This window comes from Festucalex cinctus, chromosome 17 (assembly GCF_051991245.1).
Source record: "Festucalex cinctus isolate MCC-2025b chromosome 17, RoL_Fcin_1.0, whole genome shotgun sequence".
Taxonomy (NCBI): Eukaryota; Metazoa; Chordata; class Actinopteri; order Syngnathiformes; family Syngnathidae; genus Festucalex; species Festucalex cinctus.
This window is the reverse complement of record NC_135427.1, coordinates 3,540,341-3,684,519: the sequence shown is the minus strand read 5'-3', so window position 1 is coordinate 3,684,519 and position 144,179 is coordinate 3,540,341. Positions and strand designations below refer to the sequence as shown.

Sequence of the window (144,179 nt, the reverse complement as noted above, 5' to 3'; positions counted from 1 at the left end):
TGGGCGGGGCCTCGCCGCCGCCGCCTCCAGGGGAGGAGGAAGATGAGGAGCAAACGGAGGACGACGAGGACCTGGCGTGCGACGGCGCGTCCTCGCCCGCCCTCACCATCCACAGCAGCGTCAACCAGATGCTGTGCGCCTCGCAGACTTTGGACGCCGCCACGCTCACCCCGGAAGTAGTTCCCCCGCCGCCGGCCATCTACTCGCCCAGGTGTGATGCGCACTTCCTGTTTAGCCTAGGCAACTTCCTGTATCCTGTTCATTGAACACAAAGCAGGTTTTGTTATGGTAGTCAACTTCCTGTTAGCTTCTTATTGTCGCGGATAAACTTTTTTTTTTTTGGCCTGCTTGTCGACTCAGGTCAGAGGCTTTGTACCTGGCAGAGGACGCTTGTCAAGAGGTTGATGAGTCGCACACGCCGAGGGTCCACGCCAACGGTGAGAGACGCTAGTTTTTGGTAGAAAAGGAAACAAAGTTATTTTCTATTTTTGCTTAACATGACCACTTCAACTACAGCGGTACCTCGACTTACAAACATCCCTTCATACGAAATTTTCAAGTTACGAAACTCCTCAACAGGGAAATAATTGCCTCTCGCGTGAGCGATGAATAAATAAAATAAAAATGAAGTGTTAAAAAAAATGAAGTTCTTTACAAAACAGCAGGGAAAAACATGAACAGATGACCATCATGTTTTTTCTTTAATCTATTCTTTGTTTTTTACATTGTGCAATAAATCTAATTGTAACGTGTATTTGTTACATGTTTTGATGCATTTTTATGCTTTATAAAACATTTATGTCTGAATTTTGGGAGGCTTGGAACGGATTAGGGCGTTTACATTGAAAATGCGTCTCTACTTCCAAAATTTTCTACTTAAGAACTTTCTTCCAGAATTAATTAATTTCGTAAGTAGAGGTACCACTGTACTCAAAAAAAATGTGTAAATGTAGAGCACTGATTAACTCTTATTACTGCCATACATTATCAAAAAAAACAAAAAAAACAGTGCCAGCCGATTTTGAGCATTTTAACTCATTTTTCAAGGCAACCAGAATATTGTGCACTTTTACTACATATACAATGTGGGTACCAAATGAAAAATCGCATTCCATTCTTTCATCGTAAAAAAATGATGTTTCTACATTATTCCGTTCGTTAGTAATAATAACCATTGTCATTTGAGTGAAAAGATGAGAAAACAAGCTTTATGTGAAGATACATTTTCTCCATAAGTCACTTTGACACAAAATATTTTTGTTTTGTGACGCTCTGCAAATTAGGTTTAATGTGACAAAGGCTTTGATCATTCATGCCGTCCTCGAAAACGTTTGATTTCATCCAATTTCATCAGATTCCGTCATGTTTCATTGTAATTCCGTACACCGGCAGCCCCTTGGAAAGAGATTCAATGCTGCCATCTGCTGGCCATAGTTAGTGTTTTTGATTCCACAATTCATTGACCAGACAGCGCTCCACTTCGATGTTGCACTTCCCATTGATTTAAAAAAAAAAAACGTAGTTGACATCATTTAACGTTTATGGCGGCATACATCGCAGTTTTACTTAGCGTTATTAAACGTTTTTGGCAGTCAAAGAGTTAAGGTAGTTAGCTATTAAAATTGTTATTGTATGAAGAGGATTTGTCTCATTTTGGGTTGAAACAGGAAACCCAGTGTGGCGTGTGAAGGAAAGGCGGTTATCACGATTTGCCGTTTCAGCAGAAGGCGCTCTTCCTCTTTTCGAACACGAGCATGTTGTTGTTGTTGTTTTTTTCTTCTCCGTTGATCCTATTTTTGCAGTTTCATCAGGTCTGTCCAGATCCGCTGGATCAGCATCCAGCGCCTTCGAGACATACAACCCCAGACCCAGCAACGCACTGCAGCCCAGGTTCTTCTCGTCATTTAAGACAACACAGGAGGATGAATTAAGACTTTTGTTGGCACTGCTGTGAGGCTAATTTTGTGTTTATTTCAGGGGTCAAGGAGGTCTCACCGAGGGCCTGGTCAAGGGGGCTCTCTCAGTGGCGGCGTCCGCTTACAAGGCGCTTTTCACCGGGCCCAACTGTCCCATTCAGGTACATCACCTCATATTGCCATGGAGAAGAAATGGGGGGAAAAAATGTCACTTGGGAAAAGTTACCAGGCAAACAAGGTTGAATGTGGGGAAAAAAATATTTGCCAAACCAAAATGAAGGCCCCCTACTTATTAAAAATGGCAATTATGCTTTGCTATGTTTTAATTGCATTGGATTAAATATTTTCCAAATTTCTCATATTTTGTCATTTTGGAGCCAACATTAATTTTCAGTAAAAGTGACCCCAAAAAAATGGCGTCATAATTTTTACAAGTGCAAGTAAAAAGTGCCTTATTTTCTGCAGTAAATATTTTTTTCCAAAATTTTAACATATCAGAAATGCTAAATTTTCACTTGTCTTAGTTTTAATTTCAAATAAAAAAAAAAAAACTGGTGCAAAGAATTTCCATGGTTAGCTGCATATTATAAAGTTACTGAAAATTTTAATGAATAGTTCCCTGAAATTAACAATTATAAATTGATGTCTTATCGTCTGTCAAATTTTTTAAAAAGGGCCGATAGTGTTTTTTTTTTTTTAAATAGATTTTTAAAATTTATTTCCATTTATATTTTTATTTTAAGGGATACTTTCCTTATTTAGCCATTTTATTTCCTTATTTATTAATATTTTGTCTGTAATAAATCTGATATTTTCATTATTTTTCATGTACAGTTAGTACCTTTTAAAAACACATTTTGCAACTTACTGTCAACTGAAAATGACATCACAATGTGCTCCGAGCTCAGGTAACCAATCGCAGCTCAGCTTGTGAATGTCACATGACCAAACCTAGGTGAGCTGTGATTGGTCATTACCTGAGCACATGTGATGTCATTTTCAGTCAACAACAAGTGGCAAAATTGTCTTTCGTATTAATTGTGCGAAAAATAATGAAAGTATCAAATTAATTATAGACAAACTATTAACTTTTTATTGCTATAATTGGTAAGTATCACTTTAAGATAATTTTTTTTAATTTGTTACAGAATTGCAGAATTTCCTTTTAGAATGCCTTTCTTAAATCTGTGTCTATAAAAAATATTTCAAAATTTCTGTAATATTGTGATCATTTTGTACTGCTCTTGTAGATGAATAAATTTTCAAAATGTCAATTAAAAAAAATCAGTTTTGTGATATAAGCATATTTTTAGGCTATATTTCATTTTTTAAGCGCTAATTTATTTTATTTTTTTGCAGTAGGTCAATCCTCATAATGACAATATGCAAGGGAACACTAATGTAATTTTTCCCCAATTTTTTTATTTTTATTTTTATTTTTTTTTAAATATATTTTGCAGCAAGACCGTGCCAACCAGCCTTAACGTGTCCCCTCTCTCGGCAGCGCGGCGTGGACCCGGCGGCCCGCCAGGACCCGTCGCTCATGGCCATGCTTCTGGAGATGGGCTTCCGCGACCGGCGTCTCAACCAGCGTCTGCTGCGCAAGCACGGCTACAACCTGCTGCACACCGTCAACGAGCTGGTGCAGATGGCCGAGGACGCGCCGCCGCCGGCGCGCGCCATCCAAGCTCGCCACTGATGGAAACGGCGCGTGTCGATGTCGGGGTTTTTTGTTTTTTTGTTTTCTTCTATTATTGCCTCTCCGATAATCATGTTGAGACATATTTTAAATGGTGAGCAGAGTATCGTTGTGTTCATTTGGACCAAGCGTGATAGTGACGAGCTGCTTGTAGATGAGTCTGATTGGCGGCTAGCTTTACATGTGGGGATGAAAATGGAAGTTTTCGTGTTTTTATATGGACGTGTTTTTGATGGGCTCGCGCGAACGTCCCTTTTCCACTGCATGGTACCTACATGACACAAATTTCTGCTCAAGACAGGGTTCCAAATACATGCTTAAATGTTAGCTTGATCCACAGTCTGTCCCAAACTCCTTTTTGGATCAAATGTTCCTCCTTTACTGAGATGCAAAGTACTATTTGTAAATTTTCTAGTATCTGCTCAGACAGGGTTCCAAGTGTAATTGTAAAAACACACTTGCTAGCTTGAGCCATAGCACCAATCACATTTTTAAATCAAATTTGCCTCTTTCACTAGCGTGGTGCGTTCAGTGCGGCGCGGTACGCCGCAGTGGAAAAGTGACGCGAGTACGAACGAACTGTTTGAACGTCGGGTAGTAAAAAGCGCAAATAGCGACGCGACCCCTTTCTCCGTGTAACCGTAGTCCACTTTGCCTAAACAATGCAATCTTTTTGTATCCGAGTACTGTTCTCTTTTAGACGTTGACGTGTGGAATGTATACAAAGAATATAAACGGAAATATATAATCACCTGCGGGAGTTTCGAGTGGTGTTCCGGTGGTCCGCTTGACGCCTTCTTCCCGCTTCTTTCACCAAAACCTAGCGAAGCTCGTATTAGCAACCTGAGATGTCTCCGCAAACAACACATTCCTCAATCTCCAGTGGTACCAACACCTTTTATGATTATGACTTATCATTATTAACGCCTTTTTATCAAGCATCTTCATCATTATTAGGTCATAGAGTTGCTTCTTCTGCGGTGTGTGGTTTTGGAGAAGATTTCCTATTCTTTTATCGGCGTGAGTGTGGTTTTGAGGTGACCGTGTGCCGTGTTGTCCGTGTCGTGCTGGATGTTAGGATAGTTTTTCAAAAGTTGAGCTTGTAACATCTTTTGCAAACACTTTCACAACCCTTCTGCTGTAGATCCCAAAATAAACGATTTGCACATGGCTTGTATCGAACGCCTACGTTAATTCTTCATCCTGTTTTTGTTTATGAATACAGAATGGGAAGTCTGTAAGTCTATTTAGAGGTTTTATGCAGGATTAAGGAGGCATTTTCATGTGTTAATGACGTTGTGAATTGTATGGATCTACGAGTGGTCAAATTTAGGCAAATTGCAAATACTGTACTGTGCATGTACATTAAAAATTGTTAAATATTACTTAATTTCTGATCGCAGCACATAAGGAGTTTTAAGGAAGCCAACTGTATGGAGTAAATTAGAAAAAATGTTTTCGTTAGTGGGAGAGGTGTAGTACATATTCTTCGCCGCTGTGGGGCAGTATAGATGACCCGTCACCTGAAGAAGGCGGAAGTGTTCCTCCCACGTTTACTTTGTTTTCAGCAAAAAATGAGACGGTCGGACACGAAGACGAAGGACAAGAAATGAGAGTTTAAACAACGGAGAAGGGTAATATATATTATTTTTTTTTTCCCCGAAGTTGCAGAACGCCAGGTAGTTTTGAATCTCATAGGATGACAGCTGCAGTTTGAAACGAAAGACTGCTGTTTTAAGGTGAGTAGTTTGACGCCCAGAAAACGCATTTCATACCAAATAAACTTTAAAAGGAGAGTACAAATGTCACAAAGGTTCGCGCCGAGCCCCTCGTAAATGTCGTTTGAAGCGTTGCAAGTTGTCGTAACATTTTTGATTGACAGGTGGAAGTGGTAAAAATAAATAAATAAATAATACAGCCAAGTCATGTAAATAAATGTACACTTCAGTATTAGTATTAAGAAATTTAAAGTTAAAAGACTTGTATACAAGTACGTATGGTATACTAAAATAATTTTTAATAATGCAAAATCACGTGCGCAAAGCTGCGAACATTTAACTTAATTACATATATACGTGGTGAGGTGACGTCAGGATAGACGCGAAACAAATGATTACAATTTACTACGAATCATTTTTATTCCGTCGTTAACGCAACCGCCAATGTTGTATTTAGACATAACGTGCTCAAATAAATTAACAAACAATCGTGTCACGCAAGCTAGAGCGGGCAATGGCGGAGCGATATCGAATTTTAAGCGACGTGGTTGTTTTGCCACCTAATAAAAGTAGTTCTCACCACTCGGAACCAAGTGCCATTCGTTTTTTCCTCTTTGAATGTACAGTAATAGAGCATATTTTTCGTAGCAGCATGATTATCATCTTACTTGAACGGAAATGAAGGTAAAAAATCAGTAGTTTAATGTGTCATCACTTTGGAGTGGACTATGTTATGTCACAAATGTGCTTTTATTGGTCCTTTATGACTAACTGTGTGGCTGCACAGTACAAGAGTGCGCATAACCTCACTGTGCACTGTACAAGCTGTATTCAAATAACTATTTTGGTTTGTTTTTGAAGCGCCGACCCAGCCAAGGGTCATGGTTGCGAACGAGCGAATGAACGCAAGCGGGGAGTCCAGTCCGGATGGGGAAACCAGGTCGGAGACGGTGAAGACTATTAAACATTTCCCACGTTACGGCTCAATCGTGGGCGATACCTGCCCCACCTGTCGCGGCACTGGACGGATTCCGAGAGGTTTGATTAACATTTAAATGGGTCACGATATGGAAATTTGTGTATAATATATGTGGATGGTCATTGTTTTTGTTTTCAGGCCATGAAGACCAGCTGGTTGCCGTGATACCGTGCAACGATAAAAGACTCAAACCCAGACGCACGTAAGAATATAACAGCACAACATGACTATGATAATATAATTTCGATGGTTGATATTGACGTTCCACTGCAGGAAGCTGTACGTGTGCGTGTCCATGGCGCTGTGTCTCTTCCTCAGCTGTCTCATCCTCTTCTTCCTCTTCCCCCGGAGTGTCACGCTCACGCCCGTGTCCGTGCTGTCCGTCATCGTCTACTTCACGCCGGACGCGGTGCAAATGGAGGTCACGGTGAGCCATGCCCCAAACCGAGATGAAGGAACACAATGGGCTGCTTTAATTAGAGCTGATCAAGGCAGAAAATTCAATTTTGAATCGCTACTGCCATATAATAGCCTTTTTATTTGACCATAATAATTGAAACATCTTCTAATTAGTAAAAATATTTTTGAGCAAACTGTTAGAGCAGCGTTTACTTTAAGCAACTTTGCAAACGTAGACGCTGGCTGCCTTACGCCATTTTGGCTTAAATGAACTAGCTTAGCGAGCATAGTGTTAGTAAGGATGAAGCTACTTGTGTAGTATGATAACGAATTTCGCCCCACTTAGGTGGGTGTGACAATCGGTGGTGCTTTACCTTTCGCAACCGTAGCATTAGTGAGCATAGCATTAGCAAGAATGAAGCAACTACGTACTTTTCAGGCTAGGTTTCGTTGTGTTTTGTCTGGAAAAAAAATATATCTTGTTGATGTTGATTGCTGCCAGAAAAAAATGAACAAATTAATGAAAAATGAACTAGTATAGCGTTAGCAAGCTTAGCATTAGCGAGGATTAAGCTACTAGTATAGCATTAGTGAGGACGAAGTACAAGCGTAGCATTAGCAAGCTTACCATTAGCAAGGATGAAATTACAAGCATTAGCCTTAGCGAGGACTAAGCTACTCGCGTAGCATTAGCGAGCTTAGCATTAATGAGGCTACTACCATAGTATTAGCAAGCTTACCATTAGTGAGGGTGAAGTTACAAGCATAGCATTAGCAAGTTTAGCATTAGTAAGGACAAAGCTACAACAAGAGAGTACACGCAATGCCGATGGATTTAAAACAGGATATGGCTTAGTAAATGTATAAAGATAAAGCACTGTTAACTCATTCAAGCCCAAAAATGTTTAAAAACGTTTTTAATACTTGTAGTACTCCCAACAACGTATTTACACGTTTTTTGTTATTTTTATGAAAGAGCATACAGAAGGCTTTGATGCAGCTTTTGACACGAAGGGGTGGCTTAAAGCAATAGTAGTTATTTAAAAAAATAAATAAATAAATGCCAGCAGGTGGCAGCAGAGTATAAGAGATCAGCCAGGGCCATGTTGCAACAAGCTCTGTTTGACAGCGTTTTCACCAGGAATGTGAACATTGATGAAAGCTAGCTAGATTCTATTGCTAATGGCAGCAAAATGGAAACCAGATACAAATATACTTTTTTCCTGACAAACGAAGAGACTCTAATCTTTCTATTTGTCGGTGACATGTTTTTACAGCAATAGAACACAATGTTCTGTGGGCCTTGCAAAATCTGTCAAAAGGGGGTTTCTTCAATAAAAATGGCTGGGAGTCAATGAGTTCAAGTGCACTCCAATTACCATTTAATTTTTTTTTTTGTCAAATTGGATTCTTCATATGTTGGACTATGAAGCATTTATTTTATTTTTTTTCTGGAAGAGTTGCGATTCATGTTCATTTGGGATTCGGTCGTTGCTGTAAACGAGAATCTTAAGTGTCGTGATGGCCCCGAATCCAAGCGCAAAAAATTATAATACTTAATTTTAAAAAGTATTTATCTAAATAGAAAAAAAAACTGACTAAAAAGAGAGGGAGTATTATAACTTGTATAAAACCAAAATGTAAAATCATGTTCACATTTTTAGATGAAAAACTCATCCAAGAAAGTTCCAGTGGAAGTTTGCCTTGTGCTGTATTGCGTTCACATGACAGACTCCCATAAAAGTGGACACATTTAAAAAGGGTGGGAGGAAGGACAAAGTTCCCTTTTTAAGACATTTCCATGACAATGTGTATTTTTTTTATTCCCCCCTGTGTCTGTTAAGTGATTCTGTATTTGTTTGTGGGCTTGTTTTTGACTTTGTGTGTGTTTTTTTTTTTTGTATCTATTTTTCTCCCCCTGCCCTCCAGAATCTCATCACAGTCATCAACGACAACTTTGTTCCGGTCCAAATCATGGAGCTGGACGTCCAGGGTCTGATATCCCGCGTGGTGGTGGGCAAAACCAAGTTGTCCAACATGTCGGCCATCCCATCGCGCTCGGACAAATCGGTGACTTGAATCGTTTCCCGTCACAATGCGATTCGGGTTTCTTTTTAAACCGTTTTCTTTCACATTGACAGTACACGTATCAAATTGAGCTGCCCGTTACCGATAAAGGCCTCAGGTGAGCAGACAAAAAGATGTTGTGGTCTTACGTGGAAGGCGATGTAAACGCAGTCAAATGTTTTTCAGCAACTACTGCCAGTCCAGCGTCATTAAGATCCACACCTTATTCCTGGAGTTGCAGTAAGTTTCAAGGCCACAGGAGGGCGCTGGTATCACAGCAAATGAACTGCCACCTGTTTTTTGTTTTGTTTTTTTTTGTCCCAGGATGACGATGAACATCTCATACTTGTCCCACACGGAGCAGCTGTCCCTGGAGACTTTTGAGTACATCGACTGCGGCACCAACTCCACCATGCCGCACCCCGTCAGATGAGCTCGCACAAGTACACGTGGGAATGTTTGTGTGAAAGTTAGCTAAAGTTAGGTACGCTCATACCAAAAATAGTAAGGCCGATTTTGATCTTTTTTTTTTTTTTTTTCTGCTCAGAAAATGTTCGTCAACAATCATAAATGTTTAACGTGTTTATTGTTTACGATAGCAAATCCTCATTGGCCACAACCGCAGACTTGGTGATTGTGATGTGAAATGTGACGTTAGCCAATCAGGAGGCTCGCTGAAGCTGCGACCAGATAAGCAAACTTAGCCAAGCTTCTTATACTGCTTCCACTACTTCTTTTTTTTTTTTTTTTTGCATTTTGCAGCACTCTGGATAGGAGAACCCAGGAGATATTGTGTGTTGTAGTTTATAATATCCTGCACACAATACACTATAAGAGCAGTAAGAGGAAACTATTTTTTTTTTTTTCTTGTTGGCCGTCATTTAATTTTCAAAGTGGTTACGTGTATACCTTGCTGTGACCAAAGAAGCGCCTTTGTGACACTTTAATGGGAGACGAATGAGCCATTTTCTTTCAACTGAATTGTTGCACTTTACCATAAGTTCGTAACCAAGTCGATTTAGTGAAGGGAATAATAAAAATCCAGGTTTAAAATGAAATGTCCAGTATTTCGATGACTCATTTGTAATAGGACAGTATTCACAATAATCATCTTGATGCATTCATTCTGTTTTATTCACTGATTAAATATTCCAATATATTTGTCACACTCATGCACTGACATGGAATTGTTTTATTTAAGTTTGTATTATGGATGTGCATATTAATGTAAGTTCCAAAGTCTTGTCTAAAAGTGGGCGTGGTTATACAACTTTGAAGCAATGTGATTGGTCAGAGTGGCAAAAGTGGGTTAAATTAACACACTGTGATTGGTCATTTGGGGGTGGGCGTGGTTATGCAAATTTAAGACACTTCCTGATTGGTGAGACAAAATTGGGTGGAGTTTGAGGCTGTCAAAGTCGCAGATAGCTTTTTTTTTTTTTTTTAAAGCCCTTGGAGTCTTGAGTTGAGAGTTGCACATGAGGCACTAGTATGGACGCGAGACCTTTTCTGTTCCTTTTCATTTTACGTTAGCCACTCATAAAACACAAAAACTCCCATTCAAGTTGAACACTTTGTTGTGCAGAAAAGCTTCACATGACAGCTTGAAAGCATTTTAGGCGACAATCAAGGTTTGCGTGGGACTATAACTCAGCTGAAGGAGCTCGTGGGTGACGTCACTTACTTCCAATGACACACGGACATTTAAGTGTACGTGGCACCAAGGGGGACGTCAGCACATCCGACCATCCGACATCTCGCACTGGGATCAAAAGTAAGTGCCATACACTTTGCAACATCACCACACACTTCCGGACATGTTTTCAAATCACTCATCTCTTCAAGCTTGGCGGGAAAAAAAGAGGTCTTAAAAATGTCTCAGGGAAGCTGAGGCACACTGACAAGAGGAGTTTATTGTCAAGGCAAAAACTCTTCGTTAGGGCTAATGAGGCATCACAGGTGTGTTCAAGTGAAAAGCAGTCATGTGACAGCAGCGCAGGAGAAATGCCAAACTGGCTAAAAGTAGGCATTATGTCAGCGCTTCTCAAATGAGAGTTGGAAATATTTCAAAAGTAGCAGCTATGCTAGTAGCAGGCTGAACTGGATGCCTACGGTAAGAGAGAACGTTCAATTCTTATTTAGGATATCGTGCCTGGTTGACTGGTTGTCTTTACAACGCAAACATTATATATATTTTAAAAAAACATACTGTATATGTAAAGGCTCATAATGTACACATTTGTTTGTTTATTTGTACCTTTTTTTTTCTCGGGTAATCAGTTGGATTTGGGGAAACACTTCCAAACAATTTTTCAAAACAAATAGTAATTTGCTAGATTTGTCATGGTAGAGGAGCAACAACGTTTGTTTAACAGCTGCTGAAAATTAAGAAAATAAAATGTTCAATAAAAACAGTATACCTTGATTTGTAGCATCCAAAATAAGACCATCATTTGGAAGCGTCAACTTTGTGAGATGAAAACATTCTTGTACTGCACGACAGTGCACTGAAGATTCAGTGAAGAGGTACTCCACATTTGTCCTCTTGACAAATTATTGTCTAGTTATTGTAATTGTCATTATTAATCAGTGTTATTGTTGTATAGTTATTGTTGGGAACTGTAATTTTGTAACAGTATTACTAATTTCAAAAAGCAGATTTTACTATGTGCAATGGTCACCAGTAGGTGGCAGAAACTCCATTAAACAAAAATGTACGTGTGCTTTACCTGCTAATAGTTCATTATAATCAAATAGGAGGAATACGTTTTGAATAAATTTGAGATAAGCTTGTTTCAATGCAAAAAAATAGAAAAACGACTCATTTGATTTTTGTTTTAAATAAACGATATTTATATAGATTGAATTCGGTGTAAAACGAATTAGGTCTCAAAAGTTCGATTTCAAAAGAATTCACCTGCAAAAAAAGTATTGACTTAAAAAATATATTCTACTTAAAATTTGTTCAGCGTAACATCATAGGCGCCACGCTGTCGCCATCTCCTGGTCAGTATGAGAAGGGTTGTAACTGACAACTTCCGGGAATCCACCAATCCTTTTTAATTTTTAGTGTTTGTGTTTTAATAAAATAACGAGTCGTTTCGTTATTTTTTTTAAATATTTGTTTTCAAACGTAATATCATGTGACCAAAAGAGACACTGATATTTGAATTAAATATTTATTTTGGTAACAGCTTCTCCGGGTTGGAGCAAACTATTCTGGAGATTTAAGAGGGGTGTGCTGTATTTTATTGTCGAACGATTACGTTTCAAGTCTCAACAAGTGATATATATTTTTTACACATTTTTTTTAACAAGGAATTCATAGAGTTAAAAACAATAATAAATTACTTTGTTACTTTTTTGAAGTGGTGCTGGAATCCAATTAATTTCCGGGTGCTTGAGTTCCCCCCTTTAAGACTTGTGTGTTGACTTTCGTTTTCGTTTTGTTAAGCGAGCCGCTTGTGGAGTTCGTTTGGAGAGTTTTCTCAAGTTTGGACTTTGGGAAACTGCGTTTTTTTTTACTTTTTTTTTTTTTTTTTTCGTTGCAAACTGCACATCGAGCAAGGACGAGATAACCGCGTCGTCTCATCTTCTCCTGCGCCTGTCCGACCTCAGGCTGGGCTGAAACATTCAGCGGCTGAAGCCAGAAAACTTAAAAAAACAAAACAAAAAAACAACTCCAGCAAGCAGGAAGTGCACGTGGGGAATTTCCGTAAGTCGTGACTCACTACGGAGTTAAAAGTTTGTCACCTGAGACGGAGTCTTCTCAAGGACCATGGCAAGCCGAGTTGAGGACAATCTCCAGTGTCCGACCTGTTTTGAGATCTTCAAAGATCCGGTCATGCTGCCGTGTAGTCACAGCTTCTGTCGCGCGTGTCTGCAGCAGTGGTGGGAGCAGAAAATGGCTCCATCTTGTCCTGTCTGTAGGAAAAGGTGCAGATCGATGGATGTACCTTCAAACCTGGCACTGAAAAATGTGTGTGAGGCATTTTCAGAAGCCACTGCTAAGTCGGGGGACCACTGCAAGTTGCACAAGGAAAAACTGGAACTCTTCTGTTTGGACCACCAGGAGTCTGTATGCATCGACTGCAGAGGTGAAGAAACCCACGCGGGCCACAAGTTTCGACCCATCCATGAAATTGTGGACGATCACAGGGAGGAACTCCAGAAAGCCTTGCGTGACATGAAAGCAGAACTGGAAGAATATAATCGGATTCGAGACAACTGGAAAGAACAAGCGGAGTACATTAAAATCCAGAGGGACCAAGTTGAACGCAAGATCAGGAAGGATTTTGAGGTTCTTCGTCACTTTCTGGAGGTCGAGGAGGCGGCCATGATGTCTGCCGTGAGGGAGGAAGAGCAGAAGAAGAGTCGGATTCTGAAGGAGAAGATTAAGGCTCTCAAAAAAGACATGGCCGCTCTCTCCGACGTGATCCGAAGCACAGAGGAGCAGCTAACATTTAAGCAGACTTCCTCACTGGAGAAGGACTTCGTGAAGAACTACAAAACCGCATTAACCAGAATCCAAGAGCTGCCCAAAAAGCCCAAGCCGATCCGGGGAGCTCTTCTGGACGAAGCCAAACACGTGGGCAACCTCAAGTTCTCCGTGTGGGAACGAATGAAGGAGACGGTCTCCTACAGTCCCGTCATTCTGAACCCAAACACGGCCAGCCCAGCACTCAGTCTGTCCGAAGATCTGACCTGTGTGAGTTTCCGAGGAGCCGAACAACGTCCAAACAATCCAGAAAGGTTGTACTGGAACGGCGTGCTGGGTTCCGCTTTGGACTCGGGAACGAACATCTGGGATGTCGAGGTGGGAGACAACATGGACTGGGAACTGGGGGTGGTGTGGGAGGACCCCAGTTTTCTGGACAGCACGCTCAAATGTACCATCGGGCTTTGCGATGAATACACAATGTTTCGGCAAACGTTTCTAACCTGCACCCTCCAGCCGTTTGGATCTCCGACGATGCCGGTGAGACTGCAGAAGATCCGAGTTCACGTGGACACCAACGAAAGATCCATTTCCTTCTCTGATTCGCTTACAAACACGGAATTATGCAAGGAGAGCAACGTTGACAATTGGCCAAATTTGTCTGGTGAGATGAAAATGTGTCCTTACTTTTACACGACCGCTGAAAGTCCGCTGAAAATAATTCCACTTAGACCTCGTGTTACAAATTTAAGTCAGTGACGATGGTGCTGGTTTTTCCCCCATATTTTACATAGTGATACACTGTAACACAGTTGTGTTGTGACATTAAAACTATATAGAATTAATCTTGTTTGAGATATTTTACGTAAATTGGCTAGTTCAATAAATGTCATTCAGTACTAGCCACTAGGTGTCATTGTTTGCCCATATTATCGAAAGTTACTTTCGTTGTCACTACGGACGCTGTCGTGACAAGGGGAATTCCGTGCTGGTTACAGCACCGCCACCTGGCGGTCGGGAGGGACGAAATATAAATTGATTTTGCATGAAAAATGTTTCATTTATGTGTGTAGCGTCGTGAAAAATATTTGCCCCTTTACAAATTCTTATTTTTTTTTGTTTAGCTTCGCCATTTTAAGAGAAACAAACAAATGTAATGATCAAAGAAAACTAAGACTTTTTAAATGATTTTATTTAATAAGGGAAAATATACACAAAGCTATTTGCCCCCGTTAAAAATAATAGCTATAACACGGTGTTCTATTTCACCTGACCACACCCAAGCCTGATTACACAAACCTGTTCAATCAAGAAGTTAGCTCATTAGAACTGCACGCCTCCCTTGCCTCACTTAAGGTCAGTTCATGACTCAGCAATAAGGAAGTACAGTGCATAATAATGCTTCTAAATTTAGACGCATCGCAACCCTAAAGTTTTGAAGCTCGCTTTCCATCCCTTTGTGAAGTTGCTGGCTTCGAAAAAAATTTTGTGGCTTGAATTCCTGTTCACTTGTTGTACTATTTGTCAAGCTAGTAGAAGAGATTTCCTATCTAGACCCAGCAAAAAGCTGCTTGTTTTGTTCGCGTCCGCACACAATCCTGTATTAGGCTATACTGCCGACTAGTGGACAAAGGCTATAACATAATTACAATGTACTTATTTTTTTGTTTTTTTGTTTGCCTGAAGACTTATGTCCTTTTTCCCGCCACTCTTATGAGCTGAGGTTGCAGTGTTCCACCCTGTTAGGTAGACAAACTTAAGAAGGTTGAACATATATTAGAAAATGTGAAGAAATTTATCTAAAATGGGCATATAAATTGTGATATACACTGATTCAAATGCTATTTATTTCAACTATACTGTATTTATATAGCACTTTCCAGAACAAATTACATAAAAAAAATTAAAAAAAAAATTTAAAAAAAAATTCTCCATTCCTACATTCACTTTGTTGTTTAAAGCGGTTACAGATGAAAAAAAAAAAGGAGCAAATCAAAGCCTCCTTTCAACTGTGGATCAGATATGTCATAATCACAGCATGCATGTATGATGTCACAAAAAGTGCATTGAAAAGTCACCAAATAGCTAAGAATGAACAACCCAAGTGTGACGTGGTTATTTTGCAATAGGGTGGACAGCACATTCAATATTTTAAATAAAACATATGAAATGCATCAGAAAGTACAAATTAATATTGTACATCGCCTTACTGCTTATTAAGAACTACAAATATCAAAATTTAGTAAACAAGTTTCACAAACACACAAAAGAAAATTGTCCTACTTAAAACATTATAAAAGCTAGTACTTGTAAATTAGGTCTTTTCTATTATGTGAGCGCCCTCTATCTGCCTCCTTTCATTGCATTTTAAATAAATAAATACATAAACAAACAAATAATAAACCAAAATACTTTATTTATTTTTTAATTATTATTGAAAGTATGACTTTATGGGTAAGACGATCACTGTACAAAGTCAGGCTTCAAGTTCATCTTGTTGTGTGCTATGGTCACCACTAGATGTCGCCAACCATCCATCCAAAAATAATTGCACTTTGTACCTTCGTTATCAAATACCGAGCATGTGAAATAAAAAACATTTGCGACGAAAGATTGTGTAGTTTAAGATTGTAATCAATGACAAACTCGGCAATGTTGTCCCTACAAGGTACATTCAAGTGTCCAAATGACGCATTTAAACGAGATAAATGCACAAAAAAAAAAAAAAAAAAGACGCCACAAGGCGCACATTCGTGAGTACTCTGATTGGCCGTGACGTCACCAGGGCTCTCGAGTGTAGCGTGTTCGTGGCGACTGTGGCCGACAAGTGAGCGCCTCAGCGCTGCTGGTGGAACCACCGCGGAGGAGGGAAAACCAGGGGGTGTTTTGATGACAAAGTGCACCATGGATGCGTTTCAAGACATTTTTTGCCTTTCTCCACGTTAACAAGTCACACTTCTGACCAGCGACGCGTTCATGGGTTTGAAGAACAGCGAGACCTCGTTCAAGGTACGTACTGCACTCTTGATTTCTTTGCATTAATGTAGTTGTAAACACGATATACATGCATTCAAACACAAAGAGACGTTTACCTGCGCGTGTGCAGAATGCAGTTTTTGCAGTGTAGTTTTTAAATAAATGAGTGTAGATATATTTTGATGGGAATCAGGATGTCAACAACCGGATTAAAGCATCATCGCCATCTGCATGCATGGTTGCATTCAATCCAGTGCAGCACTGAAATGAACGCGTGAGTTTGAACAGCCTTTTTAAGAGGATTATAGCTTCAGTAAATGAGACATGAACGCCTCAATTAACTTGCTTTTGTCTCCCATGCAGTGTTTCCCATCCTCATTTGAACCAAAGTAGTTTATATTTTGGCATAACACTTAATTCATGTAACTAAAATGTTACACAAAGTATCTTCTGACAAAATGTGGAAGTGAAGAAATTGGATGTAGCAAAAAAAAAACAAATCCGATTCACACGTGACTGGATATCGATGTTAGCCACATGTTGCTAGCTTCTGCTACTTTAACTCATTCACTGCCATTGACGGAAAAAGACGTCAATGATGCATTTTTTTTTGCTGAGCTGGCAGTGAATGTGTTAATTAGGCTAAACCTAGTTCTTCCACATTGATCAAGTGCAATCCTCGCATCTTCAAAGTCACTACTCTTCAGAAAAAATAAAAAAATAAAAAATTAAGAGTCATACCAGTGGCAGCGGGAACACAACTGACCCCCGGCGATGAATACGTTTTAGCGCTTATCGCTAACATGTCATACTGAAATCATATTTGATCACTAATTAAGGATGTAGGAAAAAAAAAAATGACATTGTGCAATGCGGCACCTGTTCCAAGCATTAGCGGCTAGTAGTTAGCATCTAGCCGCTTAGCTAGTGCCCCATACAGGCTGGCAGGATCTATCGGACAGTTTTTAAAAAGCAGTTTAGTGCCTTGAACAATTTTTTAACAAACCAGGTTTACTCAAATGTGCTTTTTTTAGTCGGTAAAATTGCTGCTGCAGTTCTGATGTCACTTAGGGGAAACAAAGTTGATAATCTAAAAAATGAAAACCAACATTTCGGTTGTTATTAACTAATTCACTCGCCGCCATTTTCACAGAAGCAATCCCGTTCGCTCCCGGCTGTTTTACTGGATTCATCAGGAAAAAAATGTACGTTTCTATCTGTTTCCGTTTTGCAGCAATTAGCATTAGAAGAGAGCTAAGTTTCATCAGTTTTCACAAATCTATTTAAAATTGTGAGTAAGTTAGCTTTTTTCCTACATGGCCCTGGTTGATCTCCTTTGCTCTGCTGCCACCTGCTGGCCGTTTGTGTAATAACTACCATTTCTGCAACCATTCTTTGCAGTTGAGAGGATGCATCAAAGCCTTCTGTATGCTTTAGCATAAAAAAAACAAAACAAAAAAACGTATAAATACGTCTTTGGGACACTTAAGACATTAAAAAAAAAGAAGGTATTTACACGTTATTGGGAGCAAATGAGTTAAGTGAATGCCATTTTCTCTTTGTGAATTCATATTTTTTCTGTAACTAATCAGAATTATTATATTTTAATACTTGATTAGTGATCATTTTTGGACTAATTTGAGATCTAGATGGGAATTCACTGTCATATTTGTTGAAAGTGTTTATTGATGGACCTTGTAAGCACTTTGCATTCTTTGTTTTGATAAGGTGCGCGATCCCGCCTGACATGCAGACCTTGTAAAAGCTCCGGAGGATCAAAGCAGGCATCCTCACGTGGAATCATGGGTAACCACCTGAGTGACTTGGCGCCCCCCAGCTCCTTCCTGCCCGGCTTCAAGTGCATGCATGTCGTCGTGATCGGCCTGGACTCCGCCGGCAAGACCTCTCTGCTCTACCGGCTCAAGCTGAAGGAGTTTGTGGAGACTATCCCCACCAAAGGCTTCAACACGGAGAAGGTGAAGGTGACGGTGGGCGGCTCGCGGGCCGTCACCTTCCACGTGTGGGACGTGGGCGGCCAGGAGAAGCTGCGGCCGCTGTGGAAGTCGTACACGCGGCGCACCGACGGGCTGGTGTTCGTGGTGGACGCCTCCGAAGCCGAGCGCATGGAGGAGGCCAAGGTGGAGCTCCACAAGATCAGCCGCAGCTCGGAGAACCAGGGCGTGCCCGTGCTGATCCTGGCCAACAAGCAGGACCTGGACACGGCGCTGCCCGTGAGCCAGGTGGAGAAGCTGCTGGCCGTGCAGGAGCTGAGCGCCGGGACGCTGCGCCACGTGCACAGCTGCAGCGCCGTGGACGGCCGCGGCGTGCAGCAGGGCCTGGAGAAACTCTACGACATGATCCTCAGGAGGAGGAAGATGGTCAAGCACAGCAGGCGCAGGAAGAGATGAAGAGGATGGATGAGGAAGAACGGGATTTTTGTCCGGTGGCAGCAAAAAGCACAGTTCCGGTAGAAGATGAATTACAGTAATAGGGACCGGATCCTGCTGCAAATAGTGGAAAAAAACAAAAGTAGTAATTGACGTCACCCTGTATTATTTGGGCGGGTACTTCTATTTGTAGTTTAAACTAATGCTTCTCAAACTTTTTACGTCACTTAAAAACACTTAAATCTCCAAGTACCACGTACATCTTTAATACCATTAGTCTTCCCTAGCTACCATTAAACCAGTAATGTTTTACAAAACTAGTAATGCTCACTTTGTGATTTGATACAAAAAAAAAATCGGCCCTGGCGTTTTGACTTATACCCACTGACCCGATTTCAAATAGTCCCTCTAAATTGTGGGCCAGTCTCCTGGGGTAAAATGGAGGAAAATAATAACTGAAAAGTACTGAGTCGGCCCCCCAAAAAACGCCGGCCCACCGGGCGTCTCCCCCTCTATGCCAGATGGCGAGTCAGCCCTGCTGATAACAATTGAAGTCGTTTTTTAATATTGTGGTTAACCTTGCGAAGAAAAGCAGTGTTGCCAACTTGTTTTTGTTGCTAAAACATGGCGACTTTCCAAAGCCTCTTGGCAACTTTTTTTTTTTTTTTTAAGTCAAAAGTAACTAGTGACAGATCTAGCAACTTTTTTTATGGTGTTCTTTAGGTATGTTTTTTTTTTTTTTTGACTCACTTTTTTGCCTCTACCACGACATTATTCCTCTACAACAGCGTCCATTACTATGACATGCGTATCATTAGGCGACTAGCAACTTTTAGGACAGTCAAAACATACTTTCCATACTGGGGGGAGTTGGCATCAATCACTGCATGAACGCACGTTTGTATTCACCTGGCAGGATGATGATTGAGGACATGGAATAAATGCCAAACGTGTTATTTAGAATCCAAACCAACCCATTTCTGAACCGCAATAAATAAGTGATAAGCTAACTTAAAAAATAAAAAAAAAATAAAAAACTCACCTCTTTTGATAACCTCTGGAATATTTTCTGATCTTGCCTTGTGACATTTTTATAGACCTCACCAATCGATCCATGGAGAAACTGATTAGATGAGTTTTTAACTACCCCCAATGCATTCCTTGCTGTGTTTCTTCCGCGATGTACTAAAGCTTGTTTAAAACGTTTCACCCTTCGTGGTCACGCGATCGGAAAGCCACGATGAAGAGCCTATAGAAAATTGTATGTTTTTGTAACATTGGTGAATGAATAAATTCGAGCACCACACTTCAAACATTGTCGTCTTTTGTGAAAAGTGACTTGCGGGCATTTGGGAAACGATCCCGAGCCCAGTCAGCCATTTTAGGACCCAAAAAGTGTTCATATCCAGGATGGATTGTTAGCATGCCGCTTTAACAGTGGGCCAGTTTTGTTCTGTAAGTGCATCAGCACATGTGAAAGTCGATCCTATAATCAATACGGCAACCTTTGAGCACCATCCAACACAGCTCGAATAACAGTCACGACTTTCTTTGCTTTTTCAGGCATGCAATCATAGAGCCTGTTTACATATATTTGTAGTAAAGACTTAAAATCCACTTGCTTTGCCACAAATCCTACAAAAAGTTGTCATTATGCAACCGAAGCCTAATCGCGTATTGTGTGTTTGTCTTGACTTTGGATTCGTCCTTTCGGAATTTTGCATTCGGACATGCATGACCTCCACGTCCAAGGTAACTGCACCTGCAAAGCTCATTAAAAACCCCAAAAGTTTCTCAAGGATGTCTTTAGCGCAATCGTCTCCGCACAGCAGCTGGCCTGCCGACTTCATTAGCATTGTAATGTAGCAGCAGCAGACCAGAGACGACTGCGGAGGTGTCAATCAGCCCAGAACACACACTGCGCGACTCTTGACTTCTTTCGAGGAAGTCTTAATGTACAATTCTCATTTAGTGGCCTATCTTCGAACGTGAACGGGATCTGGTGCCATTTTCACAGAAGCAGTCCCGTTCGCTCCCGGCTGTTTTACTGGATTTTGACTGATTTTGCAAGGCCCACAGAATATTGTGTTCTATTGCTATAAACGTATGGAACCGATCAAAAGAAAGATTAAAGTCTCTTCTTTCATCAGGGAAAAAAAAGTATGTTTCTATCTGTTTCCGTTTTGCAGCAATTAGCATTAGAAGAGCGCTAAGTTTCATCAGTTTTTACAAATCTATTCAAAATTGTAAGTAATTTAGCTTTTTTTTTCGACATGGCTCTGGTTGATCTCCTTTGCTCTGCTGCCACCTGCTGGCCGTTTGTGTAATAACTACCATTTCTGCATCAAAGCCGTCTGTATGCTCTAGCATGAAAAAACAAAAACAAAAAACGTATAAAGACGTCTTTGGGACACAAAGATAAAAAACAACGTATTTACACGTTATTGGGAGCTAATGAGTTAACGTGCTTTTAGACAGACTAGTGACCAGTCCAGGGTGTACCCGCCTCTCGGCTAAAGTCACCTGGGATAGTCTCCAGCTTATATGATAAAGAGGACACTTACTAAAGAAAATAGATGGATGCGGTGTAACCTACAGACAGTTGCTGTACCAACCTCACGCTGAGGATGTGACTGACTGACTTCCCGCATTGCAATCACAGTTCACTCCCCTGTGGAGGGAAACTGAAGGGGAGCTGCGTGATCATTGTCTCCTTTGCGCAGTCTTTGCCTCGTTTTGCATATTTTATTTTTCAGGCTCCCGTTGTTTCCGACCTCGCTCTCTTGACAAGCTCCACAGCAGGCGGGCAGGGAGGCTGCAGGCCGGTTTAGGTTACAGAAACGTCCCTTGAATATAGGACAAGATGGAGGGAGGCTCATATCTGGGCTTTAAAATGAAATGATGTCAGGTTCTCAGCCAAAAACCTTTTTATAGGCACCACTCATAAAGTCTTGTCTTGTTCATTCACTCTGAAAGTTCAGGATGTCTTCCAAACTACAAAAGTCCTTGGAACATTGTGGTCTGGTTCTCAACCACAAATTTTTACAAGGAGCAAGATACCCGTTGTAAGCCCTTGGACAATATGTGGCCTTAGTTATCTGCCACATTTCAAATACAAAGCTTTGGTTGTAAACAACCTAGACCAGGAGTGAGCAAACTCGATCCTACAGGTTTTGGTTTCCCTTCTCCAACACAGCTGATATATGTTCATTTCATCAGAAAGCTCTGCATAAGCCTGATAACGATCCTGTTGATTGGAATCAGCTTCGTTGGAGTGGGGAAACATCCAAAACCTGCAGGACTCTGGCCCTCGAGGACCAAGTTTGCCCACCAATGACCTAGACACTAGGACAGCTACTAAGTGCAAGGGAAGGGACCATAGTGGAAGTCTTTGAAAAGACACCTTCACCCCAAGAGTTTATATTTCATCAAAAGTGCCCTCGGTTGTAAGAGGAGTGCATTTAAACCTCCACACCATCTTGCACTGATGATGGAGGATGTTGCGAAAAGTACTACAGAGATAATTACGAAGAAACAATCTCTGGAACAACCATGGATCACTGAACCATCTTGACCCCATACTTTTATAAATGTGTATAAAAGATTGCAAAAACACATTTTGTTGTTATCCAGATCAAACCTTTGATTTAACAAGGTGTCCCTTAGGCCCCATTCCGTAAAAAACAGGCCTTGTAGCTTTTGGCGTAATCTTCCTCAAAGTCTACATGATGAAAAACAGACCCCAGCACCTCTTTACGCCCCCAAACCGGCCCGAGACATAATTTTCTATCACCGTGGCAACCTGACTTCATCAGTCCCCGAAGGGTGATGAAAGGGTCAGATTGCTTTTGTGGCAGCATGTCCGATCCGATGGAGGTTTCTGAGGGGGCAGGGAGATTATAAGAGTAGAAGATCAATACTGGAGTCATGGGATCTGTTGACCTTTTGTTTGTATTCACTATCCTTGGTGGGTCACATGATGGTTGTCTCCAATTCCTCAGACGGGGCAGTTTTAGGAGCGGCAGAAGTGTGTGGAAGGTCATCGTTGCCGGACGTAACGGGTCCAAATAGGTTGAAAAGGAACAATGTTTGTGGGGGGGCAGGATTAGTCGCTGCGGCTTTTATCCTCACAGATCGTAAAGCTGCCACTTGGCCTGCATTTAAGAGGCGAGTGCGCCTGATTGAAGGGGGCGAGGGGAGGCGCAGGGAAGGGATTGGGAGGGAAAGCGAAGCTCGACTTTATCAGCAGTCTTTCACCCGGCAGAATGCGGCGGTGACTTTGGCGTGACATCTCCTTCACCTCGAGTGATATATGGCTTCAATTCTGTGTCATTCATCTAAAATACAGGACACGCATTTTTATCCATGTTCATGAGTACAATGCAGACTCCAAAAGCACGTCAGTCATCGCTTGAGGGAAGCACAGGGAAACGGCGTGCGAGGAGCTGAAACATGACTTCATGGATGACCTCATCCTTTGTCCTTGTACTGGGCGGAGGTTGAATCACGTTTCTTACGTACTGATGAAGTGATGCTCCATTAACTTCAAATTTCGAAACATCTGTCTTTGGGTTTTCTTTGGAACGGTTTAATCCTGTTAGGACTGTGTACGCGTGGTTTGTCACCTCAAGTCAATCCAATCCAGACATCTTTGCGGCGCATGCTAGCTCTCAGGACGTACTACAAAACCCGAACCAGGCGAACTGATGTCGAAGGGTCCAAAACGTGGACACTCGCGTGAGCTATTTCTGTTTCAAGTACAGCACTTTGTATACAGCAAGTGCTTTATAAATAAAGTTGAGTTGAAGACATTCTGGCCAACTTGTGCTCTTAGCGAATCAGTGATACTGGACCCAAGTTAACCTTCGTCTTTGCACGTGGCGTTTGTTGACACGGTGTCCTGCCTGGAGGAGCCAGATCCTAACTTAGTAAAAAGTTGGGAACCCAGCTGAGGGGGTTGCTTGGATCTCAGCTGGATGTGGGGACAGCTGCATAAGATGGCCTCAGATTTGTATTCACCTTGTGAAAGGATTGAGAAGAAGAAGATGTCATCTTCCTCAGTTTTCCATCCTGTTCCACAAAACATGTTTTCCAAACAAAAACTGTGACAGCGACTTTTGGCCGCTGAACTGAACAAATTAATTACCTTGGGCAATTTTGTTGAAGAAGTCATTAATAACTGATTAATCACAGCAAGATCCTGTCAGTCTGTTTGCACATCCTGTTTCCCTCATGATGTGTACGACTCAGACGGACATCCATCAGGACTCTTGCACGAGGTTCCGAAGAGGAACCCATGCGGAGAAGATCTGGTATTTGGGGCTCAATTAATCACCGAAATGAGGCCACCATAGTGGCCTTTTTGTTCGCTTCCATCCAAGCTCGGCATTCCATTTTGTTTTGTCCATTTTCATTTTGTTGTATCGGCACTGTTTGTGGTTCCACTTGGGTGGAAACCGGACCAAACTTTTGAAGGGGAGTCAGGGAAAGATGACAAGTCTTGTCCCACAAAAACATCCATAGGAGATAGTGGATTGATCTGGGCTTCTAAACCATGACGAGTGCATGCCGCTAATCTTGTTAGGTACCCCTGTTGGGGCTTTGCCAGTGCCACCAAGGTAGTCTTAACACCCTTCTGGAGGGGAGGTCTGAGGGATGCCAACACTGACGCGTGTAAAGCTTCAGAAAACTTTTACTGGATAACAATAGTGATCTAGAATCTAGATCTTTCTTTTATACCGCTTATCTTGTTCAGGGTCACATAGATTTGGACCATATTCCATTTGACGTTGGTCAAAAGGCAGCCTAGATTGGACGTCAGCCTATCGCAGGGGGTTCAAAAATCACCAAAAAAAGAAATCCTGCGTCAGAAAACTAAAATTGAATTTGAGGGCACTGAGCTAGCACCTACTTGCAGCCATGATTTTAATAACTTTGGGGAAGGAGGAAGGGTGCATGGAGATGCCTGCATTGTGTCCTTGTGGCCTTTATTTTAATCCTCCTTATGTTGCCTCCAATGAGCTGTGGCAAAAACAGCCTCTAGCCCTCTTTCGTCGGGAACTTATTAAACTCAGAGAAGTGTGAAGGTAAAAACTGCCATTCTGTCAAGGTCACACTGCACTTTTAGGCAAATGATGCCGCGTACTTTGAGCATCACAATTACGCCTTTGTTATCCCGCAGCAGGCAAAAATGCATCATTTACTTATCGGGATATAATCTCCTTTCGCCGGCGAGCAAAAGCAATATTTTCTCATCATCGCTGCCAGTCGCTGTCACGAGACAGCAGCTCGCCCGGTGAAGGTGAAGCAGGAAGGGACGGCGCGGGAGGCGCTCGGTTGCCTGGCAGTCGGTCGCTGCTCGGGGCAAACATGACGTGAACTCCCTTGACAGCCTCAGATGCTGCAGTGCAGGAGGAACCTGCAGGAGCAGATATACAATTACAGGTGCAATGACGAGTGGGTTTTCATCACTGTACCGCAACATTGCATGTGTATGGTCAAAAATGGAGGGGATTAAAGAGAGAGATTATTATTCTCTATCATTTTTAGGATTGAAAGCCTAAGAAAAACGGTTTAAACGTTTTGATCACGTTGTGTACAGTTAGGTTAAAGGAATGCAAACAGATTGGATCTTTTGTTTTTAGGGAAAAGTGCTTGCCTTGTCGGCCCGAGGTTTGACGGCTCCCTTCTTTGGTGGAGGTTCTCATGCATGCTAGATCCACCACACCAGCATCGACTGAAACTCAAACAGAATTTATGTTTTGTGGATCTCACTCTGCTACATCTATCCCTTCCTTCATTCCTTCCTTTAGTCTTTCCTCTGGTCTCTTGAGGTCTCCCTAATCTGTTGGAATTTAGATGTTTTCTACGGTTGGTGAAAGATTCTGGCTTTGTAAATGTGGGTGGTATGTGGTTGGTACTGAATTTCACTTTGTCTTTCTTTCCTTTGATCCTTCCTCTGGTTTCCTGACAACTTCATGACCCTGGCAAGACTGACGTATCTGATTAAGGTGAAGGTTCTGGGATTTGTGACAGGTTCACCTTCAGGTGAATTAAAGAGCCCAGCCATGTCGACGAGCCAGAGGCTGAGCTGCACTGTGTTTGTTTACGGGGGAGTCGTGTTGCTAGATTATGCCGGAGTCCACTTCTTGTCCCTTACCCAATATGATTTGTGGGAATTTACCATTACACCCTATAAATAGCAATAATTAGACTTAAGCAGATCTCACTATTTGACAAATACCTCGTTTTTCCTGAGCTAAAACTGTTTCATAAATGTGACGACCAATCATGCGCTGATCCGATTATGATTGAAGCTGTTGTTTGACCCTCGGCATGGCAACATTTAAACACGATTAACGCTAATTAGCCAGGCTGTTTGACCAGAGCTATTTTGGGAATGTTTTCTTCAAGAACCACAGAAATCTTATTCACATGTGGCGGCTTGTACGGTACATACATGTTACATAAGTCAGGAAAGATTTACTTGTACTGTAGTTGAGTATTTTTTTTTTTTTTTTTTTTACATCCAGTGTGTGAAGAGCTGCTGGGCGCCCGAATGTTTCACTTTTTCGCTCAAAACAAACCATGGGGCTCACGTTTTGAGCACAGAAGTAGGTTGCCGCCTCCAATCTGCCCAGTAACACTCATGCAACGTGCATATATGAGTGTGTGTTGGTCGTGTGCAAGCATGCATCAGCGTGTATGTTTGCAGTGAGTGGGCAGAGTGGGAGGAAGAAGAAGAGGAGGAGGAGGAGGAGGAGGAGGAGGAGAAGGCCAGCGCTAAAAGCTTGAACAAAAGCTAAAGATAGCACAGCGCTCGCAGGCACTCAGCTCGCCTCTTGTCAAGGTTGCACAAACTCAACACGAGCGCATCCTGACAGTCTCCACCAACCTCGGTCAAATTATCAACTTATCGGTCCCCTCCAAAAAAACACCTTTGCACCAAAAGGTCAAGTCCAGTTGAAGTTTTGTACAGGAAGATCCTGATAAATTGTGTTTGTGTACATATATAACTTGTGCTACTCGTATTTTGTGCAAGAATCCCACAAAGAAAGAGGAAATTTTCTTTGTGTCTGGGCTACACTATACCTAACTGGTTGGCCTGGTTAGCTAAGCCTAATGTTAGCATGTGTGTTTATTTAGTTATGCTTGGCTGACGATCATCAAATCTTATACAATACATACATTGAACCCTCGCTACTTGTGTCATGTAAGTTAGAGACGAACACCGAATAGTTCTCCCTAAAATGTTTAATATTGCCAATATAACTGTAGTTTAACCTGGAATGTACCCCAAGCTATATAGCTAACGAGCTAGCTAACCATTTTTTTCTTTTTTTTTTAAATCTGTGATACATACAGGTAGATACTCTTGCTTTAGTATTTTTCCCCATGTAGTCCAAGCCGTTCTTTATCCTTAGTTGGGTTGCTTTTGTTGAACCGTTAGCAGCTAATTAGCATGTGTGCATTCTCATATGGACTTAAAGGCAAGTCGAGTCAAAAATTCTTTACAATATTATGTTCTATGTGCCCCTACTATTCTAAACACAATATTCGGATTGATACTGCGTTTGTGGACTATGAATTAAGCAGAAAAATCAACCCGTTTTTATCCATTTCAGCGGGCGGCCATTTTGCCTTGTACTGCCACTTGATGGCGACTGAAAATGACATCATAGCGCCTAAGGATTCAAACATCCATCAAAGTTCACCTGTTTTCTGGGTTTGGTCATGTGACATTTGTAATTTGAATCCTTGGGCACTGTGATATAATTTTCAGTTGCCAGCATGTGCTCGTACGAAGCAAAATGGTTTATAAATGGTATATAAATTGGTTTATATACTGTAGCATTTTTCTAAATATGCAAAAGAACAAATAATTTCTCTTCATAACATTATGTGGCCCTTGCGTCCTTCTGATTTTCTGTATGTGGCCCTCAAATGATAAAGTTTGGACACCCCTGCTTTAACGTGTCAAAGTTAAAATACACTATGCCTGAAAAAAACAGAAAAACGAAAACTGTGGGTGGCTTGAAGTCTTTCCTGGGGTTTGTCATTTGAGTGAATCAATATCACGTTACTGCTTTGTTTGGTTTGAAATGCGTTTTAAGCCAGTGTGGGTCCGACAAAGAGGCGACTGATAGTGAGGCGCGAACTCGAGTATTGACAACGAAACTGTTGCGAGAACAAACGTTTGTTGTAAAGGGGACGGTGTAATCTCCGTTCCCAGATTGTGACTTCTTATCAGGGATTGTCTTAGCATCCTATATTGTGAAGGAGAGCTGATTGTTGAAAAGGAGAAGTAACACACAGTCTTAAAGCGCACAAGTTTTCGGCTAGCCAATGGAGCACAGGAGACTCTAAAGTAACCAAGACCCGGCATGGGAGTAGACATCTGCCCCACCTCCCCCCCCAGTTGAACTTGCTCTTTTAGCCTGAAATGTATTTATCTTCACGAGACGTAAGCCTGAAAGGAAAACATCGGGTTCAGTGGGGTCAACGTGCTTTCTGAACTGTGGGGTGAATGTGAACGACCACCCAAGGAGAGGCAATCAAAAACGATCAGCTCGGGCTGGATGATTTTTAGGTCACAAAAAATTTGATTCAAATTGACACTTTCGCTGATGATCTCCTTTTTCTATTAGCATTAGCACACCTCTTATTGTTCCTCCCCTTAACTCTTTGACCGCCAAAAACGTTTAATAACGATCAATAAAATCACGACGTATGTTGCCATAAACGTTAAATAACGTCAACAATTTATTTTATTTAGTTATTTTTTCTCAGCGCAAGGTCTAAGTGCAGCGCTGCCTGGTCAATGGGTTGTGGAATCTAAAACACTCTAAACTATGGCCAGCAGATGGAAGCATTGTATCTCTTTTCGTCAATGATCAACGCCTCTGTCATATCAAAGTTTTTCTTTGATAACGTGTGGCAGTAAAAGAGTTAATGAAGCAGCTTAGCGCTGAATGTATCTGATTGTGTGGGTCACACAGATGGTTGCATCCATCACCTCGTGGAGAAAAGTCCATTGTGGAAGCTCAAGACGAATCACCGACTCTTACAAAAGCCCGTGGGTGAAAGCGGCCCACACTGATTGAGATGGCTTCTTTCTGCTATATATATATTTATAAAAAAAAAAAAAAAGATGCTTAAAAGGGTGCTCGAAGGCAACACGTGCACGCTCCATTGTCATGCACCATCTGGAGAAGTCATCCAGAATGTACTAAGAGAACCTAATAAACACTCCTTGGCACACTAAGGGCTAAATTTCCATGAAAGCGGAAAGTAGTGAAGTTACAGTTATTGCTGCGTTGATGTCAAGACTTTGCAGTTTGTTCTGTTTCATGCGTTTTAAAGGCAGCTTTAACGTTCGACTGACGTCGAGATGAATGCGTGTTAGATAAATGGGCTCCATCCATTCACGTGTTGGTAAAAGCACCATTCTTTCCGCTTTGTGGATTATGAGATTGCTCTAAATTCAGACGTTTTCGGTACCGTTTGCGCTCGTCACCCTTCCAGTTTCTATATTGCTAATTCTCTATTACGAACTCAAGAAATGGTGGCTCACATTTGGTGGAACTCCCCCCCACATGTCACCGCGAGCTGATTTGCAGACGGACTCAGGTGGTCCCGATCCAATTAAGCGGCGTGGATGTGGAATGAGGAGGGAAACTGTCACTAAAAAAAGCGACTAAATCAATGCTTAGTCTTATCCTCAGCCACAAGGGACACTGAATGTCATTAACCCCCGCACCTATAATTTATCAGTAATTCATTTTTATCCTACTTTACTGGAGTGTTTTTACAATTTAGGAGACCATTACGAGATCTCACTGACTTTATTGTGATGCTAAAGCATGTGATGTTGCCCCATCTGATGTCAGCGGAATGAAATTATAACATCCGATTCGACATGTTGTCCATTTGCTGACTGCTCGCTCAGTTGTTGTTGTTGCCATGGCGCTGGTCCGCATCGCCTCACATTTCCATGGAAACACAAAAAATGATGACTGGCGTGGTTATTTGAGTGAAGTGGCCTCATTTACACAGCAGTTGTTTATCAAATCTCAATTAAAAAAAACAACTGTAGAGAAAATAGCCTACTTGAAATAATGGTTTCTGCAAGTTGCAAACTGTTGAAGATAAACGACTGCATGCATAATCCAAAATGGATACAAGCCCATCTTGTTTATCAGTGTGGTTTTGTAAGATAATTGGCTGTTGACTCGTCCATTGTGCCCTGACATTGGCTGGCAACCAGTCCACTGTTTGTCTTTATGTGCCTTGGAATTGGCTACTGAGTCAGTGACTGTAGCATTTGATGCATGTAACTATTCTGACGTCGTGATTAAATGTGGTAATTATTGATAACTTATTTCAGTGTGCACTCTGCTCAGTGCACACGAAAGAAAAAAAAAGATCACGTCATGCCTGTTTGTGCAGTGTCACCACTGATGTGTGCAGCTTCAATGGAAAGGTGGCGCCTCTCTGTGGCTGGCTTTATAACAGCAGTGTTTGTCATAGCTATAACATTTGCAACGAAGTAAAATGAAATAAAATACTGTAATGGTAAATAAGAAACTAGTCTTATTTCATATCATATTCTATTTCGGATAAAACTATGGATTTATAGAGGGAGAGCAATTCAACCAATAATTTGGGTCGTTAAAAAGGCATTTTAGATCCTTCAAAATAAAACAATTTGTTACAAACTGGAGACATGTTTGTTTTTAAATTTTTGACAGACATAAGTTGACGTCATCCAGTCCACAACCACAAAAGAGCGAATGGCGACATCTAGAGGAGGACATGATTAATACAAGTACGCCTTGTGAGCACGCGTGAGCTAACTATCCTCCCAATGTTCGTTCGCATTGACTCGCTGCTTTCCCAATGTGTTCATATAATGATTTTCTTCGAAAAGCCGCACTGACGGCAAAGTGTGGTCGTCCGGCGTGGAGCACAAACGGGGAATCAAGGCGCGCGTTCACCGGTGGGGCGTGTCGGCGAGGAAGCGACATAGTACCGGAAACTCACCACGCTTCACTTCAAAATAAAATATATTTTGGATCAACGTGATGTACTGTGATTTGATTAACCCTGTTACTCAAAGGTATATATTTTATCATTTTTTTTATAGTGTAATTTATCTTTGAGGTTAAGCAAATACGGTTTATTTTAATTATGACGATTCTCCTGGGAATTTTACGTTGAGCATTCAAATCGGAAGTAGTCAATGTGATTCCTTGGCACTTGACGTCATCTCTTGTCAGACACCCCATAGACCAGTCACCAGACAGTGCGCGCACGACTCACGTGCGGCGATATGAAGATGAGCTTAAACGAGAGCAAAAGGTTCGCCGCTTCCTCGACGACTTCAGTCTGACCTTCATTGTTTTTGTGGCGTCATGAAAAAACACCACAGTCCCGCCAAGCAGCCGCCGGCGGCGGCGGCGTCGGCGCCAGACGTCCCAGCGGTTGTGGCGGTGGCAGCAGCGTCGACTCAGGGCGGCGAGGTGACCGTCCAGCAACTGAACGAGCTCCTGTCGAACGGCAGCGGCTTTTACAGCCTCCCGACGCAGCACTTCAACGAGGTCTTCCCCAGAATATACATTGGCAATGCGTGAGTGTTTGCCTCCTTTGTGTGTGTGTTTGTTTTGCTGCCTGCCAGCGACCGCCTGTTGTCGTCTTTTTTTTCTTTCTTTTTTTGTTACCGACACACCTTTGGGGCGCCCTCTAAAGTGGGTGTTGTGTAACGACGTCACGACAACGTTCAAATTAAAGAAACTGGTGTTTTAAAACCGGTCTGTATATATATGACCTGATATTGTATAATTCTAGACCGACAGGTCTATAACAGGCAGGGTCTTAAAAAGTTTATGTGGGGGCTGCTGGAGATGGCGTCTGAATTTGTCTGTGCCGTATAAAGTATTCCACACAAAAAAAAAAAAAGGTCTTCAAGTACAGTATTCGAAAAAGTAAAGCACGATATTTTATCAATGTTTATTAACAACTCCCATTTTTTCATGAAATAGACTACTCTCATCGCCAACCTTTCTCTTCTCAGCAGGTTTAAAAAAACAAAAAAACAAAACATAACTCGGACAGGGTGACAGGATATTTTTACTTCCATTTGGGGTCACTTCAGAATTACATTTCGCCGAAAGCTGTCATGAGCCTGAGTTATGGTAACTCATAAGTGATTTAAAAAAAAAAAAAATACACAAAACTCCCAGGGCAATGACATATAGGGGGGTACACTAAAATCTTGATGTCAGGCTCCCAAATAGCAACCTAACATATAGGAACAATAAGATTCTATAGCTATGTGACAAAGGATCTGCTTCCGCCATTACTCGTGACACCATTTTGGAGTGATGACACATTTCAGGTCTGTTGGAGCTCCTCTCAGAAAAATGTGCTCTGGCTGGTTGAAAACGGGTTTTCTGTCTCTATTTATAGATGTGACGCACAGTGGAATCCCTTCTGTTGCATCATTGTTTTTGTTTTTTTATGATTTGCATCTTGCATGCAGTACTACAATATTTTTTACAGGTAGTCGACATATTTCATGTAGTTTTGTGGTATTTGAGGTCATGTAAACGGCAAAGAGAATGCTAATTGCGACATTTTTTATCATTCCAAATTTTCTAAGATGGTGTCTTTGTTGTACATGTTTATTCGTTCATTCTTCAAACCGCTTCAGTTGTTAACCTTTCCTGCTTCAGCATTACAAACAGCAGTGTTTCATCAAGTCATGTCAAATTTCTTACTTTTTTTATAAGAAAGTCTTTTTAAAGTAATTTCGTAAAAAAAAGTTTTCATTTTAGAGAGTTTTTTTTTTCTCTAACTTTTCAAGGGGGGTGGGAGGGGAGGATTGTATAACTGTTCCAAAATGTCCTGAAACGTCTCTTAAATTGGCTAAATTGCTGCAAGTTGGCAACACTAACTGACTAATAACATCCTAACTGAATAATGACTTAAATGTCCACTATAATTTTCTTAAAAAAGAAAATGAAAGAAAAACACCAGCATCTAAGCATGCATCTCTGCTTAAACAAAGGGTCATGTGTAGATGTAGTCATTTGTGGGAAGCATAGCAGATGAAACTGGAGGCTGAAACATAAATCTGAGCTTGTTGGCTGTCCAGCAGCTATCTGCTTTCCAATGAAACGTGTCTACGAGGATTTACGTCTCACAGCTCATACCCAGTCGTTTCCTGGTTTAAGTCAGCTACAAACCAGGAGATGCTCCTGAACTGAGATGGCCGATTCGTGAACCAACTGTTTAGTGACTGACCAGAAGTTGCAACAAAAAAAATGCAAGCCCTTGTCATCTTCTGTGCAAACCTTTTGACGCGTCATTTACATGTGTATTATTTTATTGACCCACAATTAACATGGCGCTATTGTCAAGGAAAAAGCAAACTGACACTAGTGAAGAAGGAATCGAGCTTAGCATCCCACTGCTCTCCGTTTTTGGCTCGGATCGCCGTCGAGACAGGAAGAGGGATGCTCTGCATGCGCTTTAATGGATCAATGTTACAACAAGATCAATATAAACGTGCCAGTCAAGTCTGGATACAAGTGATGTCGACAAGGCTGCAAACACTTTTTTTTTTTTTTTTTGGCCTCTCATCTGTCTTGTGTAATTAGTGTTCTGTTCAAGTGGGCGTGTCCAACAGGAGGAAAAGATCATGTGGTGGTGGTATTGATTGGGGATTTAAAGTTTGCGACCCCCTCGGGGACCCGACGGACCTTTTTGTGCTGACGAGTCTGCTTCGGTGCAACCGTAATTGGATCAAAGCTGTTGTTTGCGTTGCCCTCCTCACACGAGGCTTACACCGGGGTAGACAAGGTGGTTCAGTCCTTGAAAATGTTCATTACATTCTCTGAGAGGCTCCCCGAGGAGTTGACCCACTTGAGGCCTCAATCCATAGTTTGAATCCGAGACAATGCAATTATCTCCAAACTGCTTTTAGATGTGGTGGGTGTTGGTGGTTGAGGAAGACAAATTGAAAGTTATTTCAGAAATTAAAATTCCATGCCGTGATGGTGGTAACATATTTGCGGTCTGTTCCGTTTCTACAAATACAATAATCCCCTCGCCATCGCAGAGATTACGTTGCAGTATACTCTTGCATTAAGTGAAATTTGTGATAAAGTATGCTAAATACACCCTAGTCATGTTTTTATAACATTTATGGCTATTTTTTTTGTTCAAATTAAATAAAACAAAACACATTTACCGAGAAACAGTGGGGCAGTGATTTTAAAAAAAATTATTTATTCCCCCAAAACTAAGAAACTTGTCTTATCGTCTCACAATACACACAATTATCATACCCAAAGATGTACATTATAAATTTAATCTTTTAGTTGTCACTTTCTGTAGGCGTAAAAAGCAGGATTGAAAGGAATTGACATTCAGTAATCTTCAGCAAAAACTAGGGTGACCTGATATACTTGATTTCCTTTCTTCAGTGGTCTTCTTTTGCCACATTTAGCGTCAAACAAAATAATGTGCCACCATCTAGTGGTTAACAGTGGAATTACAGCTAAAATAAATGCGAGGCTGAACCAAATGGTTATGAACTGTTGGGAAAAAAATAAAAAATAAAATGGTGAGACCTTGAAGCTACAATTTGTGATGGAGCAGGGTTTACTACTGTCAAGAGAATCCACACACCTCATAATCGCATCATGACATCCTGATTTTAAAAATAAATCAAGAAAAAGCAATATTGAGGCTTAATTATTTTGTATTCCCTCAACAACAGATACTGTAGAAACAAGCCTGCCTCAGCTATTTTTTTTTTCTTTGAAGCAGCAAAATGTTCCCTGAGCTGTTATTTTTTGTTTTAATATGGAAGATGCATCGTATATGTCACTTTGAAACACACTGTGCTGACATGCTTTTTTTTTTTTTTAATAATATCGCTGCAGTGTGATGTTTTGCTTCTTGTTGTATCCACGCATCAATCATCCCCCCACCCCCAGTGTGCTGTTCCAGTGCTTTATGTTCATTTTTCAGCAGCGGGATGAACACTTGTCTCCTTCCTCTGCAGGTTCGTGGCCCAGAATGCAATGCGCCTGCAGAAGCTGGGCGTGACGCACGTGCTCAACATGGCGGAGGGCACCTCCTTCATGCACGTCAACACCAGCGCCGACTTCTACGCCGGCACGGGCATCGTCTACCACGGCATCAAGGCCAACGACACGGAGCAGTTCGACCTCAGTGCCTTCTTCGAGGAGGGCGCCGGCTTCATCGACAAGGCCCTCGCGCACAACAACGGCAAAGGTGACGCCGCCGTCCCGGCTACCTCGTGCTTTCCATGCCTCTCAAGTGTTTAGAATTTAAAAAAATAAATAAATAAAAAATTGGGACTTTTCTCTTTCAATGAAGTTTTCTCCACCAGACATTTATTGAATGAATTGATGTGATGCATTGTGCTTTTAAGCCAATGTGGCTAATTTCGACTCACTCCAGAGTCCTGCTCCATATTCCATTATCAGATCACATCCCCGGATATGTGCAAAAGCACCTGTAGAACGCATTGTTCTACTCTTCATATCTTTTTTTTTTTTTTACATGAAATATTAGATATAAAAGGTGCTTCATCAGCGTTCCGTGAAACAAAAAAAAAAAAAAAAAAACTGCAATCGCGTGAATATTTGGAGCCAAGATCCGGTGTGTTTTGCCGCAGTGTCAGGATTTTGCTGCGCGCGACATTATCGGCTCATTTTTGTGAGCGTTGTTTGCGAGCCAGCTCTCAAAGGTCGAAGGTTGGCGGGTTTTAATGAGCGGCTGAATCACCGTTGCTGCAGTGGAGACGGCGTCGCCTTGTATGCAAGGATTCTTTTTTTTTTTTTTTTTTTTTTTTCCCCCCACCTGCCACTGTGCAACATTGCTGACCTTATTATTCACTTTTGAGATGATGTCTGAAACTAGATGTAAGGAAGAAGCGAAATTGTGCTTTGACCAGTTATTGGAAATTATGTAATTTCACTTAATTGCTCCAAAATGTTCGCCAGCTCAGGATAAGTACTGTAGAAAATGGATGGACGGAAAATAATTTATGGCTTTTCTAACAAATTAACATACTGGTAATTTTTTTTCCATCTATGCCATCGAAGTAAGCAAATACTGCTATGAATATCAGAAGAAAATGTCTAATGGACATCCGTTTAAAATATTTAATTGTTTAAACCAGGGGTGTCAAACTCATTAATTCAGAGGCCACTTAAATCCAAATTTGATCTAAAAAGGGCTATAAATAGCGACAATATTTCCATTTTTCTTTTGTGAATAATTCTAAGTACCAACTGAAAAATATTCCAATTCATTATCATCACATTGCAACAAAGATGAGCGCACAATTTTTGCATCAAATCCCGACAAACATCCAAATTTGAGAATGTCATTTAAGTGGTCGCCAGTGCACCCTGCAGTGACAAAATATTTTTTCTAATTATTTATATTCTTGTTAACATAAAGGTGGAAAAAATGTTAAACTAATAGAAATATGGCTACATCTTTTAATGATTGATACAGTAATTTCATAATTCATAAAATTCAGTTAAAATGAAAGAGTGATAATGATTTTTGTGGAGGTCATATTTTTGCCACTAGATGGCATAATTGCATTTGTAAGACATTCGTGACAGCTCAGCGCATTTTTGTTTTCATATTAAGAGCTATCTAATCTTTAACATGAAGAAACTTGTGAAATTCTGCACATTTTAAAAACTGTAAAATACAACTTGACCCCAGTCTCCACAAATATATGCATTATTATTACATTTATTACTGCTAAATTTTGGCGTGGGCGTGTCTGCTGCGTTGTGACTGGTATTCCCCCAGTACAGGCTTTCTAAGTAAGGGGCAGTAATTTTGACACCCCAAGTAAAAACCCAATAAGAATGATTGCTTAAAAATCAATGATATTAACTTTAGACGCCAATACCCAAAATGCACTGGGCTTGCGGTCAACTCATCCTGTTGTGTCTCTCAGGAAAGGTGTACGTGCACTGCAGGGAAGGCTACAGCCGCTCGCCCACCATGGTGGTGGCTTACCTCATGCTGCGCCACAAAATGGACGCCCGGCAGGCGGTGGCCACCGTGCGGCAGAAGAGGGAGATCGGCCCCAACGACGGCTTCCTGCGCCTGCTGTGCCAACTCAACGAGAAGCTGGCCCGCGAGGGCAGGCTGAATGGCGAGGTGGGCAAACTAAAGACCAAATGAAAACGACCTCCCATCATGCCTTTCACTGGTTTCCCGCTGCTCTCCAGGACTCCTCCCACAAACCAGCACCCGTCCGAGGGGTATTCTGGAACATGCTTTTTAAAAAAAAAAAAAAAAAAAAAATCATTCCGCGCACGCACACGTCCATGTTTACCTTCGCTGTAAACTCACCGATCACGCCGTCGAGCTAGACCTCATAGAACCGAGCTACTTCAAGCATTCCGACGCGCCGTACTCCCGAGATTCCTAACGTAAAAGACGACAGCACAATCACTCCGAGAGGTTTCACTGCCACGAACGTCGGAAACCTAAAAGTCAAACAAACGGCCGATCACGATGCGATGAAACGAGACATCGAAGCATTCCATGAATCCGCAGCAGTTTTTTGTAACCACCCGTGCTAACGCGTTAGCATAGCGCCTCCTAAAAACCGACCAGAGGCCTCTCTTGTTTGTCACTCTCCGAATGCATCATGGGATAAAAGTGATGCAAGTCATTGTATCCACTGCCAGTTCGCACATCCCATACCATGATGCACTTCCTTTTTTTTTGTGTGTGTGTGCGCAGTGAAACATTGCAATATATGTCAATACTCCCATATTATATACAGTATATATAGAATGTAAGGCCAGCTGTCAGTTATCTAACACTGTCAACAATGCCGAGTGTGTCGCTCATCTCATCAATCAACTCACTATTTATTCCTCCTTTGCTATATGTATAAATATATGCATATGAATATATACATGTACGGTGCGTACTGTATATACGTATTTACTGTACGTGTTGACATATATGAATGTATGAGCAATGTAACGTGTAGGTATATCGTCATAGTGTCTTAAATATCACGTGTCTATACGACTAATCAGTCGCGACATCGCCCATTTACATGTACTACAGTATATTAATTAATATTCCAATATGATGTGCATGTACTTTACTGCGACCACAATTGCGATCATGAATTGTGCGTCTACATTGCGACACAGGTGGCAGTCTGGATTGTGCCGATGTCATCGCATCCATGTTTGTTTGCTGCTTAGCAAATCCTGGTGCACCAAGTTGCCCATAAAAAAAAAAAAAAAAGGGGTTTTGATTCATTTTCTAGCGCTATACGGAGCTTCCACTAGGGGGCATCCTTCCATTATGTCTCAGAAAGCAGGCCCATTGAGTTGTTGTGGGACTGCAGTGGTTGTTTGGTAGATGTCCAAGCAAATGCGTTCCAGCAGCAAAGACTTGGCCTCCGCCTGACGCAGACATGACTAAACGCTGCCAGATGCGTCGCCGCGCCGTTTGCGGACGTCTGAACGTGCGTCGGCAGGTCAATTCTTATCATGGGGCGAAGTTGCAAGATGGCTTCGTACCCCCCGTTTTGTCCTTTTGGCCAACATGTCGCTGCGGGCACACAATCGGTTGTGTTAGTCCAAAAGTGTTTGGCAATAACCGTCAGGTGCACTCGTTCAACAAGCTGAGATCTTTGTCAAAAATGTGTCACGTCGTGTTTTTCACCTCATCGTAACCCGGAGACCACACAAAAAGTTGCACGGATACAATATCACCTTTGAATACCCTGAAGCTTATTAACATTTTTTTTTTTTTAGTCTTTATGGTTCTCAGCACAAAATCCATCAACAACAACATCAGGATGAACCTAAAATACACTCAAACCATAACAGGTAAACTTAATTTGACTTTTTTTAAGTATTCAACATTCAATGTTCCAGTACCCGACTTGTCGCTATCTAACAAGCAACGCAACGGCAAAATTCACAACAGGCGTCCGATCCCCGATTGGCCCAAAAACATTTTCCGGCGCAACCTCTTCATCATGCTGCTCGCGTTTGTGACATCATGTGACCAAGATGAGACTCTGCTAATCATCAACAGTAAATGTTCTCAGAGGGAATTGGCCACTTAGCTTAGCTTGTCAGACTGTCATCAGCAGGCTCCAGCAAAGAGACGGGGGAAAAAAAGGGGGAGAAGAGGATGTACTTGGGGGGGGGGAAGCACCTGTTGTGAATTTTGCCTTGCAGCTCCTTGTTGTGGAAAATATACTAAAACATTCAAACAGTTGAACGTTTGCTTTCAAAGGTGTAACGTATTTTACGTTGATCCTGAAACTGTGAGTAATGTAAGTACTCATCATTAAAATGGACCAATCTACATATTCTCTATAGCATATTCATGACTTTGTTTACATTTGAGTTAAGTATTCGTAACAATGGATCAACCTATAAGATGTTTAAGCACGCAAACTGCCACCTGCTGTCCAGTCAATGTAATTGCTTTGAATGAACTCACCTCATCGTGTTTCCCCCGTCCGCCATTCCTAAGTGTCAAATTCGCGACTAATTTGTGTCGTCACTTTGAGCACGCTCCGCTGTGTTGGTTCCACAACTGCGAATGTCAAATTGTATATCGTTATATATACTACGTAATATGTAACATGCACTAAGTGGTGAATTGCTGCATTCAATGTCCAAGCTGGCCTAATATATTGGTCGGTCGTAACGTTTGGTTAACCGGTTGCCGGGGAGGATGTAAGTGGATCTTAGTTGAATTGTTTGGGGGGTGGGAAAGGCGCTTGACAAGTTCTTTATCTTCTTTGACAAACGATGACATCACGGGCCCGTTACTTGTAATTGTGATGGATTCACAGTGCTGGTTTGCAACATTGTGAAACATTGAGAAGTAGGTTCATTTGACTGTCAGATAAGTTCCTGTGATTTTTTTATTTTTTTTTTCAATTTTATTTTTGGAGTCCAAACGCGAAGTCTCCCGTGGTGTAATTTGGACATCTGCGCCCGAAGTCTCCTTTTGTTGGAAACCCCGCGTGGCCGACAACCGATACTCGGCACATCATGGAAACTCATCTGGCTTGAACTTGTTCACCTTAAACCCCCCCACCCCCCTTGCTACGTTTTCCCACCTGAGAGCTTTTTAAACAAGCACCGGAAAGGAGTAACAAAGTGGGAGTTGGGGCCAGGTGGAGTCCAGTGGTGTTCAGTGGTTTTCGCACAAAAGGAGTCCACTGCCTGACTCCTGCTTTGTCCCGTTTCCCATGTTGATGATGATGATGATGATGATGACGACGATGACGATGACCCAAACGACACAGTCCACCTGAAGCCTTACAGTGTGTCGTCCAAGTTTGTCAGTTTCACTTCACACGGCGGGAGGGCAACGGATGAAGTGCACTTGATTTAAGATTGTTTTTGTTTGTTTTTTTCTTATCTTGGACAACTTTGTTAAAAATAAACTACTGAGTTATCAACCGGGCTAATGGCTGCTCTTATTGCTCTGTGTTTGGTTACCAATTAGAAACAACTTTGCAAACTACAAGGTTGAGCAAACTTTACTTCCAAAAGAGCCATTTTAGGCCAAATTAAAAAAATAAATAAATATATATATATATATATATATATATATATATATATATATATATATATATATATATATATATATATATATATATATATATCAGTCTGGAGCCACAAAAAATTTGACCATTTTGATGAGCAAAAACGTGTGTTTGTGTTAGCATATGTACTGATGGCCCAAGAACTAATTAGAGCTGCACCATAACAGAAAAATATGCAACACCTTTGAGATTCATTTTCTGCGTCCGTCTTCCGTTTTTAGATTTTTGTTGTTCATGCTTCATTTTTCATACATTTTTAGACTTTTCTGTCTTTCTGTCAAATTTCCGACATTTTTGGCAGTTTGAGTTTTTTGGACATTTTAAGATTTCTTTATCAATATTTTCTAAAAATCAATTTTCTGACTTTTTTTTGGACATTTTATGGAAATTTTCAGGATTTTTTTTGGAGATTTCATAGTTTTTAAATATTTTCTTTTCTGACTTTTAAAAAAAATACATTTTCTGACTTTTGGGGCAATTTTGTCTGCATTTTACAGTAATTTCTGAGATTTCTTCTTTCCTTTTTGACATTCTCCACTACTTTGCGCATTTTTTTTTTTTTAAATCAATTCCCTAACATTTTTGTCAATTTCATGGACATTTTTTGGTAATTTTCTGCATTTCCTCTATTTGTAGACATTTTACAGTCACTTTCTGGACATTTTTAGGAAAGCCTGAATTCAAAGTCTAATTTGTATTCTTTCTGCAGCATATAAATGGTTTTAAATGATCTGTTTTGTTTGTCTACCTCTTTGACTCGGGTTTGAACAGTCGCATCCAGGTGGGTGTCCAGTGGAGAACCATGCACAGGGCAGGAAGCACTGGGTAAAAAATGTATCCAGGCAGGTTATATTGGTCCCTCACTGCCACTTTCATTCCAAAGCAGCTCTCCGATCTCATCAGCGTGATGAAGTGACATGCAATTCCAACTATGTGTTTGCTTGTACTTGGAAATGTTTACGGCTGAAGCCCAAATCGGAGCCGACTGCGTCCTGCAGTTGGCTTGAAGAAACACGAGCCGGTGTCAATACAGATTTAGTTGTTTGGGTCGAATACCTCAAATGCCTGGAAACGTGTTTATTTCCATGAGTCATGTGCTCATTTGTTCATATCCGCTAAGCTAACATCACCTGATGTCGGATGCTTGTTTATGGAGGAAATGATTCACGAGTGAGAAACGGGACATGTAATCAGTGGCAGGTATTTCTGGCGTCGAGGCTTTTCATCAGTCACCGCTGAGAATGTTGTTGGCAGCGGAGTTTTTCGGTTTCATCTCGAGAGCGAGCGATGCTTCCGAGGCCGTCGTGGAAGCACATCTGTGGCACAGCGTTGCTTTATCAGGAAATATGAAGGCGGAGGGATCCGTTTCCTCAGATCCGCTTCCAAGTGGTTTCGCCCGCAGTGTCGCTCGTTTCATCCCTGTGCTTTTTTTTTTTTTTTACTGCACCGCATGTGGATGATCCACGTACGTTGCCAGCGCAACTATAAAACCCGCAACATCGCGCCCGATACGATCCCGTGTCAGATTTCAAATCAATCGTAAATTTAAAGCCTGTCATTGTTCTCTCCCTGAAGGACAAACAAACAACGTATCTGCCAATGTAAACAGGTTTCTTGTAGTGGATCTGAAAATAGTCAAGACTGGAACATGACGTTCACTAGCGCGCGGAGGGTAAAAAGTCAGGTGGCGTTGTTAAAAAGCAGGCCCGGCATTTGCAGCTTTCAAACATACCTTTTTAGCTGCCTCGCTAATTGCTAAAGGCTGCGCGTGATCGTCCCGTTGCGCAACCAGATGTAGCCGCCTGCGCCGGCGCACCTCTGACACGGAACAATGCAAGTTACACAAGGCGTTTGAAATGTTCACAGTGCGGCGCCAGGCGTACAAACATCTGACTTCGAAAACCTGACGTCGTTTTAGATTTGACCTTTTGGAAACTTTTGAATGGACGTAGCCAACTGTTCGATTCCGTCCTGTTCCGTACTTGCTGTTCTCTGACCAGGATTTTACTACTTTATTCAAAAAAATGGTCTACCACCTGAGCTATGTCATTCCTACTGTTTGCTTATATCCAACCAAGATGATCGTTTTTGGTCTCTTGACACTAGCGAAAGAGTAACACACAGGAGGAGCTTGCGTGTCTCAGAGAGTAGATTGGTTGTCTCCCAACCTGAAGTTGTGGGTTTTTTCCTCAACCCTTGAGTGACTTTTAAATTCTTTTGTTTTTTTTAATGTCTTCCAAATATAAATTCTACTCTCTTTCGAGTACACCAAATAGACTCAGTTTAGAGAAAATTTTACAGAATTTAATGTGCAGCACATCACCGTGGGCAACAGGCTCTTGTCACGCGTTGGCTTCCGCCCAAAACTGCCGTCACACTCGGTGGAAAGGTGCAAGCGAGCAAGGTTTCCGCGTCCGCGAAGGGGAAGCCGCACCGTGGGTGGCCTCGCAATTGACAGCGCGCTGCCGCCACAGACGCGTTCTGCTTGTCGTTATCCTTTGCCGAATTAAACACCGCAGGGGCGAGATTATTCTCACATGCTGGTTTGCTTTGACTTATTGATCTTGTAATGGAAAAAAAAACAAAAAACAAGTTGAAAATAACCACACATAGCTTTGCCGTTTTGTCTGCTTGTACTTACATGGTCAATTAGCACCTCTTGCTTACTATCATGGGAGATCTGACATTCAACGGGAATGCGAGAACCACCAGCGTCTGTCTAACTGCGCTTAAATCATCCATTAAAAAATGTCATACCAAGTAAATACAGCTTGTTTGGATTTTTGGTGTTGGTTTTAAACTGTTTATGCCAGGAAATACTGTACCTTTTCTACAACATACCCACAGCAGTTGGTCCCATAGCCCCTATAGTTAGCTGTACTACTACTACTAGCACATTGATAATCAGACTTACCAATCTTCGTATTATCTGTTACTTTGCCTTCTTATTTACAACAAATGCCTAACCAACATGAAGCTTAGTTTATGTTTGGCCAATTTTTGGTTCGCTAATGTCTAAAGTTAATTTAGCTTATCTATCCTTGTTGGGTTTGACCTGTCAAAGTTGTCTTATCTTTGAATTTGCACACATTATACCAAAATCTTTCTTTCAAAAACAAAACAAATGGCACAATATAGACTAAAGACTCGAGTCTCGGGGCAATGCGACTAGAGACTCGAGTCTCGGGGCAATGCGACTAGAGACTCGAGTCTCGGGGCAATGCGACTAGAGACTCGAGTCTCGGGGCAATGCGACTAGAGACTCGAGTCTCGGGGCAATGCGACTAGAGAATCGCGTCTCGGGGCAATGCGACTAGAGACTCCAGTCTCGGGGCAATGCGACTAGAGACTCCAGTCTCGGGGCAATGCGACTAGAGACTCCAGTCTCGGGGCAATGCGACTAGAGACTCCAGTCTCGGGGCAATGCGACTAGAGACTCGAGTCTCGGGGCAATGCGACTAGAGACTCGAGTCTCGGGGCAATGCGACTAGAGACTCGGGTCTCGGGGCAATGCGACTAGAGACTCCAGTCTCGGGGCAATGCGACTAGAGACTCCAGTCTCGGGGCAATGCGACTAGAGAATCGAGTCTCGGGGCAATGCGACTAGAGAATCGAGTCTCGGGGCAATGCGACTAGAGACTCGAGTCTCGGGGCAATGCGACTAGAGACTCGAGTCTCGGGGCAATGCGACTAGAGACTCGAGTCTCGGGGCAGTGCGACTAGAGACTCGAGTCTCGGGGCAGTGCGACTAGAGACTCGAGTCTCGGGGCAGTGCGACTAGAGACTCGAGTCTCGGGGCAGTGCGACTAGAGACTCGAGTCTCGGGGCAATGCGACTCGAGACTCGAGTCTCGGGGCAATGCGACTCGAGACTCGAGTCTCGGGGCAATGCGACTAGAGACTCCAGTCTCGGGGCAATGCGACTAGAGACTCCAGTCTCGGGGCAATGCGACTAGAGACTCCAGTCTCGGGGCAATGCGACTAGAGACTCCAGTCTCGGGGCAATGCGACTAGAGACTCCAGTCTCGGGGCAATGCGACTAGAGACTCCAGTCTCGGGGCAATGCGACTAGAGACTCGAGTCTCGGGGCAATGCGACTAGAGACTCGAGTCTCGGGGCAATGCGACTAGAGACTCGGGTCTCGGGGCAATGCGACTAGAGACTCGGGTCTCGGGGCAATGCGACTAGAGACTCGGGTCTCGGGGCAATGCGACTAGAGACTCGGGTCTCGGGGCAATGCGACTAGAGACTCGGGTCTCGGGGCAATGCGACTAGAGACTCGGGTCTCGGGGCAATGCGACTAGAGACTCGGGTCTCGGGGCAATGCGACTAGAGACTCGAGTCTCGGGGCAATGCGACTAGAGACTCCAGTCTCGGGGCAATGCGACTAGAGACTCCAGTCTCGGGGCAATGCGACTAGAGACTCCAGTCTCGGGGCAATGCGACTAGAGACTCCAGTCTCGGGGCAATGCGACTAGAGACTCCAGTCTCGGGGCAATGCGACTAGAGACTCCAGTCTCGGGGCAATGCGACTAGAGACTCGAGTCTCGGGGCAATGCGACTAGAGACTCGAGTCTCGGGGCAATGCGACTAGAGACTCCAGTCTCGGGGCAATGCGACTAGAGACTCGAGTCTCGGGGCAATGCGACTAGAGACTCGGGGCAATGCGACTAGAGACTCGGGGCAATGCGACTAGAGACTCGAGTCTCGGGGCAATGCGACTAGAGACTCGCGTCTCGGGGCAATGCGACTAGAGACTCGAGTCTCTCATCTCTGAAAACTTGTAAATGGTGTCGTAGGAACTCTGAGTGTTTTGTGTACGATATAACCAAGTGACATACAAATGCTGGAACACCGGATTGGGTACTGATGAACCTGGGAATATAAGACAATCTTGAAAAGTGGGTAAGATAGGAACTCCTGGTAACCAGAAACGCTAAAAAAGAAGAAAAGATTTCAGGAGCTTAAGAGCAACTGTCCGAAGATCAATGTTCTGGGAACGTTTAGTTGACTCCTTCATAAGAACAGCACATGTCCGACAAGCAAGGGCCTCAGGGTTATTTGGAAAGAGCGCCGCTTTAGTGTCTGAGGTCCAGCCAGCCTCGCTCCCACAGGCCAACTTCCTACTTGGCAGCTTCAATGGAAGTACTATCTATCTTGAAGATGATCTGAATAGTCTGCAGACAAACAATGACAATTTGGGGATTTGCCGCCGCCAGGGTTACATCCCCTGTTTTCCTGCGCGGAAGATCATAAAAGATCAGAGTCGAGCGAGCATCCCATTTTGCGCTTATTGTGCCTCTGCTGCCCCGTAGCAGGCGCTCAACTCCGGCTGACCTCGCTCCCTGCCAAAGAACCCCCCCAAAAAAACTGGGGCTACTGCCAGCAGATAAACAGCCAGGATAAGAACCGAACAGCTCTTGGTGTTTAAAACAGGGTCCATTGACAGATAGCAAGATAAGCAATATTGTCAAATTCAGACCTTTTCTTTGGCAAGTGGAAAAAGTAGCAGCGTGCGCTCGGTTGTCCTGCAAAAAAATGTGAATTATTAGCACGAAACGCCTGGAGTAGCCTGCCATATGTCGGCACTTGAACGTCAGATTTGGCCGTCAAAATTGATAAATGCATGTCCGCTTGAAGTGCGGTTTGTGAGAAGGACGTGGTCGACCTCGTATGAGAACATGACGGCAAATTTACATCCAGCGCGCTTCACATATTTGAAGGCTTGCGAGCGTGCGCGAGCGCCGGTTGCTGGCGTTTATTGTGGTTGCGTGTGCTGATTGCAGCCACATGTCGGTGCAACAACAACAACGCTAATGCTGCGTAGATTGCCAGCTTGATTGACACCCGGCTCGCGTTTGCGCAGCATACCGACGTCAACCGCTGGACGTTTAAAAATGCGACTTTGGGTCAATACTGCGACGGCTCGACACGTGTTTTTACGAGGGGAAAACGGGAAACGTTTTACTCTTGCATAATGATCAGGGTTGTTTTGTGCAAAATAAATCCATCCATCTATCCATTTTCTTGACCGCTTAGTCCTCAAGGGTGGCGGGGGGTGCTGGAGCCTATCTCAGCTGGCATTGGGCAGCAGGCGGGGTACACCCTGGACTGGTTGCCAGCCAATCACAGTGCAAAATAAATAAATGAAGAAAATTGGATCGTTTTGTACAAAATGAATAAACAAACACAACTGTGAGACTACTTTAAATTTACCCAAGTAGTGGATCGGTCCATTATTGACTCAAATTGTGTAATTTCTCACCCAAGTGTTTTCAGAGTTAGGTAAAAATAACCCAATTTGGCCGATCCACTATTCGGGCCATTTTGACCCATCTTTGGAGTTGCTTTGCGCAAAAAAATCGACCCAAATTGGGTTACTTCAGACCCAAGTGTTTTCAGAGTTGAGTAAAAATAACCCAATTTGGGTCAGGTTAACCCAACTTTGTGTTGTTTTGCACAAAACCCCATAACATTGAGGGGTTTTTGGCGGGGGGGGGCTATTTTGTAAAAAAACAGCACAATTTCTGGGTGTTGTGTTATACCTTGAAAGTTGGGTCAAATTGACCCAGGTAGTGGATCGGTCCATTTTTAACCTCAATTGGTTTATTTTTGACGCAACCGTTATGAGAGTTTTGTATTTGTATTTGAGTTTATTATGTATTGCATCAGTTGGTTAGTGATGGACCATAACACATCGCGACTTATGTCAAAAAAATTTGTAGGAGAGGAATGCTGTTGTAAACTGAGTACTTCCTGTGCAGTGAAGTATTTAGCATGCATCCCTGGCTGCTTTTTATTTGGAAAATTTTAACAGGCATGGTAAGAAATTTAATTACTTGCCGTGGAACTATGTACATGGGACATATTAGGCAAGGGACTTAGGTCAATGCCAAGATACATTTCTTAAGTCAGTGTTTGACCCTCAAGCACTTTTGGACTATCTCAAACTTGCTTCAACAGCGACCAAAAATAAAAAAAATGTTATCAGGAAATGTCATCACAGTCAAACTAGATTAAAAGTCGTCTCTTGATGCCTTTGTTGCCTCCAGTTTTGTTTTAGATGCACAATCAAATGAGATCTTGCAAATCTGCCTTGACCAAGATAGCAATTCTCATCTATTAACGCGGCCCGAGCTTCATTATCGACGCCGCCGATTTGCAACAAAAACAGCGAGCGCCGCGAGCGTCCTTCAACGCTTCGTTTATGAACCTAAAGCCAGCCGTCTTCTCAACTTAAATGAAAGTTGCGCTCTGCCGTCAGCTGCAGCGCTGGAGGCTTTCTTCCAAATGTGGCGAGCATCTGATTGTTGTTTTTACCACGAGCGTGATTAAAAACAAAACGAGAAAAAAAATGTGCGGCAGGCCCCCCCGGGGGCGTCCGTGAAGGAAGCCATAAAGGTCCAAATGGAGATTGTGACCGACGTCTGTCGCGAGATGGTAATCGGAATTGTGGCGTGGCTGCTTGGCGCGACTTCACACAGCACAACGCCGCATCTCCTCGCTGTTAAATGACACATGGGAAGCATCTAGCCATGCTTTACAAAATACAAAATGCAAACTGCGGGCATGTAAATAATAGGGATGTAACGATAACAGCGATATCGCGATATTAAAACTGCCACAATATCGTCGTCGTCATGTTCACGATATTTAAATACAACACATCTGTTAAAAAAAAAAAAAAAAGTCAGGTTGATTTCCATTTGTGCAGTTCTCGCACCCTGTCTTGGCTAGTTTTGTAGTGCAATTTAATTTTCATTAGGGATATTTTGGCCCTTCTCTGTTTAAAATCCACACTAATTGTCAGATGAAGGAACGTGATATGCCTGTGAAGCAAGTCAACATGTGGAGGAACTCAACGTGTGCGTGCATTAGCAACATAACATAATAATAATAATAATAATAAAAATAACATTGTTATGCACAATATTGTGCTTTTGTTTCTTTTAGTATGAGTTTTTTTTTTTTTTTTTTTTTAACAATATTGTGACCTTTTTTAAATGTCGCCAACCTCCCCACAATATCGTGATAATTATTGTATCGTGAGCTTCATATCGTGACAATATCATATCGTTACATCCCGAGTAAATAAATACAAGCTAATTGGTCATATATAAACTTGCCACCAATCCACATGTAACACATTTAGAACCAACATGGCTGAATTAACGGCAGTTCATTAAAACATAGAATGTAAAAACAAATCATATGTACTCAGTTAGAATTTTTTTTATTTTTTTTTATTTTAAATTGTGTTCATATCCTGCACTTGGCTGTTTTTTTTTATTTTTGCCCTGAGTTGCGAGCAAAATTTGAGTGCAGCAAAGGGATTAGCACATTGTAGCTCATTAACTTGGTCTTACAAAAGTTTGCTAGCTTAATGCTAACACCCAATGCAAAACACCTTAGACTGAATTTATCATTGATATCACAGTAATTATAAACCTTGAAACGACTTTTATTTCAACACAAGGGGAAGTGGCACATGGATGATGGACGATGCTCACTGACATATATTCTTTATCCTCTGCAAAAAAAAAAGGACAATTTTGCAACTTATTTCCGATTCTTCCGCATCAAATCTACGTGTAGTATGTCTAACTATTTAAATTTAAATTATTACTGTATATATTCATGCATATTTATGAAGTACAGCACTGTAGAGTACTAGTATTTCTCTTTCAGTTTTTTTCCCCCCTTTTTTGGAGGGATGTACTCTTAGTAGCATCAAAGCAAGCATTTAACAGCAAGCATTTAAGCATTTAATCTTATTTTCTTTTGGAGTTTTCCAGTTGTTTTCTGGTTTGTATTTTCATTTTCATGGCCACCAAAAGCAGCAGGGAAACTTAAGTAATTCCGAATGTGCTTTGAGAGATCATCAGGCTTGCCACAGGAAATGATCCAGCTTCACTTAATTGGCCAGAAAATTATTTATTTACATATATATATATATATATATATATATATATATATATATATATATATATATATATATATATATATATATATATGTATGTCTATCCCAGAATTATATAATGACAAGCAGATCAGTTAAATGCTTTTCCACAAAAAAAAAGGTATGATTGTTTGTATTGACTAGTTGCCAATCATACAGCGGAATAAAAGTTAAGTGACATCATCACTTTCTCTACTTTATGCCTTGGAAATTGCCCTCCCTCCTTCTCCCTCTAGGAGGCAGTGTTTCCTCAGTCACCAGACTCGTGCATCAGACTCTTAATCCAATGATCCTTCGCCTTGTTTTGCACTCATATTGAGGGTGATAAAGAGCCAAACAATGAGTCAAAAAAAAAAAAAAAAAAAAAAAAAGTCACTTGGACTAAAGAAAGGGCAGCGGTTATCAAGCTGAGCTCATACGGAGCAGAAGTGGACCTGTGCAGGCTCACTTTTCTTTTTTTTTTTTTGGCTCTGTCATCCTCGTCCATGATTTTTATGTGTGACAAATCAAAGAGCAGCAGGAGTGCCGTGAAATAAAAAAAAAAGGCCCATCGCGTCTCCGGGGTCGAACGCGAAAAGTTCGAAATGTCATCCTGATGTTAAACCGAGTCCGTGGGGAAAATGTGGAGGGGATCTTAATTTGGAATGCTTCCCTCTCTCCTCCGAGGAGCCTGTCAACGCTCGTCAAACCGTTGACATGCTGGAAATGCCAAGAGCCTCTCGGTCAAAAATGTCTAATTTGAACCAGATCCATAAACAGCGGCGGGCTTTGCTTTTAGTACCACGGTTTACAGTGGGGACTCAATCCACCTCTTAAACTCCCAATAACGTGTAAATACGTTATTTTTTTAAAAATGTTTTAAGTGTCCCAAAGACGTATTTATACGTGTGTGTTTTTTTGTTTTTTTAAATGCTAGAGCATAAAGAAGGATTTGATGCAGACTCTCAACTGCAAAGAATGGTTGTAGAAATAGTAGTTATTACACAAACGGCCAGCAGGTGGCAGCAGAGCAAAGGAGATCAACCAGGGCCATAATGAAAACAGCTAAATAGCTAAATTACTTACAATTGTGAAAACTGATGAAACTTAGCTCTCTTCTAATGCTAATTGCTGCAAAACGGAAACAGATAGAAACATACTTTTTTTTCCTGATGAAAGAAGAGACTTTAATATTTCTTTTGGTAGGTTCCATGCTTTTATAGCAGCCGGGATTGCTTCTGTGAAAATGGCTGGGAGTGAATGAGTTAATACCACCACGACCACGTCATAATTATAGAAATCGTTATGACACAAAAATACAATATATGCACACAACTGTGCCATGTGATCATCTGGGACAGTTCGGAATCAATATTAACATGACGAAAATATAAAAAAAATGTAATATAACTCACCAGAGATGCTAATTAATTGTATTCATGTGTGCAGATCGCTTGCTGTCAAATTTGGCCGGAACAAGTCTTGCTTTGACCAGCCAATCAGAAGCCAGAAAAATGCTGATGTCAAGACTGCAGGTGGACGACGAATATGAAATCGCATTACTCCGATATTGTAAGTTACATCAGCCAGCAACACCCCGGGCAGACATGAACAACATAAAATGAAATATGGACAAAAAAATCTACATGCAGTCAATCACAGAATATTTGCAATTCGGCGTTAGCAAATTCGCCTGTTGGCTGATGTTTTTTTTTTTTTCTTAACCCATCCTGCTATCAACTGAAAAACTCAACTATTCAATATCAGTATTGCTTCTGTGCCATCTGGTGGCATCTTGGTCATCAAGGAATCAGTTTGAAGTGAGTTGAGCAGCTTCTTTTAGACAAAAGTAGTCCTTTGTCGCCAATGTGTGGTCCTTTTAACAGTCCATTTTCTGGAAGCAGTGCAGCCAAAAGAAATGCTGTATAAAATGAAGCAAATTTGACTGTGGGGAATAAATTATTACATTATTATATTTAAAGGAAAGCACATTTAAAACCGCTAGCAAGATTTTAGTGTAGCTTCACTTTCACTCTTGAGTCTCAGGCTAAAGCCACACCCATTACTATCATTTTTTAACAATTCTCGAACATGGCCATTCATAACGGCATGAGAGTATAAAAGTGTGTAGCTGTGGTGTATACAAGCGCATAGTTGACTTCAATGAAATGGCAGCGCTAGCTGTAGGCTACCAAGCTAGCTTTAGCACTGTAAAGAGGTCGCCGTTAGCCTCCTTGGCTAATTTAGAAAAGTCAATTAAAACTGCTAGCAAGATTTTAGTGTAGCTTCACTTTCACTCTTGAGTCTCAGGCTAAAGCCACACCCATTACTATCATTTTTTTAACACAATTCTCAAACATGGCCATTCATAACGGCATTAGAGTATGAAAGTGTGTAGCCGTGGTGTATACAAGCGCATAGTTGACTTCAATGAAATGGCAGCGCTAGCTGTAGGCTACCAAGCTAGCTTTAGCACTGTAAAGAGGTCGCCGTTAGCCTCCTTGGCTAATTTAGAAAAGTCATTACTTCGGTCTCTGATTGGTTGTTTTTCTCGGGCGTGGTGGTTTCTTGCAAGTTGAATTTGAAGCACAGTTTGGGGCCAGAAAGCATTTATTTATTTATTTATTTTGGTCACAGGTTATTTGCCTTTAAAATGTTGTAAATTTAGGTCAGTCATGATCATGATTAGGCCAACAAATATTTCAAAGGGTTCAAGTACATGCGTTATTTCCTCTTCACGTGTCAAAATAAGAGCGGTTCTGCCAGGATTTTGACGGACTCGCCGTGCGATGACGCAACAAGCGTGGCCCACCAAAAAGGAAAAAAAACCCGCAACATCATGAAGTCCGAGGCCCCAGCTCGGGGCCCCTCCCTCTCCCCTGACGTCACCGCCTAATTGGCAGCCTCCCGCCAGAGTCTTTATAAGGCGCGAGCGCGTCTCTCAGCCCTCCACAAGAAGCCCACCCGCCCACCTCGCACCACCTCCTCCTCCCCCACTCGCCCCACTTCGCTGTCGTCCTCCTGGCTGCAGCATGCACGCTGCTCCCCCGCTGCTCCTCAGCCTCCTGCTGCTCCGCGGATGCTGCTGCGCCTCCGGAGCGGCCGCCAAGGCTTGGAGGCAGGTGTCCAACGACGGCACGGAGTTCATACCGGACTACACGCACGACGGCCGCAGCCAAAACAACACCATGAATAACAACAACAACAACAGAGCCAAAACAGGTGGAAGGACAAGCAACTCGGTCTCCTACAGTAAGTGTCCTTTTTATTATCCTATATTTAAAAATATGTTTTTGTCATAATTTGCGTATTTTGCATAGAAGTGCGCTACAAACGCATCTAATCAAAGCTTTTGCTAAGATATTTTGAGTTCACTTGCTTCAAGCATTTTTATCCACTTTAATAAGCTTAAAGTATTAGAACATTATTGAGTTTTTATTATTGCTTGAGCAGATTTATATTAGGACAAGAAATGCCAGAATTTTATGCATGTGCACAGTTTTAAGACATCTGCGTTTTTTTTTGTTTTTTTTAATAAGACATTTTGCTAAATCCAATTTTCCTGTTCTATTGGAAGATATTTTTTGCTTAAATTGAGTAATATATTCTGACTATCAGTAACTTTTTTTTGCTTTTTTTTTTTTTTTTTTTTTTTTTTTTTTTTTTTTTTTTAAGTGTAGTTTTTGCAGTGTTTGAAATATTCAGTTAACCATTTGATTTGTCTTGTCATAATAGGGATCAAGTACATACAACTGATTCAGCTTGTCATAATTTGCACATTTTACATTTATTTGAAATGCTTGATAAGCAAAAGCCCACAAATGCAGAAAAGGCCTGAAATCCACCTGAATATTTTCTAAATATTCCCATTTAAAATCAAATTCAAATACTCGGACGTTTGAACTTTTAAGATCAGGGAATTGTTTTAAAAAAAAAAAAAAAAAAAAAAAAAAAAAGCATTGCAAGCCTTTAACTACAAAAATCCGTTTCTGTGCAATACAACATGATTTTTAAAAGATTATATTTTCGACTGAAACGGTGATTTAGGTTGAATTTCAGTGGAATTTTTGGTACTCGTCTGTATTTTTTTCTTCTTCCAATTTTCATTAGATCACGTCAAAATCAAATTTCCACACACACGCATTCCTGCGGTTTTCTTCTCTCTGACACGGGTGGAAGCGGACACTTGACAGGGACAATCGGAACCCCCTCATTTGTTCATCAGTTTATTGCCCGTCTCACTTGACACTATTAGTCAAGCTCCGCTTAGGGACTCGAGCGCCTGATTGCAGCAACATGTCGGCCCCTAATAGAAACCACCGGCCTTCCCCTGGCTGCGAATATCCACGAGGGGGATTTGGAAATTGCTTTTTTAACGCAACGCTGCCTTTGAGAATGATTCCCACCTGTGGGCCCGAGAAGGAAAAACGAACGCCAAGGGGTTCGATTTGCGTCAGATTTGAGGTCTTCCTTCGCCTGTCTGCTTTCCAAATACTTCATTTCTGCTTTAAGTACGCTTTTAAGGTTTTTATTTAGGTCATTTTTATCCTGACAACTCTGTAGTTTTAGTTCCTACATTTGAGAACAGATATCAGTCATTTCCACTCCTTACTTTGTCAAAAATGTGATCATATTTTTTTCAAACCTATGTGGATAACATCTAATATAAAAAAACAAACACTTGTGTGTTTTTTCAGCAAAGCTTAAGCTATCGGATCACGTTTTGATTAAGTCTGCAGCCATTTGAGCTCACACTGCTATCAAACCGAATACAGTATAATAATAATTATTACAATAATAATTATTTTAATTTAAAAAAAAAGAGTAAGTCTAGCTTGAAGACAAAATTCTTCAGCTTGCCTCAGAGTGTGTGCTTGTGACTACTTTTTACGATGACATGTCATCTGACCAGTTAGCAACCGCTACCGCTAATGCTATTGCTCGTGCTAATGCTAGTTGAACTCCGTGAAGAGAGGAGGAAACATGTCAAGTACGACTAATAACCAGGAAATTGTGGATCCTTTAGGCTCCTTTCGGTCAGCAGTATGTGGCAAAAGCTAAACAAATAAATAAAAAAAACACACCAAGTCACGTCAAACATGTTTAATGCACTTTCAAATACACAATAACAAAATTTATCTGAATGAAGTCTGGAACATTATAAATGTGATACTGTTTTTAGAATATAATATGACCAATATGTTGTTATGAATATAATCGTTAGGATACTCTAATTTATAGATATGAATTGAAAAACTGTTGTGTTGTTACGGACCTGGTTTTAATAACTAAAGTCAAGCTAACTCTAGCTAGCTCCAAAACAACATGCGACACGTAACGTGATTTTTTATTGTTTGAAAATAGAGGTAACAAATTTTGAATTTAATCGTTAGGATACTTTATCAAGAAGCTGTGAGTCCGAAATCGAGATGTGAATTGAAAAACTGGTGTGTTGTTACAGCCCTGGTTTTAATAACTAAAGTCAAGCTAACTCTAGCTAGCTCCAAAACAACATGCGGCATGTAACGTGATTTTTATTGTTTGACAGTAGAGGAAACAATTTCGTGTGCAGAGAAGTATATCAAAACTCATTATGTATAAATAAATGACAACTCTGTATTTTTATTTTTATTTTACTTTCCAGTACAAGTACACACTAGCGCCGTTAGCGTGAGTACTTGGGCCACCTATGATGCATTCTGTCCTCTGTGGGGTCTCAGCAGGGGGTGTTTGGCCATGACAACCCCCCCCCCCCCCCCCCCCCCCCCCAACCCCCCCAACCGCTTGTCCCCGATTCGCTGCTAAATCACAGCGACAAGCCGAGCCAACCTCGGCGTGATCGTGCGAGCCGTCGTTGTGTATTGCGGCCGCAGAAAAACATCGGGATCGGGTTTTCTCTGGGAGAATATAACGGAAGTCGCTTCTCATGCATCCTTTTGTTGGTCCCTTTTTTTGTGGAGCGGGCCCACAGGAAAGCTGATCCCTCGCCCGCTGTTTGTTCGGCCCTTTTAACGCAGCGCCAACAAAAAAAGAAGCAACACAAAAAAAAACCCCAACACAATAGCCCTCGCATGCGTCCGTTAGAAAGACGGAGCCGAAATTTAAGATGCCGTTTTTCTTGGTTCTGCTTGTTGCCGCAAGCGAACAGCCGTTTAGCCTTCAGTTAGCACGTTAGCGAGAGCCAGCACGGCTGCGCGTGCCAGGCCTCCCCCCTTGTGGCTCAGAGCTCCATTAGGTTTGATGGAGCGCTTTACTGGCTCCTCCGCATCAACCGATGGCTGCCAGCTGGACGTCTGCGCCCGGAGGCCTTCGCCACCGGGGACAGCCGACGAAATTAAATTAACAAGCACTCGTCTCCACAACGTCCAACTTGACTAAATGCGCTCGGTTTTTAATCAAGAAAAACAAATGGCTGTGTTAGTTTCTGACCCAATTTTACAATTAGGGATGGGCATTTCGAACATGAAAAATTATGCACGAATCCATTCCTAATTAGAAAAACTCCCGTTCATTTTTGGTACAACTTGTTCTCATTATTGTCATGGGTAAATGGAGCCTATCCTACTGACTTGGGGCAGGGTACACTCTGGACTTGCCTGCAGTCCAGCTCACAAATGAGCAAAAACCGCTCGTTTTGTCATGTTCAACAACAAACTTAAACGTTTTAGCTCGGTGTGTTGCGGGAAACCAAATGATGATGAATTCCCTACGTTATATCCATTGTTATTTCAGTATATACCGTACACTTCTTCTGACATTTACGTCTTGTTAGTGGGCTGTGAGATTTTCCGAATGTAAAATATGAGCCTTGGGAAACACTGATTTAGTCAGTAGCAACGTCAGGCAAATTAGAAAAAGCTGAGCTAATCCTCTCAACTTCAAAAGTACACGAGCCAACTGTAACAAAGTTGAGTCCAGGCCGCTGATTCTTGTAGGAAACAGGCGCTTCTAAAGGAGCAAACACGGTGAATTAAGACTACATTGTCCTTCTCGAGAAACCTCATTCGATCTATTCTCTCTATTTATGTTCAGGCACTTTTACTCAAAATCATGGACCACTGAGGTTTTTTTTCCTCATATACTGCGACAATGAGAAAACCACAGTAAAAACAGGAAAAACAAACCAAGACACAAACTATACATGAAGAAAAAAAGAAAAGGTAAACATACAGAGAGCAAGACAATTTCATAGATCTTTGGTAGGAAATTCAGTCTGGGGAACTTCATTAGAAGCAGTTGAACCAAGATTGGTTGAAGCTCTAGGAAGTTTTGAAAGAAGCAACTCATTGGAAGACCCAAAATGCCAGTAGAGAATGTTGGCGTTATGAGGGCTGTTTACCATGGAGAAGTTGAAAAATAAATAATAGCGAGTGTTTCTCACGTTTAATGCAACAAGAGGGCCAAACAAGCAAGTGATAGAGAGAGGAAATAGTAGCGTAGCTAGCTAGCTAGTTAGCTAGCTAGCTAGCACTAGAGATAGAGATGAACCTCGAGTGGTTTTATGTTTTTGTCATCTTTAACTCATTCACTCCCAGCCATTTTCACTGAAGCCAGCCCACAGAATATACAGAATACAAAAAAAGATTAGCATCTCTTTTATTGTGGGAAAAAAAAGTAGATTTCTATCTGTTTCCGTTTTGCAGGAATTAGCATTAGAATATTGCTAAGTTTCATTACAAATATGTTTAAAAAAAGTGGGGAAAAGAGTTTTTGGCAACATGGTTGATCTCTTATACTCTGAGGCCACCTGCTGGCTGTTTTTGTAATAACTATCATTGCCTCAAGCGTTTTCTTCAGCTCAGAAGCTGCATCAAGGCCTTCTAGCATAAAAAACATAAAAAAAAAAAAATAAAAACAAAAAAATAAATAAAACGTATAAATACGTCTTTGGGAGCAAATGAGTTAAGATAAGGATCAGAAAGTAGAAAGGCTTTCAAATGTAGGGTGTAAGAAGTAATCTCGTGTTGATCCCAAGTCGCAATTTTGAAGTACTGTTGAGTCATTGACCATCAGGTTACCGCTGTCGTCTTCAAATGTTTGCCTTGTAACGGAGCGTAACGTCAATAATATCCCGCTGTTGCTCCGCAGGCGCCTCGGAGCTGAGCTGCAGGGAGCTGCGTTCCACCCGCTACATCACAGACGGATCCTGTCGTAGCGCCAAGCCGGTGAAGGAGCTGGTGTGCTCGGGCCAGTGCCTGCCCTCCCACCTCATGCCCAACTCCATCGGCCGCGGGAAGTGGTGGAGGAGCGGCGGCGGCGGGGCCTCGGATTACCGCTGCATCCCGGCGCACTCGCGGACCCGCCGGGTGCAGCTGCGCTGCCCCAACGGCAACACTCGGACTTACAAGATCCGCGTGGTCACCTCCTGCAAGTGCAAGCGCTTCCGGCCGCACCACAACCAGTCCGAGGCCAAGGAGGTCCCGCGCTTGCCCCGCAACAAGAAACACGGCCGCTCGTCCCAGGGCCGGAACAAGAACATCTCGCCGTTGACAGACAACTCGTATTAAATCTCTTTGAGTCTCCTCACAAACAAGCCGACCGATCTCTGTTGGAGAGGAGCGATTTCACTCCAGAGCTGACTTCACAAGCTGGGCTGAGAATCTCCGTTTTCTTTTCTGCATGACAAACCTTAAAGCCCAGGCTGTCTTCGAGGAGACGTCGCAGCGGGCCCTCATCCTGATATAAACGCATCTCGAGCGTAGCAAACATCCTCCCCGCCCGCCGGGCCCTCGAAGCCATCTGTACAAACACGCATCGCTTGCTCCCACTGCTGCATTTCAGGCCGACAAGGTCCACCAAAGGGGCCGTAATCCATCTGCTTCTGCCTAGACGGGACGCTGGCAGCTCAAGGGGGGGTGGCTCCGATGGAGGGACGGTGATATAGAACTTCCACCTTCCGGGGGCCCCCCAGGACCTCAATAGCGCTCCCAGCTGATGACGTATGCTCGACATTCCTTGGAATTACGAACGCCCATGAACGGACCTGATAGAAGACTGATCCTCCTCCGGCCATTTTGTAAATATAATAGCACCACCAAGACGCTTCACCTTTTGTTGTGGACGAGGTGAACGTTTACCCAAACAACCCCCCCCCCCCCCCCCCTTTTACTAACGCCCCTGCCATTCGCCACCGATCTGAAAGCATCCTGACGATGTTTGCGGCTGTTTTGACTTTTAAAAATGAGCAACTGGAAAACGTTTGTCAATGATTGTACATATCATACCTGAGTGTCGCCCTTGACAGGCTGGAGGGGATCAGGTGTGAGTCAGTGGGCGGTGAGGGGGGCCGATTTCCACAAAAAAAAAAGAAAGAACTGCATATTTATTTTTTATTTCCACATTTAAATTATTTATGCGACTTGTTTTGTAGTATACAATAATCGCCATTATTGTCATATAGTACGATTGCGCAATGAAATACTGTGCAGTACATGAATAAAGCCAATGCAGATAATTAAAAAGTGGTGCGCTTGTTTTATTCAAATGTCGCATGTTGAATGCGTGTCATTGATCCTCACGTTGGACATCGACATACGACCGTCCTGAAATGAAATTTTGTGGTCACGAACTTTGCGCAGCGGTGTAAACAATGCAGTAGTACCAGAACTTTTGTGTGGCCAAATTTACTTTATCATAGGTTAGTGATAGACTATTGCGACTACCTGTAGTTTAGTCGGAAATGGTCATACTGGAGTCCAGGGGTCTGCAATTTCTGGCTCTGGAGCCACATGTGGCTCTTTGTGGATTTGTTTAAAAAAAAAAAAAAAAGTTGAAATTATTTGTTATTTTTTTACATATTATTTTTTAGATAAAATCATCTTTAAATGAATTAATGATTTAGATAAAAAAAATTTTTTTTAAAAAGTCGGGCTCCACATTTTTGAGCTGAGTTGATGAAAAAAAAAAAAAAAAAAACCCTAAGCATGTTTAAAAAATGAAAAGGAAAAGCAGAAAATTACCATAAAATGTCCATGAAATTGCCAAAAATGCCAGGGAATTGAATAAAAAAGGAATTTTTTAAAATTAATTTATTAATTTTTTTATTTTAAGTAACAGTAAAATGTCGAAAAAAAACCCTGAAATTCTGAAAATAACTGTTAAATGCAGACAAAATTGCCCCAAAAAAATAAATAAAAAAATCAGAAAATGTATTTTTAAGAAAACGGCAAGAAGAAAATGTTCAAAAAGTAACCATATAATGTCCACAAAATTGCCAAAAAATTTCAGAAAATTGAGTAAAAGGGGAGTAAAAAAGTTTCTTCAGAAAAAGTCTAAAAATGTATGAATAACGAAGCATGAAAAATAAAATAAATAAATAAATAAATCCAAAAATGAAAGAAAGACAAAGTGAAAATGAATCTCAAAGTATTGGATGCTGCATATTTTTCTGTTATGATGCAGCTCTATTAGCTCTTGCGCCCTCAAGTACATCAGACTAACACACACTTTTTTTTTTTCTTTTTTTTTTGCTCATCACAACTCCAGACAGATTCTTTATTTATTTGGCCTAAAATGGCTCTTTCGACAGTAAAGGTTGCTGACCCCTGTTGTAGTCTATTGCTGGCATACACCAGAATTCAACTTAGTAATATATAAGTAACTTACTGTAAAAGCTATTCACCACTGAAAACATGTTCCTCCCTAAATGCAATTTTTCATCAGCGTTTCAACAAACGAGGTGCAAGCACAAAACAAAACCGCACTGTGCAAACCGCGAGTTTGTCTCCTGTCGTTCTCTAGGAGTGCAGTCCAGATCACATTCCACTACATCATCCCGAGCGGGTGGCCATTATGTCATTCCCGAGCACTGTTTTCCCGAAGAGAACGGACATGCCCGCGCGTTTGCTCGCACGGCCCGAGCCGGAGAGACTCTCTCCCAAGAAACCTTAGACGGCGGCGGCGCGGTGACGCTGACAAAGCATCTGTCCCGCGTTAACGTGCGCGCAACGCCACAAACTCTCCCCCCACCCGTGACCCTTTCCCGACCTCGGCGCGGCGCAACCTACTCCCAACCGATGCATCACGTCCACCGCGCTCGCTCAAAAGTGTCATCGGAGGCGCTCGGAACGCCAGGTGCACGTGTCCCACAGGCCCGCCGCCGCTCGGAAAAGCGGCTCCTCGCATTGCCGCCAACGCTCTCGGTCTTGAGAAAATATTTATAGAACTGACACAGTGAACCACAATAAATGCTTGTTGGCTTCCTTTGTCCCGATGTGGGAATGTAAGCGAGAGGAGAGGGAGGAATTCAGTCGGTCCCGAAGCTGTCGGCGGACCTTCAATTACTCTTCCATTGTACCAGTTCCTCGCCGCAACTCTAGAGAAAAACTTCGTTCTCAGATGATTGTTGAGAACAATCTCAAATATGGCTTTCTGTCGCTCTGTTGCAACCAGCTGATGTCTTCTTCTTCCACCCAAAAGGATTCCTAAGGTCTTGTGATATGTGAAGGAACTTGTCAGGGATTTTGGGAACCTTAGTCTGAAGATGATTGTTTGAGATTTGAGCTCTCTCGTGTGCGCCACTTGCTTGATTTGTTTTTACGCCAGATGTCCTTCTTGACAAAATCCTCCCGTTAATCCGGTTTCTGACCTCCGCCGGCGGGGTTTTGGCACGCCGGGAAGGAACTGAACCTTGCGCTGCGACATGAAAGGTAGCAGCATGTTCTGCTATGCTAACATACGTACTTGTTTTGACAATAAGTCTTTGAAGGTTTCGTAGCGCTGACGAGACCGAAGAGGATTTTCTTTATTAGCGTATCGTCTGTGTGCAGTGATAGTAAGTCGTCCAAAGATCGTACGTCACGAATACAAGTGACATCCACATGAAACGGGATCGATCGTAAAACATTCTGCAAAACGGTTCCAGCCGCCTGCCAAAAGCGAACCGAATAAAAGTCGGTAATGTGTCGAGTTTCTACATGGACGGCTTGTGCAACCGAGGGCTGTCCAGGAGGCTTTGAAAAACATTTGACTGGAACTGCAAACATTCCGACCTTCGCCGGCGATGACGCCACGTCAAGATGATTCGGCCCCCGCGCGCCCCACCCGCAGTAGTTTTCAATCGAGCTTTCATTCCCAAGACTGCAAACGACTGCAGTAATCAAAGACGTGTGTCCACTTCAGGAGGATCAAACCAAACTGTTGACTTTCAAGAGGCAAAATGTTGAATTACTCCAAGAATCCTTGAGAAGATTAACAAGGAATTATCAGCACATTGAAAGACACTGTAGTTGAAATACTATACTTGTATAATTTTTTTTTACTAAAATTAGAAGTATTGATTTAACTTATTTTAATTTCAGGATTTTCATTCACTTATTTGATCGTTCACACTGGCGACAAAAAATAATCTCTAAAACCCTGTGAAGTGAATTATTAGCTCACATGGGGTGGCATGGCTCAGTGGTAGAGTTGTTGTACCCCATCCGTGACGTTGTGGGTACGATCCTCACTCCTCGTGACCATGTTGAAGTGTCCTTGAGCAAGACACTGAACCCTGATTTGCTCGTTAGACCTGGCAGCAGCTGACAACTGGTTTGTGAATGTTTGTGGTTTTTTAACCCTGTAATTCGACTTTGTGTCTGTGAAGAGTGCTATACAAATAAAGCTTACTTATTTACTCACTATATATGTCAGAAAATAATTGCTGACAAAACGTTAAAAGTTATTGCTTTGCCCGTTTCTACAGTGCAGCTAGCTAGCTAGCTAGCTAGCTAGCTATCCCTACACCCGAAAATAGAACTTCCATAGATGCCGCAATTTACAAAACAGGTCGCCGTTGTTACTTAAATTGCCAACGTGACATCACGGACCACCTTGCCACCCGTCTGCTGGCTAAGAGAATCCCGAAGAGCCTGTTAGCTTGCGAGCTAGCTGGTGGCTAGCGCCTCTCATTCAAAGGTGGAACGCCCCTTAATGACCCAGTGGGCTATGTTCCACCGGAGGCTATATAAGTCACGGCTCAACATGTTGGAACAACAAGAAGGTTGCTAGACAAAGTAGTGTCTATTTTGCAGTGCGACGTGGTTTTACGCATTCCGTGTACGAGCGCACAGCGTCTCGGTTAATTTTTCACGGCGCTGAAGCCTCATTTTACAGACCTGGCACATCTTTTTTTTAATCATTCCAATTTGGCTCCTATTTTCTCTGTCATGTCAAATTGACAAGACATTTTTTATTTTCACTTTACAGGGAGTTTAAGTACAGTCACAAAAAAATGTTCCGTGGTGGTCGTCACTCTTCCAGGGATGAACAGACGATCTTCACGGGGTCAAAGGGCTTCCGCTGAGCCGAGTTAACCAAATGCCGCGACGGGAGTTTAGGAAGCGTCTGTCAACGGGAGACTGCTTAGTCTGAAGTTCTGCAGGAATTTCCTCAGCGTTACCTACTCATCATCACCTGATGTTGTTTGCAAGTGAAATCTGTTCAGTGCGGGATTAAAGAAGCACATTTTGTTTTACTAGTCGACGCGTGTGACGAAAGCGAATTGAAGCTTCGGCGTGGCCTGCCTGGATGAGCTTCACGAGGAGCGACACGAGTTTACACAATGTCACTCGGCGGTTCGTCTCCAGAGCGGATGTTGACTCGGAAGAGATCAATCCAACCACACACACGGAGTCCCTAAAGATGGCTTATAACTCGTTTTTTTTTATATACTAGCTGAGCACCATCTAATAAATGTGCTGGCCTTGCAAAACAATATAAAGTACACAATGTTACTCATATAGCCCTGAAATGAATAGTTCAACTGTAAAAAAAAAAATTAGTTCAGAACTTTACAAGATTTTGGGGTGGTCCCTAACCTGGCAGTTTATTTGGAAATCATTCATGTGATATTTTAAAATTCTGGACAGTTAATTTGCAAATTTAGAAAAGCTCTACGACAGGGGTGTCAAACTCATGTTAGCTCAGGGGCCGCATGGAGGAAAATATATTACCAAGTGGGCCGCATCGGTAAAATAACGGTATATAACTTAAAAACGATTGCCGTCAATTATACGCAGATTTTCGCTATTTGTGTGCCAGATGGAATCATATTGTTGCAAAAAATAATACAAATGCAAATGGAACGCGGCAACACTGAGTTCTGGAGGTGTTAAATCTACCTGTTTTGCATATATATATATATATATATATATATATATATATATATTGTTCCCAGAATGCATTGCGTGGCACAGTTTAATGACATTATTGGGACGGTAATCCTTGTCATATCGATTTGTGTTCCCAGTAATTGAATTTGTGTCATATTTAACACATTTGTCGGTCTGATAAAAAAAATACATAAAAAAATAAATAAAAATAATAATAATAATAATAATAATGCAAACCGTAACTTTAAGTTGTATGTAAAATAAGGACATCAAAGACGATTCCCCCATTCAAGTTGCATTGCTCATCCGAGGATTGCTTGTGAAATTGCAAATTTCATATATTGTGATTGTGGCCGGCTGATTAATTAGTCCGACATTACAATTTTTTATTTTATTAACCTTTACAAAATCATCTCACGGGCTGGATTAAACCCCTTTGCGGGCCTCATCTGGCCCGCGGGCCTTGTGTTTGACACCCTGCTCTACCATATAAAAAAGACAAACAAATTTATTAGTAAGATGTCATTTTTAGTCTATGTGCGGGCCGCTTAAAAATGAGCGGCAGGCCACAAATAGCCCCGGGCCATAGTTTGGGCACCACGGCTTTTAATTTTTACCGTCTTCTCTTTGTTTTTGGGACAAACGGCATTGGTCTAATTACACCTTCAGTAGGAAAGCGAGGACTTTCCTGACACACTGTTTGTCTTCAACTTTTGCCCCAACCTTGTCCACCCGGATCACGCGACGTAATCAAGTTTGATTAGGGGATTTTGGGCATTAAGGTGCTGCGCCCAGCCGAGGACGCACCTCCGAAAAGTCGCGCCAACTCTTGCTAAAAGCTTTTGACAGTTAGGCCTTCCCCAGGGAAAATTTCTGGTTGTGCTCCCACCCTTTTTTTTTTTTTTTTGTGTCTTGCGTCACGAGGCGAAGTGGCTAAACGTTAGCATTTAATCGAGATGAAAGGGCTCCATTCAAATCTTAGGAGTCAGGACTGAGCAGCGGTTTCAGCTTGAGTCAATCACGGAAGATTTAAAGGGAAGCGGCACGTGTGCCGGGCGGCGGTCTGGCTTGTTTTGACAGGCGCGCGTCAGACGCCCGACCAAAACATCTCCTCCCGTTCCGAACGGCGAGCAAACGATGAGTCAAACGGTTCGTCTCCGCGTCATCCGCATTAACCGCGATGACGGCGGAGCCAGACAGGCTGCGACTGGCGAAACCGTCACCCGGCTCGGCCTAACGCTACACGACGCCTCTGGCACGTGAAGACATTTGGGAAACTGACGACAACCGCAATTATCTTGTGTTTGGACTGGAGTATTAATAGAGGTGGTAAGAGTGTTCACTCTGTACTTAAGTGGAAGTACAAACACTTGATTCAATTGATTCAACTCCAAAAGTAAAAAAGTCAAGACTGAAATGTACTTCAAAGGGGAGTTTACAGTTTAAAAAAAAAAACTGCTAGCAAGATTTCACGCGCGCTGTAATCAAGCTAACGTTAGCCACGGCTGCTACACTGAAGCATGACTCATTTCTGAATGAGTGTTACTGATACACTAAATGTTATCAAGTTTGTAGCCTCTATAGGAATGTATAATTGATTAAAATCCAGAAAGAGTTGATAAAAAGTGACCTATCAACCAGAAATGTCGCTAATTTCGCGTACATTCTGAATCCTTTCAGGTGCTTGTGGCGATGTTCACCCTTGTTTTTTTTTTGTTTTTTTGTGATCTGTCCAATTCCTGCTTTGTAACTTGTGTTTTCTAACCAGAGGTGGATTTTTCATAGTTTCAGTATTCACTCTTCATATTCCATCAACTCAAAATCACTCAGTTCTTTGGATTCCCGCCGATGTTTAACAAGGTCGACATCTTACCCTGCTAAATTAGCTTGGTCATGGAACAAATTAGTACCACTGCCGATGAATAAGCATAATCTAAAAAGTTTTGGCCCCGATGTGGAAGGAGACGCTACACAGCAGCGTCGAGCGCCTCTCAAAACAACCAAACCCCGAAGGCGCCGCGGCCGCCAGCGCAGACATCTCGGTGCCTTTGTGCTTGTTTGTATGTTTGTCGCGGCGTTTTCCTCTTTTCCCACTTGATAACATTTCTCGTTCCCATGAGCGCGCCGGGCTCCCTGGCCCACATGGAAACTGTTTTAGTTTTAAATCCTAACCCGCCTTTGGACGAGGATTCAGCTCCAAAGATTGCCTCCCATCCTTGTGGCTGAGGCTGCATGACCCCGCGAGATATCTCCTCCATCTCCACAGCTTAGGAGATCACGATCACTCCCGCAACTCCTCCCACAAACCTTAAACGCCCTGTCCCGGTGTTGACCCCGCCCGCAATGATGCGCCCGCGATATTTCCACTTGCCATTAAGCTGTCGTTCCAGCAGACTGGGAGAATTGAGTGGTAGGAGGAGGAGCATGTTCACGAACAAAAACATCGTTTTTTGGGGGTTTTTTTCATACTGATGTCTCCACAATTGGAAACTCAGTGGAGACTGTTTTTGTTTTTAAGGCAAATTACAAATGTGGTTCCTCTAATGGGGTCCCCAAATTCTTAAACTACATCATGACACATTGATGTATTCTTGTAAATGAATTAACTTACTTTTTACTCTGTAACTATAACAAAAGAGTTTCTATATCTCAGCAGCCCCAAAATAGTCACCTAAAAAATACAGCAACTCACTATTATAGGGACCCAAAATTGGAGAAATTTAAAAAATGTTTACATTGTGAACATATTTGACGCTAGATTAAAATAAATAAATAAATTAATAAAAAACCGACATTTACCTGTACATGTGGATAAAATAGCTTAAATGTTTTAGTGTAGAATGTGCTAAAAAAAAAAAATACAGCTTTTTATTCTTTTTATACACTTAGTGTCTCCAAAAAAATGTTTAAAAAGGAAGTCAAGTCAAAAAATTCTCAGCAAAATTCACCCGCTTTTATCCATGTCAAGGGGCGGCCATTTTGACATTGTACCGCCCCCTGCTGTCGACTCAAAATGACATCACAGTGCCTAAGTGCTCACGGAACAACCAATAACAGCTGGCCTGTTTTTTTTTTTCTGTTTGGTCATGTGACGTTCAGAAGCTGAACACTTATGCTGCATTCGAGGATGGTCGGAAGTCGGACTTTTCCAAGTTCAAACCAGGAAGTGTGTACGGGAACGCCCCCTTGAACTCGGAAATTCCACTATCTGTTTCCGTTTTGCAGCAATTAGCATTAGAAGAGAGCTAAGTTTCATCAGTTTTCACAAATTATTTAAAATTGTAAGTAATTTAGCTTTTTTTCTAGATGGCCCTGGTTGATCTCCTTTGCTCTGCTGCCACCTGCTGGCCGTTTGTGTAATAACTACCATTTCTGCAACCGTTCTTTGCAGTTGAGAGGCTGCATCAAAGCCTTCTGTATGCTCTAGCATAAAAAACAGACGTATAAATACGTCTTTGGGACACTTAAAACATAAAAAAAAAACGTATTCACACCTTATTGGGAGCAAATGAGTTAATTAAAATTCCATAAATGCAATATTAATCAGAATGTCGTGTTTAGACTAGTGGGGGGAACATAGAACATATTGTAAAGAATATTTTGAAAGACTTTAATATTTATTTATTTGTGAAATTTAGAAAACACCAAAAGATTTTTTTTGACTCCAGACGACGAAAGGACAGCACAGTAGCATTCCTATGATTTAAAATGATTTAATTTGTAATGCTAAACTAAAAGCTCTGACCCCAACTTCACAGGAAGTCCCCCCCCCTGCTAAGATTAGCGTCTTCCTCACCAACAAATTTGATTAAGAGCGCTCGAGGCGGGATAAAATACGACCCGCGGCGAGCAGCGCGCCAAACGTCTCCTCGCAAAAAAGTGGCGGACGAGGCTCTTTTTACGACGCCATCCGTCATCTTTTCGCTGCCACTTGGCGAGCGCGCCGAGCACTTTAAGAAATAGCGGCAATTAAACCTAAAAAGCGGATAGTGGCGGTGTCACCAGTTAATCAGGTTTTTTTTCCTGTTTTGTTTTTTTTTTGTTCGCTCCAAACTGGAAAGCGAGTCGTCTCTTTGAGTCTGGACGGCGATCAAACACTCGGCGAAAGGATTAGAAACCAAAAGAAAAGTCACATGCAGCTCCGGTGTTGAAATGTTTAATTCCAGTCATAGGTTCTTATTTGGAGCTTTTTGTGATGTCAACAGAAGATTTTTTTTTTTCCAGAGTGCACTAGTAGTTCACTGTGTGTCTTTTTTTTGTGGAGGAGCAAATGAATTGTACTCCCTATTGGCTTGTTTGAGCTTCAGGTGGCAATGAGCCAGATAAGGACCCAAATAAATTGAAGCCGCTCTGTTTTTTGTTTTTTTTTGTTTTTTAATAGATGTTTTTCTCGCAGCAGCCATTCTCCGGATTGCCTCCACTCCCATCACACGCGCTTAAAGAGGCAGCTGGAATGTTGTGTTGCATCTCGCAGGTGTGATTTTATTTATGATCGTGTAAAAGAAGAAATGCACGCATGAAATTCCAACAGTTGGAAACGCTTCTGTCGTTTTCCCATTCATAGTGGGAGGGATTTCCTCATATCTTGATTAACAAAAAAAAAATTGTTTTGCAGATGAAGCAAGGCAGATTTCGAAATACCAGGAAAAAAAAAAAAAAAAAGAGAACACTTTTCTTTTGAGAGCTGTCCAGAGAAAAGCATTGCAAATTTTCTGAGTAAAATGTATCAGAAAAACATTTAAGCAAATATTCTTTTAATGATCTTCCTCTTAATATTAATGATTGTGCTAATAATATTAGCAAAGCAAAAATATTTTGCAGCTGAATGCTTTTCATTAAACTATGGCATTAAAAAAAAATACAAAAAAAAATAAAATAAAAAAAAAAGCCGTAACACAAACAAAACAATTAGGAGATACAGGATTTTAATTGTATAGTAGCATGTTTATTTTTTTTTTTTTTCATAAAAATTTAATTGAATTGTTTTTCTTAATTTTCCCCTTTTTCTCTGCCTCCTCATTATAGTTATTATGAGGGATGTTCGATACCACTTTCTTTAGACCGCTACCAATATGAGTATTTTTGTACGTTTTTATCAGAAAAACAAATTGCATTTTTTTCTCTAATATTGATAAATCATCTCTTTTACTGCCACACATTATCAAAAGGTTATCATTCACGTCATCCTTGAAAACGTTCTATTTAATCAGATTTAGCCATGTTTCATTGTAATTTGATACACCGGCAGCCCATTGAAGAGATACGATGCTGCCATCTGGTGGCCATAGTTAGTGAGTGTTTTTGATTCCACAACCCATTGACCAGGCAGCGCTGCACTTAGAAGTTGCACTGACCATTGATTTAAAAAACAAACAAAAAAAATAGTTGACGTAATTTAACGTTTACGGCGGCATACGTCGTGATTTTATTCATCGTGATTAAACGTTTTTGGCGGTCAAAGAGTTAATATTCTGAAGTAATATTTACATGCTTTTCATCAGCATTTTTCTTGTTGATTTTGTTCATTTTTATCAGAAAAGGAATTTTTTTTTTCTTCTTCATTTATATTATTATCATGAATTTTCACAAATGATGCAGTATGCTTTTCAATTGGCTAGTGTCAATTTGCCATCAGCTCCAACATATTTAATGCGATAATGATACAATTGCACATGCTTTACATTGGACAGAGTTGATCTATAAATCACATGACATCATCAGTGCACCTGCTCAGCCTCTGTCGATATTTTTTTTCCCCGACAAACGGGAATATTTGCAGTTGATAAATGCCTTCTTTCCGGACCTTCCAGGCCAGTTTTTTGGATTCACACGCACGCTGATGATTACAAACGAGCGACGCACGCTTGATAGCCAAAGCAGACCGGATCAGGATCCTTGGGCTCAAGTCCACGTCTGGGATGTGGACCTTCAGTCTGGACTGTTACAAGTTCAGCCGTGGCATTCGAACGCAGCGCATGTGGCCACGTGTGCGCTCCCATAAATAATTCCCGCGTAGACGGCGGCCTGTTTCAACCATCAGCGGAGGGTCCGGAAGCCTCCGCGTTCCCAGCAAGTGTGGGAACCTCCCAAAACGTCCCCGCGTACACGTCAACAGGTTTTTCAATTAAAGCTTTTAGTGCGCACCCCGGGAACATTATCCAACTGATTTAGGACAACAACTGCTTCGGATTCGGTTCGCTTCTCCTTCGGATGAAATAGTCAGTCAGAGACTTTTGCACCCCCGGTCGAGCACAATCTGCTCTGGGACGCTCTGATTTGTTCTTTTTTCCTTTTGTCTTTTTCCAGGGTCAAACTGTCATTGTCATAAAAACCTTTATAGACAGTGCAGGCAATGTTTTGAGCAATAATGTAATAGGAGTATGTCCCATGAAACTGTTCTTGTAAGGGATGTTTGACTTGGGGTGAATGGATGAATCGATGGATCGATAGCTCGATATTGAGTGATTTGAAGTTTAGCCTTATTCTTGTGTTGTCACAGGCAGGTTGAAAACATTGAACGAAAGAATATTTCCATTGATACATGAAACAAACTTAGATTATCATTGAAATTAGTTCTTAACTCTTTGACTGCCAAACGTTATGCAAAAAACAACGGTGACAGTGCCAGCAGATTTTGAGCGTTTTCACGCGTCTTTCAAGGCAAACAGAATATTGTGCGCAAAGACTACATAAACACGGTGGATACCAAATGAAAGATTGGATTTCATTCTTTCATTAGAAAAAAAAGTACGTTTCTACCTTATTCCGTTCTTTAGTAATCACCATTTGAAAATAGGTCATTTGAGTGAAAATGGAAAAGAAGAAAAACTTTTTGTGAAAAGATAGATTTTCTGCATAACAGTGCACTATTTTTTTTTAATTTTTTTTTAGTGACGCTCTGTGAATTAGATTTAATATGACAAAGGCTTTGATCATTCACGTTGTCCTTGAAAACGTTCTATTTAATCAGATTTGTCATATTCCATTGTAATTTCATACACCTTGAGCCCTTTGAAAAGAGGTACAATGCTGCCATCTTAGCGGGTGTTTTTGATTTCACAACTCCATTGACCAGGCAGCGCTCCATAAGAACTTGCACTTCCCATTCATTTAAAAAAAAAAAAAAAAAAAAAAAAAAAAAAAAGAGTAACGTCAATTACCGTTTATGGCGGCATTCATTAGGATTTTCGCATACGTTATTAAACGCTTTTGGCATTCAACCAGTTAAATAGACATTTAATATCTAACTAATAGTACAGGTTTTCATCAAACACTTAAACATAAAAACATGGCAGAAGCACAACCTAAGGTAAGCTAGCATGGCTTCACGTCGTCACGTTTGCATACCACATGGTACTTAGCATCGATAGTTAGTATTTAATGATATCTTAGCTTGATAAGCTAATTGTTTAGCTGATGTCTAGAGTAACATGGCATTCCACATGGTACTTAGCATTAATAGTATTTAATGATATCTTAGCTTGACAAGCTAATTGTTTAGCTTGTTATCTAGAGTGACATTGCATTTCACATGGTACTTAGCATTGATAGTTAGTATTTAATGCTAGCTTAGCTTGATAAGCTAATTGTTTAGCTGATGTCTAGAGTAACATGGCATTCCACATGGTACTTAGCATTGATAGTATTTAATGATATCTTAGCTTGACAAGCTAATTGTTTAGCTGATATCTAGCGTAGCATGAAACTAACATCGATACATCGTATAAGTATAGAATGTTAGCATTAGCGTCGTGGCTAGGCTAATAGCTAGGATACAAGTGAGTGTGCGCACTTGTGGAACCCAATTTATTTCTTTATTTTTACTTCCTTGTTTGATTTTTATTTTTTTTTCCAATTGGTTATAGTTTTAAATGATTTATCTCTGTCTCATTTTTAATCACCAAAACCTAGCATGTGAACAGGAGTGTGTAGATTTATTTATTTTTTTCTCTCTCTATTCCACAAGACTCGAGGTTGCCTGTTACTGCCTGGACCACCTCAACCTCATCGTCATCATTCCCCACCTCTGTCGTCGCTAGGTGAGATTTTCCGTGTTCCTCCTGAGAGAGTTTAGATGTCACACGTGTCAACAACTAGCCCCAAGAGCAACATGTGTACCCGAGACAAGGATGAAAGTGAAAGAGGTCGCGGCTGTTTCCTCCGTCGAGCCAGAGACATAATTTGATGCTGACCATCCTCTTCTTCTTCTTTTTTTTTCTTCTCTTTCATGATCTTGCGTTTGATGTGCTCCAGGATTGTCTTCGCTGCAACCGTCCGCAGCTGGCGTCAATTTATGAAGGAGCAGCGGGGCGTCCGTCAGAGGTGAGCAATTAGACACAGACAACGGGACATATGGCCCGGAAATAAAATCATGAAATCTCACATATTTCTTGAAGATTTATGATTCTGATTATCATCTTTGATAATACAAAATGCAAAACATATTTAAAACATTTTTTTTTCCTCTCTTGATACCAAACAAGCTTTGATTGTTTTCCAGCATGTTTTGTAGAATTAACTTGCATCATCAACTTTATAATCTACATATGGTCATGATATCATCGAATACAATTAAAACAATTTTAAGACAAACGTATAGATATACTGCACTCGCCGCTTCTTAATCCAGAAGTAACTTTAGTCGTTCTTCACAGAGGATAAAGAATACATGCCTGCGATACGATACGCGATACAAGGCTCACGATAACGATTATCTCACAATATGACGATATATTGGTCAGGTAATAAATCCACGATAATCTACGATAAAACTAATCATAAAATAATAATAAAATAATAATAATAATAATAATAAATAACAATTATTTTAAATAATAATAATAATAATAATATAAATAAATATATGTAATATAAGAAATAAATATAACTATATATGTATAAAATAAAACTAATATTAATAATAATAATAAAACTAAGCTCATGAGTCTTCTTCTCCTGAAGACTTTCGTCCATTTCCCCGCCACTCTAATGAGGCGCTCCACCTAGTGGTCCGCGAAGTAATTGCTCAATAAGTCATGAACAGTGGCTGAATATTAACTACAATTTATCACGATACTTACATAGGCGTATCGATAATCTATTGGGAAACAAAGTATTATGATTTATCACAATATCGATATATTGTCACGCTCCGAGAAATCACAGATGCTAATAATTAGCCAGTGTGCTTATGGATTTTTTAAATAGCATGTTAGCATTAAGGTAGGGAACTTTACCCTTAAACATCTGTTAAAAATGCAGTTCCAATAAATATTGAGTTTAGTACAGTTGTCGGCATCTGTTAAAAGTAACTTGTAATCTTACTTATCGTCACTTTAAAATAAAGTAACGAGTAAAGTAGCCAAGTTATTTTAAAAGCAAGTAATCAGTAAAGTAGCCAAGTTACTTTTAAAATCAAGTAAAGAATAAAGTAGCTAAGTTACTTTTACAATCTGGTATTTAGTAAAAGTAACTAAGTTACTTTTTTAACGTAACTGGGAACACCGGTTGTAAGTCAAAGTAGGACTGTTGTCGGACATGGAGAATGTTAAATCTCCGGCGTACAAAGATGTGATCATTTATTCCACCTTAAACAGATTTTAAAAGGTCAACATGTGATTGTAATCAAAGAACTTGAGTCTGATCAAGCCGATTGTTTCTCAACAAGCTCCGAGCTTCCAAACAAACATTTTCAGGGCGATTTCATTGCTGGAAGGCAAATTAGAAATAAGAGCGCCAAGCTCGAATTGTCAAAATAGTCAAGCGAACATGAAAAGTTGAAGGATTCCTGCTGATGTTTGCACCGTTCCAAACACGCGTCCTCTGGTGAGCGACAGCAAGACGCCGTCCAAGCGGGCCGAAACCGGAGATCACCAGATGGGAAACCTTCGTATCTTTGTGTTGGACGGGGATGAGTTGCCTAGTGCAATCGGATTCCTGTTGTATCCTCCGAAGCTCGCAACAGGGACGGGTCGGACGTTCCGGGCCGCCGTCGTCGCGCGTCGCTGCAGGATCCATTAGGAAAGGCGGACGAGCGGAGGAAGATGGCATATAAGTTTAACACCGTCAAGGGAATCGTTCTCCTTGTTGGATGGCTTGTCGAGCTCTTCAGCATCTGTTTTCCAATAAAACTTCTTTTGTAGCCTCCGTCATTGCAAGTTCTGGCACACAAAATATCTGACACAAAGTACAAAACCAAGTATCTTGTCCCTGTCCAGTTTTCTGGAAGCTGTTCTAAAATTGAGCAGATTTCCCTGAGGTGCCTCCACGGATCTGCGCTGAAGCCATACTGCGTCAAAACTTGCGCAGAGGTCATAAAAATGTCTGCCTGATGTTTATGTGACAGCTAAAGCAGGCGTGACATGACATCCAGAACCCAAACTCCTTCCTGACCACCAGCATCTGTTGCTCTGTTTTCCAGCAAAACTTCTTTTGTAGCCTAGCAAACAGGTATAGCCGAAAAACATATCCCTATCCAGCCTTCTGTAGCTGCTTCAAAACTGAGCAAGTTTCCTTAATATGCCTCAAAAAAAGGTCATAAAAGTGTCTGCCTAATGTTTATGTTGACAAACAAAGCGGGCGTGACAATATCCACAACCCAACGATATCTGTTGCTCTAATTTCCTTTTGTAGCCTTCATCATTACAATCTCTGACATGCAAAAAATATCTGACAGAAACTAGAAAACCAAGGAACATCTCGTCCCCGTCCAGTTGTCATTTTTCAGTTTGGAAGCTCCTCTAGAAACTGAGCAAGTTTCCTTAAGATGCCTCCAAGGTTCTTTGTTGAAGATATGCTGTGTCAAAGCCTGGGCTATTTTTCAACAAAACTTCTTTGGTCGCCTTTTTTGTTACAAGTTCTGGCACCAAGATCGGTTTTGGTTTCCTTAAGATGCCTCCATGGTGCTTCATTGATGATGTTCTGTGTCAAAACGTGTGTATGTCATATCCACAAGCGGATCTAAAACTCCTTTTTGACACCAACATCTTTTGCTGTATTTCCCCCCCCCCCCCCCCCCCCCCAAAAAAAAAAAAAAAAAAAACTCTTTTTGTACCCTCAGTTCTTACAAGATCTGGCACACAAAATATCTTGCTCCAAAGTACAAAAGAAAATAAGATCTCCCAATCATGTCTTCTGGAAGGCCCTCCAAAACTGAACACGATTCCCTAAGATACCTCCACAGCTTAATTGAAGCCATATTGTGCCAAAACCCGAGCTATTTTTCGACAAAACTTCTTTTGTAGCCTCTTTTTTTTTTTTTTCTGGCACAAAGATATTGGCGTTGTGAAGATGCAAGGCATAAAAGCAAGTAAAACCTCCCAATCCAGTCTCCTGGAAGCAGATCCAAAACTGATCAGGTTTCCCTAAGATGCCTTCATTGATCTTCATGTGTCAACACTGATCTTTCAAACAGTCGTGACCTAAATTCCTCTAAAACAAAAAACAAACAAAAAAAAACAAAAAAAGCCCTTAATAGCCTCTATTGTTACAAGTTCTGGCACAATGAAACCTGCAAACTTTTCCAAGACACGAAGTCCAAAAGCAAGCCACCCCTCCCAAACCTCCTGGAAGCTGCTCCACAACTGAGCAGGTTTCCCTTGCATACCTCCACGGGGCCGTCACCGAACGACGGAACTCAAAGATGAAGACATCCGGCGTTGTTCTTGAGCTAAGCTAATGTAGCGCAGCCAGCTAACCAGGCGTGACACAACGTCCACAACCCGACTCATACGAAGGCCACAACTCATTCCTGACCGTGAGCTCGCTGGGTGTGACGCCATCGTGCACCTGCAGCACCGAGCGCCCTGTCGGGTCTGATGTATGTGCGTGATGTCTCCTGCAGGCGTAGATTTGCCTCGAGGGGTCCGATTAACGTGGTCAGCTGTGCATGAAGGTTTAAGGACTTCATTAGTGTATTATGTAGTGTGTATATTTGATATATGCTGTTATATGTGGAGTGTGTTTCAGTAACACTTCACCCAGAAATGTACGACAGAATGATATGAAGTTAATGGTTTAGAACAGGGGTGTCCAAACTACGGCCCGGGGGCCATTTGCGGCCCGCCGTCCATTTTTTTTTTTTAGTGGCCCGCGACATATGCTAAAAATGGCATTTGACGCAGTTCAAATAAAATAAAAACAAAAATGTTTGGCTATTAAAGATTATTTGAGTTAACTAAAACGAATGAAATAACTCAAACTAAAATTCCAAAAACAATTTCGTTCACGAAATAAAATGAAAACGAAAATGCTTTTTAAAAAAATGAAAACTAACTGAAATTAAATTTTATATTTACAAAACTAACTAAAAACTATAATTTTAGCAAAAATGTACTTCGTTTTAGACTTTGATGTGATTTTTAGTAGATTTATTTTGATTTTAACCAGAATAATGACGTTTGAAAGTATGTCACGCAGAAGTGACATCATCTAGCATCAGCCAATAGAAAAGCAGCTCCATCTCTAAAAGAAGGACAAAAAAAAAAAAGCACCTCCAGATCAAGATGACGTTGCTCCCATGGTGTTTTTTAAATATTGCGCACAAGTAATACATAAAAAAAACAAACAAACAAAAAAACAAAAACTAATACTAATACTGAAACTAACTAAAACTAAACTAAAACTAAGTATTTATTAAAGAACTAAAACTAATAAAAAAAACTAACATAACCACCCTGAAAACTAATAAAAAACTAACTAAAATTCTAAATTCTAAATTCTAAACTATAATAACCCTACTGCCATATTCCAAATAAAATTGTTTATGTACACTGTAGCATTTTTCAAAATATGCAAAAGCACAAGTAAATTATTTGTACAATTTTTAGGACTAAACACAATTTCTCTTCATAACATTTTGTGGCCCTTGCCTCCTTCTGATTTTTCTGTAAGTGGCCCTCAAATGAAAAAGTTTGGACACCGCTGCTTTAGAGTCGGAGAAGATTTGAGTTTGAAGTCAGAGCTTCAAACATGAGTTAGGATGTCATTGATTACATAATGGCAGCCGTTCAAAGGGTTAAAATGTGTTTCTGTGTTTGTGTGCAGTAAAAGAGAGCAAAGCATCCGTTGTCGTATTTCACTTGAATGCCGCCAGCGTCTTCCCTTCACATTATCCCATTCATCAAACACGTCGGAAGTCTTTCCCGGATTTTTTTTTCCCGCCGCGGAAAGGACTTTGGATCGGCCCAGCTTGTGTTCTTCTTGGATCGGCATCCAACGTGCAGGTGTTGCCACGGCAACGCGCCATCCATTTTCCATATGCGGCTCAGGGTCACTTAATCCCCAGATGAATAGATCCTGGAATGGTCGCCAGTAGATGTCTTTGATGTAAGACAGTATTTCTGGTAGGGTTTCAAACCTGGATTAGGGTTTCAAACTATGCAAAATCAAAACTATACCTTCGATTTGGAGGCCCAAGTCAGGCTTGAAACCCTGATTTAAATCTCTACCTTGCTGTGAGGCCCTACTTTGAAACTCACCATCACCCTTGTTTGAAATAACCCCGTTTTTAATCCCAAACCTGGTTTGAAACGCTAACTTTTTAGATCCCAACCTTGCTGTGACACCCAAATAATGGCCGCCAGTCAATCCCGTGACGATTGTGAAGGGGGATGCGTTACATGAGAATTGTAACCCAAAGGGATGTAACGATATCCAAACGTCACGATACGATAATTATCACGATATTGTTGGCGATATTTACAAAAGATCACAATATTGTAAGAAAAAAACTCATACTAAAATAAAAACATAACAGCAATGCATATAAACCATCTCCAATCTCTAATAACAATAGTGAGGCAATTATTTGCTCATGCAAGCACACATTGATCGCTTCACAAGCATTGTCATCTGACAATTAGCATCGATTTTAAACATAGAAGGCCAAAACATCCCTAATGAAAATTAAATTGCACTAATAAAATAGCCACTAGAGGGTGCTAGATCTGCATAAATGGAAATCAAACTGACTTTTTTTTTTTTTCTCAACAGATGTGTTCCTTTTAAATATTGTGAACATGACGACGACGATATTGTGGCAGTTTTGATATCACGATATCGCCCCTCATCGTGACATCCCTAGTAACCCACGGCAACCGCCTCAAAGTCAACTACGTGAAGCGCAAGTGTCTTGGTGTTATTGCAAGTGAACTTAGCTGCCCCCTCGCGTAAGTTACGAGCGGAATGACGAACAAAAGCACATCAAAGAGTTAAATGGATGCGATCCCTCATTTCTATGATAACTTCCATATTTCACTTGAAATGGATGCTGGGAATTGATGCGTCTGCATGTCGCTTATTGGACGTATTTAACGTGCTTGTTTTGGCGGGGTTTCCTGTGAAGTGCGTCCAGGGTGCACTTGATTAAACGGCGACGGGTAATAAAGGACGAGAAGCAAGTCCGCCCCCCCGCCGCCGCTCCCCCCACGAGGAACAAAGACCACCGCACGTGGAGTATTTCAGCCCGCTCGTCTTGACGATGACTTTTATGCGTCTTTGTTGTGCAGTCGCAGCTCTTTTGCGAGATGTCCTGCTTGGCTGCCGGCCAGCATCACCACACGAAGACACCCCCCCCCCCCCCCCACCCCCCATCAGTGATGTGATGTCACTGATGCCCCCACGGAGGGTTTGAAGAGGAGACCCCCACTCCAGTTCAACATGCCGTATGCTTCATGTCACAATAACAAGGTCAGTTTTGCGATCAACGTACGGCACACTTATTCACTCTGAATTGAAATCAAAATGGAATTGGCCCAAACAATTGAATCAAATGAACCCAAGGTAGAAACCATATAGGATATGAATAATTCACATGGTTTCAAAACAATTGATTTGTGGGTTATTCAACTTCGGTTGCTTTGTGGGTTCCCGTTTTTGATGCAATTTGGGTTATTCTTGACTCAAATGGGCCAAAAATTTGGTTGTTTTATAAGTTATTTATTTGACAAAAAACAAAACGCCACGATTGGCTGGCAACCAGTCCAAGGGTGTACCCCGCCTACTGCTCAAAGCCAGCTGAGATAGGCTCCAGCACCCCCCGCAATCCTTGGGAGGAATGAGCGGTCAAGAAAATGGATGGATGGATGGACAAAACAAAATGACCACATTCTTTTTAGTCAGTTTTTTAGTTTGGTTCAACAAAAAAAAAAAAAAGAAAAAGAGACACAACATTTATTCAACACAAAATTTGAATAAATGTTGGATCTCCCTCTCTTTTTTTAGTTTTTTTTTTTTAATGTTAAACCAACTGACTAAAAAAATTTGGTTGTTTTGTTTTGACCCAACTATTTGGGTCATAAAAATAACCTAGAACAAAACAGACTGCCCAGCAGCCCGTTTTTTTTTTTTTTTTTTTTTTTTACCACATTTGAGTTTGTTTAGATCCAATTTAGCAGAATAATAATAAAAAAAAAACAACTTTTTTTTTTTTTTGTGGATTATTTATTTGACCCAACTGTTTGGGTTAAATAAATAACCCATAAAATTAGTGTGGTTCTCTTTGACCCAATTTGTTGTTGTTATTTTGACTCAAATGACATGATGAATTAGGTTGTTTTGTTGGTTATTCATTTGACAAAACTTTTTGAGTCAAATTAATAACCCATAAAGTTGACCAAATTTGGGTTATATTTTTCCCAACGGAGCTAAACAAGTTTTTGGGTCAAAAGTTAGATAAATACTGTAACCTGAAAAATTGGGTAGGTTCTTTTTTGGACCCACCTGGGGTTATTTTTGGCTCAACTGACCCCCCCCCAAAAATACTTTGTTTGATTTTAAATTATGTTATTTTGTGAGTTATTAATTTGACACAACTTTTTGTCTTTAATAAATAACTCAAAAAGTTTTTCACCCAATTGTTTTTAGTGTTACCTAGTAGACTAAAATGTGTCAGCTTGGCGGCCATGTTGCAGGTGGCGATGTTCTCATCAAATGGAAAGCATGGACATAAGTGCTCATGACCTGTTCAAATCTATTACTTTTTTTTAATTCAGGCGCTAAGCTGTCTATACATCTCTCAAACATGCTATTTTTGCTACAGTTACATTGTACTGTATATTACAAAAGCAGCTAAAATAAATAAATAAATAAAATAAAGTCACACATAAGCACACAGTCTCGGCTTTTCCATCTCGGCAAGTTCAACTTCCTGGCGGGACGTGTTTACGCTCGTCTGTCAGCTCCGGTGATTTATTTGTGCTCTGACTTTGTCCCAGAGGAGTTTTAACTGCAACATGCCGCCCGCCCGCACACGCTACATGATCACTGACATCCATCTCAAACAATTAAATGTGTTTATTCTCCGCTTTGAGTGGAGAATTACGGCTTTGGAAAAAACATTGACGGCACATCCCGCTAATGTTTTATGCTAATGTGTCCCATGTTAGCTGCGCTAGATGACAAGTGAAGAAGTCATTAAACTTGCGGCCACCGTTTTTAATGTCGCTGTCACGGCCGAACCCTCATTTGAAACCCAATTCTTGTTTTAGTAACTCAATTTGAAACCGTAGCGCTAGCTTGAAGCCCTACCTTTGTCTTACATCCATCATTTGACAGTCGACCTCAGTCTTGCAACCCGAATTTGAAGCAATATCCCTGGCATGCAACCCATATTTGAAAATCTAAACATGGCTTGGACCTATGAATGACAACTCACTCGTACCTCACAACAGGGCAAAGGTCAGACAAATGTTGTTTACTTTCCACATGCATCTCTCGTCCGACATCACTCAAAGTCGATCCGTTTTTGTTTCTGAGATGTCAACGCCTTGTTGTGGCAAACGAAGTGTTTAGCGTTGCTGCAAAGCGTATAAAAAAGCGATTGTGTTACATCGGAGCTCCTCAGTGGCTAAAACAACAGCTGGGATTTGGGATCATATGGACGCCACCTCCTCCTCCTCCTCTTCTTCTTCCTCCTCCACGTTTGCGAGCGTGTTGAAACGTTGACGTCAAAGCGGCGTTTTACGCACACAAAAAAAAACAGCTCGCAACGGAATGCAAGACTGAAGTTTTTCGGACGCAAAGCAGCTCAAAGCTTTTTAACTCATTTGCTCCCAATAACGTATAAATACGTTTTTTTTTAAATGTTTGAAGTGTCCCAAAGACGTATTTATACGTTTGTTTGTTTGTTTGTTTGTTTGTTTTTTAATGCTAGAGAATACAGAAGGCTTTGATGCAGCCTCTCAACTGCAAAGAACAGTTGCAGAAATGGTAGTTATTACACAAACGGCCAGCAGGTGGCAGCAGAGCAAAGGAGATCAACCAGGGCCATGTCGAAAAAAAGCTCAATTACAATTTTAAATAGATTTGTGAAAACTGATGAAACTTAGCTCTCTTCTAATGCTAATTGCTGCAAAACGGAAACAGATAGAAACATACTTTTTTTTTCCTGATGAATGAAGAGACTTTAATCTTTCTTTTGATATGTTCCATGCCTTTATAGCAATATAGCACAATATTCCGTGGGCCTTGCTAAATCAGTCAAAATCCAGTAAAACAGCCGGGAGCGAACGGGATTGCGAAATGTGAAAATGGCGGCGAGTGAATGAGTTAAAGATCACATTTATCATCACAATCATAATTAGCGAGGAAAAATGTTGAGGCCCATGGGAGGGATTGGGCCGGTGTTCTTCATTTGGCTTAAGAGCCGGGATTCTTACGCACGCGCGCACGCACCGTGGCAGGGCGGGCCTCGTCTTCACTTTGTTCAAGCCGAGCGCCTGATTGGAAACATCGGGATCGCGATGTCCTAACCAGGCCGGGCTAAACTCTCTCATCTGTGCGTGTGCGTGCGGAGCAGGTGAACTGTGTTTTATGTACTGTAAATCTTAACACTTCAGGCCGACATCAGGTGAAAACTTTTGTAAAGCACAAAATTTTTTAAAAAGGAGTAAACCCTCAACGCGAGCCAATCTTCGCTCAGGGGGCGTGTCCTAAATATGCTTCTCATCAGTGTATCTCATCAAACGGAAAAGCATCTCTAATCAACAGAATCCTCCGGAAAAAAAAAAAAAAACATGTTTGTAATCAGTACCCGCGCGCACGCACTCGAACACGCTGACACGTGTGGTATGATGGAATCTTCACATCATCGTACATGCACAGCAGATGTTATATTCAATATAATCGCGTGATGACAATGATTAATGCTATCAATGCGTCTACCCGCAGTTTTGTGTGTGAAAATGTGTGCGTGTGTGGTGACACTTAGGAGAGCCAGCATGAGGTTGGCGATGCTGACACGGAAATGATGGATGGACGGACGGACGGACGGATGGATGGACGGACGGATGGAAATTCTTCTTCTTCCCCGGCTGCCATCCCGTGCAGAGGCCATGGCGACGCCACGACTTGCATTCCCGGGCCAAGACGGGGGTAAGGTTTCAAACCAGAGATTCGACTTTTATATTGGGGTTTCAAGACTTGGAGTAGGGTTTAAAATTAGGGTGTCAAGCCAGGGATACGGTTTCAACTGAGGTTTTTCCACACTCGGGATAGGGTTTCAAATGACGGTTTTAAGACGGGGATAGATTTTTAAATTAGGTTTTCACGATAAGATTTGTAATTAGGGTTTCAAATTAAAGTTTCAAATTAGGGTTTGAAATGAGGGTTTAAAAGCATGGTTTTAAATGGTTGTAAGTCTGATTAGGGTTTCAAGCCAGTGATATGGTTGTCAATTGGGGTTTTAAATCAGAACTATGGTTTTCAAATAAGGCTTCAAACCAGGGGTAGGGTTTCCAATTTGGGTTTCAAGCCAGGGTAAAGCTTCAAATGAGGGTTCCAATGAGTATTTACACCCAGGGATATGGTTTCAAATTAGGGTTTGAAATGAGGGTTTAAAGGCAGAGACATGGTCTTAAATGGTTTTCAGTTGGGGCTTCTGATTAGGGTTTCAAGCAGGGAAATGGTTGTCAATTGGGGTTTTAAATGAGACCTATGGTTTTCGAATAAGGCTTCAAACCAGGGGTAGGGTTTCCAATTTGGGTTTCAAGCCAGGGTAAAGCTTCAAATGAGGGTTCCAATGAGTATTTACACCCAGGGATATGGTTTCAAATTAGGGTTTGAAATGAGGGTTTAAAGGCAGAGACATGGTCTTAAATGGTTTTCAGTTGGGGCTTCTGATTAGGGTTTCAAGCAGGGAAATGGTTGTCAATTGGGGTTTTAAATGAGACCTATGGTTTTCGAATAAGGCTTCAAGCCAGGGTTAGGGTTTCTAATTTGGGTTTCAAGCCAGGGTAAAGCTTCAAATGAGGGTTCCAATGAGTATTTACACCCAGGGATATGGTTTCAAATTAAGGTTTTAAGATGGGGATATGGTTTTAAATTAGGGTTTCAGGACAGGGGTAAGGTTTTAAAGGCGTAAAGTTAGGGATAGGGTTTCAAGTTAGTGTTTCAAACTAAAGATATGGTTCTAAATTAGGTTTTCAAGCCAAGGGATGGGGTTTCAAATTACAGGTTTCTCATGAGTGGTTAAAGCCAGAGATATGGTTTTAAATGAAGGTCAAGGTTTCCAATGAGGCCGATTACCAGGTTGGCTTTGCATGTCTCTTCTGAATTGCCTCACCTGGATAAATACTGTAAATATTATAGACGGTACATAAATGAATAAAAATAAGGATTTAAAGCTATGGATAGAGTTTCCAATCGCTGCTGCCATGCCAATTCACATTCCTGGACCGAGACGTGACTTTTCCCAAGCGAGGGAATATCTGGACGAATAAGCTGTGAGTGACATTGGATGTGAGTTGTTTGCTAACTCACTTCTGGAGGGGCTTTCAAATGTAGTCAGTGCAAATCAGGTTGCCATTGTTGTGGCACATTTGTGGGGGGGGGTCGCTTCTCAGCCGAGTGCCACCCAAGTGGTAAAAACATTCCTGGCAGGCGCCGGCGTGAGCGGAGGCTCGTTTATTGGAGGGCGTGTTCCCGTGGAGACGCTCGGACGGGCTCTTTAAAGGATTTGGAGCTATGTGAGGGGAGCTTTTGAAGTAGCCCCTTTATCATTTTGGGTTAGCATCCACTAGCGAGCCAACGGTGACGTATGCCTAGATCGTCTTAAAATGGTTTCCGCCAAGCAGGTGAAGGTTGAGAATGTTGGCATTAGCATTTATTATGGAACGCTAGTTAGCTTAGCATTAATTAGCAGGCCTGTGACGATGACTGAGAGTCATTTACATGACAGGATGCGTTTTACATAAAGCAGCTAAATTTTAAGGAAGGCTAGCAAAAACAGTCTGCCCTTGTTGTGCCATACTTGTTACTGGTTCCAGTTGAGATGCTCTGACAGATTTTAGTTAGCCACTTTATGGTTTTAGCTTAGCGTCCACTAGCATGCTAACGACAATATATGCTTTAACCACTCTAAAACGGTTTCTACCGAGCAGTTGTAGGTTAAGAAGACTGAAATTAGCATTTATTATAGAAAACTGTCTGACCTCATTGTGGCTCATCATTTCATTTTAGCTTAGCATCCATTAGCAAGCCTATCATGACTGAAAAATTAGGAGGTAAAATTTAGGAAGGCTAGCATGAACATTAGCATTTGTGACACAAAATCAGGTTGTCCTTGTTGTGGTGTACGTATTACTGGTTCTCGCTGACATGCCCCGACAGACTTTTAACCCTATTTGCTCCCGAAAACGTATAAATACGTTCTATTTTAAATGTATTAAGTGTCCCAAAGATATATTTATACGGTTTTTTTTTTTATGCTAGAGCATACGGAAGGCTTTGATGTATCCCCTCAACTGCAGAGAATGGGTGAAAAAAATGGTAGTAATTACAACACGGCTAGCAGGTGGCAGCAGAGTATAGAAGATCAACCACGGCCATAATGAAAACAAGCTGTTTCCCCACAATTCTTAGCAGATTTGTGAATAATGATGAAACGTAGCTATATTCAAATGCTAATTGCTGCCAAACGGAAACAGATAGATATATACTTCTTTTTCCTTCTTTTTTATTTTTTTTATTTTTTATTTTTATTTTTTTGGTAGGTTCCATGTTTTTATCATAATATAACACAATATTCAGTAAAAATGGCTGGGAGGGAATGAGTTAAGTAGCCACGTTATCGTTTTAGCTTAGCATCCACTAGCTCGCTAGCGCTAATGTAAATAAAACACATCCTGGGTTCCATAGCTGACTTTTGTAAAGAAGAGTTCACGGCAGAATTACGTATCTTAAAAAAAAAAAAAAGAGTAAACTACTTGGCATAATTGTAGAAAAATGTTGTTTATCCAGCAAACAAACCACATCGATCAAGTCAGTTTTGACGTAATTAACGTTGCAACAACATTGCAGATTTGTGCCCACGCTTAAAATAAATATTTACCTCAAGTCTCACTGGGAGCCTCAAAAGGACAAAGCTTGAGCGCCATCCGGGCTCCCGGAATGTGATTGCTTCATTAGGGGTTCTCAAGTACCCCCCCACCTATTTTTAATTTCTGCTCCCAACGGCAATCCCGCTCGGAGGTGCCTCGCTGCCAGAGGTTAGCGGGGCCGGTCGGTTCTCAGACAGCGTGAGTGCCAAGGCTAACAGTCTGGCCATGGCGGGACCACTTTGTGGCGCCCCCGTGGCAGGATGCTCGTTTCCTAATATGGTCCCAGTCCTCCTTGTTTTTTTGGATTTTTAAGGAGAACGTTTGTGGACAACAATGAAAACGACTCAATAGGTCTTGTGGATGATTACTCAATGAATCAGACATTCTCTTGAGTGACTCGATTAGCTTGAGTGACGCTTGTAGCGCTCAAGCTGCAGACGGTTCAGAGCTGACCACGGGACCCCACTAACAAACCTGTCAATCATCCCTTGCAGGACAAACATTATTAAATATTTTCATGTTTCACCAGGCAGCTTGACAGTTCTCACAGAGCTAACTTAGCCAAAGTAGCTTAGCAGCACTAGCTTGTTGCCGGGCAGAGTTCATGGAGCTCAATCATAACTGGCCCACAGGCCAATTCAGAAAAAGAAAGAAGTTAAACAATAATGACGGGGTCTTTATATCTTTTCGAAAGGTGAAAGCTGATGATACTGTATCTTTTGTGTGTCTTCCTACACACACACATACACAAAGGAGGACAAACTGCTCCACTTCCTGCGTTCAAGCCTCGAGTGACAAAACGAGGCGTCAGCGAGGTGAAAGGCGGCCCGCTTTGTGTGCGCGCAACACAATGACCCGGTGTAAAGTGAGCGTGGACTTGATTCATCTGCGCGGCACTTAAAGGCTGGCGTGTCTGGTAACATCCGAGAAGAGGACGAGGTGTGGACTTGTTGACTTTTTATATTTATCACTTCCACGCCCTCTCATGTTGTTGGTGATTGTTACTGTTTTTCCCTCCATTTTCTCATCTATCCGAGCTGAACCGTCTGACCGTCTACTCGAATGCCGTAACGACGCGCTGTGGACCAAATGTGAATTGTTAGTGGCCAGGCAACACAATCTTCATAAATATGTGCGGGTACGAGAGTACAAAAGCAAGTTGGTGGTGAATGAGAATAGTTTTGCTAGTTTAGGTTAGGTCAGCACTAGTCTTAAAAAAGTTATACCAGCGGGGGGGGGGGGACTGTTGGCAAAGAGCAAGGCATATCGTCTCGTTGTCGTGGAGACAACCCTCTGTTTCTGTTTGTTCAGTAAAGCAATAGAAAGTGCACTAGAGACTGTTTATCCTCGCTACTTTGCACTTGAGCTTCTTTTATTAGGTGTGACACGAGTCAGAACTTTTAATAATCACTTTTAAACGTTCTTTGGTCCTATTTCGAGATTATTGATCGTCATCCAGGTTCTAGTAGTGTCATCATGAGGGTCTTTAAGCAGTTCCCAGCAACTGTAATTGGTGTTTCTGTTCTTCGATTGCATTCAAGTGCCTTGGGAAAAATCTGTCCGCGCCGCAAGTCCAGCCATCCATCAGTGATTTGCTTCATTGAGGCAAAAATGAAAGACATTTCAAGTAAAATTGCTCAAGGCACTGAAAAACAAATGTCATCCCGCTTGTGTTGCTGATTAGTGGGACGTCCCGGAGGAAATGAGAACATGAGAACCAACTGTTTGGCCGCAATTTCAATTTCTTGTCTTTGCTGCTTTTTAACTGGAGATGAATTCAAGTTCTTTAACCTGGCAGGTAGACAAGACATTTGAGGAACAGGGAAGTCCTCCGATGCCGCGTTTGCATCATCTGGCGCGCGCGCTTTCCTGTCGGCTTTTTTTGTTTGCCGCGTCGTCAACAAACGGACTCGCCCCTCGCCGCCGCTTTTGATCCGGCCGCCAGCCGCCGCCTGGACTCTTCATTGCCATATGGAGTCAGCGCAGAAACATTTGTGTGTTAAATGTGAGACGACACCGAGAGCCGCCGCCGCCGCTGCTTTGTGTTTCCCTCGTTTGAGAGCGAAAGAACAAAGGGAAGCTTTCCGAGGGATTTTTTTCCCCACTTTAAAACCACAACATTGCTCTTGATTGACTTAATGGAAGATGTCATGTTTGTGTTCATTGTGGCCTTTTGGCTTCCAATCAAGATGTTATCCCATGTGGTCCCTGCTTGATGAGAGCCTTCAAAGCGAATTAGAGGGACCAAAGTCATGTGAGAGTCAATTAATGACTCAACCATCTCAATTCTTCATCATATCAAGACATTTTAAACAATTTGTTTTTGCGTAACAATTTGGAAAAGTTCCTTTTCTCTTCCTTGGATGTCTTTGGTAAGGAAGAACTTGGGGGTAAAGTTCTGATGCTTACTCATAAAATATTACATGGCTTAGCGTGGTGCTGCTGTTTTTTTTTTTGTTTGTTTTGTTTTTTAAGATTTTTTTTTTTTTTTTTTTTACATATTTATTGACATTTTTAGATAAAAATATTCTTGGAATGAATTAATTTCTATTAGAAAATATCAGCCCAAATTTGTAAGTTGTCAGCAAAAGAGAAATGAAAGGTAGTAAAGTTTAAAAAAAATTATAAATAAAAAATTAATCAAAATTTAAAAAAAATAAATAATGACCCAAAAATGACCATAAAATATCCCAAAAAAAGAAAAGCAGAAGAGTACCATATATTTTTGATAAAATTGAAAAAAATTCAGAAAACCTATTTTAAAAAAAGGCATAAAATAAATCATTGAAAAAGTAACCATAAAATTTCAAAAAACAAAAGGCAGAAAAATGCAATGACAAAAGTCATTGACAATTGCCAAGTCATAAAATTCTTTAAAAAAAAAAGGTAGGAAAAAAATCCTTTTTAAAACTAATTATGAATGTCCAGAAACAATAGATATCCCAAAAATTACCATAATATGTCCACAAAATTGCCAAAAATGTCAGAAATTGAAAGTAAAAAAAAAAAAGGCAAAAATAAAAAGTGAGTTAAAAAAAATGCCATAAAACGTCTAAAAATGGAAGAAGTGAGGCAGAAAATTACCATATGTCTATAACATTGCCAAAAATGTCAAACATTTGACAGAAAGGCAGAAAAGTCTAAAAATGTATGAAAAATTAATAATAATAATAATTTAAAAAATTCCCAAAACGCGCATTCTCAAGTCAGACTAACTGTGGAAATTCCTTTGTAGAAATGTTTCAATACTGATTTAAGACGTGTCCCCTGATTCGTACTTTGGTCTGTTTTACTGCCGCTTCTCCTCTCTCTCTCTCTCTCACCCTGCTCCTCTCTTGTGTTTTTGCTTTCAGGATTCTGCATTGATTGACCTTGACAGGCCCTTATGAGAACCACTTCAGCAACAATAAAAACAACACCAGATGGAACCTGGTTTTGGAACCTGCAGCTCGACAGAAGAGAGCGAGCAAAAAAAACTAACAAACAACAAGATCTACAACATCTGTTTGGACCCACTTCGGGAAGCTAAGGTAGTGCAAGTGTGTTGAACATGTTGCTCAAGTCCTAAAGACTAGGATAGATTTTAAAATTCTTTTACTGGTCTACGAATCACTGAATGATAAAGGTCCTGAATACATTAAGGAAATGCTCATTGAATATAAACATAGTAGGGCTCTGAGGTCTGCAGACTCGAGTTCAAAGCAAATATGGTGAGTCGGCATTTAGCTGTTCTGCTGCACACAAATGGAATAAGCAACCAAATTGGCAATATAAAGAAACATCTCCACCATTTTCTTTACTTATCACTTGTAGGTGGAATGTGTCCCAATACTTTTGTCTGTGCAGCTGCGGCGATGATGTGGCTGTTGAGAGAGTGCCGAGGCACGATGAAATGATTCAACGACACGCTTTGTTCTTTTGTTTGCTTGTTGTTTTAAGCGTCTCGCGGAGCGTTCGGATTTGTAGTAGCGACGTGTCCCAATAAATTTGACATACAGACCACCGGAAAGAAAACAACACGCTACAATCATGCAACATGTGTTTTTCTTTGCATGTTAGTGATATGAAAGACCAAAAAAAATAAAAAAATCCTTAACTCATTTGCTCCCAATAACGTGTAAATACGTTTTTGTTTAATGTTGTAAGTGTCCCAAAGACGTATTTATACGTTTTTTGTTGTTTTTTTTTAATGCTAGAGCATACAGAAGGCTTTGATGCAGCCTCTCAACTGCAAAGAACGGTTGCAGAAATGGTAGTTATTACACAAACGGCCAGCAGGTGGCAGCAGAGCAAAGGAGATCAACCAGGGCCATGTAGAAAAAAAGCTCAATTACAATTTTAAATAATTTGTGAAAACTGATGAAACTTAGCTCTATTTCTAATGCTAATTGCTGCAAAGCGGAAACAGATAGAAACATACTTTTTTTTCCTGATGAAAGAAGAGACTTTAATCTTTCTTTTGATAGGTTCCATGCTTTTATAGCAATTGAACACAATATTCTGTGGGCCTTGCAAAATCAGTCAAAACCCAGTACAACAGCCGGGAGCGAACGGGATTGCGAAATGTGGAAATGGCGGCGAGTGAATGAGTTAATGAGTGTTATTTCGAGCATAAGTGTACTGCAAAGTGTCTCCATGGCGACACTACAGAGTTCCTTTGTGTGTGCGTGAAAGAGAAAACTGAGCGGCTTTGCTCGTGACAAAGACGAGCCATCATTTTTTTGGGGGGGCTAAACATGTCACAAAGCAGGAAGGAAGGAAGGAAGGCCCCACCTTTTTTTGCTCTACCTGACTGCCATTGAGGGGTCGGAGGAGGGGAGGTTGCGGGCGGAGCGTGTCAAGGTGCAGGATATTGTTACTAATAAAGATGAAAAGTAGGCTAAAGCGCTGCCAGTTAAACATGAATACCGTTATTGTGTCGGTGGGCTGAGGCGGGACCCGAGCGGAACGCCGCTCGACTTGATTCATGGAAATCCAGAGAACAGAGGTGCTCAATAGGTGAATTGTGGTCCCGAGCTGGACCCAGATGAACCTTGTTGGGTTTTTTTGTGTTTTGATTTACTAGAGTCTTATTCGTACATGTATAACTTTTAGCGTTTTTACGGTAATCTTATTTTTACCTGTGGAGTGGTGGATTTTTTTTTCACTGTAGATTTATTTTATTGTGCACAAATTTAGCTGATAAGTGGTTTTATTTTTACCTGTAAAACATTTAGGATCGGGGTGTCCAAACCTTTTCATTTGAGGGCCACATACAGAAAATCAGAAGGACGCAAGGGCCACATAATGTTAATGAGAGAAAAATTGTACAAATAATTTATTTGTGCTTTTTCATATTTAGAAAATTTAATATTGCAGTAGGGTTATTATAGTTTGGGAATTTTTCATTTTAGTTAGTTTTTATTAGTTTTCAGGGTGGTTCTGTTAGTTGTTATTCGTTTATTCTTTAAAAAATGCTTAGTTTTAGTTTAGTTTGTTAGTTTCAGTATTAGTATTATTTTTTTTTTTTTTTTTTAATGTGTATTACTTGTGCACAATATTTAAAAAACACCATGGTAGCGACGTCATCTGAAGGTGCTTTTCTCTTGGCTTCTGCTTGATGACGTCACTTCTTTGTGACATACTTTCAAACGTCATTAGTCCGGTTTATATCAAAATAAATCGACTAAAAATCACATTTAAAATCATCCCCAAAGGCTCATGCATTAAATTAATTGCCAAAGACTAAAACGAAGGACATGTTTGCTATAATTATAGTTAGTTTTAGTTAGTTTTGTAAACATAAAATGTAGTTTCAGCTAGTTTTCGTTTTTAAAATTTTTTTTAATTTTTTTTTTAATTTCACTTAGTTTTTTCAAGCAATTTTAGTAACTTTGGGGGAGTTTAGAATCTTTTTTTTTTTTTTTTTTTGCTTATTTTTAATTTTATCACTAAAACTTTGGGTTTTAATTTGACAGTCCAAAGGAAGTAAACGTTTTTATTTAAAAAAAAACAAACTAAACAAAACAAAAATTGCAGTAGTATTGTTTTAAGTGGCTTAGTGGTCAGATTTTCTATTGTTCTATCACAAAACACATACAAAAAAAATATGTCAGGAATCCAAAAGGTGTCCAAATTTCTCCCCTCACGACTTGTCCCGCCCAATTTCTCGCCCGGCGGTCCGAGGCCACTCTCGCCTGGCGTAAACAGGAAAGTTGTGAACGGACCTGGAGCGACTCCATTTAACACGCGAGCGGCCGTCCACGTGTTTCTCGTCTCGTATTCCTTCCTTCTTTGATCCTCACGCTGCCTCTGGCACGGGCAAAGGATCCGCGTGGCACGCTTTCCGCTGAAGATGCTGACTTTGACAGTTACGTGAGCTAAATGCTAAACGGGCGGCCCGCCGCAAGGAGGGCGCGCCGACCTCCGCAATCGCGAAATGCCATCGTTTGGCGGCACGTTTGCTTACTTTCGGTGTTCCTGTGATTAGTCCAGGAAATGGATGATTATAATTTGGGCCAAATATTTAATGTTCCCATTATTTGAGTGGGAGTGCGTCATGGCCAAGCCCACCACGTGTACAATAACACCGAGCCGGATTCCCACAGTGAGGCTGCGCGCACACACATACACGGACCACCAGTGCGGGACACACCTGAACACATGAAGTGAGGACAAACATGCAGATCATCCGCAGACTGTGTAATGTAGTTGTCATTATTAGGCTCAGTAGCTCCCACCCACAGTTATTTGGAAAATTCAGCCCCAGTTGTCTGTTTCACTTATCATCATGAATTTTGGTGGGCATGTCTATATTGAGCAGACCCACAAAAAAGTCTCAAGAAGCCATGCCCAAAAATACACAGCGAGTTTGCTATGTTGGTTGGAAGTGGCCATTATAGCGTCATTTTATTTGTTTCTAGTAGTCCTTTGATTTTTTGATTTTGATTTTTTTAATTCAGCCGCCAAATCCAGTTCCACTTGTCGACATGACATTTGGTAGGTATGGCTGCCATGTTGGTTCGACATGGCCATTTTGGGGTCATTTTGGTTGTTCTCGTAGTCCTTCAAAATGTTAGAAAATTCAGCCCGCAAATCCAGTTGCACTTATCAACATGAAATTTGGTGGGCACGTCTATATTGAGCAGACCCACAAAAAAGTCTCAAGAAGCCATGCCCAAAAATGCACAGCGAGTTTGCTATGTTGGTTGGAAGTAGCCATCTTAGCATCGTTTTATTTGTTTCTAGTAGTTTGGTAGGTATGTCTATATTGAGCAGACCGACAAAAAAGTCTCAAAAATACACATTGAGTTGCTATGTTGGTTGGTTGGTATGGTTTCTAGTAGTCCTTTAATTTTTTGGGGGAAAATTCAGTCCCCAAATCCAGTTTAACTTAGCAGCATGAATTTTGGTAAGATAATGACTAGAGCCACAAAAAGGTCTCAAGAAGCTATGCCCAAAAATACACAGGGAGTCTGCCATGTTGGTTCGACATGGCCATTTTGGGGTCATTTTGGTTGTTCTAGTTGTCCTTTAAATTGTTTGAAAATTCAGCCCCCAAATCCAGTTGCACTTAGCAACTTGAAATTTGGTGGGCAGGTATATATATATTAAGCAGACCCACAAAAAAAGTGTCATAAAGTCATGCCTGAATATGTCCGCCATGTTGCTTGGGCGTGGCCATTTTAGGGTCATTTTGGTTGTTTGTAAAACTTTGAATTTTTGCAAATTTATCCCCCAAGCCAGTTTTACTTTAACACAATATTTGGTGGTCATGTCCATCATAGGTAAACGTGCAAAAAAAGTCACAAAGCCTATGCCTAAAAAGATACAGGGCATCTTCCAATTTGGTTTGAATCTGCCATTTTAGGTTCAATTTGGTCACTTCGATGACCTTGTCAAATTAAAAAACAAAAAAACAAAAACAAAATTAGCATCTGAAGCCCGTTGCACTTATTACATTTGTTAGGCATTTCCATCATGAGTATACTAAAAAAAAAAAGTTTCAAAAAGCTGTTTAACAAGACACAGGAAGTCATCTATTTTGGTTTGAAGTGGCCATTTTTGAATGGATTTATTTTGTCATTTCCAGGAATCTTTTGCATTTTGGGGAAATTAATCACTTGAAGCAACATGAAATGAAGTAAGCACGACAATTTTAAGTAGACCCACAAAATGTCACAAGGAGCCATGCCCCACAAAGACACTTAATGTCTTCCATTATGGTTTGAAGCTTTTGTTTTTGCGTTTCTTCAAACTTTTTAGAAAATTTAGGCACCAAAGCCAGTTTCAATTGGTAATCTGGACACGGTTAAGTCAGCATGGTCTCATACTGCTTCAGAGTACTTGCTGTGATCATTGGATGGATGTCACATGGTTCAAATTCCGTGTCACATTCGGGGTTCCGGAATCCTCGAGACTCGGGAACGTCGCCGCTTTGCTCAGCAGAAAGCGGCCATGTTGCTCGCAGGGACTCGAGCGCAAACATCTGTTTCTCGGCACTTTGTGGCGCACATGTGGTCTCTTAACCTTAACAAAGACGTCTTCATGTGGTTGACCATTTATTTTCCCAGCCAGCAAAGCGGCACATTCGTGCCATATTTTCTAATCAAACCAAAATGCTCTAAAACGTCCTTTTTTTTTTGTCTGATGTGAGGGAAACCACATGAAGATCCATGAGAAGCTCTTTTAATTCCCTGAGTAAACTCAGGTGGAGCTCGGCGACGCTGGCGAGCGGAGCCGCGTCGTCTCCCGGCTCGTCGGGATTAACGACCGCGTGTGTTGTGTGTGCTGTCAAAGGGTCGCAAGCATTCCTGCGCTGCTGCTGAGGCTGCAAATAATAGAGTACAGTATAGCCGTCCGCCACAGTTGTGTCTGCACATCACCTGGGATGTGAGACGGTCCAGAACCTTAATTCAAAACGATCATGGACATACGAGACCGCTTAGACTACATCAACATTAGGGATGTAATGGGACTTAAAAATGAAAGTGAAACATCAGTCACCAAGACAATCATTTGCCTTTTTAGGACAGTGCAACATCAATATTTTGTCTTCTTTTTAGGAATGTGTAACCTCAATTATTTGACTTTTTAGAAAAGTGCAACAAATAGTTTGTCTTCTCTTTAAAAAAGTGCAACTTCAATTTGTCTTTGAGGAATGTGAAAATTATCAATGTTGCACTTTCATAAAAAGAAGAAAAACTTTGTCTTCTTTGAGGAAAGTGAAAACACTATCAATGTTGCATGTTCATTAAAAAAAAGAAAAACTTTGTCTTCTTTGAGGAAAGTGAAAACACACTACCAATGTTGCACTTTCATCAAAAGAAGAAAAGCTGTCTTCTTTGAGGAAAGTGAAAACACTATCAATGTTGCACTTTCATCAAAAGAAGAACAACTGTCTTCTTTGAGGAAAGTGAAAACACTCAATGTTGCACTTTCATAAAAAGAAGAAAAACGTCTTCTTTGAGGAAAGTGCACCATCAATACTTTGTCTTCAAGTGAAACGGCAATAAATTTCTTCTTTTTAAGAAAGCTACAACATCAATATCTTTTCCTTCAATTTGTTTTCTTTTAAGAATGTAAACACAAATAGTTTTTCTTCTCTATGGTGACATGAAACATTATTCGGGTGTGTCATAATTTCAGGAAAGTGCAGCGTCAATAGTTGTCTTCTTTTTAAGAAAGTACAGCATCAATTGTCGGCCTTTTTTTCTCTTCATTTTAAGAAAGTGCAACCTTAATTTTTCTTTATCATTAGGAACGTGCAACATCACTATCTTCTATGTTTGTTTTTTTTGTTTTGTTTTTTTTGTTTTGTTTTTAATCAAGCGCAACATCATTATTTTGTCTTCTTTTAAGGAAAGCGCAAACTCAATCTGTCGATTTAAGAGTGCAATCAATATTTTTCTTCTTTTTAGTATGGTAATTTAGTATTCTCCATTTTTTTAATGAAAGTGCCACATCAAATACTGTTGTTGTTGTTGTTGTTATTGTTGTTGTTGTTTTTTGGTGATGTAAGTATTCCAGCCAGTCAGTGAAAGAAAAAAAGTCAAAATTGCATTTGCTATTCTGAGAGAAGCTGCAAATTGTGTTTTTTCATGCATCATTGATCTAACTCTGTTTCAAAGTTCAAAAGTCTCACATTCTGTCAAACCATGGCATTCTAAATGCTCGACATGACATCCGCCAGCCAGAGGCTGAGCTTCACTGTGTTTGTTTACACACTATACATACATGATTCCCTTGTGGGAACTCTGAACACCCAATGTTCTGTACTGAAATATCAAAAGACAAATAGTGAAACGTGACACTGGCCACATTTTTCCAAAATATACATTTTTGAGTGAGCATAACCGCAGCTTGCGCGTGAGATTTCGCTTCAATGATTTTGCAATCCAACACGAGTCTGCCGCGAAACAACTTCATCGATAGCAGCAGTTAAATAACACATCCCGACAAGTATGCGTGTTTATTCGTGTATGTGTTGTGACTTGATGGGCGATGTTTCCTCTCGCCGACTCGCTATTTACAGAACGTCTGTAATGACTGGACGGCCGATAGCGATCTGCACGTTCTGGCCCGCAGCCAGCCCCGAATCTTGAGACAGCGGTGCAAGTGCTGCGGTTCTTCCAGGGAGACAACACACCAAGTGGTCGTGGGATTCCCTGCCAGAGTCGCAAGGAATGACTTGCTATGCGGGGGGACATCTGCAAACCATAACGGCAACACGGCCTTACTTTTGACTTTACTGACTAATACCTGGACAATACGGAATGACGTAAGACCTTGAAAGCTTAACTGTGAGACTCAACAGGCATGAATTTATCAGCGATTTGGTGTCAAAATAAAACCGTGACATTTCTTTACAGCAACATCACCACATCATCATTTGACAACAGTTTTATTTACTCATTTCGAAATTCAAAAAAAGCTCAGACCGAATGTGAATTCTTGTTGAATTGTTGAACTATATATGTATAGATTGTCCACTATTTCCTTTTTGGAAAGTGCAACATCAATACTGGTAGTTTGTCTTCTTTTTAGTTAAGTATAGTTTCACTAGTCTGTTTTCGGAAGTTTAAAAAAGTGCAACATTAATATTGTTCTTTTCAGGAAATGACATAGTATGTCTTCTTTTTAGAAAAGTACAACAAATATCCTGTCTTCTTTTTAGGTATGTCCATCATTAGTAGTTTTGTCTTCTTTTTAGGAAATTACAAAATAATTTGTCTTCTTTTTAGGTAACTGCAAAAACAGTATTTATTTTTTATTCTATTCTATTTTTTTTTTAAACTATTATTATAAAATATATATTAAAAAAAGAAAAAAGAACAGCACCAGCATTGTGCCATCTTTTTTAGGAAAGTGCAAAAATATATTTTTTCTTTTTAGGAAATTACTAAATAATTCGTAGTATTTTTTAGGGAAGCACAACAACAATATTGTTCTTATATTTTAGAAAAGGACAGCATCAACAGCCTTTTTTATTTTTTTTATTTTTTTTTTTTAGGAAATTACAAAATAATTTGTCTTCTTTTTTAGGCAACATTTTTTCTTTTTAGAAAAGAACAGCATCAATAGCCTATATTTTCTTCTATTTAGGAAATTACAAAATAGTTTGTCTCCTTTCGCGGAAAATGCAACAGCAATAATTATATATATATATATATATATATATATATATATATATTTTTTTTTTAAGTAAATTCCAAGAGTTCGTCTTATTTTTAAGACAGTAATGCATTAATATTTTCCTTCTCTTTAGAAAAGCTTCAATAATGTCTCTACTTTTTAGGAAAGTGCAACAATATTTTCTTCTTTTTAGGAAAGAACAGCATCAATTACCAGATAGTTTGTCTTCTTTTGAAAAAAAAGTAGAGAATTCGTATTTTCCTTCTCTATAGAAAAGTACAGCTTCAATATTGTCTCTACTTTTTAGGAAAGTGCAACAATATTATTCTTCTTGTTGGGAAATTACAAGATAAATTGTCTTCTTTTTATTAAAGTACAGCATTGTTTTTCTTCTCTTTAGAAGAGTACAGCATCAATAATGTTTCTGTGTTGTTGTTGTTGTTTTTTTAATGCCATATTAATTATTTCTTCGTTTTGGAAAGTGCCACATCATACTTTCTTCTTTTTAGGAAACTAAGTGCAGCAATAGCGGTTCTAGCAGACTGAATAATTGCCGATGGGCCGCGTTGTCCTGGTGGACATGGCCAAAGAGGTATCACGTGATTCGGCGTCTCGCCTCCGATCCGAAGCCGGCGGCTGGCTCGCAGCTCAGACCTCACCTCCACTTCCTCCCTCATTTCCTGCTCTGCTGCCAGTTGAGTGCAGCACATGTAATTGGCCTGCACTTTTCCCCGCTCGGGCGCACGAGGGGGTTGGGGGGGGGGGGGACTCATCGGCAGCGAACCCGAGCGCGCCTAATGATGGCGCTGTATCTAAATGACCCCCACACCACCTCCATGTGTTTATGTCTGGTGGCCAGTAAGTAAACTCTGGTGTTTGGTGGAGAATGCAGCAGATCCCTATCGGTCCCTTTAACAGTTCATTTTCAGTTGTTTTTTTTTTTTTTAAATACATCATTAAGTCCGTAAATGACACAATGTCGAAACGTGCGCAGCCCAGAGCACATGAAAATACATCACTGGGTGATTATTGTGGGGGGAGAAGTATGACCTAATTCCTCTCTGGGAGGTGGACGACATGGACACGGCACTCTTGTTCGCTCACAGCCAGAGGGGATTAAGTGAGACTGAACACTGCAAGCAAACTGGTTCCCATCCAACATGTGCTTGTAGAACGTGATGGAAGGAGGCGAGCGGGCCAACAGTCCGAACTGTAACTGCACCCAAAACGTCAGCAGACACCTTATATTAATAACAATAAAAGTCAGATTTATTAAAACATTTACCCAGCATGTGTCAGTTTTGATGTATCAAGATTCCGATTTTAATTAAGATAGATTAAGATTTCCTTTCGTGTGTGATCTTTTACAATAATGTGTGAAAACGTATACAGGAAGTGCATGATACAAGAACAGGAAGTTGGGAGGAGTTTCAAGGTGGCACACACAGGTGAACTGGATTTGGCTGATTGCCACCAAGAGTGAATAAGAAACCAGAAGGAAACTTACAAAAAATAACAGCAACAAAGAAACAAGATGAGAAAAGAGTATAATTGTTGGATATCAACGATGAGCTGACATGGAATATTTTGGGGAGCAACTTTGGAAAGAAAATCAGCATATCTGCTTGGAGGAACATGTGACCTGCCTGCTTGGGAGACGTTCGACGTCAAAGTAAGAGCAACTTTTTTTTTTTTTCTCATTCAGGCTTGTCGACGCACACAAACGAATACACACAAATGCCAGGCCATTAAGCTAGCTAAACATTTCCTTTTTGGCGGCCATCTTGACTTCAACCCTTGCACACACTCTTTAATGTTCCAACTGAACAATAACGAAGCAGGTGTGTCAAACGTATTGATGTAGCTTGTTGCTAATTTTGCCCACTTCTATCTGAATGATAACTGACCATTTAGCCGAACTAAAATGAGTTTGACACCCCTGATTCAAAGAACGCTGAACTTTATTCTTATTCTTTCACTCCTTTCTATTGATGATTTTTAAAATTGTATATTTGTGGCTGCTGTTGCTGATCTTGCTGCCGTTTCTTTTAATGTTGCCGCTGCTACTGTTGCTGTTATTGTTGTCATTGCTGCTGCAGTTACTCTCCTTGCTGTTTCTTCTTCTGCTGCTATTTTTCTGTTATTGTTGCTGCTCCAACTGTTGCAGTCATTGTTTGCTACCTTTTTGTTGCTGTTGCTGTTTGTATATTTATTTTGCTATCATTGATGTTGTTGGTGTTCTTATTTCACAGCAACTCTTGCCTTTTATTTTTGCTGCTGTTGTGACAATTGTTGTAGTCACACCCGTTGCTATGGGTGGACCCTAGGGGCCCCCACCCAGCCCACAAAAATGATTGTGCACCGACAAATCTCTTGAAACAGACATTTCTTTCAATTCAATTCTTGTACTGTTTCGTTATAGTAGCTATCTTTGTGTTAATACTAATGCTGAGGCCTTGATCAGGAAAAAGTAAAGAAACAACCATTTGATTTGAGTGATGAGAATTGACACTGCAAAAGCCATACATGACATAACTGACTTTAGAATTCAATGTGTATTTTAATCACATTGATTTCAAAGAGTACTACACACACCTCAATATGTTAACTCATTTGCTCCCAATAACGTGTAAATACGTTTTTTTTAAATGTAAGTGTCCCAAAGACGTATTTATACGTCTTTTTGGGTTTTTTTTTACATTGTAGAGCATACAGAAGGCTTTGATGCAGCCTCTCAACTGCAAAGAACGGTTGCAGAAATGGTAGTTATTACACAAACGGCCAGCAGGTGGCAGCAAAGGAGATCAACCATGGCCATCTCGAAAAAAAGCTAAATTACTTACAATTTTCAATAATTTGTGAAAATTGATGGAACTTAGCTCTCTTCTAATGCTAATTGCTGATGAATGAAGAGACTTTGATCTCTCTTTTGGTAGGTTCCATGTCTTTATAGCAATTGAACACAATATTCTGTGGGACTTGCAAAATCAGTCAAAATCCAGTAAAACAGCCGGGAGCGAACAGGATTGCTTCTGTGAAAACGGTTGGGAGTGAATGAGTTAATATCGTACATAAGCATAACTGACCCATATGCATTTTTTTTTTTTTTTTTTGTCCGTCAAGTCCGCTATAATGATGTGTTGTGGATTGCAACGATATTGCATTAAATTCCGAGGTCTGCTTTTGTGGTCATATTTGCTGTTGGTGATGCTTGATGTGGTGGTCACATGCATCAGTGCTGCACAAGTAGAATATAATCTTATCAAAAACATGTACTATAGGATTGGAATTGACCCCCGTTCATGGTGAATGAGGTCTGGCGACAGGCCAGGTTGTAGTTTGTTTATGCTCAAGTCTATACGGTGATGTTTTGTCCTCAGAAAAGTGATTCCAGTATGGTGCCGTATGCCTTTTTGTCTTTCTCAGTTAACGCCGAACTCTTGACACAAACTATAGTGAAAATCTGCTTTTAAAGCACCGTATGCGATACATTTTTTTTAGTACTTAAATATTTTTTGACTCGAGGGAAATTTAAAAATCCGACGTGAGTGAGTGAACATCTTTTCGTGACGTTTCATTTCAATCTCGCAGCTCTACATTTTCCCCCAGAGTGATTAGATCACCGCTTTTTAAAAGGCCAAAATCTCTTTTCAAAGGCATCCGTTGTGTGCTTTATCAGTCATATGCATTTGATTTCACATTTTGTCTTATTAAAACCCGAAAAGTTGGTTACTTCCAGGGGAAGTAACCCGACAATAGACTTTAATGAAGCTCTAAAATGTATAAAAAATGTCAGTCATTAACCTTGTGGTGTACACGATTATACCTGCTAGTGTACTTCGATTCGTCACTGTGTGCATGTCAGGTTCCTTACGTGGTTCCCATCAAGCCGACTCACCAACTCGAAACCCAAATAACACTTCCGACCCCAGTGAGAATGCAAACAAATCCGCCCCGTCGCGCCCGCCTTCGAGCAGGGAAAGCGGCGTTGACGGACATGCTTGTGAAGGCCCGCATCGGCGGCGGTTCCGGCTGGTTGAGATGGGAAAGAAAATTTCCTTTTGTTGAATTTGTGTGTCCGATACGCCCAGCGACTTCTCCCACGCCGCTTTGCCCCGCTATTTTTTTCCCGCGCACAACACTGGGGAGTGTCTACTTCATGTGTGGCGTTCCAATGAGCTGTAAAGACAGATTGGTGGAGAGATGAATAAATACATCAATACTGTATTTCATTTTCTTTCCCTCTTGGATGGCCCTCTTCCTCATTGTTGGCATCGGTTGCGGTTCGACAACCCCCTGTTCTCTCTCTCTCTCAGAACCTGCAACCTTGTAGCACAAGGTGATTAAAACCATGTGAGAGATGAGGCAAGTTCTGGAATCGTTTTTCCGTATGAGCTAAGTTGACTAAATTCCGCCCCCGAAAAGAGCCTGCAGCAGGTGCCAGAACGCCAATGTTCTCCTTAATGTCACCTGACTCTGGGGTCCGTCAGTTGCCATGGCGATGCTGGCCCCCGACTAAGTCTATAGTAGAGGTGTGTTGAAGTAGAATTACAGATACTGGTGTCAAAGGGAGGGCTGTGTTATGGAAGAACTGATTCGTCTTATAGTACCTGTTTTCAAAACTTGGCACAACAACACAAAATATTTTCACACTTAACTTTTTTTATTGCTTGCTGAGAAGGGAAAAAAGGCTAGCTCGCATTTACACAGGCTTTTATGCCATCAAAATAATGTTTCATAACTTCACTAACATTGTAACTGAATAACAAACAATAAAATGGAAAAATACAGAACACCTGGCTCAACAACACACAAACACTTTTCTTCATTTAACTTGTTTATTGGTTGTACTAAAAAGGAAAAAAGCTAGTTAGCATTAGCTGAGGCTATTTTGCCATCAAAACAATGTTTACATAACTTTGCTAACGTGAACCGAATAACAAAAAATGTTAAATTAGCAACTGGAAAAATACAGTACCTGGCAAAATTATCTGCACACAAAATGGTTTCCCTTGTACCATTTTTATTTTTTTATTCCATGTAGAAGAAAATAAAGCTAGCTAGCAATTCCTGAGGATAGCTTTGCTAACATTGTGATTGGTTATTAAACTAAACTAGCTAGCTACTAATAGCTGAAAAATATAGTACACCTGGTACAACAAGAAAATCTGAACACAATTCTTCCTCTTAACTTTTATAATCTATGTACTGAGAAGAAGAGGGTGGAGAAAAAGCTAGCTAGCATTTGCTCGGGCTTTTGTGCCACCAAAACAATGCGTTTCTGTGACTTTGCGAACACTGTGAACAACACAAATGCTAAATTAGCTACTGAAAAATACAGTACACCTTTCTGTTTGTGATTTGTCAGATTTATATACTTTATGTTTTCAAGCTGCCACAAAACGCAACCAGAAATCTTGACAACGGAACAGAAACGGTTTTCAAATGAAGGGAGCAAAAGTAAAAAGTTGTCAGGTTTTAAAATGTCCAATATATTCCACAAGATGGCAGCAAAACATTAGAGAAGCTCCTCAACACACTTCAACAGTTTCTTGGCATCAAAATGCCACAAGATGGCGCCAAAGTAATAGTTTTACGTTAGACAAAGCTTTGGCATGGGTGCAAAAACATCGTATAATAAGTAGGAGAACGCTAGATCTGAAGAATAATGTACTTAACTACAGTAATAAAGTATTTTTACTAGATTCTCTGCAGTCATAATTCACATGGCAGAAGCTACGTCAGGAATGTGGCGGGAGATTCCCAACCGAGCGGAACGTGGCAAGATTTCCCCTGAGCGCGGCACTGACGGTGGCCTGGGATGATCCAATTTTTCATGATTGGTCTGTGCGCGTGTGTCACAGCGACAACACGCCAAACTCGCTACTTTTGTTTGTTGTGGGCGTCGCCTGGGAATCCATGGTGCCTCTCCGCACATCGCACGGGAAGACACTGACACACCGCTAACGACTTCTCCTCTTGCTAACTTGCTAACTTCAAGGTCCAAAAAGTTTTTGGCTCGTTGTCGTGATGACAGCGAGGAGGAGCAAGAGCGCAAAATGCGAGCCAAAAGATGATGAGTCGGCTTTACTGATGATGCGGTGTAGTGCTTCGCATAGTTGAGTCCGGGCTGTCATCTGGGATATGGAAGGGGGTGGATGCGTTGGAAAATAGTTTGAGGATGAATTCATGGGGGATGGATGAATCTATGACATACAGTATATGGAATGGATGAATCGATGAATTGGTGAAAAGTTGTTGGATGGGCATAACTAAGCTAATCTTTATAGATAAATAATCATACATTGTATGAATGGCCGAATGGATGGTATAAAATGTATGAATGAATGGTTGGCTGAATAAACACACGGGTGAATGGATATACGGTTGAATGAATTAATTACAGCATGGATGGCTGAATGACTGAATGAATGGATTTACTCAATTAAGGAAAGTGGTTGGATAACTGTTGAACAAATGAAAGCAAATGTAATACAAAATGGAGATATAGCTGGATAAATGAATGGATGAATGAATGGACAATTGAAACACCGAATATAAAAACTATGAATTGATGGATGAGCGATGAATGAACAAATGGATAGATGATGGACTGTTGAACAAATAACTTGCCGGATGGAATACAAACGGAATCGATGAATGGATTAATGACTACTTGGATGGATGCTTGAATTAATGGATGCATGAATTAAATTTAAAATGAATGAATGAATTAGTTTATGGTAGAGTTAACTGATGAATGGTAAAAATGGATAAAGATGAATGACTGGATGAGTACTTTAAAATGGATGAATGACTAGAGAGCAGAATGATGAATGAATGGATTTATGTAAAGATGGATGAATGAGTGAATGAATAAAAAGGTGACTAGATGAACGATTAATGTCTGAAAGAATGGATGGATGGATGCATGAATTCAATGTCTTAATGACTGACTGGATGAATAAACAGGTGAATGGATGAACAAATTAATGGAATGATGGATGAGTGCATGAAAAACTGAATGAATGAGCAGATGGATAGATGAATGAACACGTCAATGTTTTAATGAATAAACAGGTGAATTGATGAATGTATGGAATAATGGATGAATGAATTCATCAGTTTTAATGATTTGACTGGATGAATAAACAAGTGAATGGGTGATGGAAAGGATGGATGATGGATGGGTCCATCTTTGTTTCAATGAATGACTGGGTGACTGGATGAACAAAGCATGTAATTAATGGTGATGATGGATGAGTGCATGGAAAATGAATGAACACGTCAATGTTTTAATGAATACATGGATGAATTAAACAAGCGAATAGATGATGGATGGATCCATCTGTTTCAATGAATAACTGAGTGAATAAACAGGTGAATGGATGAACAAATGATGTCTGAAAGGATGGAGTGATGGATGGATAAATGAATCATCAATATTTTAACGAATGACTGGATTAATAAACAAATCAGTAGGTTTGAATGGATTTCAAATGATGGAAAAAACTGAATAAACGACGGAACAGAGTCTGCTTAATTTTCACGCGGCGTGACATGACGAGGAGTCGAAAGGCCGCGAACATGACGCAATGCTGCGGTTTGCTCGCAAGTGTCGTGATTACCTCAACTGACCTGAGCTGATGTAACCCGACTGCCATTATCATCATCATCAGTCACGCCGGCGTTTAAACCGTCAAACTTGTCGCTCCTTCAAGCACGCCATCCAGTCAGCAAGAAACGCCGCCAACTGGGAGCACCATGACATCATGTCGCTTGCTGGCGGGCGATTGGCTGAGAGGGCGATCGAGCGGGCCGGGCGGGGGTTTGGAGGCTATTTGCTGAGCGAGAGGAAGTCAAAGCGAGCCGTTGGGGTGACTAAGAGGAAATTGTGGCGCTATCAGAGGAACACAAGCTTGATTGGAAGTGGGCCATTATAGTGCAAGACACAGATAAGAGCGCTAAAGGCTTCGGGCCAATCACACTGCAGATGTCCAAGATAAAGTCCCAAACAACATTTAAACCAAACGCCACACTCCATCATGCTCAATTTACACACCTGGACACTTCATTAGGTACACCTGCACTCAAATTCTGCCTTTCGTTTTTACATCTTCTGATTGGTTGTACCAAATGGTCAAGATTTTCCAAATGGGTCAATTTGACCAACAACACAAATACAATTGATCAAATGATCATTTAATAAAATATTCATATCTCATATACAGTAGTGTTTTTTTTTTAAATCTAATTTAAGATAAATGTAATTGTTTATATCACTACACAATTAATATATTATTACCTTGTCATTCATTTATGTTCTAGTTTTTCATTTTTCAATATTTGTATTATATATTTAGTTTTTTTTTTAAACTGACATTTTTATTGTTTACAAAAAAAATCAATGAAAAAAATAAAATTTAAAAACCAAAAAATGAATGAAAAACGAATCAATAAATAAATTTGGGGGAAAACATTGCATTAATACAGCGCCGACACTTTATAATGTAAATACTCGGCGGGCCCAATTAAAGAACGCAGCGGGCCATTAGTGACCCACGAGCCGTAGTTTGCTCACCTCTACACTAGGGACACATACACGCATGCACACTCGCGCCATGTGCGCACTAATTGGCCTTTTATGCTGCACTACCAGTGAAAACATGAGTACGAGGGCACTTAAGAAAACAAACGAGGTAATAGGAAGAGGAAAAGTACAATTTCCGCATCCAAATATTAACGCAATCAAGAGCGATTAGTGCGTTTTTGAGATGGCGGGATGACTCGTTTGCTGAGCAACTTACACTAACTTTTCACAGTTCTCTTTTCCTGTTGTGTTAACAGCAATATAGTAAAAGAAAACGTGTCACATGTACTTTTGAGCCACTGAGGTATTTTGATACACGTCATATCTTCTTTTGAATTATAAACAACTTTAATCATAACGGGTTAAACTCCCCAAGTATAATTCATATTTGATATTTATATGAGGTGTATCTAATGTGGCCAATTTATGAATTTGCGCCTTACAGAAGCCAAATATGCCATCAAATTCTTTTAACACTAAATCTCTTTTAATGGCCAACTTTTTTTTTTGTACAGTTATCAAGAACATAAAGAGGATTTATTCAGCGGCTCATCATCAGTCTACTGTATTATTCACATTTACGGCTCGTTTTAGTGTCATCTGGCGCAGCCCAGAGACCACTTAGTCAATTAAAATGATCTGGACGGATCGCCTCTTTGGAAATAAAAAATAAAAAAAAGAAGACGTCTTATCACTTCATTGTCCATAACGATACGTGTTACGCTGATTGCATTTGAGTGTGTGGATAATCGAAATTGGTGTCATTGGTGACGACGTGTTCTGGTTTAATGCTGGGGAAAAAAAACAAATACAAGATTTGAAACATTTCAATACTATTTATTAGAAATAAAATATTCATTTTTAATTTGTGATGTTTTGGCCACCCCACTGAAAAAAAAAATGTCTAACTCCGCCCCTGCGTTTAACTTCTGTATGACCATCCCTGATTTATTTTTCACCGATCCATTTTCCCATTTTTTTTTTTTTGACTGACAGTGTGAAAATGGAGAAAGATTGATCCGGTGAATAGTTGCTAACTTGTCGTCAGTCCAGTCAGGTTTCCTCGTTCGGCTCACAGCTGGAACTGCAAATCCCCCCCGAGTTCCCTTTTGGCCGGCGTTTGCGAACTGATGTGATTTAGGAGGCCGAGCTGTCATTGATCAACTGTCAACACTTCCTGTTTGCGTCTCTGTTAGTGTGTGTTACGCGAGTGCGAGTGCTCGCCGAGCGTTAGCACTCCCTTGCCGGTCGTAGCTAAACGGCGGGAGGGGCCGCCGCCGTGTTGCAATGCCGACAATCAAACGTACGTGATGTTCTTGAACTGTCCGTGTGGTGCTTGCGTCAACGTTGGTGGTCAAGGGCCACGTTCGACAGTGGGGCCATCTTATTAGAGAATAAGATTTAAATAAATAATTAAATGAATTAATAAGTTAATTAAAAAATAAAAATGAGAAATAAAACATAGTAAAACTTTGTTCTTTTTAAATAATTAATTATAATTAGCCAAGTATGGAATATTTGTTTTTAAACATTTTAAATGCATATGTTAATGGAATTGTTTTAATAAAATAGTGCATTCTTATTTTAATGGTAACATTTATAACACATTATGACCATTTAACAAGCATTTGATTGAATAAAATGGTTTAGATTCTCATTTTATTATTTATAGGGATTTTTAATTATAATGAGCTCCAGATACATATAACATATAAATGTCTATTTTTAATTATATTCTAATATAAAATATTTTTTGGATGAATATTTATACATTTGAATAGTAAAATATGTCAAAATCATTTTTAAATTAGTATTTTAATTAATTTACTGTAATTTAAAAATCATAAATACATGCTTCTTTTATTAATATAGTAATTTATTTACTAATTAAACTATAATTAACCACCACTTATTTAAAAAAACAAAACAAAAACACATACAGTAATGGATTTGAATGCAACCAACTATTTGGTGAAATAAAAATTATAAAAATACGTCATTGATCAATGTGTTTATATATTCAATTTAGTAATACAATTAACATGATTCTCATTTTTTAAAGTATAATTAATGAAGTAAATATTTCAAATCAACCAATTATTATGAATAATAAATAATGAAATACATTTTAATTAACACATTTTTGGGGAAAACGGCTTCATTAATATTTACTGTAAATAATAAAAATGGTAAGCTTTGTTTTTACATAAACATAAAAAATATTGCATTAAATTTAACTGCAAGTAAATAAAATATAATAATAAAAAACAATCAATATTTATTTCCAGTATTTTACATCCAGTATTTTGACATATTTTAGATTTAAAAAAAATAAAAAATAAAAATAAAAAATGCCCACAGCACCCACAGGTGGCGCTGTGAGCAATTCAAACGTCCATCAGAATCTGAGTTAGGAATTAAAAACAAAGCTGCGAGTCAGCAGGAAGTCCACTTGGGAGGAAATGTTTCGAAATGTCGGCCCTTCCTGGCGCCGGTGTGGCACTGGTGGGCCCCGCGCGTCCAACGGCGTAAAACAAACACCATACACAAGTTGTGTGTGTACGACTTGGTCTCGCTCGACTTGCCATCGATTGGAGGCAGATGTTTGCGGTCAGAAGACGAGGACGGCGTCAAAGGTGGCAAGAGCGCTGGAGACTAAAGATCATTTTGGTCGAGAGTAGAGATAAACCATTTTGAAAAGTAAATACGATTAAATAGATCTAATTCCAAACCCAGAACACAGGTGAGTCGTGATTGGTCGGTACCTGAGCCCTTAGGCACTGTGATGTCATTCCTGTCACCAGTAGAGGACGGTATAACATCAAAATGGCCGCGCCCTTATACAATGGATATCCTGGTTTGCCAGCCAATCGCAAGAAAGCTGGAGCCAAGATTCGAACCCTGAACCTCAGAATTGTGAGGCACAAATACTAACCACTACACGACAGTGCTGCTTCCTAACTGATAAAAACAAAAACAACTCAGAAAATGTGAAGTGTTTCATTGCTTTATCATCAATTTATTACACTGTAAATAGTCACTGTTATCGTTTATGATTCTCAAACAGACATCATACCAAACCGCCAAATCTCTAAACAACGAGTATCCAGGGGCTCGTTTTATTCCGCACTCTCACACTGGCATTGTCTTAAAAGTGTTTCGTCAAAGGAATTTGTCCATTGTCTAAGGTTTCACAAAGCAAATAATAAACACAAGATATAAAACACCAACATGCAATCTTTATGCTAATTGCACCTTTCGCCGTCGCCAACATGTGCACAACACATGCAACAATCGCGCTCCACTGCGCCCCCTGCTGCACGAATGTGTATTTTCCTCACCTCGTCACTGGATGGACAAAAAAAGTATTGGGATGCAGATAGCAGTCAAAGCGCTGCACGCTAGCGTTTGTCCGCCCCCTGCTGCGCATTTGTGGTGAAGCAACACAAACGTGATTGTTTGGAGATGAGCTTTAACGGCTTGTTTGCTGTCTTTACCTCTAAAGTTTCTTTTAAGGAGAATGGAGAATATTTTATCTGGCAAACAAGGCGCACGTCAGAGCGACTTTGGCTTGGAATCACACGCGAGCTTCTGCGGGGGTCCGACACGGGGAGACACCATTGTTGTTTTTGTCGGACGGATATTTCTTTCATTGTTTTTTTATTTTTATTTTTTTTAGTTCAAACCTTTTTTTTTTTTTTGTTGGCAATGGTGACAGATGACATTCTGTTGATCCAAATGAGGGCTCGAAAATAAACATTTTAAAGCTTATACTTTAAATGAGGCTGGATAAACAAACATGTCACACTTTTTTTTTCTTTTTCTTTTTTTTTTTGAAGGCCACATTTGCCTGTAACACCACTAATGTCCTCTAGGTGGTAGTGTTGCCCTTGAAACTGGCTCGATGCAGGTTTTTCTTTTTTGATGTTTCTACAAACATTTTAATGACCTTTTTCATCTAGAGATAAATACTTAGTTATTAACAGCAAAACATTCTAGTTGTATACAGTAGTGCACTTCATGTTTTTGCCATGTTCTCAAGAATAAAAAAACCTTTAACTTCCAAGTTTTTTATTAATTTTTTTACTATAAAAGTCAAATGCCAAATAAGTGAAACATATATTTTTCAATTTTACCTTGTGATCACGAAGTGTATTTTATTAACGCTAAAATAGTTACTAAATCCATATGCTACTTTTTTTCTATTTCTGAATTGAATGCAGCCTACATCATTCAGATTATGTCCCATAATAAAATTCTTGTTGGAAATGATTGGGACACATGTCTCTAGCATACAGTGACAAATATTACTCATTTTTTGTTTGCTAGCTTACTTTTAGCGCTAACTGTTAGCACTTTTGCATTTAAGCTATTTGCCGTAAACTGCCCATAACCACAGGGCACAATTTTAAAATAATTATCAATCTTCCTCAACACATTTTTTTTTAACTCAGGCTTGCTTGCTATTTATTATCATTTTAGCTGTTTTCAGTCAAAATAGTGCATGACCGCAGATCATAATGTTATTCTGAATCAGTCTGCAATTGTGGTTTCTGTACTTACTATATTGCTACACGTTAGCATACCCACCGTTAGCATGCTAGTACCATACATATATTAATACAGTCCTATCTTGCTACAGGTTAGCATTCCATTTATGAACATGGTTGGATTATTTGATTGATTCTCAATATACTTTAGCACCATAGCATCATTATGTTGATGTCTCAGAATTATTGTGGTTCCACACAGGTTGTTAGCATGAATAAACAACCAATTTAAAATCATCAAAATATTCAAGCTAACCAGGCAAATGTTGTTGTTGTTGTTGTTGTTGTTTGCCCCACTTTTTGACTCATTAAAACGCTTCCAACTTCAAATTGTTCGGCTAATATGAGATGCAGTATTTGTTTTCCCATTCTTTGCTTTGTTTACATACTTAACTGTTAGCAGGTTAGCATGTAAACAGTCCGCATTAGAAGTAGTAGGCTACCTAAACTGCACTTCAAGATATAAAATCCTCATCTGTTGCCCTGATTTTAGCAAATGTATATTACTTTAAATCCTCACATCCTGCATTTGTACATCATTTAATTCTGCTGCATTTCAAACCGCATTCTGTCGTTTTATTGAAAATGTATCATGTCGCAATATGAAGTGATTTGCACCCTCAGGGTGACCCGTGCGCCGCGTGTCAGGTTGCATCTTGCGTCATAAGTTGTTTGTTGGTCCCCTCCGGGCTCCGCGCAGGCCTCGCGGCACCGCCGCCGACACACGAGCCCGTGGGCGAGCCGCGTCTGCTTCTGCTCAGGTCAAAGTGAAAGTGATGCTGACCATGTTGTCGTCCCGAGGGGGGGAGAGGTTGTGGTTGTGCTGCTGATGGAGTAAAAAAAAAAAAGCAGTGAGAGAAAGGAAGTGCAAAGTTTTCAATTTATGTTTATGTGCACTTTTTGAGGTTATACTCGGCTTGTGATTTTGTTTTGTGGGTTATGCATTTGACCCAACTTTTGTGGAGATTCCTTCTTGACCCATTGTGGGTTATTTTCGATGCCACTGTTTTTAGTGGGCTACACAAGCTAACAACATGGAGGCTGCGACCTGAGCTATTTCACAAAAGCACACTCAGTGCTGCCAAGTCTGCGACTTTTCCGACCCCTCTGGCGACTATTTTTTTATTTATTTTTTTTAAAGCAACTCGCGAGTTGAATTCCCGCTGAGAAACGGACAACACGGGCAGAATCGGTTTTCCATATAACAAGAAAGCAGACCATTGCCAAAGACATTTATTCATATATTACAAAGCGGTTGATTATCCACAAGTTGGAAGTTTTTGGAGACCAACATTAATATTAGCCTAAAAGCATAGTTTGAATGTTTGCTGAAAAGAAGAAACAATTTTTAGCAAGTACAATACTATTTTTTGTATTTCTTTTATTGTGTTGGTAAACAGTACAGAAGTTAAAAATGACTTGGGCAAGTATGCTAAGTTTGGCGGCAAGTTTTAAATGAGTTTAAATTAGTGAACATTTAATGTTATTTTATTTATTTAATATTATCTATTGTATAAGCAAAGGAAGAAAAACATTATTCCAATTTGGAAATTGGATATTTGTGAGGGGGTAAACTGTTAGCTTAATAGCAAAATTGTAGAAAGCATTTTTTAGCTTTCTTTCTCAATTACAAAAAAAAAAAAATTGCAATTGAACTCAACCTCTTTGTTTTTTGTTTTGTTTTTGAAAACATAAAAAAAAAAAAAAAACTTGGGCAATTGTGCTAATGTTAGCATTAGTACAATTAGCATTGTAGCTATTGTGCACTCGCTATTTCCAAAAGAGACGTGGATTTGAAAATCTTCCCAGAATTCCTTGCTGCCCGGCCAGCTAATGCGTTTAGCAGCATCAGGTACACGCAAAGCTCCAGTGGCCGCAAACCGGACGGACTTGGACGAACTTTACAGTTGACATCTGGAATATTCTCCGCTCCGCCTCCTCCTACTTCTCCTTTTCGTCCTCTTCTGTAAAAGTGTCAGGCAGATAAACGTCTGAGTGCTCGCGATGGCAAGTGTTGCTCATGGCGGCCGTCGCTCGCTGTTGGCATCAACTGTCATGTTAGATGCTTACCGTCTTCAAAATCACTTGAAAGTGCGGTGATGACATCATGCTTGCTAATTGTAGCTATCAATTTAGCATCAAGCATAAACTGGTGTCCTATTGCAGACTTTTTCTGGGGGGATTTTTCAATTTATGCCATCATGGTTCTCGTCTTTTTATACTGTATCAAAAACCGAATGTGCTGTCATGTTTTCCCTTTTTTTTTGTTTATTATTGTGCCTTTTTCCACAGAAACCGAATGTGCCGTCATGCTTTCCCTTTTTTTTTTGGTTATTATTGTGCCTTTTTCCACAGAATTGTTATTTTTTTAGGCTTTTGATTGGCTGAAGAGATCGTATAGTTCTGGCTTATAGCGCCACCTGTTGTTTTAGCACCCAACAGCCTGCACACCATCTGTTTTATGTGTCTACTATTGCACATTTCAAGTTCTTTTTCTACATTTGAGCATGTTAACTTTTGTATGCACTCCTTACATATCAAGTGTGTTTTGTGCGAGCTGTAAATTTTGCTTTCAAACATCTGGGAAAGATTTTCATCGAGGGTATATCCTGGTGAAAATGTATTACGTATTTTGAGGGGTCCTGAACTTGAACCCCCAGAAGTCATTCAATAGCGCGGCCCTGGAATGACCCAACACCAATCTCATCCAAAGACGTGAAATTGGTCTGAAATTGAACGGGAAGTTGATGCTTTGGTTTCAAGTAGCCGCCTCAACTTGAAAAAAAAAAAAAAAAAAAAAATATATATATATATATATATATATATATATATATATATATATATATATATATTTATTTATTTATTTGCGTGTATGGTAATCCTGCACCATTTATGGACACAGGCACTGATGCCTGAAGAAAGTTTTAATAATTTACAGTAGGGCCTGATTTTTTTTTTTTTTCCGGATTCACTCAAGAAAATGCCCTTTTTAAATACAGGATGTACACTAACTTTCTCTCAGTCTACTCATCTGTGTTTCTGTTAATCTTTGGTGGTGATTTCGTCCTAAACGACCACCCCCCCAGCCTGTATTTTTCCATTTTGTGTTTGTTTTGTAAACAGCGGGACGCGTCTGTGGAAAGACAGTGTTTACACCACTCTAGCCAATCGCAGAGCGGGGGGGTGGCATGTCGCGAACGTGTCAGCTGTGTGACGTCACTCCCGCGGCAATTTGAAAGCACGCACGGATTTTTTTTTTTTTTTTTTTCTTCACTCACTCATTCACACACGTAAGCTTCTGTGGGGTTTTAGGACGAAATCACCACCAAAGATTAACATAAACACAGATGTGTAGACTGAGAGAAAGTTAAAAAGTGCATTTTCCTGAGTGAATCCGGCAGACAGCCCCTTTAACGTCCCAGTATAGTCTTGGTTTTTAAAAAGAGACACTTCCTGTCTCTTAGTGACACTTTAGCGTCTCGTACATCGCGTGCGAGCAGCCCGACGGCTCAAACTCAGTCGGCGTGACGGCGCGGCGTCTCGGGAGCCCCTCCAAAGATGATGCACTCCTGTTTTTGAGGGGGCTCGGGCTTACGCCGGCGACCGCTCGGGGAGGCGGCGCGCTCGGTGCGGGCCTCTTCAAAGCGTGGCTGTTCCCCAAGCAGGAAGTCCAAACCGGTGCTGCTGCTTGGAAGAGGGAAGGAAGGTGATCTGTGATCATGCCACCATGCCAAAGCCAACTCATGCCAGTGTGCAGGCACCGCCAAACAATCGGTCTTTTAATAGAATATTTTCTGGATGCAAAACATACATAGAACTACATTTTAGTCTCTTAATCTAGATTTATCACTTAAACAAAAAGTAGGCCTACTGAGTTCTTGGTAATGTGGTATTTGTGTCAACACAACGCAAATACTGAGAGAACATGCACAAAAAAAAAGTGATGCTAACTATATTGCCCCCCAGGAGCCGACTGTTGTCTCATGATATGAATATTATAAATGTTGAACACAGAGGAGAAGTGCGTCATGGGAGATTCATGAGCACCAGCCCCCACAAGGAAGCTTTTTTTTTTTTTCTTTTTTTTTTTTTAGCTGGAGAAGATGAAGTTAAAGGCTCCAATCAGTCGCAAAAATCAACTCGTTTGTCCCAAAGAGCCACAAAGCTGTTCCAAGTGCAAACCACTAGAGAGCAGTCTTCACGGAGCAGCTATTAAGTCATTATATGTTTGGAAGAAAAACCTTAACGGCTGCCAGGAACATCTCAGTGTGCCGCAAGCAGGCGGGGGGGGAATCTTGTGGCGTGGTGTCGATGAGATATTTTCATTGTTGTAACTCAAAACAACGTAGACTACACTCACATACAAGATTGTGGTCAGTCTGTTGAGGGCTGATGTAATCTGCTTTTTTTTTTAAACAGCTTATTTCTTCTTAAAACAAATTGCTAGCTCATGTCTGCGTTTGTACATCGTGTTAGCACTTTTAGCTCATGTTAGCATGTCTTCACAATGCACAAAGATTGTGCCAGCGCTTTTGTACACTGTTAGCACATATTTGTCAAAGGAACATACTCGTACAAGGTCATGTTAGCACGTCAAGGGTGTTAGCCCCGTTAGCACTTTTTCACTACAAGGTCACATTAGCTCTTCTTTCTCAAAGGAAAAGACACATAACAAGGTCATGTTAGCACTTCAAGGATGCTATGCCTTCTTTGTCAATGTACAAGGTCGTGTTAGCACATCTTTGTCGACGTAAACGCTAACGTTAGTACTTCATCAACGTCCAAAGTAGGGCTGGGGAATTAAGTCTGCTAACTGTTAAGGCAACCATAAAAACTGGTCAACACAAAAATTCTTGCCTCAAAACTACGGGTATAAAAGTTGTTTGTGACAGCGATGCTTCAAAGTCATGTTAGCAGTTATACGTTATTTTAGCACTCTATTGTAAAAAGTCATGTTAGCGCTTTCTTGGCTCAGAAACTTTCATGTAAAATGTCGCGTTAGCACATTTTCATTAAAACAACAATCATGTACAAGGTCATCGTTAAAGTGATAATTGTTACGTAATGGCTTTTATTTAAAAGTTTGTTCTTGTAGAAGCACTTTGCTGTCATGTTAGCGCTGCTTATTTGGCATTTTCTCGTACAAGAACGTGCTGGTACATCTCCAAAGGATCGTTCTCGTACAAGGTGATATTAGCACAGAACTTTATTGAAGGAATCTTTTTTTTTTTTTTTTTTCATGCTAACATTTCATACAGGTAATGTTTATGAACATATTGGCGCTTATTTACCAACGTACAAAATCATTTTAACGCGTTATCAACGGAATTTTAAGATAATGTTGGTGCGCCATTCCAGGAACATTCACGTACGTATACACGCTCTCCTTTTGTCTTGAAATTAAAATGGTGATATTCATGGGGCGTCATTGCTAGCTACTAGCTACATGCTAATGAGTTTTTTGATGCCTGTGTGAACTGGGATGATGGAACTTTTTAAATATATGCAACAAAAAAAAACATTCACAGTTTTGCGGCCCTCAGTTCAAGGAAAAGTTGGCAGGGTCGTTATTATCCTGCGAGAAGGTGCTCGCTAACTCTCGCTAACATCGCTTAGCCTTGGATGTGTGACATGACAGTAATGTGCCTTCACTGCGTGCACTCTGATGGAACCTTTGCCTGCACATGATTGCAATCATGCATGATCGTTTGCACGTGTGAGCGCTTTGTCTCGACCGCCACGCACGCACGCACTCACCCGCGCACGCACATAGTGTTTAATGTGGGATAATGTAAACAGAATGGAATAATATGCATAAGTCTAATTAAATCCCACATGTAGCCATGGGGCTAATAAAGTCAAATTATAGTAAGTAGTAGTGTTTTCACATTGTATGAATCTACAGTAGTCTCAGTAGCCAACTCGAGAACCATTATTGTAATTATGTTGTCTCTGTTTGGCTAAACTTTTTTTTTTTTTTTTTTTTTTCCCGCAGCGAGACGTGATGTCGTGCTCGTGTAATTTTTGCTCGAGACTTTTGAAGTTATTAGGGGGGTTGTGATGTCACAGAAAGTGTAATATCGGCGCTCGTCATGGTTGAGGTATTCGATCACGTGATTAGCGTTACCTCATCTCAGCCTCCTCGTATCCCGTCGGTGACGTTTTGACCGCACGCGGATGTGTCAAACGGCTAGCTGACGGCTGACCAAAACGCTACTTCCTGTCTCTTAAAAAGACTTTTATTTTCCTGAGCATTTGTGAAAGGAGACATGTTTTTTAGGTGTCGTAATAACATGTTAGCGGCATGCCGACGTTTACATTTCTTTATTTATTTTTTTATCTACTGAATAACCTTTGTGCCATCCGTAGCATCTATTTTGTTTGTAAGCTACTTATGGCTAATACTGGCAAATCTTAGCTAGCTAACTTTACTATTGCCAAAATGGTTACCAACCAGATGTTTTTATCTATTTGCTTATAAAAAATTTCACAATGAGAAAAGCTATCATGATGTAACTATGCTAACCATGCTAACTGTTTCTTAACTTTGATTTTGGCTAGCATAAAATATGTTCCATTTGATTGTTTGTTTGTTGATTTAAACAAAAAGAAAGCTACAGTAATTGGGGGCTCCACTCTGGTCGCGTGTCTAGCAAACTGGCTGCAGCAAATCCCAAATTCAGCCCATTTGTCAGCGCAAATAAGAGCAGCTGCAATGCTAACCATGCTGCTGGCTAACAAACGACAAGCAACACATCATCCATTGTTGTTATTGGCCCGCATGGGGAGCCACTTCCTCAATTACGCATAAAGATGCAACTTGGTTGCAAATTAGCTCGATTATGGCTAGCATGTGGACTAGCGAACAATGGGCATGTGATATCCAAATGCACAATAATAATAAGCTCCCAATGATAAACACATGGCCTCATGTGCTGCTTTGTTGTTGTTGTTATTACTGTTGGTTTTGAAGTCCAAAACCCCCAAAGTTAATTCAGTTAATACCACTGAAAAGTTAGAAGAAAAAAACACACACAAAAACAAAACAATGAAAATGTTTCAAGGACCCATTCCCGAAATTGAACAGGTAGAATTGGAATTAATTAAAATTTGAATAATTAATTCCAGGGGTTGTATTTTGACAAACTCCTGATAAAATTTTGTCTTATTGATCCTAAATTTGTAGTATGGCTACTCAGCAGATGAGCTATGCTAAATTGCAGAGCTTTTTAGTTATTTGTCGTAGTATTATTGATGCAATTGGCATTTATTACCCCAATCCCCCCCTCCCCCCCTTCTTTTCCAACTGGATGTTCCCGGCTCAGTAGCAGAGTGAGATGAGTCAGTTCCCAGGTGAACACGGGGTCGCCAGGGGTCAAACTGTCAGACGGTGGAGACGGATGGAGGCTCTTAATCCCGACACTGTGACGGAATACATACACGCACGCACGCACACGTGCGCACGGGCTAGCTGAGAGTGACAGTAACAGGTTGCGGGCCTGGCAGGGGGTTGAAGATGTGACTCGCGCGCAGTTCATTTATTTGCAATGTGTCGCACATACAGTATGACTGATGTGTGTTTCTCTTAAAACAAAAACACATGCAAGCACAATAAACAGAGAGTTAAGAGAAGACCCAAAAAATATAAATTTAGTCGGTCTTGAATTATGATGTAATCAACATTACTTAAAAAAAACAAAAAAAACGATGCAACACATACCTGTAAACAAAATCCTACTTTATAACTTCTTTGTATGGCTGGGCGGCCATTGATTTTGTTGACTACATCTTTTTTACTAATAAGCTTTTTATTTGTCATGATGATTTTGTTTAAGTTTGTATGACTGGCTGATTTTTTTTTTTTTTAAATCAAATTTATTATTAATATCACTTGTTATTATGTTATTATTTATGTATTTTTTTAATGGATTAAATCTTTTTTTAATGTATTTTTTTTGTCATGTTATTTTTTAATTTTTTTTACAACCTTTTAGAACTTTATTTTTTTTACAGGCTTTATTTTTTCCTATTCATTTTATAACTGGGTGATTTATTTATTTATTTATTTATTTTTTTAAATTTGAGAAATTCATTTTTTTTCCTCAGGACGATTTTTAGTTTACTCGACTTTATCAATTAAACATTTTTACTGATGAATTCTATTTTATTTATCAGAATGATTTTTTTTCTATACATAGAGTATAACTTTTTACGATTTTTTTTTTTTAATTATTACTATTTTTAACAGATTAAATCTAATTAACCATGATTTTTTTTTTTTTTTTGGCCAAGACTATTTTTACAACTTTGTAAGACTTGCCGTTTAATCGATTTTACAGATTAAATAATTTTTACTGGTTAATTATACTTTATTTGTTAGGTAGATTTTTTTTGTGTGTGTGTGTGTATGCAGGTGATTAATATTTTAATGAAGGATTCATTATCTCTCCCACCCTAGGACGATTTTTAATTTTAATTTCGCTATATTTTGTATTTGATTGTTATGACTCCTCTTGCAGCAATATTTTATAAAAGTAACTAGATAGGAGCCTGGTAGAAGGTGATCACAATATCAAACGTCATTGTCCTTTTGAAGTTTCTCTGAGGGAAGTGAAAAGAAAAACAAAATCAGATTTTTGTGAACCAAATCCTGGATTTTATTTCAAGGCCACCCCAGTTCTTTATGTGGGCCATCACTTCTACACTACACACACACAAAAAAAAAAAGTCATTCTAATGCCAGTGAACCCTGAACATCGAGTTCCACGCTGTTTTCGTTCTCTGACGCTAACAGTAACTTATTAGCCTAGCATTGTGTATGCTGGAACCGTTTCATATTTACCACATGACATCACAGCGTTTTTGTTTTTCTGGTTTCCAGGTCATCCTTGCGTGATGAACATTAGTTATTATGGTTTATTTTCATCGCTTCTAATTATTTGTTGACGACAGATCGTGACAGGGGTGGTGTGGAACTTATCAGCGCAAATAGACCCAGACTCCCATAACACGCACACGCACACTGGGGGCTGGTGTGTATTTACTCAGCGCGCACGGAGGGAGGCGCTCTAATTGATGGCGACGCACAGATGGCCGGCGGCCTGCTTGACCACAAGAGTAGCGCGAGCTGGCTCCCCGCCGTGCGGCCAGTAAAAAGCCGGCGAGGCTTCATGGCTCAACGATTCACCGGGTGAACGCAAAGGGCCATTTGCCTCCGACTTTGGATCTTTTTCCACTTTTTGTGGGAATGCAGCGAGACCTGAGTTCACAACAACTCAAAAGTACGTTTCGCAAGGGTCAAAACTGGACAATTGAGAACAAAATACAGTTGGCGGTTCATTACCGCACATCAGGCGATTGACCGTTTTTTTAGGTTTTGCTTTTCTTTCTTCAAAAACAAAACATTGTATAGTAATTTGTTTGCACGGCTTGGCAATGTCTGCAGCCGGCTGCCGCTCGCCTGTAAAAAGAGACAGGAAGTCCACAAATTTGGTTTTGAATCTTCAAACCCAGAATCCAGTTTCACTTAGCAACATGATATCTGGTATACGTTTCTATTCTGAGTAGATGAGCTAAGTCATGGCTTTGAAGACGCTCGAGGCTGGACATTTTGGTTTCAAGTATCCATTTTAGAGTACATCTAATCTGAGGTACTTTTTGATTTTCTTGAAAATTCAGCCCCTGAAGCCACTTTTACTTCATTTATCCTTACCAAATTCCAAGTCCATCCAGAAAAAAAAAAAAAAGTCTTAAAGCACAGAGAAAGTGTGGCATTTTGGTTGGAAGTTGCCATTTTTGGGGTGGCATTTTGGTTAGAAGTTGCCATTTTTAGGGTGTCTTCGTGTCAACATATTTGGAAAACGTATATCATGAGTTGACATTTAAAGAAAAAAAAATCTTCAATTAAAGTCTCCCATTTTGCTTAGAATTTTAAAGTTTGGGGTAAATTTGGTCATTTTTGTGGGTCAATCAAATTTTGTGAAATTCAACGCTCGAATTCACTTTCACTTGGCAACATATTTGGAAGACATAACATGAGGTGACATTTAAAAAATAAATCTTCAATTAAAGTCTCCCATTTTGCTTAGAATTTAAAGTTTTTGTGGGTCAATCAAATTTTTTGAAATTCAACGCCCGAATTCACTTTAACTTGGCAACATATTTGGAAGACATAGCTATGAGTTGACAAAAAACTCTTCGATTTAAAGTCTTTCATTTTGCTTAGAATTTATTTTCAGTAAATTTTTATTTTTGCGGGTCCATTTTTTATTTTTATTTATTTTTTTTGCAAAATTCAGCCCCCAAATTAGTTTCACTTGGTAACATGAAATTTGGAAGTCTGACATTGAAAAAAGTATCCCAAAAAAATCTGCCCTAAAATACTGACATTTTGTTTTGAAGTTTAGATTTTTGGGTCAATTTGGTTGTTTTTGTGGGTCCATTAAATTTTTGTCAAATTGTCAGCCCTTGAATTCAGTTTCACTTGGCCACGTGAAATTTGGAAGACATGTCTATCATTAAGGGATATTAAAAAAAGAACAATTAATGACACGAAAAGTCTGCCAACTTGGTTTTGACTTTTTTTTTTTTTTTGTAGTTTGATCTTTTTTACGGGCTCCTAAAGGTTTTGTGAAAATCAGTTCCCAAATTTAGTGATGAGTTGACATAAAAAAAAAAAAATTGCCCGAAAAGATAAAAAGTCAGCCATTTTGGTTTCAAGTGTTCATTTTCAGAAAAATTTGGTCAGTTGTCCACTTATTATTTTTTTTTTTACATTTAACTTCAAACTATAACATTCAGCATTTCAACATTTCTGAGAGTATTTCTGAGAGTAACATCCATCCTTGTGTGATTGAGTGAGTGTTTACAATCCGGTGGTGCTTGAGGGGGAGTACGTGATCGTGACACGGATTTGGTGAAGCAAATGCGGTTCATGCGGCCGCAACTGCTTGCTGTGTTGAGAAAAAAAAAAAAGACAGGAAGCATCCACCAGAAGACTTTTCCTTTCCTTTCCTTTCTCCCCAAGCCAACATCCCGCTTGTGTTGAATCACGGCCCTCAAATTCCATATCATGCATGTCAACAACGTGGGAAAAGGAAAGGGAATGCCGCCAGGTGGATTTGGGCAACACGGAGGAGAGCGTCCGGGTGTCACAAAAGCAACTTAAGAGGGTGGTCGGCGAACACTAAGGAGCTGGAAAGGAGTCGGCGGCGTTGCTCCCATGTGGGTGGCTGCGTTCATAGCCGGCAGACAATGTCCCTTTTAAAATGGCCGCGTCTGGAAAGGCCATTAGATGTGCATATAAAATTTCCCCTGTGATTAATAGTGGATGCGGCAGGCCAGCTACTCCAACATGTGGCCGGGGGCCTGCAGGCTCCGCCTCCCGGGTGTCGCGTTACCCCCCCTTACCATAAACTCGCCGCGCTTTCCCACCTCGAGGAGGAGGGCTCAGTGTCAAGGAGGCCTCGCCAGACTTGTGAAAAGAGGCGGCACCGCCGCCTCAGTCCAGCAGTCGAGCGTCCAGCTCTAGCAGGCCAGAATCCAGTCCCAGAGAGCACCTGAGGACCCAGAGGACGACGACGGGGGTCACCGAGGCGTTGCGTCCTCACGCCGTCAAGAGGATCTTTCAGTTTTTTTTTTTCCCGCCCCGCCATGGACCAGCCGGCCAGCAGCTGCATGAGGAGCGCCCACCCCAGCAGCCCCATCTGGGGGTGCATGCGGAACCCTCACCCGGGTGCCAACCTGCAGTCGCCCTACCAGCAGGCCCCGTTCTCCCTGCACCAGAAACCCGAGTTCCTGGCCTACACGGACTTCTCGGGCTCCTGCCTGCTGCCGCACGCCGCCGCCTACCCCCGCGACGACAGACTCTACCCGGACAGCCAGGGCGGCTACCAGAGGCCCGACTGGCACTTCAACCCCTGCGAGGCGCGGGGTCGGGCCCCCGAGGCCTGCCCGCCCGCCGTCGCCTCCGCCGCCGTGGGGGAGGGCGCGGGCATGGGCGCGGGGCCCGAGCTGGACACTGCGGGGGCCGAGCGGCTGCCGGGCGCCTTGCCCGGGTGCCCCGAGGGGGAATACTCGCCCCAGAGCGTGACGTCGGGGGACTCTGACAAGAAGAGTGGCAGCAAGAGGAAGAGAGATGTCACAGGTGAGCCATCGGAACTCTAATTAAACCCAAATAATAGTTAATATTTTAATATTAACGTTAACGGGTTTATGGAGGCAGCGAAAGCTCTATATCTACTTTTGGCTAAAACCTATAAAAGAATTTAATATTATTAGTGAACCATTCATTTTAGCTAGCATGAAGCTGTTAACTTTATTGCAACAATTCAAGAGACATCCTTTTTTTTGTTTTGTTTTTTTTAATTCTCTTTAGTTAAAATGAGCTTAAAGGTCCTTAATGTCTGTTGTTGTACAATCTAAGTCAATAATAACCGATATTTCATGTGCAGTGTTAAGAAAGTAAACGGAATAAATATGATGAGCAATGTCAAAGTTCAAAAAGAAAAACAAAAGCGACAAATTGTATTTTTTTTTAAGCAAATTCAAACAAATAACAGCAGCAATTTTATTTATTCATTTTTATTTATTTTATGTATATATATTTATGTATTTTTATTTATTGAATTGCATAACCACTATGTGAAGTTATATGCACGACATCAGTGTTTGCTCATGGCTGTCACATGATGTTAATTGGCCCAAAGACAATTTGCGGGCTCCACATGAAAACTTTGTGCAACCCCAAACCGGCCGCCTGCTTGCTTTTTACGGCATCTGGCTGTGCGGGATATTTATTGGGGGTGGGGGTGTCAGAAGGTCCCGCCAGGTGTTCACATCACGCAAGGACGCTGCCAGCCGACCTGAACGCCATTAACGCTGACACCTGAACTTAAGTGTGATTTTTGTATGTGTGCGTTGTGTTTAAGTGCACCATCTGCATTTATGCACATCTGGACAATGCACAAGTTCACTTTTTGGCAAAAAGAAATGTCGAATACGATGACATCAGCCTGTGTTGTTGTTGCTGTTGTTGTTGTTGTTGTTGTTGTTGTTGTTGTTGTTCGGAATGTTCGCCCACTAGTCATTTGTTTACCATTAATGATAAATGGCTGTTGTAATTGATTTTGCCCAATCTTGGCCAAGGAGCTTCTGTTAAACAGTTTGAAATAAATCTAATTGATCCAATACATTTTCTCCAGCTTAGAAAGGAAACATTAAATTTAAAGACTCTTTTGTGATTAAGGGCTCGAAAAATAAACTTGACCAGAGAGAGGAGTTATTTATTTTGTAAAGAAAAAAAATAACATTACAAAAATAGACAGTGGTTTTAATTTTTTTTTTTAATGTATTTTAATTTTGTTTATTTTATGGATAATTTTAAAAGCTTAATTTCAATATTTTTTTTTTCTTGAGATACTGTGATGTTTTTTCTTTTTTTTTTTTAAGTAGTCAAAACAGTTACTTTTGGAGAATATTTTTTAAAGCTTTTTTTGTGAGTTTTTTTTGGTTCCTTTAGAAGTTTTTTGTTTAATTTTTTTCAACAATTTTTTTTTGAGGATCATGAAAATATTGTCACATTTTTTAGAAAAAAAAAAAAGTCATTTAAAAATGTTTTCAGAATTTTTAATGTTTTTTTTTTTGTTTAAAAATTATTTTAGGAAAACTTTTTGACGTTATGTTTTTTGGGAGTATTTTTAGTTGTCTTTTTTTTTTTTTTTTTTTTTAATGTGTATTTAATTTTTTTTTTTTTAAGTAAATCCCGTTTTCATTTTTTGTATCAGTTGTTTTTTTAGACTGTTGATAATGAGAATATTGCCACATTTTTCAAGAAGAAATAATGCAAAATTTTATCATATGGGACAAAACTTAAATTGTTTCAGAGGGGGAAAAAAAAAAAAAGTTTAAAATTCACAGAAATAGTGTATCAATATTACAAGAATAAAGTTACATTTTACAAGACATGACCTTTACACCATTAGTTCAAAGTAGAAATAATGCTAAAAGTCTAATGTGATTATTATGTTGTTTGTTTGAAAGCTTCACTATGGTAGAGCATGACGCTAGCTATGCTTTGTCCAAATTAGGGCAGTTTAGCCTTACGGTGCCTTTTTTTTTTTTTTTTTTTTTTTGCCTTAAAGTGACATTGTGAAAAATGCCAACCCCTGTGGAGATGTTTGAGGCATCTCCTGATTGATGTGCTGTCAGGATGAGATGAGTTAATGTGGGAGTCTCCTGGGGTATGCGCGCACACACACGCACGTCAGAACCGCTCCGACCTGGACACGTCCTCATCTTTGTTCTTTTGTTGGCGGCTTTAACGATGTTCCGCCGCATTCCTGCACTAAGTCGGTCCCTGTGTGGACAAATGGACAAATTAGCCAAATGCAGACCTGGTGTGTATGATATTCACGGTGGTCCTCAAAGTACCGCGCCATCACCATTAAAGTTTGTTGCCGTCATAAAAATAAATGTGCTAATCTTTTTTTAAATTTATTTATTTATTATTATTATTATTATTATTATTATTATTTTTAATAAACTACTTCCAGTGTAGGGCCAGGGGAAAAAATAAAAAATAAAATAAAAACACGCCCACCTAACGCATTTCTCTTCCGATCCCGGCCCAGACACGCCCGAGTCGTCGTGCAAGGCGGACGCCAACTGCAAGGCCCGAAAGGAGCGCACGGCCTTCACCAAGGAGCAGCTGAGGGAACTGGAGGCCGAGTTCACCCACCACAACTACCTGACCAGGCTGCGCCGCTACGAGATCGCCGTCAACCTGGACCTCACAGAGAGACAGGTATCGGTTCCGTGAAGCAGAATTGCATGCCCTCTCAGGTGTGGGAAAGGAGAGCCACGGGTGGAGAACGGTCAAACATAATGAACACATTTTAAGAAGCTGCTCTCTGCCACAGCTCACAGCCAGATACTCGCGTGCAGATCTGCTGTCATCACATAGCAGCCCACCAGGCCGCGCCTCTTAAAGGCACATCCAGTATTTTATACCTGCTGTTGTTTTGTATGTATTCAAATAGGTTTTAGTTTATTTATTATCCATCCTTTTTTATTTTTTATTTTTTTAATAGATTATTATATTTAAAAAAAAAAGGGAAATAAAAACAATGGCCAATAGAGTCTAAGTGCACTTTATCGTCAATATATTTTAATATCATGAAATAACGAAAAGAAAAAGACAAACCTTGGAAAACTGTCATCCCATAAAGTTTTTACTATTTCCACTTAAAAAAAATGTTTGATGAAATGAAATGCTTAAAATATAGTATATATAGAACTTTATCAACTGTATTTTTAGCCTGTGTGCAATTTGAAGTGCATCAATTAAAAAAATAAAAATTAAATGATGAGCACCACTGCCATCTACTGTAGTAGATGTGCAATTACACCTTATTTTAACATGGCAAAAAATAAAAATAAAAGCAAACTATATTACCCCGGGGAACATGCTTTGTTTTATTTATTTTTTACTTTATTTTACTTTATTCTTGTAGTAATAAGCTTTAATTCTAAAAACAAAAATACTTTATTCGTACAGTAATGTCACAATCATATCTGAGCAGAACACCACATTTTGTATTTTTTTTTTATACTTTTTTTTTTTTTACAAAAAAAAATTTAGGTTGTAGAGAGGTCCAATTGGCTAATTAGAGAATCTCATTCTTCTTAAAAATATAATTAAAAATAATAATAATAATAATAATAATAAATAAAAATTATTATAATTATTATAAAATTATTTAACAGACCCCAAGTTGCAGCTCTCAAACCACAGGGGATCTCGGAAACCACAGTTTGGAAAAGTGTCTCTGTGTCCTAAAAAATAAATAATTTTTCACGTGATTATTTCTGCACAAATGCATCCCCCCCACCGCTCCTTCCGTCACCCGAAGCCATTGGCGTCGTCCAAATTAGAAATTACAATGAGCAGATGTTTTCCTGCACGGACTCTTGCGGTTCTCCCCACATGACGTGAGGCTTTAGTGAGGGGGGGGGGGGGCATCACGTGCACATGCGGCGGCGGCGGCGGGCGGCATTTAAAAATGTCCGGTGTCCCGACTAATGAGACGGCGGTGCCGAGGTGACCGCACGGAACGGCCGTCTGCTTCCCCCAAATGGGATTCGCAGACGGGCGGCCGCGTTGTGATGTCCTTTCCATCAGTCGTCATGGAGGACAGCGGACGGCGAGGAAGGGGGGGGGGGGGGGGATCAGGATGTTGGAAAGGAGCAGATGAGGAAGTGGCCATGTCCAACTCCTACAAACGTTTGAGCCAAAAGATGGAAAAAAGAAAAATAGAAAAGGGGATCAGGATCTAGTTTTCCCAAAAACAGAAAAAGAGGACACACGTGCTGGAGGGTTGACTTTGTGGTTTGATTTGACATATTTCACTTATTTTATTTTTTTTATTTTTTGCAGTCCGGCTTATTTATTATAGCTTGCTTTTATTTATTGTATTTATTTATTTATTTATTTATTTATTTTTAACCAGTTTCCTGTTGCTGTTTTTATGCTCAGGCCAAAGTTATTGCTAGTTATATAATTTATAGAATTGATTATTATTTTACTATGAAAATAACAATTATACATATTTGCCACGTGACATGTCATTTTACAGCTTCTATAACAATGTACTGTCAATTTATTCTTTCTAACTTCCCTCAAAATAACTTAAAATACAGCCATAAACAGGCCCGGCAACAAAAGCGAGTACACCCCTAAGTGAAACCGTCCAAATTGAGCACAATTAATCATTTTCCGTGTCAACATGAAAGGCAGTGCTGGGGGAATAGTGGCCGCACAAAAATATTGACACTTTGGACATTTTCACCTAAGGGTTTGCTCACTTTTGTTGCCAGGGGTTTGGCTAAATTAATAAATAAATTTTACACTGTTATAAGCTGGAAACTGACATTTCTTCAATGTTGTTCCATGAAAAAATATACAGTGATTAAATATCTGCAGACGTGTCAAGGGTGTGCTCACTTTTATGCTATACTATATATTATGTTCCAGGTTAAAATAGTTCATAAAATTCATATTCCTATTACACATATTTTTGCTACATGGGAAAATGAAAGTTGCCAAAATATATATTTTAGTGAACAATTGTGCTACTATAATGATTGCCATGTCATACCCGCCAATTAAACTTGACAATTAAGTCCTTGATGATGGTCATATTATTACATATAAACATAAACATTGACGGGCCAACTTCTGTGTTCTCATTGTATATATATTTATTTATTTTTTTGCGGTCCATTATGATGAACTTCCTGCCGTTGACGGCTATTCTCGGTGTCGCAGTTAAAGTATTTCCTATTGTGTTAGGAAGATGAGTGAACCGACATCCTGTGTCGGCTTGATGAGATATGGTTATGTGAAAATAAGCACTGAATCATGATAGTTGATAGTTTTTTTTTGTGTGTTTTTTGTTGTTGTTGTACTTAAGAAAATAAAAAATAAAAAAAATAAAATACTCCAAATCAAAACTGAGCGTAAAATTGAGCTGATTTCATCATAACTGATGCCAACCAATCTACTTAGTCACTTCAACTTGTTCTGTTTATTAAACGGCTCTCCTTGCCCACATGCAAGCACATCATACGACCTTGCAAGTCATTCCTCTATTGATTTTTTTTTTCCACTTATAAAAAAAAAAAAACACTTACACATTCACTGCCAGCTCAGCAAAAATGCATTGCATCATTTGACGTCTTTTTCCGTCAAAGGCAGTGAATGAGTTAAAGGACTACATAAGTCAACATGTGACTGTTTTTGTTGTCTGTATTTGTCCCCCAGGTGAAAGTTTGGTTCCAGAACCGGCGGATGAAGTGGAAGCGGGTGAAAGGCGGGCAGTCGTCGTCGCCCAACGACCTGGAGAACGACGACATGGACTCGACCGCCTCGCCCAGCTCCGACTGAGAATTGAGGGGGGGAAAAAAAAAACAAAACAAAAAACGAGCGGGGGCCGGTCAAGTCTGACCGCTCTGCGAAGGAATCCAACAATTCCAGACTTTTTTTTTTTTTTTTTTTTTTTTTTTTTTTTTTTTTTTTTTAAATATATATATATTTGTGTTCCCAGGAAAGGAAGACTGTCTCGTGTGTGCTTTTCCAATGTACATAGTTGATTGATGTCCACCATGATCTCGGTTTTGTTTGTGAGCCATCCATCTTGAATATTGTGAGAGGCCTCCTTGGACGTCCAAAACATATCATCACCATTTTTGTCACGTGACTGCAGCCAGCTGCAGAGACTCATTTTTACTCTTGAATACATATGTGTATATATATGTATAAGTGCATATTTTTCCATCTCGTTTTTTTTGTACTGTTAGTGATAAAAACAGATGTTGACTTTTTTTTTTTTTTTGCAACAGAATAAATCTTCCACTATAAAACTGGCAAAATATCCTCAGCATTTATTTCAAACGCTGCATGCACAAGCAAAAAAAAAAAAAAAAAACTGCACTACTACTGATTTTACATGAGAAAAATCACACGTGGAAGACCATTTCATTTTTGTGCTTGTCGCTGGCATAAATGAGCAAACTTTCATACTCATTGTGCCTGCTTGTATTATTCGTTTTGAAAGTCAAATTTACGTACACAAATTATTTTATTTTTAGCTTATATTGTCCTGTGTACATATATAAAAATCCTTGGGCTCAAACTTGGGTGACTCAATGCTGAAAAAGTTTAGGAGGGTGCTGGAAAATATTGAAGGACCCACAAAATTTTTTTCACATGGGACCCAATTTGGACATTTTCACAAAACGGGTGTACTCACTTTTGTTGCCAATGTTTCAGATATTAAGTCATTCACTGCCACTGATTGTGATATTGTAACTGGCAAGTCGTTTTTGGAAAAGGGTCTGTGAAATTCAGGGTTGTGAAGTACTGTAATGACTATTACATTCCTGTAGGTGGCGCTGTTAGATTCATTTGACATTAGTACTTTTTTTAAGCAAAAAAAAAAAAAGATTAGGCGGTAAATCTTGTCACCGGACAACAAATTTTTAAATAAGAGATGTAAATAAAAATTGTGTATATATATATATATATATATATATATATATATATATATATATTTTTTTTTTGTAATGCTGATTTCATTCAAATCTGCCATTTTTTTTCCTTTAGCACATTAGGTTTTGTAGAAGTGGTAGTAATAGTAGTAGTAAAATAAAATAAATAAATCCATCCATTTTTGTGGCTGCTTATTCCTCACAAGGGTCGCATAAATAATTAAATAAATAAATAAATAAATAATGCAAAACAATGTGTTTATGAATTAAAGGATACATTGAGCATTTTTCAGCAGTAAAAAAACTTCATATTTTGTTGATAATTAATGTAGTAACTTAATTATTTTTCATGTACAATTAATACCTTTTAAAAAGTAGTTCTTTCAACTTGCTGTCGACTGATGACATCACCGGTGCTGAGGAAGTAGCTTACGACCAATCATGGCTCAGTTTGATGACCAAACCCAGAAAACAGGTGAGCCGTGATTGGCCGTTACGTTACTTCCTCAGCACCGGTGATGTCATCACCGGTCGACAGTAAGTAGAAAAATGACAGTTTAAACGTATTAATTGTACATGGAAAAATAATGGTTATCAAATTTAATTCTGGACAAAATATTCACTTCACTGCTGAAAATTGTTAAATGAGTCAAGTATCTTTTTAAGGATTTGGTTCAGTAACAAGTGGATTTTTTTTTCTTTTCTTTTTTCCTGTGAAACGTCATGGCTATAATTCACAACGAAACAAAAGCCTGCAGATGTGCAAGTAAAAAATTAAAGATGTTAAAAATTAATACATTAAATAAAGGCGTTTATAAAAAAAATAAAAAAAAAATAAAAAAATAGACATGGTGTGGTCTTCTGAACGCATTTTCCTAGATGGGATGCAACAGGGAAGCCATCCTGTGTGGGGGGTCACGGGATCTTATCCCACCTAATAGCTGCCCATCCAACAAAAACACTGCATAAATCCGTTGGCGTGATGGCGCAATCATCATCATCATCAGTGATGTCACGCAGTCCTTTCGGGATGAGTCCTCATCAAGCCGCTCACATCCTGATTGTAATGTGTCCTAATCCCACAGAATGTTTTCTCACACCCGATGGAAAGCTCGAAAGTAGTTATGCGTTTATGGCACGGGCGTTTGTCGAGTATGAGGGACGAACTAGCTTAGGTGCTAGCTAGATTGAGGCTAGTCCAGCATAAAGAGGGGAAAAAATGTGCAGGACTGAGGATTAAAATAAATGAGTTTAAACTAAAATATATGCTGGCTACACTTCAATATTTTGAAGTGATTATGGCTTTATCATATAGGTGCGCTCCATTTAACATTTTGATCAATTGGGATTTTTCTTGTACTATTATTATTTTTTATTTTTTTGAAAAACAAAATGTGAATTGATCTGATCTTCATTTGCTGATGTTAGCAGAGATTTGGGGTCGAGTTCGAGCTCTAGTGCAAGTGTTTGATATTTGTGTATAATATGTATATTAGGTGATTATGACCAAAAATAAAATATATTTTTTACTTTTTTTTTTTCCCCCCCCCAATCGTTCTGTACGATTATGATTTTAATTTTATTTTAACTCATTCAAACCCAAAAACGTGTAAATACGTTTTTAATACTTTGTCCTTCACTCCCAAAATCGTATTTATGTTTTGTTTTGTTTTTTGGCTTTTTATGCAATAGCATACAGAAGGCTTTGATGCAGCTTCTGGCATGAAGAGGTGGCTTAAAGCAATTGTAGTTATTACGATAACGGCCAGCAGGTGGCAGTATAGTACAAAAGATCAGCCAGGGTCATGTTGCAACGAGCTCTTTTTGACTATTTTCACCAGGAATGTGAATATTGATGAAACTTAGCTGTATTCTAATGCGAATTGCTGCAAAATGGAAACAGATACATACATAGATGTACTTTTTTTTTTTTTTCTGATGAAAGAAGAGACTTTTAAAAAAATGTTTCATTTAGTAAAAATAATTCCTTTGCAAAATGTTAGGACAACAATGTGTACTGCAATTACGATTTTAATCAAAATATTTGCTATTTTAAGGTTTAATTTACTCGTTTTAATCTGAGTAATAAACCAAACAAACATTTATTTAAAGGTTTCATTTATTCAAAAATAATTTCTGTGCACAATATTAGGACAACAATAATGTATACTACAATTACGATTTTAATTGAAGTAATAAACCCAACAAGTTTAATATTAAGATTGAAAGATTTCATTTATTCAAAAATAACTTTTCATAATCTCGAAGAAAGTGTGTTTATGTGCACCTCAATTTTACAATTTATCAAATTTTTAATGATTCAACTTTGATGAAATAATCAAATTAGTTTGCTTTATTGTCATTATTATTATTATTATTATGTGTGTACATTATACTGTATGTCTGCGTGTCAAGTAAACAATATCTAGCATAGTGGGGATTTGCTGCCTCTCCTGGAGGGTGTTGGTACTTCCTGTCCTGAAAGCTCCCTATGACATAAATGTTGAGAGAGAATATTTGTATGGATGGAGACATCAAATAATTAAAAAAAAATTTTAAAAATTGTGTGCACGATAGCATCAATGTCATTCCAGGCGGCTCACAATTGACCATTAACCTGCGGGGGCGTCGCCCGACTCAAAAAGTCAAAGCATTTTGCCGCCGCGCACTTTTGTACGGAAGCATCTGGATGAGGCCAATTTGATCTCAACCTGAGTGAAGCTAGACAAGCCCACGCACAAGCGAGGGGCGGGGGGGGGGGGTGGGGGGGGGTCTTAAAAAAAGAATCATTCTGGCTGGCCACTTGCGTATGATGGAAAAGGGAAATAATAGGTGGGTATGGGCGAGAGGACGGCTTCTCAAGTACAGGATGTTGTTGTAGCAGGTAGCCAGTCATCCAATTTCCTGCTTCCCAAAGAAAACAAGCGTCGGAGCGCCGCGCTCGTACAATGGCGGGCCTGTGCTTCGCGCCGCGGACCACCAAACAAAGCCTTTGGAGGTTACTGCCCTTTTGGCTCTGTCTGCAGGGACCGTGTTGGCTAGGGGGGGCCGGGATACACACACACACACAGTGGAGGTCAAGTGTTAACTGTACGCCTGACCTGCCCGAGTCTCCCCCCCACTGCAGCTGCTGGGGGTGGAATGACTCCAAGTGGATCCGATGACCCCCTATAGCTGAACCTCTTTCCGCCTCTATTATTGTATTAGGGCTAATAGTAGTCCAAATAAACCATGTCCAATTGTAATCACAGTATTAATATCAGCAGTGTAAACTAATGAGGCTGGAATGTTGTTCTTGCGCCGGCGGAGGCTCCTCTTAAAGGCGCAGCGCGCTCAAATTAATGGATTAGTTTGAGTTTGGCGTTTTTTGTGTGATTGCTTCATGTTGAGGCAGGCATAACATTTGGCTTCCTCTTCCATTTTGCTGCGGGAAAGACCAAATATTATCTTATACCTTGACTTTCGACTGATTTCGAATGACCTCATTTGGGTGAAAATGAGGCATTGTGCTTCTCAATTATTTTCTGTCATGCCCCCCTAGGAAGAAGAAAACAAACAAACAAACAAAACTCATACTCTGTGCTGTGTGCAAAGATCGCATGCTCAGTGTAAACAAAACCCCTACACCACCGAGCGAATGCTCCCTGCGCACACTCTGCCAATGACAGCGCCACTGCCCCCTAATGTAGTGGAGGTGCAATTGCACTTTATTCTAAAACAGTAAAAAAATAAAAATAAAAAAAAATGTAAAAAAAGCATGGTCCCCGAGGTCAAACGCGCCCCCCTTGACGAATCCTCGTGCCCCCCTTTTGGGGGAGGGGAGGGGGGGGGGGCACTATTTGAGAAGCACTGGTTTAAACTGACCTATGGTCAAGGCAAGTGTCATCAAGTATAAATAAATATTGATTGAAATTTGTAATAATGGAGTTAATAAGGTGTAAATTATGTTTATCAGGATTTTTTTTTTTTTAAATTGCAGTTTCTGTTAAACCAAAATCTTATCATGTTACTGGTTCAAATTGACCCGTGGTAAAGTTAATGAGTCAATCAACCATAAGTAATGATTGTAATGATGAATAATGAAGTAACAATAAGGTATAAGTAATTATAATTCTTATTTTTTTTCTTCTTTCCTTAATGCTTTCAAATACTTCAACATGTCCTGGATTGAGCTAACTCAGGATGTGTGTGCTAATGTGCTAATGTGCTAATCGCTCTTTAGGAGAAACCAAAGTAACAAAATGGGCTAAACGGTGTAAACCTCCTCCATGTTGTTGGTAAAATTGAGTAAAGTACAAATATTGACTGAACTGGTGCGTAATGTTTGGTTTGACAAATCTTTAAAATGTGTCAAACAATCAGTAGCCTATGCTAATGCTAGCAGTAAATATTAGCATGAAAGACACTTGGCTATAAAATAAAGCTATCAAATAATAAAAACCGCTGTAACTTGTGCGGTGTGACGACATATTCTTATTTTTATGCCAGTGGACAAATGAATTCATTACGCGCCATTTGTAACCTCAAAATGTCGTGATTCCGTGCCGTCATTTTATTTTTGCGAGCTGTCCGCAACCCGCTTCTAATAATTTGGCGGCTGATCAGATGAGAAATATCTTCTCACATCACCTTAATTGCTCGCGAGTAGCCCGCTGAAAATGCCGCGTTGGTGGCAGCGAACGCGTGTTGCGGTCGGGCAAGCGGCCGGCGCACACTTTCCATTCGAAAAGGTTTCCAGCCATGAATGATTCAGGCCGAGCAGAGTCGCTTTTCGTGACAATCCGTCAAAGAGTTGCTGGAAAGCTTGAAAGGATTCAAAAATTACTGGAACAAATGATGAATTATTTCACAACAAGTATTCCTACTTCAGCTTTGCTTTGTTGGCAACGTTTGTTTGGGCGCTCTGGTTGGGCTACTTCACATTTTAGTTGTGGTCAAGACTCGAGACGTTTCAAATCCGTCCGAAATGACTGCGGATAAACTCGTCTAAATATAGTACAGACATGAGGACAAAAGTGGGTGCAGACTTCAAAACAAATCATTTTATTAAATCTAAAAAAAAAAAAAAAAAAAAAAAAAAACTTGGTATCTTTTCCTTCCTTCCCTCACAGTTGATTTTTATTCTTGCATCCTTATGTTCATATTTGTCTTCCTTCCTGTGTTCCTTCCCTCCTCTTTCATGCCTTCCTTCCCCTCAGACCTGTTTTCTTTTTGTTCATGTCCTTCCTTCCTTCCGTGACCTGTTATTCACATTTTTTGCATCTTTCCTTCTGTTGCTTCAACCTGCTTGTTTTCCTTTCTTCCTACCTTCATGTCCTACCCTTATTTCTTTCTTTCTTTCCTTCCTTCCTTCCTTCCTTCCTTCCAATACGTCCTTCTGTCCGTGACATAGTTTTTGCATATTTCCTTCTGTTGGTTAAACCTGCTTTTCTGCCTTCCATCCTTCTTTCCATCCTTTCTCCTTTCTTCCTTCCTTTCCTATCAGTCTTTCTTTCCTTTCTATCCTCCCTTTGTTCCTCTTTTCCTTCTTTTCTTCCTATCCTCCCTTCCTTCCGATCCTTCCTCCAATCCGTGACACCTGTTATTATTATTTTTGCATCTTTCCTTCTGTTGCTTCAACCTGCTTGTGTGTTTTCCTTCCTTCCAACCTTCTTGTCCTACCCTTATTTCCTTCCTTCCTTCCTTCCTTCCTATTCTTCTTTCCTTCCCCATTTCCTTCCTGTCCTTTCCATCCTCCCTCTCTTCCTGCCTTCCTTCATTTTCTTCTATCCTCCCTCACTTCCTTCTTTCCAATCCTTCCTTCCATCTGTAACACCTGTTAATTATTCACACTTTTTACACATTTCCTTCTGTTGGTTAAACCTGCCTTCCTTCCTTGCTGTAAAATGTCCATTTTTTGTTTATCAAGTTACATGTAGAAACGCTTGCTAATTATGAATTGTATGCCTGTTTTTGTCCCATCCTGTACATAATAGACATCCACTACAATTATTTTATTGCTAATGCCGTTTATACCGCTAATCCCAATAGCATTAGTATCGCAAATACAATTAATGCAATAGCTACATGCTGTTTCCTTGCCCCTGTTCAAAAAATGAAGTGCACAGAAGAAGCTGAAATCTTTGCATTGAAGTTGATAATGATGCTTGACGGAACCTTTACGATTGTTTCTGAATATGTTTTAAAAATATGGTAATATCTTTTCTATTTATGTAGTTTGCATTCACTTTTAACTAATTCCTAATGCAACTGGGAAAAAAAAAAAAAGACACAAAGTCTACACTTTGCATGTGCAATTTTTTGTGTGTATATTTAAAAAAAATTACAAAAGTGTGCTAACAAAGGCTATTTTTGAGAAATTTTATACAAAAGTGGCTCACAACTATAATGACCTTGTAGGTGGGGCCCTGAGTGAGACAACTTAAAAAAAAAAAAAAGAAAAAACCTGATTCAGTGACAAGCTGGCAAACTTTTTACTCTCCATTTCTCATTGTTTAGTATGTGCGCTTTCATCCTCTCACACATGTCAGCCAGAACCCGGCCAAAGAGCAGGCGTGACGGGGGTTGCTGGGGGGCAGTTAGTATATGGCGTGTCCGCCGCACATCCTCCCAAGATGGCCGTTGAGTCAAAGGAAGCAGATCAGGAGCATGTGTTTGCGTGCGTCTGCACGCGAGCGAGCTCCTCTTGTGGCTTATGTGTTTCGGAGCACCCGCGGGCAAAGCAATCGGGCCTGGCGAGTGGACCCTCGCACACATGATGCAGACGCATCCCGCCGTCTGATGATTGGCGAGTCCCTCGGGACGGATAAATACTACACTTTCCGTAGAGCTTGAGGAGCTGAAACCTTAAATTATCAGACTTCCTGACAAACGCTGCTTTTTGGATGTCGCGTCCCGCCCACTCCGGCGTTCGCCGATCTTGACCCGCCGCCCCCGGGAGGTCGACTGCCGGTTCTACTCTGTGAAGCGTCACGCCGCCGACCACTCCATCACTGCGTGAAAACACTGAAGGTCTTGTTCGGCAGGAAGCGCACACGCTGGCGAAGTGTTGCTGCTTAGTGTCCGACTACGAAATATTACCAAGCATCGTTGAAAAATACTTTTTACTTTGTTTTTGACTATTTACCTTGCCTTTTAGTGCTGTAAATAGTAGGGGTGTGAATGACCTAGTTCCTGAACGATTCGATCCGTATCACAATTCATAGGTCACGATTCGATTCAATACCGATTAAACCCGATATGAATTTACAAGTCTATTGTTACGATTTTTTTTAAATCAATTTAGAAAATAGCATTCAGTAAACTTGTACATGTACACTGTAAGATTTGTATGAAAAATTATTATTTATTGATCTGAAACATCAGTTTTATAATTGTGAGCCACTGTATTTAACAAACAGGTTGTAACCTTTTTCATGTTAGAACAGCATAGAAATAAAATATGAAGGCTTAATGTTCCATTAATATAACATTCTTCCATGCTGAAGGTGTGAAAGTTAGACGTTTTGTTGAATATTTTTTCATCAAAAATGAATGTTAAAAAAATCGATTCGGCTGCCTATTGAATCGATTCGAGAATTGCGTGCTGTATTATCGCGATATATTGCCGAATCGATTTTTTTTTTTTAACAGCCCTAGTAAATAGTAAATCGTTGTTGTGATGCCACATTCTAATGCCATCCACAGAGTTGCTTCCATTTCTTCTTCTACTTTCTTCTGGTGACTCGGTGCATTAGCATTTAGCATGCTAACGTGGCCAATGCATGACTATTGTGGCAAATATTTTTGGCCCCAAAAGTCTTGGAATTGAACTGCTTCAGCAATTGGTCTTAACCTGAGTGACGGAAGCACACGTGAGCCTTCCCCGAACGTCCTCGTGCGATGATTGAAGCCAAGCAGCAGACCCCTGCTAGCGGATTAGTCATGAAAATGACTTTCTTGTTTGGACTCAACTTTCATGCACAATAACAGATGCTATATTATTTGTTAAAACTATACATAAGTTTACATAAAGGTCCAGAATTTGTAATAAACACAAACATGTTAACAAAATGGCTTCTTGAATCCAACATGGCCAACTTCCTGTTCGGTCTTTTTCTTGTGTCCTTCTATGACAGACATATGAAGCACGTCTCCCACGCTGCACAAGCACCAGAGGAGCTCGGAGAAATGTTTTCTTTAACACAGTTAGCTCCCAGTCAAGAGGCCGTGTTGGTTCTTAGTTGTCCGAGCCTCCCTGGCAGCCGTCACACTTTTATGATGGCAACCCCCAAGTGGTCCCAGTGCACTCTGGGAGCTGGCGGGTGATGGATGAGTCCTCTGCTATTCCTTGCCATCACCCCCACCAGGACCGGTCAAGGCCGGCCTGTTTGGACGGGAGAGTTGAGGTCGGGCTGCACGGATCGGCTTACTGTCCACTCTTCTGAATGCGACGTAGAATTAGACGGAGATTATTTCATTGCTTCATCAAGGAACAAATCATCATAAGTCACATCTTATTAAAATGACATTTATTAACTGAGTTATTAGCATTTCTGCTTCATAGTCTCGGCATGCAGCTCGACGGTTTCATGCATCTGTTTTCACGTGCTGTCCAACAACCGCCCGCTAAAGCACCAACACGTCATTTTCCCTGACGTATTGTTGGCGTATTATGTCACCAGTCGGAGTTAATTACCAATTAACCTTTTACGTTAGCATGAAATGCAGTTTAACGCGCTTCGGGGCCGCGCGCAGTTGCTGAGCATCAGCCGCATGTTTAACGGCCCCCCGTAATAAATTCCAGGGATTTGGGTTTCCACCCAAACTTTTGGGCCCCAAGATGGCAGCTATTCAAGTACAGGTGTTGTCGTTAAAAAGAAAAAAAAAGAAAAGAAAAAAGAGAAGAAGAAAAGAGGAGCAAGATCCAAGGCTGCATGAGGTCATGCTGTCAAAAAAAAAAAAAAAAAAGAAGCTGTGAGTAGGTTTACATTTTTTTGTTTGAGGTGAAAATGTGCTGCCGGGCTTTGGAGCACAGTAAACACACTTTAGTCATGGGAACAGTGAGGCAAAGCTTTTATAATGTACTAAACCATATTTTAATGCCTGCACTTGAGGCATGTGGACTCTGGCCAGCCTCCATTGAGATGATGACCACATTTATAAATAATTGGCAGCGATGGCAAGTTAAGTCCATTTTCCAGGTATCTTTCCTTTACTTGTTTAATTTTTGGATATTTACGTTTACTCCCTGCATTTGAAAACAGATACCTGTAGTTTCTGTTCCTTACTTTGTCAAAATACACTTGTTACTTGAAGCAGGTAGCAGCTAGCTAGCACCAGGTCAGCTGGCTGCTAATACATCTAAGTATGTTGTGGAGTCGACCCTAAATCCGTAATCATCGCCTTTGTGGCTGCGAATAAGACATTTTTGACATACTCATGATGGGATGAAGAGAAAAGACGGAGATGCTAAATGCTAAGCTAATGTAAGACGGATACGGCTAGCACGTTTAACGCTACACTGAACTGGAACCAGAAATAAATTAACTTCCGATACGTTATAAGGAAAAGGGGTCTATAATGTTTCACTTCCAGCCATTTTCACATTTCGCAATCCCGTTTGCTCCCGGCTGTTTTACTGGATTTTGACTGATTTTGCAAGGCCCACGGAATATTGTGTTCTATTGCTATAAAAGCATGGAAGCTATCAAAAGAAAGATTAATGTCTCTTCTTTCATCAGGAAAAAAAAGTGTGTTTCTATCTGTTCCCGTTTTGCAGCAATTAGCATTAGAAGAGAGCTAAGTTTCATCAGTTTTCACAAATCTATTTAAAATTGTAAGTAATTGAGCTTTTTTTTTTCTACATGGCCCTGGTTGATCTCCTTTGCTCTGCTGCCACCTGCTGGCCGTTTGTGTAATAACTACCATTTCTGCAACTGTTCTTTGCAGTTGAGAGGCTGCATCAAAGCCTTCTGCATGCTCTAGCACAAAAAACAAAAAAAACAAAAACGTATAAATACGTCTTTGGGACACTTAGAGCATTAAAAAAACGTATTTATACGTTATTGGTAGTAAATGAGTTAAGTACATTTCAGAGTTAGGACTATTTCACTTTTAAGTTCAGGCGTTGAATCAGTACTTCAACTTTTACCAGCCACTTTTAACATAACTATATGACGTCTGGTTCGGAACAAAAGTGCGAGTATTTTGCCACCTCTGGTAATTGGCAGTATTTGGGAATACTACCTCACCAGCGTCAGCAGCTGACTTCAATAAACGGACATGCAGTCGCCCACTTGAAAGCGCGCAGACGCTCTGTTTCTTTTTTTTTCTTTTTTTTTTTTTATATATAATGGCGTGCGAGCCAAGAGGGCTCACCAGCTCTCGGCCTGGCTTCCATCCAAAGCAGCCTCGGGAGAACCAGGCGGCCGCGTCCGACCCACCTCCATCCTCGCATCCGTCCACCAGCCCGGCCCCGCGAGGCCTTCGCAAAGACGTTCCAGTGCGTGCGGGAGCCTGGCGTTTGTTATTCTTCTCCGCAGTCGCGCTGTCTTTCATCAGAACCCTCGTCCTGCGGCCCACAGACTTTCTCTTTTACTCCCTCTCGCCCTTACTCGGTATACGGTTTCATGGTCTCGGGCCCCCGTCGGCTGCAGCACGTGGGCGGATGATTTCTAACACATGGGAGCCCCGCGAGCCCACGCACTCGCTCGAACAATAGCCGAGCTGTCAGTATCGGCCTCGAGCCGGAGGAGGACGTCGAGACGGGCGGGAATGAGGTCAGCATCCTTCACACCCGCAAAGAGTAAAAACACATTACGTCGCCTCCATGCGTGGCGGCGTACGCAAACGACCCTCAAAGCTTATCTAGTTAACCGCGCTGTTAGGTTTGTTTCTTTGGTACACCAAAAATGTGCATGGGTCAGTGTGGCCAGCTGAGTGTTAAACCATGAAAAAATACAAATTTCTGCCTCCCCTTCAGTCCAAAAACAGATTTGTTATAACAGGCAAAAATACAATCCGGGTCATGGCACTCATTGTAAAGTTTTGGTGAACTCTCAGCAGTTCTTTTATCTTTAATGCTCCCAATCATAAACATATTGTCAGTTGAACTATTCACTGGATATGCGAAATAGCGATTACACAGTTGTGGAATCTTGTCTGCTGGATGCGGAAGAAGGCCTAATCTGTCCAAAAAAAGGTATTTATTGATTAAGAGGCCTAGAAGAGAAATATGGTAGGATCAATACAATTTAGAAGACTTTTTTTTTTTTTTTTTTTTACCCAAGGTCTTAAGAAACATAAGTCATCTAATTAAAGTAATGGTGCTTGTTTGTGTTTAACTAAAAATTGATATCGATATACGATTTACCTCAGAGGTGGTGGATGAGGCATCTGTGCAGCTTGTCCTGGATGAAAGGAATAGCTTACAGTCAAACCATTTTGCCAAATATAGCCAAACATCCATGTAAAAATGGTCAAAAACTGACTAACCAAAGCTAACGCAGGACTATAGGCTACTGCATGCATTACAGTATTGATGTATATGCTGGTTAACATCCCTAAGGGTCATGCAAGGGTTATATTGGGTCATGAACGTGAGGTCAAGTGTCTGTTTTGAACTGATGTAACCAGCATCTAGTTTCAACTGGTCTTAAGCTATGTGATGTCAGGAATCTTTCATCTCTCTATCTGGTCAACAGCCAATCAGATAATACCATGTCATTCCTGTTACTCACATGTCTAGCCACAGCCAATCAGATCAATTCATTGTCTATATAAGCCGGTCTGGGAAGTGTGTGGTTTTTGTCGGATTATTACCTCTGTTTCTCTGTGCACCTCCATAGCCAAAGTTATCTTAGCGTCTCGTGATTCTCGATACATCCTCGTTGTTTCTCATCTAGTCAAGTTTGTTCTGTGCCTCTTGATGTTATGCGAATAAAGTGTTAAAACTCTTATTTGTGTCTGCGTTTTGGGATCCAAACCCCAGAACATAACAAGAACAGCCATATATATAAATAGCGATATTCACAATTCTTGACCGACACCAAGCTAATGTCCATGTTTTCCACTGCCTGTGATGGAAACATTGCCCCTACCAACATGGCTGTCACAAAATGACATCTATTGGCTAGATGTCTGTACTGTACTGTACAGTATATCTATGTTAAATACATGTATCGGTCTCTGATTAATTGTGCCACATGTAGCTAACTGATGTTGACAACTACTGTACGCCATTTTGAGTGTTCTGGACACTGCTTTCTGTCCCTTAAATCTGATATCCATTAAATGGAGGTAGTCATACATAAACACATCTTATTTCACCTCAATTTAACACACAAACAACCGGTAACACTTTACAACTCTTAACTCAGAAGTGCCACACATTTCCACTGACGTCCTATTTTCAACATGGCTATGAAGCCGGAAGCGTTTTGTTTCTGTGACGGCCCAAATCCCAGTTAAAACCCCGAGGATTAAGCCCTCCGGGAGCAGCCGTCAGCCAGCTGCAGACCCGTTGGAATCGCACTCCGACTTCCTGTGACACCTCCGCCTCCCCGACAAGCGAGCGACCGCGTTCCAGACGCATGTGTGTACTCTGCGGATAGTTTGCGTGTTAGCGAGTTGGCGGGTCAGCCTCCCCCCACCCCCTCCCCACCACCACACTCTTGGCTCTGATTCGGTTTTATCCCGCCGTGACATTGTTTGTCAGGTCGGATGTGGATTTTGTAGCGGCGCTGAGGAACGCCAGGTTTTTGTTGGACAAAGGGCAAGACGATAGCCGTGCGCCGTCTACCATTCGTGTCTGTTTCTGGACAGACGTTTGGCTCGCGTGCTCTTGATTGTCTGGAAGCAAACCGGAGAAAATAGCGGCAGGCAGTGGGATGGGAAGTAGGGAAGGAAAAAGGTGAGTGTAGGTAGGTGGGTGAGGAACAAGGGAGGAGGAAAGCTGGCTCGAGAGCATTGAAGGTAATTCCACCGTGGGGGGGGTTTCACAATGGGTCAAAACGTAACAATATGCGTCTAAGGCCATTGTGTGACGCTGCTAACATCCACACCCTGTGATTGCACTGGGAATAAAAGTCCTCACTCACTCCCAGAGAGCGAGAGTTAAGGGAATGTTTACCACCTCAAGTATTTCTATTCAATTCCATATAGTCCTGGAAACATAGATGTTATTTTTTTCTCAGTCCTTTTGTTAGAGCCTTGAAAATGAGTCATTTTAAAGCCTCTGGTGGCTGGAATATATCACCAGGTCATCACGGGGGCTTTTCTACGCCGTGACAACGATGCGCTCTAAAGCGCCAACGCCAGTGTAAAGCTTCTGTTGACACGCTGGCTCTCAAGTTAAAAAAAAAAATACAAATAAATCCCCCTCACTGTTCTGCCTTTTCTTTGTGTGATGTGTTGTCATAGCTGACAATGAGGCGCTCTAAAGCGGCTACCCCAATGGACTATTTGAAGGAAAGATGTGTAGCTAACTGGATGTCACAATTGCACCAGATAATCTCAAATTCTTGGTGACTCATGCTAGTGGATTTGGCCACGCCAGCCCCCCCCCCCCCCAAAAAAAATCAGGGAAACTAGCTAAAAACAGTTTAAGGCTGAATCTAGTAAAAAAATTTATATGCTCCCTCTTGTTTGTTTTTGCATGGGAAAACATCAATGGACTAGTTACAACTATGTCATCTGATGGTAGCCTCAGCGACCCGACGGTTTGTTATGCTAGTCAGCAGGAGTTAGCTCCAACCAAAACAAGCACTAGATCACCTTTGTGTTTGTTTGACTATTTACCCTGGACAGGGTTTGCTCCCCCCACCCCCCTCTCCACCTCCCCGGGGCGATAGCAACACGAACCATTAGCGGCGGCCATCTGCGGTCATTTGGTCCGTGTTTACCCGCCGCGCCGCCAAGCAGCGCCACGCTAAGTCCAGAGGGAAGCAAAGACAACATGGCCGCGGAGGAAGTGTGCTGTCGGCAGCTCCTGGAGGCCCGTATATCGTCAAGTCATGTCAGCCGTGGAAAACACCACCAAACATAACCGCTTTCGTCGTAAAGCAGTCAACCGCTATATCCTCTCTACGCTTTCTTCCTCTCTCAGCTCTTACAAAATGACTTTTTGTGCCATATATTTTTGTAGTGCAGTACACATTATTTCATATTCAGTCATGTATTGTCCATTACCAGTGTTGCGAATAACGGTGTTAGCTAACTCTGTTCTTTTTTCATAAACGGACTAATCTAGCTAATTATTCTCCCCATATTTCAAACACCGGTATCGTTATTGTATGTGAAATGTGTTGCGTTACAATTTATTTATTAGTTTCCAGGTTTGAAGTAAGCTTACAGTAAGTTACGGTAAGTCTATTCCGCACAGTTAGTCACTGTAATCTCATCTCGTCACAATAAAAGTGTATATTTTATGTAAAACATTTTTTAGAAGTAAATAGTTACTTTTCCTGGTAACGAGTTACTTTTATTATGAAGTAATTCAATAACTAGCTTAGTTACTTTTGTTAGCAAGTAATTATAAGTAACTATCTAACTAGTAACTATCATTACTTTTTCAAAGTAACATTCCCAACACTGTCCATTACTACGTGGTACCACTTGAGAAGAACATCATGTTTGTATTTGAGACTGGATCGTAACCAACAGGAAGTTGGTTTCTGTTTTAGATCCAAAGAGTACTGAGAAATTTTGTTAGTCCTCATTCAGTGGGAACACTTCCCGCTGTCAGGCTCCCTGATTAGCACTCCGACTCAAGCCTGCATCAAAAGAAAAAAAAAAAATGACCAGAGGCGGGCACCAGTTGGTGGGACAACCAAGAGGCCATATCGGGTTCCGTGGCTGGCGCTGTCCCGCAGAGGGCAGAACTTTCACCGAGGCTGTCGGCACCTCAAGGTGACTCACCTGGGACCCCCGTGACCGCGAACACCCCCCTCCACTCTCTGCGCTCCGTCATCATCACCAGCGTTCATAAGCTCACGCTCGGTGTTGCGGTGCGGCCCCCCTCGCCATCAACCTCGACCGCACTGTTCACACAAACACCGAGAGACGGGAACGCCGATAGCGCTCCGTGCTGCCCCCCCGTCTGAACGGGAAGTCTCAGTGAGTCAACTAATTCCTGCCAGGCTATCAGTTTACGTCCCCCCCCCCATCCCCCCCAGTTATTACTGCGTGCCTGTTCACAGCTCGGCGTGGTCTGCTCGGGTCCAAACCCCCCTCGCCCCTCCAATCAAAGAGAGCTGCACACGCTGCAGGTGTCTGGACCTGGCCGGTCCTCCTGCTGTCAGTCCGAGTCTGCTTTGACGAGCGCTGGAACTCAGCGTCCAGCCCGGACAGATTGTTCTCATTTGGGCCGGGCCGGGTCGAGGGTTCCAGACCCTCACATAGCGTACATGCGCACGCACGACTTTTACAAGTGTGAGCAGCTGGTTCAGCGGCAAACCTCTGTGGGCATTTGAGATGTTTCAAAAGAGTGAAGTTCCAGGAAGGTGACAGAGGGGAAACTCACGGCTCAACACCAAACGCTCCATTATGAAGTTAGTTTAGAAAAGTGAGATTCTTAGCACCTGAGCTTAGTGCTAACACCCCCCTCCAGTAGCACCCCCTTTTTTCACCCCACATTAACACGCCTGCTATGTCTGCAATTAAACACCTGTAGCTTGAACTATACCGACATCTTGTCATTACAAATCCTGATTTTTCTTTAACCGTCTGGACCGTTTCTTAGCAGAATACGTAGTTATAGCCTGGCCTTGCTGTACCTAACACCAGACCTAGCCCTAATGT

General features: G+C 40.7%; 7 protein-coding genes and 1 long non-coding RNA gene across 13 annotated transcripts in view; all 8 read left to right on the top strand.

The window, feature by feature from the left end:
* nbr1a (NBR1 autophagy cargo receptor a) overlaps window positions 1-4,792 on the top strand; it is a 16,503-nt gene extending 11,711 nt beyond the window's left edge. For 3 of the 5 annotated variants that reach the window (XM_077502573.1, XM_077502572.1, XM_077502569.1), the window contains 5 exons: window positions 1-211; window positions 361-437; window positions 1,803-1,890; window positions 1,978-2,077; window positions 3,421-4,792. The exon at window positions 1-211 is cut by the window's left edge and continues 187 nt beyond it. In XM_077502573.1, coding sequence (XP_077358699.1) covers window positions 1-211; window positions 361-437; window positions 1,803-1,890; window positions 1,978-2,077; window positions 3,421-3,615 — 671 coding nt within the window. In that variant the 3' untranslated portion in view covers window positions 3,616-4,792. Of the gene's footprint in view, window positions 212-360; window positions 438-1,802; window positions 1,891-1,977; window positions 2,078-3,376 lie in introns of all 5 variants that reach the window. The other 2 variants (XM_077502570.1, XM_077502571.1) reach the window with 2 other exon arrangements.
* A 335-nt stretch (window positions 4,793-5,127) lies between these two features.
* On the top strand, window positions 5,128-9,836 carry tmem106a (transmembrane protein 106A). 2 transcript variants are annotated; one of them, XM_077502578.1, is made up of 8 exons: window positions 5,128-5,354; window positions 6,195-6,371; window positions 6,451-6,514; window positions 6,586-6,739; window positions 8,641-8,781; window positions 8,853-8,896; window positions 8,965-9,018; window positions 9,103-9,836. In XM_077502578.1, exons 2-8 carry the CDS (start codon window positions 6,215-6,217, stop codon window positions 9,209-9,211), a joined length of 723 nt encoding a protein of 240 aa, XP_077358704.1. In that variant the 5' UTR covers window positions 5,128-5,354; window positions 6,195-6,214; the 3' UTR covers window positions 9,212-9,836. The 2 variants fall into 2 exon arrangements, with proteins under 2 accessions (XP_077358704.1, XP_077358705.1); XM_077502579.1 differs by lacking the exon at window positions 5,128-5,354 and adding an exon at window positions 5,762-6,017.
* A 401-nt stretch (window positions 9,837-10,237) lies between these two features.
* arl4d (ADP-ribosylation factor-like 4D) lies at window positions 10,238-19,892 on the top strand. The gene is made up of 3 exons (XM_077503394.1): window positions 10,238-10,552; window positions 16,002-16,225; window positions 17,921-19,892. Exon 3 carries the CDS (start codon window positions 17,995-17,997, stop codon window positions 18,598-18,600), a length of 606 nt encoding a protein of 201 aa, XP_077359520.1. The 5' UTR covers window positions 10,238-10,552; window positions 16,002-16,225; window positions 17,921-17,994; the 3' UTR covers window positions 18,601-19,892.
* Window positions 11,622-14,061, top strand: LOC144005288 (E3 ubiquitin-protein ligase TRIM35-like). Its single transcript, XM_077503389.1, has one exon. It carries the CDS (start codon window positions 12,557-12,559, stop codon window positions 13,973-13,975), a length of 1,419 nt encoding a protein of 472 aa, XP_077359515.1. The 5' UTR covers window positions 11,622-12,556; the 3' UTR covers window positions 13,976-14,061.
* A 10,957-nt stretch (window positions 19,893-30,849) lies between the features above and the next one.
* dusp3a (dual specificity phosphatase 3a) lies at window positions 30,850-50,938 on the top strand. Its single transcript, XM_077503392.1, has 4 exons — window positions 30,850-31,207; window positions 34,652-34,884; window positions 36,599-36,804; window positions 50,639-50,938. The coding sequence occupies exons 1-4, from the start codon at window positions 30,993-30,995 to the stop codon at window positions 50,678-50,680; spliced, it is 696 nt and encodes a 231-aa protein (XP_077359518.1). The 5' UTR covers window positions 30,850-30,992; the 3' UTR covers window positions 50,681-50,938.
* A 503-nt stretch (window positions 50,939-51,441) lies between these two features.
* Window positions 51,442-58,647, top strand: sost (sclerostin). The gene is made up of 2 exons (XM_077503393.1): window positions 51,442-52,441; window positions 57,278-58,647. The coding sequence occupies exons 1-2, from the start codon at window positions 52,222-52,224 to the stop codon at window positions 57,694-57,696; spliced, it is 639 nt and encodes a 212-aa protein (XP_077359519.1). The 5' UTR covers window positions 51,442-52,221; the 3' UTR covers window positions 57,697-58,647.
* A 12,608-nt stretch (window positions 58,648-71,255) lies between these two features.
* On the top strand, window positions 71,256-88,505 carry LOC144005293 (uncharacterized). The gene is made up of 4 exons (XR_013279532.1): window positions 71,256-71,426; window positions 71,536-71,604; window positions 81,491-81,654; window positions 87,953-88,505. It is a non-coding gene; the product is annotated as an uncharacterized LOC144005293 (long non-coding RNA).
* meox1 (mesenchyme homeobox 1) lies at window positions 88,113-127,307 on the top strand. The gene is made up of 4 exons (XM_077503391.1): window positions 88,113-88,129; window positions 120,379-121,497; window positions 123,983-124,155; window positions 127,174-127,307. Exons 2-4 carry the CDS (start codon window positions 121,005-121,007, stop codon window positions 127,294-127,296), a joined length of 789 nt encoding a protein of 262 aa, XP_077359517.1. The 5' UTR covers window positions 88,113-88,129; window positions 120,379-121,004; the 3' UTR covers window positions 127,297-127,307.
* The last annotated feature ends 16,872 nt before the right edge of the window (window positions 127,308-144,179 follow it).

Excerpts from the sequence above, each read along its gene's own strand:
- meox1 (XM_077503391.1), top strand. The coding sequence starts at position 121,005 with ATGGACCAGCCGGCCAGCAGCTGCATGAGGAGCGCCCACCCCAGCAGC. Across the intron at positions 121,498-123,982 it reads GAGGAAGAGAGATGTCACAG|ACACGCCCGAGTCGTCGTGC; the intron begins GTGAGCCATCGG and ends ATCCCGGCCCAG. Across the intron at positions 124,156-127,173 it reads TGGACCTCACAGAGAGACAG|GTGAAAGTTTGGTTCCAGAA; the intron begins GTATCGGTTCCG and ends TTTGTCCCCCAG.
- tmem106a (XM_077502578.1), top strand. The coding sequence starts at position 6,215 with ATGGTTGCGAACGAGCGAATGAACGCAAGCGGGGAGTCCAGTCCGGAT. Across the intron at positions 6,740-8,640 it reads CGGTGCAAATGGAGGTCACG|AATCTCATCACAGTCATCAA; the intron begins GTGAGCCATGCC and ends CCTGCCCTCCAG. Across the intron at positions 9,019-9,102 it reads ACCTTATTCCTGGAGTTGCA|GATGACGATGAACATCTCAT; the intron begins GTAAGTTTCAAG and ends TTTTTGTCCCAG.
- dusp3a (XM_077503392.1), top strand. The coding sequence starts at position 30,993 with ATGAAAAAACACCACAGTCCCGCCAAGCAGCCGCCGGCGGCGGCGGCG. Across the intron at positions 31,208-34,651 it reads AGAATATACATTGGCAATGC|GTTCGTGGCCCAGAATGCAA; the intron begins GTGAGTGTTTGC and ends CTTCCTCTGCAG. Across the intron at positions 34,885-36,598 it reads CGCGCACAACAACGGCAAAG|GAAAGGTGTACGTGCACTGC; the intron begins GTGACGCCGCCG and ends TGTGTCTCTCAG.
- arl4d (XM_077503394.1), top strand. The coding sequence starts at position 17,995 with ATGGGTAACCACCTGAGTGACTTGGCGCCCCCCAGCTCCTTCCTGCCC.
- LOC144005288 (XM_077503389.1), top strand. The coding sequence starts at position 12,557 with ATGGCAAGCCGAGTTGAGGACAATCTCCAGTGTCCGACCTGTTTTGAG.
- sost (XM_077503393.1), top strand. The coding sequence starts at position 52,222 with ATGCACGCTGCTCCCCCGCTGCTCCTCAGCCTCCTGCTGCTCCGCGGA. Across the intron at positions 52,442-57,277 it reads AAGCAACTCGGTCTCCTACA|GCGCCTCGGAGCTGAGCTGC; the intron begins GTAAGTGTCCTT and ends GTTGCTCCGCAG.